The sequence below is a fragment of the Anas acuta genome, chromosome 3 (assembly GCF_963932015.1).
Source record: "Anas acuta chromosome 3, bAnaAcu1.1, whole genome shotgun sequence".
Taxonomy (NCBI): domain Eukaryota; kingdom Metazoa; phylum Chordata; class Aves; order Anseriformes; family Anatidae; genus Anas; species Anas acuta.
In genome coordinates this window covers 48,143,694-48,266,242 of record NC_088981.1, presented here as the reverse complement: position 1 = coordinate 48,266,242, position 122,549 = coordinate 48,143,694, and the positions used below count along the sequence as shown (strand labels likewise).

The following is a 122,549-nucleotide window of genomic DNA, read 5'->3' as shown; positions in this document are numbered from 1 at the left end:
CACTTTGAAACCTGATGAAAACTTTGCAGAAAGAAAAAGGGGGGTGGGGTGGGATGGGGGGCAGGGAGGAAGAGGCAGGAAGTAAAACAAATGCTGGGATGAATAAATGGAGAACTCCAGAAGCTGAGTCTCAAAACCCTGACATATCACAGAGGTGAGGTGTGTGTCTCCATAAGCACTGCCCTGCTGCTGCAGCAGGAGCTGTGGAGGTGGCAGGTGCTGGTGTGCCTTCACTTCTGCAGCCACCTGAAAGTTATAAGGGCCCTTTGCTCTTGGTGGCATCATTGGTAAAGCAGCACTGTGCCAGCTCCTGTTCCCTGTAGCAGCAGCTGGGCCCAGCTCTGTGCCATGGCTGTACCTGCAGCCTAGGAACCACTGAAAAACCACAGCACAAGGAGACTGTGCCTGGGAAGAACATAATGTCTCCATTTTCAGGCTACCCGTGAGCCTACAGTAGCCGAGTTTCGGAAAGAATTGCTGTTTAATTCATAACTGCTGGACAAAAAGTTTCTGGTATTCTCCCTGGCATTGTCTGAGAGACAGCCTGACTGCGGATGTGGTCTAGGGCAGCAGTCCCTAAGCACTCCTCTTGTCCTCTGCTCTTGCTTTCAGCACCAGCATCCAAACATCCCAGTGCTGGCATAGCTGCAATTTGGAGACTTCTCTGCTAATTTTATCCTTTCGAACATGGCCACAGTCTCCGTAGTCTATCAAACTCATTAAGGGTTATTGTCTGCAAGCTATAATCTTAATGTGGTTGCTTCATCAAGGTGGTCTTGTGTGTGTCCCGTGATTTTCTGCCAATTCATGGGTCAATGAAAAGCTTATGTCATTTCCAGCTCCTGTTATAGTGTGATCAAAACTGTAAGTGTGCTAGATTGTGCTTGAGCTTGCTCCAGTCCAATCCCTACTGTATACACTTTTCACATTTCATGAAGTGTATTAGTAAAAAATGTGAATAAATGACGTCTCTTCCCAGAGCTGGGGCTGGTTAGGAGACAAACCCAACTCCACAGAATATACACAAGCTGCTGAACGTAATGTGAACCACATTGCAAGGGGATCCTAAGGACTACAGAGAGCATCTTCAACTTTAAGCCCTACAGCAGTGATTTTCCAGCATGTTATTCACGGAGATCTGCTTAGAAAGCCAGACCCTTCGTGGCTCATCTTCCCCTTAGGCCTGAGCCATGTTCCAAGGCTCTGCTGCCTGCAGCTCCTCTTTGCCTTGCTTTTCATTTTCCAGCTTGTCTAACAGTCAAGTTCTGGACTTAAAAGCCAGTCTGGACTTATAAGTGTTTATAATTTTTGTATTTAGATCTCCAGAAGAGGAGGGATCACATGGGCAGGAAGAGATGCTGCTGAATGCCCCCAGGCTCCATGAGCATGCTCTGCAGAGGTGCTCGCTGCGGGGTGGCTGGAGCTGAATCTGCTGAGCATCAGGAGACTTAGACAAGTAGTACCAAGGTTTTCAGGAGTGTAGGGGAAGTGTGGCAGTAAATCAGCTACTGTCAGCATGCTTTCTTTCATGTAAAATCAGATGAAATGTGTTTGGGGGGGTTGGGAGAACAAATGCACTCCTGCTTGCTACAGAAATGAGCGGCAAGTGAGCAGCCCAAAGGTCTGATTTTTTGTTTTGTTTGCTATAATTAAAAATAAAAAAAAAATCCTTCATGATAGTCCTGCCCAAGTTGTAAGAGTCACTGCTACTGGATATCCAGGAACACCAGAAACATTAAAGTACTCAGAAGGCAGAGAAATTCAGGGAAGGGATGGCCCATGAGGGGCTGAAGTAGAAATCCAGGAGCTGACGTGCTGCTTGGGAGCAGCTCTGGCTGCTGGCAGTGCACGAGCAAGCCGGGGAAGAGCTGGCTGTGTTTGTGCAGCTCTTCCGTCAGCGCTGGGTGAGGGCTGTTCTGCTGCCCCTCTGCCCAGGCAAAGGCAGGTCTGGGGCAAAGTGGGTCCTTTTTACTTGGGAGTGGCTTTTGAAGTCAGAACTTGGAGATAAATCGTATTTTCTTTTCTTCTCTTTTGCCTGCAGAAGAAATAAGGAAAAGACATGTGAAGCTCTGGGTGGCACAGAGCGTGATCCACTAAGCAATCCGTATGCTCGCATTCGCTGAAAACTAAACGTAATGGTTATCTCATCATGGGCAGTTTTTCAGATGAGGTCAGATGGTTTCAAAGAGAGCAGGAAAAAAAAAAGTAATTTGGAGATCTTCTGTGGCCTTGCTGCAGCTGCATGGCTGTCTGAAAATCATATCAACGGTTGCATTAGTAACTTTGGCATTTCCTACTGTAAGAGCTGTTATTCTAGGTGCTTTCTGAAGTAATGTCTGGTTGTGTAGCTGTATGTGTGGACTTACCAACTTCTTCTAGAGACAGCCTCTTCCTGTCCTACCCTGTGCCGCATTGCCATCCCTTTCTGGCCAGGTCCTATAGACCCCCCAACTCAGGGCTCCTGAGCTCTGCCCAGGATTTAGCATCTCCATGGCCCTCTGTGGTCTTTCCCTGCTTGGAGGAGCCACTTCTAGCTGCTCCCTTTCCAGCTTCTTCAATTCCTGCCCCACGTATTTTTCTCCATCCATCTGCCTCCATCCTCTTTGCTCCCTTCCCTCTCCCAGTCTCTCTGTACTGGCAGCGAAGCAACAAGGCAGCCTGGTGAAGATAGTGACAAGACAGTTTTTCTTCCCAGGCCTTGCTGATGCGAAGGAGAGCTGCCCTGCCCCATGGGGCCTGTGCTCCATGTTGTACCTGTGCATGTTTTCAGCATCTTCAAGGGTCTCAGGCAGAGTTTTTCCCTTGGTCTCAGGTAGGAGCAGAACCAAGCCACCTCCGATGAAAGCGATCACAGCTGCAGAGACAGAGCAAGGGCCGGAGTTGCAAGGGCAGTGCAACTTCTAAGTTGCTAATTAATTCTCATTTAGACACAGCCGCCCCAGTGAATGAATGAGGGCTCCTCAGAGTGGTAATAACACTTGATTTTTGTCTAAGTGATGCTCTCTGAGGGGCTCTGGAGGCCTGGAAAGCCACCCTGGCCCATAGGTCCACAGGCACTCTGCCTCCCTTCTCCCTCGCTTTACGTGTAGGAAACAGCTTTTGGCTCCACTTGTTCAGCTGGCATGGGATGGGGTGACACTAGCTATCTGCCATCCCTACTTTTGGCTAATTCAGACATGAAATAAATGTTGCTACCAGTCTCCCCAGCCCATTTTGCCTTCTGTTTAGTTTTTGACCCTGCTATGTCTGATATGCATCTATATACACACAGGTGTGTGCGCATTTTACTCGACGCTTGTTTTACAGGAGGGAAATAGGACTTCAGACTCACTGATCTAGGCTGTGGCAAACCAACAGGCCTCGTAGCTCTTACCAAAGACAACCAGGGGCAGCTCGTGCCAGAGCTCTGCAAATCTGTACACGATGAAGGGTGTTATGATCCCACCGAGGTCGCACATGGACGAGCAGGCCAGCACCCCCAGGTTCCTGGAAAGGATGCAGGCAAGGCTTTGGGCTAAAGCTCATTAACATCTCTCCCCTAGTACAGGGCTGGCTTTGCACAGCTTTCTTGTGAGCTTTTAATTTTAAATGATGCTTCTGTCATTTGACAGATGATCTGTAAAGCTGATCCTTAAGCTCCCAGGATTCTTCTTTTTCCACTGTAGGCATTTCTGAGGTCTTTACAGTAGACTCAAGTGGATACATGGCAACACCTGCTGCTTTTAGTCCATAACAGAAGAGGGTGCACTTACCTGAGAAAAGTGGGATACAGCTCAGGGTTTACCAAGCAAACCATTTCATAGCACATGGTAATCCCCATCCTGCCCAGGCAAGCTGCGGTCATTTTAAGCCAATAAAGAGCTGGAAAGATATTATGCACATTTACATTGGAATATAAAACTGCATTCTTTCTTAACTTAAATTAGCATTAAAGATTTAATTTTAGAAAAAAGTAATTATAGTGGCATGAAATGTCATGAAGACAGCATATGATTGTGTTCTGTTTCATTCATTAAAGAAATAACATGATTGTCTTGTGATTCAAGCAAATAACTGGGATTTGAAACTGTCAAAGAGAGGAGATGTCAATAATACAAAGTAATTTGGTTAGTCCAGAGTATTAACCAAAAGCTTATACAAAGCCACCCTTTCCTGCTTGCAATAAAACTAAACAGAGCACAGCTGCTTTTTCTTTTCTTTTTCTTTTCTTTTTCTTTTTTTTTTCTTTTTTTTTTTTTTTTAATTGAAGCATTGAAATCTTTGAAATTAACATTGATATCGGTTAATTTGCAAGATACTCTGTACTTCTGCACAGAGACTTCTCATGGCTTTCAGACAGGGACAAGCTTGTGCTGTCCCCCTCTCTTGGTGTGTGCTCTCAATTGCTTTCACACCTGGACATACAAATGTCTGCTGCCAACAAATGAGTATCCCAGCCCTGCACTGGGTGTCAGTCCAGGACACTGCTGTGTTCTCCGTGGGTTCTTTGATCCCAACCTGACCTTAGGTTGTGTTTTCGGCCATTTCAGCAAATAGTGCATATGCAGCACTGAGTTTCTCCCTCAGCTACCCAGCTGAGGGATGCACCCAGCCCTGGGCAGCATGTAACCAGCTGATAGCTGCTGCTAACCCCTTCCTCAGACCCTCTCTAGAGCCATGCCACTGGCTGCTGCTGCATGTGGTTGGCATTGACTGCAGCTATGGGCAGCAGCTGTGGGCTCCCACCCCAGCCAAGCACATCGGGCCCGTCTGTGCCTCTGCAGTCCCTAGCCACTTGTTAAAGTGTCTACTGTCTGAATGCATTGCTTTTTTTTTTTTGCCTGTGACATTTTTCCATAACACTTTGTGGTTTTTGTCCTTGTCCCTCCGTGAACTGTAACTTCTGTGGTTTCAGCCTAATTATACTCCATAAAGAGAAAGAAAAGATGTTTCTTTCAGTTGCCCTCGAGGGACACATTCTCCTTGCAGAGAATGCCCAGCTGAATACACACCAAATGCCGTGGTTGCTCAACATCCTACACTGATGGCAGCAGCACTGCAGAAAGCACTTACTGTACCCAGATAGTGTCTGAGTATGTGTGTGCACCCCTATGTTTTTCCTTTTTAGAAGCAGAAAACAGGTATTTGGGGTTGAACACCCAGAACTGTGCATTTAAATCCAAATTGCAAGCTAGGCAAAAATCATAGACCTAACGTGGCATGCCTTGGGTCTAGCACCTGCAGACTTGCTATCTGATTTGATGCCATTTTGGAAATGTTCATTTCTTTTCTCAAGCCTCTCATTAGCTGGTGTAAATGGTGGTGCTGGGACATACATGAGCTTTTACAGTATTTGTCTTCGCTGGATCACAACACTGACATGGTCTAGGTTCACAAAGATTGCTTTCTGTTTCCAGAGCAATAATAAGGAGATAGGGAGAGAACTCATTGACCAAGGAGGTCTGAACGACTCACTGTCTGGGACTAAAGCTGTAACAAGGCAGGCACCACCCGTCAGCACATTTGCCACAGCCCACGGGTAGCGACGGCCAATGCGATCCACTGTCAGCAAGAGGATGAAGGCAGCTGGGAACTCAACAAGGGCAGAATAGAGGAAATCCAGGTAGATGTTCCCACTGGCTATTCCCATGTGCATGATGAGCCCCTGGTACAGGACGGAGCTCATGAACCTAGGCAGAGAACAGGGTACGGTTGAAGCCCAACTCTTTGGGAGAGGATTTGTGCAAAGAACTCAGATTTGCAGCTGGTCAGGAGCAAAACAGGCTTAAATCGATGCCAATTCAAGGCACTGAATATACCTCCATCTGGGCTGCAAATCCATTTCCTTACCAACTGTACATCAAAATGCATGTATGCTTTCTTATCTGAGGTGTCCTGACCAGGTCTAGAAATGAAGGTTTCAGCTTTTCTCCATCGTCGTCCTCAGATTTGAGATACTGGGAACACAAGCAAGAGAAGGATAAGAGATCAGAGTGGGCAGGGGAGAGGGTGGTGACCACTGAAAGGATATTTTCCTCTAGATTAATGGGAAAATGAGGGATTTGATTTGTCAGTTATGAAACTGAAGGGAAATTAACTTCCCCAAAGTGTTTTAGGGAAAGGAAACATGAATATTTATGTAGACAGTCCTCATGTCCGTGCAGCCACGTGTATGAGGCTGTTGCATGGCATGAAGCAGCAATTTAAACAGCAGTGAATAAGGATGTCTTGTACTGTTCAGTCATGAGACTGGGAGAGTTTACAGTGTGTTGATTGGTACTAATTAGAGGAAGAATGTTCCTTGCCTGCTGGCTACTTTTGCAAGCCTCTTCTCTCAAACATGCTCTGTTAGGGTCCTTGGCAGTCAAAGAGAAGAACTTGTTTTACTTTAGGGATCTGTTGTCCTTCTGGTCACTGAGCTGCTCCCTGCTCTAAGTCCTAAGCAATCTTAAACTCAGAACATTGTTAGTCCTGAGCTTTGCATACATGTTTGCTTTCAGCAAACACAGTGCAGTCACCTGGAACGAGAGAGGTAGCTGCTTCTTATTTCCCTTGGCAATGCGCTTAATAACTTCCATGGCTTTGTCATTTTGCTTCTGAGTTATCAGCCACCTGGGGGACTCAGACAGACACCTGCAACACATAAGAATGACATCTGTGAGGAAGGAAAATGCATTTTTTCTGTTAGACCTAAAATGAAAATGGAACTGAATTTCTCATGCTAGGATCCTATGGTATGTTGAATACCTGTGAGCAGTCTTGAATTCAATGGTATTTGTGGCTGTCAGTGATTGTGTCCTAATTTGGGCTCCACCTGGATGATGACATGGCCTGATTTTTTTTTTTTCTAATTATTATTATTTTTTTTAATGTTAAGACCAGTTCATGACAGTTTGGAAACGTTCCTCTAAGATAGATTGTGTGATATGTTTTAGAAATGACTCGCAGCCTGTAGGTGCTAAAACAACATCTGCAAAACTGATCCTTAAGCTCTTCCATGTTAAAAATAAACTTTAGAAAAAATAATTAAACTAAATCTGTTCCTCAATCTGTTTCTGATACTTTCTAGGGAAAATTGACCCTTTTTTTTTTTTTTTTTTTTTTTTTACAAATTATTAACTAGATGGTGTTAAAGACAAAGCAAATGTAATTAATGATTAAAAGATCCCACTTTTCACGGTACCTAGAAGTACTTTTCGAAAGCTGATGATTTCTTATTTTGTGATGGGTGGCAAGGCCTCCAAACACAGACACATTACTGTGTGTTGCAGGTAGTCCCTTGCTCTCAGGTGGCTCATGCTAAACCCATGGGCAGGGTGAACAGAACAACCAAAAAATGCCAGATCTGGTCTTGGAAGTCCTACCAAAGGCAATGGTCCTCTGCAAAGCAGCTTCAGCTTCCAGCTGCATTCTCCATCTTTTATCTGCTCGGTTTGGGGTTGCTGGGAGCTGCAACACTTACCAATAGTATAGTAGGAAGAGGAAATTGGGCAGGGTGACGGCGAGCTGAAGCCACCTCCAGTGCTGGAGCACGTAGGCCACAGCAGTGAAGATGAGCAGCCCCACGGTGAAGGCCAGCTGGTAAATAACGCCCACGGTCTTCCGGAAGCTTAAGCCAACAAATTCCGCAGCTGCAAAAATAATCTTACGTGAAACACAGGGGAAATGCGTGGGGCTGGGGAGCTGGGGAAATGGAGCTGCCACTGGCTGCACAATGCGGAGCCCCTGCGGCTTGGTGTGGGGGTATGGATACGGAAGGTAAAACACAGCAGGATGTGGTATGGGCTGTGGGTTTGGCACAGGAGCTGGTCTTTGCCACTGCTCTGAGGAAGTATGGTTTGCGCTGTTTGGAGGTTGCCACAGCTGGGGCTGCCCATGAAGCCTCCACCGTCCAGCTGGGGATTTGTCCCTGCCTCCAGGGGTGTCAGGGCTCACCCATAACATGTGCAAAGACAGCCTTCTCCCTCCCTCCCTCCCCTCCTGGCTGAGGACTATCTGGGAACGCCTGCTGGCAGCCCCGTGCCCCCGCCTCACCCCGCTGGGCTGCAGCAAAAGCCATTTTGGCACAACATCTGCGAAACATGAATGTTGTTTCTCAACAACAGCACTGCTGCTGCTGCCTTTCCTGGAAACGTGGGTATCTCTGCAGAATTTCCAGTTCTTGTCTCTAGACTTTGTTCTCCATTTTGTACATGTACTTCAGGTACGAACACTCCCTAGTTTCTATGGCCACCTCCCAGTTATTACTCATATATGTACGAGCTGAAGCAAGCTTTCCAGGAATATGAGTAGGCCGATAACAAAGTCTGCAGGCCTGTAAACCCTCAGACAGACATCTCACAAAACAAAACACAGCTTGGCTCATAGACACCCGCTTGTGGCAGTAAATAACACACGGTCCCTGTCTGCTCTTGCTATGCACAGATCCCTAAAATACTGGGGGCCCAAGGTGAGGTGAGCCCTGCTGCTAAACTGGGGGGTCGTGGCCGGAGGGTGCAGTTGTGAGGTGCTGTAACTAACTCAGGACGTAGCCGGTCAGCCAGCCCCCCTTGCTGACCAGTCCCTGGACCAGACGGAAGACCACCGCCCACGTGTAGCTGGGTGCGAAGGCCACGAGAAGCCCCGAGACTGAATTGATGAGGACTGTGATCAGGAGGCACAGCTTGCGGCCAAACCTGCAGAAGGAAAGAAGAAGAAATAAAGGGAAAAAAGGCTCATCTCGTGGCTGCACAAAACCCCAGCTGAATGGCGGAGGCATTCCTCATGGCATTCCTCATTACTTGTTGGAATAACAAGTGCTTTCTTCTGGCAGATCTTGTTCCAGGTGGTTTCTCAGGTACAAGGAGAGTAAAGGCTTACTAGCACCTGAAGTCTTGACCTGAGCAGTAATTTATTGTTTTCTCATCTACTCAGTGATGTTTTTAAGGAGCTGACCTTCCCTTCCCAAGGCACTTCCTTGTCCCTTTCCTCTCGTTTACCTTACACCGACTGGGCCCTCCCAGGGAACAGACCTGTGGAGGACAGCCCAGGTGCGAGGCACTCAACTAAGCAGCCACTGTGCTTGCTTAGAAATGTCATTGCCACAGCAGTCTGAGCACTGGTGTGCAGAGTGGTCCAGTCCAGAAGCAAGACTTAGTAGAAAGGACAGGGACCGTATCTCTTCAGAGATATGGTTGAAAAGGGGAGCAACCACATGAGGGCTTCAGAACCATTTCTAGGCATTGGAAAGTCAGAATTCATGACAGCACCATGCTCATCTGTCTCAGTGGGAGGAATGGGAGCATGTAGGAGCTACCATCTTTGTTTTAGTTTGCTTTGTATTATTCCTGAGCTCTGGTGGTCTTCTAGTTTGCACAGGCTGGTGATGGATGCCAGCAGTCCATGTGGTGCTTGGGCAGAAAGCAAGTGCAACCTGCTTTGGCCAGGCTCCCCTGCTCACCCACCATGCAGGCAGGGCTGGATGGAAAAACTAATGGTGTGAAGAAGCTGGAGATGGTCCCTGTCCCCCTTCTCCCTGCCTTTTTTTGAGTAGTGGTCTGGATGTACTCTTCCCTTTACAGCATTTTTCATCTTGATGGAAATGGAAGCTCAAGGAACTTTTCCCATCCTTTTTTTTTTTTTTTCTTTTTTCTTTTTTATTTATTTATTTATTTTTTTCAGCTCATAACTTATTTCTGGTTAATGACTTAGTTAATGAGTTCAAGAAATGCTCTGATGTAGCTCTTCAGCCCATCTTTCAAAGCTGCAATAGTTTTCATGTGCATATTATTTGATAACTGTTATCTTTACGTATTTTCTCAATAACCTTTGCTACATGCTGAGCTTTTCTTGAAGGGGGTCTTGTACATCTCTGTTATTTGTCATTCCCTGTATCACAGTGACTCACTGATAGTCAGGAATAGATTGTTTCCAAAAGAAACAAGCTTGCTAGAGCACTGGGAAGGCATATGTTCTCTAGCAGACAGAGACAAGTATTCACTTAGAAGTATGACTTATAAAAACCACTAAATTTGTCAATGTCCACTGACAAAAATAGCGTGATAATAAATACCAGCCAAAATAAATGTCTTTAGTTCTCCGCAATAACATGGGCAGATCAAATCTCTCATACTTTCTTTCTCTCATTGAGTCTGACATACAGACATTTTTGACTCTGTCTTAAAAGCCGGCTCAAGAGAGCCTTATCAGACCACGAGAGAACCCTCTCCTGAGAAGACCTTTTCCTAGAGCCCTGGCAATGAATGACAGATGTGCAAACACTGCATCTTAGCACTGACCTCAGCAGCTGCCTCAGGAAACAGGAGTGCCCTTTCCAAGACACCCATGCCTGGAAGCGTGCCCAGAGACTGATGAAGCAAATGAGAAGGTCTAATCCCTTTGGCAGAAGCATAGTTTGGATTTGAGAAGAGCTGATGAAACCTCCCTTTGAAGTACCTAAAATGTTGTCAGGAGTTGTCCTGAGTACATCAGGTTGCAGCAACCTAAAGCACAGGAAAAACAGCACTCTGTATGCATGCCTGATTTCTGATGAGGAAAGGATGGACATTTCAAACACAAAACTTGGGCCTCTTTCCCATTCCATCTACTAAAATTGAATCTTCTGGAGTTGTTTTCGCCCTAAGCATATGTTTCTATGGGTATGAGATTTTGTTGAGCTCTTGGGTGCTTGTACTGATTTAGGACCCCAGAGAACTGGGAGAGAATGCCAATGAGTAGAGTGGCAGAAACCTCCTCAGCACTTGCGTTATCTTAACATCAGCTATATCCTACTCGTCTTCTCATACTTTTGCCTGATAATAAGACATGGTAAAAAGATTCTTCAGCGTTTTGACACAGAAAATCATTTCAGATATAATTGAATATAAATGGGATTGAGGTTTCTGATTTCCATTGGTTCACATAGCTATACGCTGCCAAGAAACGCCTTTGCTAGTTAATGTTATTGCTTAGTCCATCTCTGCCCTGGAAAGGGAATTTAAAGAGTAGCTCCTCTGATGGCCACAGGATCTGCTCACTGCTGTTTCATGTCCTATCATTCCTGGAAGAATGGCTGCTACATATCTTGTCCTTTGCTCCCATAAGCTGTGCCTTATTATCAAAGCATCAGTTCTGGGAAAAAGGATGGAATACTTTCAAGTATGAAAGCCTGGAAAACTGGACAGAGAGCAACAGCTTTGATTTCGGAGAAGAGAAGATTGTATGTAGTTTTACAAATGTTTCTGGTGCAAAAAGAAAACAAGATTTTTCAAAATGTGTGAAGAAAAGCAAAAAAATAGCTTGAGAATGTGAACCTTTATCCTTCAAATCAGACAACAGACTCTAACCCAGGCCTGAAGACTGGACATTGGGTCTTTATCATAATTCTGCAACCATATGATGTGTTTCACCTGAGAAAGTTTTCTGCCACAGGGGTAGCAACACACAAGAGGTGGCCAGAAAGAGTTATTTTGATAAATTAGGATCTTCTGATGAAAAATCTATTTAAGCATAAAGCTTTCAACATGCTCTGGTTCACAGACAGTAAGATAATGGTTTTCTGCAGACTGAAAAGTGGTCTGTCCAACCTATGCATAGATGCACTTCTTCATAAGCATGTTCATCCCTGTCAGGGGACAGCATGGGGGTAGCAGCTTTTTCCACAAAAATGGTGCTCACGGCCTAACCAAAGATGTATTTGCATACAACAAAACATGATGTGGGACCAGCAAGACACACAGTCCCATCCTTGTTGTGAGACACTCTACAGAACTGCTATGAGTGAGAGTGGTGCAACTTCCTGTTGTTTTCCTCTCTGCTTGGAGAAGGAAGAAAAGTGAAAAGAAGGGAGCTGTGGCAATATCTGTTCAGCAAAGTTGATTTTGGGGCCAGCTCAGCATGTCAGGAAAGGCTGTAGACATCAGCACTCTCATAAATTCTGAGAATTCAAGAAAAAAGAAAACACAAAAACATTTCTGCAAGATGGACTGGCAATGCTAGAGAAGGAAGCATTTGTCTCATTGTTCAGCCCGCATTACCTTCACCTCTCCAAATTCCAGTCTCTCTTACTATTTTGCTAAAAAATGCGTCAAAGAAGAACAGGAAGGTCAGTGACAAACCATAAAATTTGTTTTGAGTGTAACCTAAAAAAAAAAAAAAAGCAAGCAGATATATGGCACAATGACATTTATCTCGGAAAAGAGAATGTGAGGGGTAGTAAAATCTAGACCCAACTATGTATACAGCCAGCTGAGAAAAGGATGGATCAAAGAAAATTTAGGAAGGAACAACTATTTCTATTTCTGCATTTGACAAAACCACTCCTATTTTAAATCTGATTTATGGCCAGCTGGATAGTGTTAAAAATAACGTGAAAAAATTTATTACAAGATGGGCAAATAAATCTTGGTGTGCGAGTTACAATTTCATTTCAAAATCTGAGCTCCCATTGCAGTTTGCCACTGGAAAAGAAAACAAAATCTCTTCACTCCAGTATGCAAATTCCACACAAACCACTGGGCGAGTGAACGCCGTGACATTTCCATGAATTCCTGGATCACAACAGCCTTTGAAATCAAGGACTTAGGAACCACAATCCACCCCTTTGTACATGACACGTGGGCCTTTTGAACCAAGTTATGCGTGCACTCATTTCCTCCTTGAATCATACATGTAATTCAGTAACTTGCAGAAAACAAGACCAGAGGGAGCAGTTACACCTGCCTGCATGCTACCTACCTGTCTGCCATGTAGCCGATGACCATGGAGCCAATAAAAAATCCAGCATTTACACATGACTGAAAGAGGTCAAGCTTCCAGGAGTCCTCGCACACCAGGTTAAACTGCAAGGGCAAGAGCAGTTAGAAGAATGAGAATATTCAACACAAACCATGGCTTGTCAAGGATGGGTAATGGAAAGAAACCAATGGGAAAAAAATGAAAAGAAAACAACAACAAAAAAAATCTGAAAAAGAAACTATCTAATCTCTTATAAATAACATCTGCAAGGCTTGTGGAGATTATCCCAGACTTGCAGAAAAGTTACACCCTGGAAAATGATTATGCAATGACACATAAAGGGAGTGAGAAAGGCAGAGACTCTTTGAACGAACAAATGAAAAAGCTCAGAAAAATCCCACCCTCTCCTCCCCCACATCTGCTTGAAATCTGGAGGATGCATGCAGCACCATTTCCTTCATGGATGTCAAAGCCGGCTCCTAATCGTGCATCATCGCACTGTGTGGAAGCAGTGCAAGGCATGAGAGGTGGTGGGGCTGCCGCTGGACCAGTGGAGGTCTGTGTATACAGGGACTATAGGCTCCATCTGTGGCTCTGCTCTGCCCTTGGGTGACACTGCTCATGGGTGAGGAGATGTTTTCTCAGCCCTGGCCAAAATGAATGAGTCGCAGCAGCTGGGAGAAGCCAGGCAGTTGGCCAGATGTAATTTTCGTAAAGGTCAAAGAGGAGTCCTTAGTAAATCCCTGAGCTCCTTTTTGGAACCTTCATCAAGGCTTGTGTGTGACAGGGGAAGAGGCCCCAGCATAGCTGAGATCTGCCAGCTGGAGTCTTTCTTTTGTGGCTTTGCAGCACCTTGAAGCACACTGCCATGAGCCCTGCCGGGGCGAGCCAAGAATATGTCTGTCCCACTCCTCACTAGCACCAGCAAAAAGCCCAGGCTTTGACTGACTCTCACTGCACTGAAAGGGAGCTCTGTAACCTCCTTCTGATTTACAACTGGCAGGCTGCCAACCCGCACCCAAGGGAGAGGGGAAGGCACACTGAGGTTAACTTCTCTACAGCAGTGGTTTCTTTTGGGAGACAGGAATCGTACTGCTTTTTTTTTTTTTTTTTTTTTTTTTTTTTTTTTTAACCTCAAGGATTCCTCCAAAGAGGAGGAACTCAGACATTGCAGCCTCCAGGACAATCACCTGCTTTTAAAACAAGGTTCTGTGTGTAGGATGCTCTGGAGAAGCAAAGCTCACAGCTCTGCTGTGCACCTCTTAATCTGCAGAAGCAATCTGCACCGTTTGGTGGGATAAAAGTAAAATTTTATTTTTACGATTTATGGAAATACTAAATCATGTGTAACCAGAATTCAGCTTGGAAACCTTATTTCACCTCCTGTTTCTAACCTGAGTGAGTTTAAGGTAGGCAGACAAGAGTGATCACGTCAGATGAGCCGTGCTTTACCTCAGTGACGAGCGAGGTCCCCGGGTAGTCGTAGAGCCACCCGTCCTGGCAGGGGCTGAGGGGGATGGAGCTCCAGTTGCCTGCAAGGCTGCCCAGGGGGTCGGTGCAGCTGAGGCCGGTTGCGTTCCAGTCCACGTCGTACCTCCTGCAGCGGCTGCCGAAAGCGGTCCCGTGGCCGCCCCACTCGGGCACGGTGTGGTTCAGCTGCTCCGCCAGGCTCCAGCCGCAGCGCTGGCTCAGCTCCGCCACGCCGGGACTGAAGCAGCGGTGCTCGGGGGTGAACCCGAAGAAGACGACACCCACGTAGATGGGAGTGAAGGCGGCGGAGAGCAAACACAGGACGAAAAAGGTTTGCTTTTGAAACCTGCCAAATTCGCCGATCTCCTCTAAAATGTCATCCAGGGTTGGCATCTTTCTCTGCTGCGGCTCATTAAAATACCTAACTGTGGCTTTTCCCGGCTTTTGCCTTTGCTGTGAGCTTAAATCACTGCTGAAGTGTTTGTTCAAAACCCACAAACCAATAATTAAAGAACATGGTCAATCGTCAAGCCATGCATTGCAACCTTTGTCTCTCAAATGCCCCTTCTAAACAAACTTTGGTTCTCATGTTTTGGCCTTCTTTTGTTGCTTTATTTTGTATGTGGCAGGCTTGAAATACAAGAGTTGGTGTCCTACATTATGGCCATTTCAAGTCATTGACAGTCTGTCAGTGCACAGTATGGGGCAGGCAATGATTCCTTTGTCCAGCGTTTTCCATTTAACAGAGATCATAAATATTTCTAAAGCAATGTCATTCTCTCCTCTGTATATGAGCAACTGATAGACCTGAGCGTGCGCTTAAGGAATGGAGGCATCTTCGGTCTGTTTTGCTGTGTGGGATGATTTCTATTGTGTTCCCATAACTGTGGTTATATAAGGTCCTTTCATGTTGTTCCCCATTTGCTTCCCCTGTAAAAATTAGCTTTTGTCAAGTAATGTAAGAAGTGATGGGGAACTGGAAAAGATTCAGTGCATCGGAGGTGTGGATTTGAACAAAAACATCTGTGGGCAAAGGCTTTGGCTTTTTAAAGAATATTTCTTCCTGTAAATGTTCTGAAGACAGTTTTTATTGTCGCTCTTTTCCAGCCAAAATGAAATGACTTTGCAGCTTGCTCAGTGCTTCTGAAGGGAATCCCTGGGCAGGTGGGTGTCACAGAGTTAATGCCTCTCCCAGGGACACTCAGTGACCTCCCTGAGATTTACGAGGCACAAAACTAAATGAGCTTTGGAGGAAAACAGAGGTGATAAGTAATGTGATATTTTAAAGGACTATTAATAACAAGCCCTGCTGAATTGCTATGACAGTCATAGCTAGGAACTGTCGTGAATCATGAAAGGGACTGCTGCTTTGCAATAAACATCTTTTACCGTTAAGAAAGGAGCAGACCTTTGACCGTTTACAATGAAACTGTTCAGCTATCTGTTCAAGTCTGTTTTACATCAGAAGCAGGAAACAGGCTATTCCCTTTGTGAATGCTCCAGGTCAGTGACAGGACCTCACTGCACAAGCATCCTTCAGACCTTACTCCCACCTGCACACACACGACTCAGCAGTGCATGTATCTGGCATGTTCATTCTTAGCTAAAATTTGGGTCAGCCAAAGCTTAATTAATTGCAGCAAGAAGCGCATAAAGCATTTTGGATATGCACTTTACTCCCTTTCCTGATTCTGTCCAGTGTAGTTTCACAGTGGAGGATACAAGACTGATACAATTACAGGGTCCAATGCCAGTTTTGCTGCCAGAAGGTTGTGTCTCCACTTTTAAGGTACGTTGATGTTCCTTCTCTGGGAAAATGTCTTAGGCATTCTCTTGTATTGCCAGTAAGCTACTGAGTAGCTGCAGATATTTCATGGGATCCAGAAGATTTTGTTATCGATGTCTGAGCTGACCTTGAATGTCATAGCAAGACTCTCTCCTGTGTACAGTGACACCAGTCTTAGGGGAACTGAGTAGTTTTCCCTAACAAACATTGCGTTAACCCTTCCTCATGTGCTGGTTCCTCAGTGACCACTTTGGAAAGTAGTTTCTGTGAAGAAAGGCCATTTGGTTCAGCTTTGCTCCCTGGCCAAGGGCACAGCTCAGTCTGGATGGTTCCATCCTCCTGGACTTGTCTATCTGCAGGGGATTCACCCAGCAGCTCAGCGGGGCTCAGTGTGCCCGTCAGTGTCTGTGCTGGTATGACAAGGGCTGAGGGGATGGAGCGGGCATGCCCTGGCTACGGCACTTTCCCTCAGTACACCCTCAGTGGTTCATCCTGCCAACATAATGGCATGTCATTCTCGTCACCTGAGAATACTCGAGTCTGTCTGTCCGGTCACTTTAAGGTGTTTTGCAGACAGACTTTTTCAGTTTTGAGGGGATCAGAGCAGGGAGCAAGCATGCATGCAGTTCTGCTGCTGGATACGAGTGCATGCAAACAGAGGCAGCATGATAGCTTGTCAGGGTGACATCTCTACTCCAAGAACCTAAACGGGACTGTATTGGCTCTATTGATGCACAACATGTAACATCAGCGAGAGGAGCAAGGTGAACAAAGCCCAAGCTGCTCTGCTAGCAAAGGCGGGCTGAGCCTCCAGCAGAAGAACCATGTTGCCCTGCAGCGGCAGGTCCATGAAATGAACCATCAGCTGTGGCAGCTTTACTGTGTATAATCAGTAATCTCTTCAGTTTAGGCAGTGAAACATTACCATGCCTGTTTTACAATCAGCCTTCCAAAAGATGTGTTAAGTGTTCCTGTACTCTGACCTTCCTGAGCTTTAGAAGTATGCACACAGGGCTGGGTGAAATGGAAATGAAGCAAAGGCTAAAATTATGTTCTAAAAAAATATGGACACAAATGCAAGGCAGGTCTAATTTATCCATAATAATAATGCATACTGATAATTACAGCATATACATGTATAAATAACACTTTGCTGCCAAACAATAGTCCTGACTTTCAAAGATCTGAAAGCATCTTCTTACTCCTGAAGACCAAGAGACTAAGGCAGAGAGATATAACAGGCTAGCTCTTCTGAGAGCTTAGTTTTCAGGTCTTCAAGGCTAAAATGATTTACTAGAGGTGAGCTGGACATTTCCGCTGAGGTGTCTCCTGAGGTGTTCTAAAAGTCTTGCATGAGTAATCATTGCTGCACTGAATTCCTTCTCGTGATTCACTCTGTCATCCACATCATGTAGTAATGATTTTGGTGAGGCATTTTGCTGTATGTGTAGGCCTTATCACAACTCTCCTTCCTGTGAGTATACCAAGGATGTAAGCATTTAACAGTGAGCTATAGGCATGGTACCAGTTGCGTGTCACAATCACACGCTGCCATAGACCTAAGGAGGGAATACCACATTCATAGGAAAGCCTTGGAGAGTCGCTGCAAGCCTCCAAACAAACGGTGAGCTGTACTCCTGCTGGGGTTCACAGCCTAAGCACTAGGGTGCGGGTACATGAGGCAGGGAGAGCCAGTTCGAGCTGTTGGTGTGTAGGTCCCCAGCACTCCCCATCCCTTTTCCATGCCCAGTTCTGGCACTTGTGGTTGGTCCCTGTGCTCTATGAGTGGAGCCAACTCGTGAACTAGGCAAAGGCTGATCCTTGCTGTCCTTGCAGTTTTGCCCTGCAGGGCTCAGCAAAGGGCTGAGAAGGGGAAGAATAAGTGCAAGGGAAGGGACCACACGGCTGGGAGCTGCCAGGAGAGGGAGGCTGGGATCAGGAGGAGAGAAGCAGTATGTCCTCCTTGTGGTGAAATAGCTTCAGCTTTCAGCAGGGCTTCACCTCAGCTAACTTCAGCCATGCAAATGCTGGGCATCTGGTCTGAGCTAGATGTCCATGCCTGTTGCCCAGGACGCTCCAGGTATCTCCAGACATCTATATCCAGGTGTCTAACAGGAGGCTCAGTGGTGGCTGACTGCAGAGGTCAGCACCCAGAGCTATCAGTAGCAGCTGGAGCACCAAGCAGCGTGTATTTAATCCAGATGAGGTGCTGACACATGCAGGCATGTCTGGCAAATTAACCAGGGCATGAAGCACTGACCTCACCAGTGGGGCTGCACTGTTACACTGGCTGTGGGCATCCAGGCAGCACCTGCCCTGGCCTGACTCCTGCTGGGAGAAAGGTGCGTGTCAAAAATGGTTTAGCAAGTTTGGGCTGCCCAGGAGTATGTAGTCCACCGGTTCCTGGCATGATGGGATCTCGATTTTTCAGACCCAGCAGTGGGAGCTACGTATCTAAAAGCTAGGAGCTGGCTATAGAGGGAGCCTACACACTTTGTTTTAGGCTGCTTAAGTTATTAGAAGCAACACGTGTTTGCACATGATATTTATTTACACCATGAGAATATATTTTATAACTTGGAGAAACAAAGTGTACCTTAATAGTTGGCTCACGCACTAACAACATATTTTTCTTAGATGATAATCACACTATATCTGGCAAACTCCTCTAGCTTTTCACTATTTGCTTTTAGATCCAAAAGTCACAGCTTGAGCTCATTTCCTCATTGAACACTAATTACCACCTAGTATTGTGCAACATGGGAGTAGCTCTGCCAGTGACAAAGACAACTCAGCACCCAGTACTCACTCTTTGTCATCTGCTGCAGCATGGAACATGACGTGTTGCTGGAGTTTGCTCTCTGCACGTAGCACTTCTGCACTTGTGCATGGGCATGGCTTTTGCCAGGGCTGGGAACGCTCCTGAGCTACTCTGCCACCAGCACTAGGGTGCATGGGCCACCCGTGGTTGGGTGGAGGGATGCTTGTGCTGCCCAGGGAGAGGGAAGCAGCCCTAGGACATTGTGAACCCATGCCATGGGGTCCTATTGCTTTGCCCTGACTCACCAAGGAGATGGCAAGGTCATCCTGCAATGCACCTGGGGTGTGTGCAGCCACTCTTATCAAGAGGGGCAGTGATAACAGGTTACTGAGGGGAGCAAAGGAGCCCAGACAGCGTTGCAACTACTGGTATAGAGTCTGGAGGGAGTGCTTGGCACTGGAGGAAAAATATACGTTTTTTCTTTAGATGGTATGATTGTTTTTTTTTGTCACAACTACCTGCCTATCTAGTCACACAATTTCTGCACATGCCTGGAGCATGGGCTCTCTGCAGTTATCCTCATGTTTCAACCCATCCTGTCATCCACAGGACACAGGTCCTGGAGCTTCAGCCTCACGGTGAGCATCCATTTATGGCTGGAAATTACAATCCTCTTCCTCAAAGGGGATTGCAGTCTAAGTCTCAGTTCTATTTCCCTTGTGTATGAGAACTGCTGGCACCTGCTCTAAAGGAAGCAGGACTTGGCATGAGACGAACAGTGCAAACACTACAGGACGTGTTACAAAGATAGATCCTACACAAGAAACTTGATAAACAAGTGAGGATGGAGTGAACCTGGGGAGACTGCAACGTAACATACGTTTTTGCTGTCAGAGGCAATGTGCTGGGTAATTGCACCCTTTGGTCCGCAGCATGCTGAGGCAGCATCTTTCTCACAGTTCTCAGCCTGTGCGTCATTACTGCTGGGTAATTTAAACACATTTATTCCTTCTCTCCTTCCTGTAAGAAGGAAGAGGAGGATTAAATAGGTTTCAGACAAAGCACAGTCCAAAGGAAGCTTGTGGATTTGTAAGTGAAGAGAAAAAACATAGGAGAAAGCAAACAGTGGCAATGTAGCAAATTGATTTTCTGTCAGGAGAGTCAAAGGATACATTTCTACAAGGGCTGAGAACTGGCCCTGTTGAGCAAGACTTAAATACGCAGTCAATTGCAAGCATTTAGTTTTGTAGTAAGTTCTTGGGTGTGTGAGTGCCTAATTAGTTCCTACAATACATATATTAATCATGTACTTGTCTCTGCTCAGGCAGGGTATTACAGCTGTAGAACGTGATGTGAAGTGTGGACGTGCCCCAGGCACCTCACACCAACTCAGGGGCAAACCAGGGAGAGGGGAGGTTGTCCTGCCCGTAGGGATCAGAGCGGGGATGCCTCCTTCCCACCGTGGGGCTCTGCTCCCATTGCATCCCAGTGTCAGTGAGCCCCCACCCCCTGCTTCTGGAGCTCTGCTCTGGCACATGCCCCCCAGCCTCAGCATCATCACTGGAATGACATGCCCTGACCCAGGGAACACAGAGAGGAGCAGGAGGGCATGGGGAGAGACTGCTGCTGTCCTTCAAGACCAGTTGGATCTCTTTGGAGACCCTAACTCACTTCTATGCCCTGCCTCAACCGCTGGCTGCGCCTGCAAGCGTTGTCCTGGGCATTCAGCTGAAATCCCTTGGGATCTACGAGGCAGAAATATATAGTTACCTGGAGTGCTGGGCTGTTGCAGGCCCTAGTGGAGTGAAAAGTATAGCACTATGAGACCCGATTTTCTGAATTTCTGACAGCCTTGCTCTTGGCATATCACAGAGCAGCTGCTAAGGTGGCTGAAAGACTGTATCGAAAGACTTTTCAGCCTCTGAGTTTGATTTTTTATTTTATTTTATTTTATTTTATTTTATTTTATTTTATTTTATTTTATTTTATTTTATTTTATTTTATTTTTCTGGATGCAAAAGCAGTTCAAATACATTCTGCTAGCTTGAATCTTTGGGGAAGTAAATATCAGACGCACACAGCTGTGATGTAGCCTGCCAGTGTTTGTTTACAGACACAGATGCTATTAGCTCTGGTATTTGTCCTCCTAAAAGGGCTTTCCATAAAGTAGCAGATGAAGCTATTGCTTCTGTTCAAATTGCTTGTAAAGCCCACCTTATTGTAGCTGAGAAAAGGCACTTTTATAGGTGAGGTTCAGTGCTCGACTCTGGTCTGCTGCCTCTGGCACAGTACGGGTGCAAGTGAGTTGCTGCCCCTGTGGAAGGGGCTATCCAACCCTGCCTCTCATGGTAGGTGTTCTCATGCCTTCCCTTCTGGAAACACGAGAGCTCCTGCTCTTTAATTTTATTTACATATCTTAGCTTGAGTTGTAAGATTTTGGGGTTTGATATCCTGTAGTTTGGTTTCATGAACATTTGGACATCCATCTGTACTTCTGGGAGATAATAAAACACACCGATGACACAAGGCCAGTTGCAACTACAAATGAGATAAGGTAAGTGCAATCCCACTGGGTCTGCAAGAATAAAGAAAGCTGCCAAGGAGCAAAGGCCAGTAGCTTAACTCCAGAAGGGACAATAGTCACGGGGCTGGATCCATCATGAATGCAGACAGTCCTCCTTCACTTTATCCTTTTACTAGACTAAAGAAGCTGGTTGGAGAACTGGGGGTTGTCCAGGTTGAAGGGCAAGGAAACTTGCTAGCAGGCAGCACTGAAGCCAAACATACTGTTTTGAATAGGGCTTAGGAAATCACAACCATTTTGCGGGGTTTTGTACAGGTGAACCATAAATCCAGAACGGGGCCATTCCGGGGCTGGACTGAATCTGCTCTTGGGCTTGGAGGACCTGGGTATCTGAGGGCAGGGGAGCTCCCAGTGGAAGAGCCTCTTGGTGGCCTGGAGCCAAGGTGCCGAGTCAAGCACATTAGTTGAGTGACTGCGGAAGCTTGGCCTCCAAGTCAAATAGAGATAAAAACAAGGACAAAGTGCAGGAAGCGTTCACAAAAGGAGCCACAGATTCAAGTACATGTATGGCAACAATGGTGTGTCACTGTGCGTGCATGGGAGCAGTGTGTGCACAGGGAGGATCTTGTGTTACTGAGCTGGTGGTAGACAAACAGCCACCCTTGGCCATCAGGCACTGACATCCGAACACCACCTCCCTCTGGGCTCATGGTGGCTTTCCCAGGTGGTAAAACCGGCAGCACAGACGGTTTTACAGAGCACCGACTGTTCTGCAGAAAGGTATTTTGGACTGAGTGACCTTGTAAAATGTGTGCCCTGACTGTCCTATTGAGCAAGCCATCCATCCATTACAAGAGGTTCCCAATGACTTTCTGAATTATTGGGCTATTCCCATGGGGATTAAACGCAAAAGCAGGTGGACTGTGAGTGCACCAGGAAATTAGGAGCCTGAACTCAATGTATCTCCATGAGCCCATAAGACTGGCAGTGGGTGGCCAAGGCAATGAGTCACAGTGTGGGGAGCATCCATATGACTGACTGTTCACAGTGATATATGTGATAACGAATGTGTTACTACATCCTTAGGGTGTGGGGCGGGTGGTGGGTGGGTGGGGAGGCAGCCTATAGTTACCTCGCAGCGATGTTGATATATTACTACAGCTGTTCCTTGGTGGCAGCAGCAGATGCCATGATCTCAACTTTTCTACCCGATCTCAGGGTATGTATGCCTCCACTGCGGCCTGCAGCAGAACTGAGCACACCAGTAACATCAGCGCTGGTTCCCAGGTCACACAGCACACGGTGCTGACCTGATTTGTCCCTGGGTAAATGCATTTGTCCTCTGTTGAATTAGTGCACATGATGTAGGGTCTGTGCCAACTTTCTGCTTTTACACGGGTCTCAATGCCAGCCCCAGGATGACAGCATAACTTGAGGGACCTCAGCCAGAAGGTCTCTTCAGTACTTTCTGGGAGAACCATTATCAGCTGAGCAACCTCATGCCAGCTTAGTGTTTGGCATCATTTTTACCCAGTGATAGGAGCCTTACAGCTGTACTGATGAGAGTCTCCATGTCCGCCATTGCTTCCAACAGTGCATAAATACTCATCAGACACATCTGGTGTCTGGGATACATGTGGCTTAAGTTCATGAAAAACATTGTTGTATTGAACTCTATAGACATAATAGGAATAGCAGATAGAAATACATCTATCAAGGACCAGACCAAGTAGGAGACATCATCTTCTTCAGTGAATTTGGGCAGGGTAGATGCAGCTGGGTATGCAAACCTCAGCATAGAGCTGTACCTGGTTCAGAACAAATCTGACAGCTACCAAGCAGGGAAAAAATACATTGCAGACTCCCAAACTTTGATCTTATCAAGAACTTACTGTAACAGTTGTATGTGCTCTTAGATAACTACAGGAGGCAAGCGTTCAGAGAAAAGCTTTTAAGTCAGATGATAGCACACAAGAACTTTGTTTAAACTTCTGCCTTGCTGACGTTATCTTGGGGTTTCCAGGCAAAATGAACTCTATGAAAAAATAATCTTAAAAAAATGCATCTAGAGCTGCTAAATAAAACCGCTGGATAGCAAGCGAGAAGCTGAAGAATATCTGGAAAGGCTGTAGGTGACTAAAAGGCTAAAGGAGCTCTAAGGAAATGAGCTAAGCTTCCTAAGCAGGCACTGGGGGTGGCCGGTGATGTGGGCTGAGTGAGTGCAGAGAAAAACCACATCCCTACGGACGTTTGAGGTGGTGATAGCATTACTTCTGCATTAGCAGTCACAGGTGCTGATTTTCAGCACTGACAACCCCCCCGGGAGTGACAGCCACCTGTGGAGCTGCAGCTCCCCTCTCTCCCAGCACCCCGGCTGCCCCTGGGAGACACCCGTGCCACCTTGCTAGGGCCTGGTCTGGCCACCACTGGCTGCCACCGCTGGCCACCAGTGTGGTGCCACCAAACCTCACCAAACCTCAGCCAAAGGCATGCACACCTCATTGCTTTCCACCCGGGTCAGCGACTCCTTCAAACTGCTGCTGTCCTGCTGCTGATGAGGAGGAGCACCTGCAGGAGCACTGACAGCCCCTGTGCTCGGCTGGTGCAGGCACCATCAAGGTGTATGTGTGGAAATCGTGCTAACACTGCTGTTTTCATTTATCAAACAAAACTGAAGTAAGCCCCTTCTGCTTTTCTTCAGCTATCATTCTGCTAAAAATGCTGTATGAATTAATCATCTAAATTACATTTAAATAAAGTTCAAGTTTGGGCGAGTCTCCTAAATCTGACTTTGAGGGATCTGGCTGTTAGCCCAGTAACTGCATGTTCACTGAGGGGGTCCATCCCTGTCTCCTCATCTCAGTGCAGAGGAGCAGATGGGTAGGACTGGAAGTAGTGGCTGCCCTGTAGACTTCAGGGCCTGTCCCCAGGGAAGGCCACGTGCCCTGAGGGCACTGCCCCAGGGTTTCCATCACCTCACAGGGGCCCTTCCCTGCTTCCCTATTCCACTGCAACTGGCCAACACGGAGCTGGGCTGGAGCTGTGGTCCCATCCCTTGCCCATGGCTGTTGGTGTCCCTTCACCATTTGGTAGCCCCAGACTCCCTCTGCCAGCTGCTGCCAGCTGTATTATTTTGTCTGGTCCAGCTTCCAAAGACGTAAGTGTTAGACTTTCCATCCAGTCACTGCAGGGTTTTTTCACAGGAAAAATGGATGGGAATGCTGCAACTTTTAAGAAACACTCAGCTTGAACTCCCTTAGTTTCAGCTCATCTGCTTGCTTGGTTTTTCAGAATCTCAGACCAATGTAAACAGTTCTTTTTCTGCCTTGATTTTTAATGTTTGTTGAATCAGCCTTGCTTTGGGTCTCCACACTATTCATTTACATCTTTGTATTTTTTCTTCAGTATGCTCAGGAACATTTACTAGGGAAAGGAAAATAAAACAAATCCTGTGTAATAAATGTACTGACATTTAAAAGCAAATACGTATTAAAACAGCTGAAAGTACAGAGTAATTGGAATACCCTGTGGTAGGTCCACACATCTAAAGATGCCCATTTTGAGTAGCAAACGAGGTGTTTGATCATGAAGAGTGAGGGTGTATGCCCAGCTAAACAGCCTGATGGAAGTGGCTTGGTCCCTCTTCCTATTAATAAAGCATGCTCATCAAGCAAGGGGTGAGAACCCAGCTGTACAGAATTCTTTCTGGTTAGTATTCTGCAGTGAGGACAAAGGACACTGTGTTACAGGAGAGATAAACTACAAAAACAAAGTCAACTATAAATAGATTGTTACCACTAAGAGCTTCCAAAAACAACTATATGGAGATTAGAGGAAGGTGTTGAAGAATTACTTGTTCCCATCTATCCTTCCAGGATGACTCCAACTTTTGCTGATGGAGCGCGCTGAGTCCCTGCTGCTGCTCTGAACTTACCCTGCTCAGGCAGCCTTTTGTATTTTCTGCAGGGCTGTACCTTGGGTCTTTCTCAGTGATGGCTTTAAAAGAAAAAAAAAAAGATATCTGAAAAAGGCAGAAACAAAGACTATGGTTTTTGTTTGTTTTGTTTGTTTTTTTTCTTTTTTTTTTTTTTTGTATTTTTGCTTTTTGTTTTGTTTTGCTTGTTTTGTTAGTTTTCATAAGTATGAGGTGTATATTAATTCTCCCATGTTGATTTTGATCAGCTAGATATTCAGGCTTGTTGGTTATTTTGAACCTCAGTTACTCTCTATACTGAGTCATGCTTCTTCTACATAAAGCTGTCCATAAGATGAACAGTGGCGATCTCTAGAGAAGTGCTCTATTACCTTCCCTGAAATGTATGACTGTCAGCTTTCTAGTTACAATCACCAGCTGAGTGGTTTTCAAAGTTCGTAAGTGTTCTCGGAAAGAGAGATTATGCAATAGAAAGATCACCAAAAAAAGGTTCATTGGCAATTTTTGATAAAACAGCAAACTGAGAAATGGTACAGAAGTATATTAAAAATACTAATGCTAGAAACTTTGCAGGGTTTTTGTGCTTTTGTGTGTGTGAAGTCACACTTCCAAAACAGCTAGAGAAGCAGGAAGCTATTGAGTGGCAGCCCTGGAAATCCAAATTACACTGACACCATCCTTGATGTAATGTACATATTTAACCTTTATTGTCACAAAACTGGGCTGGAAACTTTCCCGCACAGCCCTTTTCTTAGTATTGAGAAACACTTGCTTCCAATCTGGATGCAAACAGAATCAGAAGGGAGGGGTATGCAACAACAAAAAAAAACACAAGCAAAAATGACGTAATTTCCCCGTCTTTCTAGGCAGCAGATGAGGCAGGGATAGCTGAGAGAGAACAAAAGTTTGTGATTGACAGCTGTCTGACAACAGGAGGATACTTTTTTTTTTTTTTTGTTAAGCAGGCCTTTACACCCATCTCTGGAGAAGCCCTTGCACATTCCATCATGTAAACTAGCCTTTGTTGAACTTGGGCTGTCTTGGCTTGTGACCAAAATGCTCGGTTATTCAAAGTCATTGTCAAGAGTCCTGACAAATGTACTCTGTGATCGTGGCATATTTATCTGAACAGGAAGGTAGTGCAGCCTCTCTGCGGATCTCCAGAGTGACCGGGTGAAGTGGAAAAGGACAAGGGAAGCCACTTACTGACTATAAAAATGCGTGCGCAGGAATCCCTTTTCCTCTGGCTGTCCTTCCTTCCGTTGGTCACGGAGAAGCTGTGATGCTTTTTGTTCCCTCACAAGAGTAGGATTAAAGCCAATGGGATATAGGTGCACGCTATCCATGGGCACACAGATGCCCAGCACCTGATCTTCTCTGGCAGGCAAAAAGGGACAGCGTGCAGCTGCCCTGGCATGCCTCGTGCAGCAGGGAGGGAGCCCTTGTCACTGCCAGCAGCAGGGATGAGCTCCCCTGGAGCTTTGGTACCTAAACCCTTCAGCCTCCCACCCTCTGCACCAGGGTGGCAGGAGGAAAAGCTACAGGTGTAGGAGTGAGTGCTGGCTGGGGGGTAGAAGATGTCTTCCTCCCCTGCTGTAAATTCGGTCTACACTTGCCCGAAGTGACAGGAATACAGCCTGTCTCCGTAGTGGTCACTACTGCTCCCCCCGTGTGTTCCTCATCGCTTCTGTTTTGCTTTTCCCTTCACGCTTTGTTTTTTCTATCTTGTTTGGGCTTTCCCTTTTCTCCCCGTGTCCCCATTTTTTCTCTGCTGTTTCAGCTGCTGTCCTAGTGATGAGTACAGATCCCCCTGGTTGTTGTACTCTACAGTTCCTAGAACTACATTTATTTATATTTGTTCTTGGAACCAAGACGGTAAAAATAGCCTAAAGGCCATGGAAATAGTGAGGGAGGGGAGTATAGTGCATTGTACACTGCTTTCATGGATTGCCAAAAGGTGGAAACCCTGTTGTTTGGAGCTGACCTTTCCCATGTCTCACAGTTAGCCTGCAGATAGCTAAGCTGATCCTGGAGGCCTGGGAAAGGACATACTCCAGTGAATAGATTTGCACCTCTTGGAAAGAAAAATGAAATCTTGAAGGGAAAGGATGGGGAGATAAAAAGGAGATGAAAATTTTGCATTTCAGCATGGCATAAAAGTGCTTTCTGTACAGGACAGCCAGACCCATGGGATGCAGCTAGTTCTTGGAGGTGAAGTGAGTGGACAAGAACAAAAAAAGGCCCTGCCATCTTCTGCTTTGAACCAAGCTTTGCCATTAAGATCTTCTCAACATGCCTTGAGCTACTACTGCCCAGTTAGTTGTGGTGGTCTCTGCTGTGGGGTCACCAGAGAGTGGAGGTTCAGACAACCCTGAAATGCAGGGTTGTGGTCAAGTAAAGAGGCAGCCACTCCTCCTGTCATGGAGGGCTGGAGAAAGGATGGTGTAGGCAGTCTCCTGGCCCTAAGATGATGTGACACAGACTAGTTTGCACCCCTGCTGCTTAGGACTGTCTAGCCTGTAGTAAACTTGTCTGGGAGATAAAATTTTGGTGCAAAACAAAGCAGCAGTCACATAAGCAGTCGCATAACATGAATGGTGGTAGATGACTGTCAGTCTCGCTCCCAGGCCTTCTTTCGTATATCAAGAGGCATATGTCCATAGGACATCAAAACTTAGGTTGTGCTTTGCTGTGTAATTTTATCATGGAAATAATGCTATAATCTAGGGTGGTGTCTGCAAATTGATTGATGTCACTGCCTCACTGCTTATGTTGTCCAAAACAAGAACACTGAAGTTTTTAAGTGTTTCTCTGAAGTACTGGTAACAATTATACAGGGTGTTGCACTAAAACTGGAACTTTCCAGGGTTTGTTTGATTGGGGTAGCTCTCCAGGCTAGTATAAACAGTAGTCTAGTGCCACGAGTAGATGGGGAATATATGTGTCTCCTCCTTTAGACCACACAGTTTTCATTCTGTTTTTGAAATAGTTGTGACATTTAGGGTTTTAAGACAGCTCTAAAGATGTTTATGTTTGTAATCTAGTTGTTCTTCTATATCTCTTTCTCCTCTGCTCCCCTTTCATGGCTCCTTCTGCCTCTACTCTTTCCCTGGCTTGCTGCCTTTCCACTCTTCCCCTTCCCACTTTCTGTTCACTTCTCTTCATCTATTTTTACTGCTTCTGTCTTCTTCACCAGTCAAGGTTTTCCTTAGCTATTTCTTCCCTTGCTTATCTCCCAGTATCAAAGAGAATATTTTTTTACTGTACGCGTAGGATAAAATGCTTAGAAATATGGTTTGACCTCAAGATCCATCCTCAAAAACATTTTTTTTCAAGAGGCTACAGTTGCAGGCTTTGTATACAAACCATCATCTTTCCGTTCTCGGATGTGTTCATCTCTTGCAGCACGCAAAGTTCAAGTTCCAGGAAAGCCTCAGCAAAAATGGGAATTGCTTGCTACAGAGTAACAGTAATACATAATCTCATGCACCTCTCACTGGGATATTTAAATTTCTTTCACAAACCAGAGTCTTGCAGCCCATTGATATGGTGGCAAATACTGATAAGCTGTTTTTGGAGCAAGAAATGAAAACACTAGCATGAACTTAACTACGAACTTAAGGTCACTTTGAAACCGTCTATACCAGACAATTGAACTGACTTTGCTGAATGAACCTTCACATCTACCAGGAGAAATTACAGTGGGGAATGTTATGAACATTCCCAGATTTACACTGCTGTGACATTAGTGCTGATTTCTCTCAGCTGCTATGTTTTCTGGCAGGCTGTGGTGCACATGCTATGCATAACTGGAGCATAATGGGTGAGATCCATGAAATTTCGAGATCCAGCTACTAGACCATATGTACTCTGGGGAAAGAAAGAAGCTCCAGAAGCAATGCTTGAACATTGGACCAAATTCTCCCTCGACTGTGTCTGGTCTAGCTCCACTGGTTAACTGGAAACTGATGGTTTCTTAAATAGGTAAAAAGCTGAGCGTGGCTGTGCTGTTACACGGCTGACAGGGGACCAGCCGTCGTGGTTCAGAACTGAGCCCATGCCTGAGAGGGTTAAAAGCCACATTTCTTGTTGGGAAAGGCTTGAGGAGCCATGGATGTTTGATACACCCTCAAGCGGAGCTGTGAGGGTAGTGCACAGGCTGCGCTGATGCCTGCATCAGGCTCTGTCCCCATTTGTTTGTCTTTGTGGAGGTCCCTGCAGAGACGACCTCCTTCTTGGCCACTGTGAGCTGTCAGGATAAGCCACCTCACCTTTGACATCCCAGCATGATCAGCCCTCATTAAGTCCAGCTGGGATAAAATAGCTCCTCCTTTTCAAAACCAGCCATCAGACTGTGCCCCTTTTCGTTAGACACAGACCTGGACCCAAAGGTGACATGTTCATCACCCCTAAGTTCAATTACTGCAAAACAGCATAACCAGGAGCCAAAAGAAATTCCCTTGAAAGCATCTTCTGATGCAAGCACAGCAGCTTGTCTCCCTGCAACACACGTCTTTGCAGGCTTACACCACAGCACTGGTCTTCATGGCAGTTACAAAATCCATGTCAGATAGCCTGTACAGTGATCAGAGCCTTCCTTAGACAGGATCTGACTGTTCTGGAAATTTGAGTTCTACCCAAAGCCATAGACATCCATGGTCAAAGCTACAGGGAACAAGAAACAAGGGTTTTCTGGAGACATTCTTCATCAGTGCTGGCCCTGTGTTCCTTCCTGTAAGGGAAGAGAAGGGCTGTGGACCTTAAAATCCTGAGCAAAGTGCAAAATACCTACGGTTGCCACTGATCTCACTCAGGGCAACAAGACGTGCCCATGAGCACACAGAATGAACCCCAGCCTTGGCTCTCCCTTCCCTTCTCCCCTCACTCAAAAGAACAGCAGAACAGAAAAGCACAAGACTAGTTTTCCATTCACTCTGAGGGACAGAAGGGAAAACTCATAATTGATCTTTTAAATATTTGGGAGACTTTGTGAAAATAAAATGAACAAGGTCATATAGAAATCTTTTATTAATAGGTGGAGCCAAATTGAAAAAAAAAAGCCACCAAAAAACTGTATTTTGGACGGAATAGTTTGTGAGCCTCGCTTTAATTCCATTGTACAAAGGAAAGACTTGTGAATTAAATCTGTGCGGGAGGTGAGAGGTGAAGCAGAGCTCTGGCAAAGTAAATAAACAGTCGCCGCAGTACTCACTTCTCCTTGCCGAAGGGAAGGTTTTATGGCTCACGTTGAGACAACTTTCCTTCTGCCCCTGCTGCCCCGCAGAGCAGCTGCATCCCTCACCGCTGCTTTCAGCAGCAGCCCCTGGCCTCCTTCCCACCCAGCTCTCTGCTTTGCCCTTGTGCCCATGTACTTACCGCAGCCGGGGTGGCAGCGGGCATTAGTGCCTCACCCACCCCTAAGGAGTTAACAGGTTTTATTACACGATCCGTTTAACATTCTGGATAAAAAGGAAACGCACGCCCCTCCTCTCCTTCAATATGCTCGTGCGCTTTAAATCGCGCTGCTCGCGGGCTGCCTGTGAGCCCCACGCCGCGAGCGGCCGGCTGGGCGTGCTCGGGGACGTGGGCGCACCCGTGGGTGCTGCCTCGCCCCGCCACGGCCCCGCTCGTGGTGCCGGGGCTGTGCACATGAGCACCGAGGACACACACACGGGCGTGGGGAGCCAGTGCTAGCTGCCACCGTCAGGCGTGGGAGAGAGCCCTGCCACCCCTCTGGGCACGTCGAGCCGCCTCGCACCATGCCATCGTTTGACGAGGTGTTGAAGGAAGCCGGGGAATTCGGCCGGTTTCAGAAAAGGGTCTTTTTCCTTCTTTGCCAGACCGGCGTCACTTTTTCCTTCCTGTTCGCCAGCGTGGTTTTCCTGGGGCAGGCGCCGGGCAGCTACTGGTGCAGGATCCCCGGGGGAGCCGAATTAAGTGAAAGATGCAACTGGTCACTCCAAGAGGAGCAGAACTTCACCCTGCTGTCCCTGCGCCTGGTGAACGGCTCAGCCAGCGGGAACTGTGAGCGGCTGGACATCTCCTGGGATGCCTCCACCAGCTGTGCCAGCCCCCTCGCCCACAGCCCCAATGTCAGTGTGGGCAGCCCACGGCTCGCAGCCTGCCAGGGCAGCTGGGTGTACCACCAGCCCCACTCGTCCATCATCAGCGAGGTAAGGAGAAGCCCTGTCCTCCTGTCAGCACCTCCGTCCCAGGGCAGGATAGAGGCAGGGGAACGGGGCTGCTGCTGCAGGGTGTGGGGAAGGGTCGCTGCTTCGGGTGCTGCTGCTTTTTCCTAGCGGGTGTGCTCTGGTCCAAGCCGTAGACAGACGGGGAGAATGAGTAAGATCAAGTGTCAGTGTCAGGCTTCTAGGGAAAGGTGAGCTGAGCCGCATGGTGCCTCTCTCAGTGGCTCTGCCAGCCAAACGCCCCACGCAGAGATCACCCTGTCACTGGGGGGACGTCAGGTTAAAACAGAGAGTGATGCCCTTGCAGCTGAGGCTAATAATGAAAACCGGTGGCTGGCTGCCCTTCTGAGGTCTGACAGGAGCCAGTGGAGATGGGTGTGCTTTCTGAAGAAGAAAAGCACACACTTGTGCCCCAAGCCATCGCTCTGCTTATCCTGAAATGTCTCACCCGGAGTACTGCAGGCTGCCTGTTACCACTGGTGGTAGGCGCTGGCAGACGTGGTGGCTTTTTATAAGGCACCGAAGGGCCACTAAGATGCTGACCTAAGAGGTAACCAGTGCAGGCTGCAATCAGGCGGTGGCTGTGCTGTGCTGTGGCTCCAGGGCATGGGCTGCTCACCAGCAGCGCGTGCTTTAAGGTCATCCTGACAGTAACTGTGTCACCGGTGTGGTGCTGAAAAAACAGAAGTGTGTTTCGAAGGGCTGGGTCGGAAACAATCCAGGTGCTCTGCAAAATGTGTTAGTACAGCCATGGGCTCTGGCTCCTGCCTGTCTCACGAGCCTCCCACATTAGCTTTTAACTCAGTGCTTGCACCAGAGCCATGCCCTCCAAGACACACAGCAGGGCACAGCAGATGAAGCCCTGAGCAAACACTAAGCCGAAAGCGGTGCCTGTCCCCAGGACATCCAGCCAGGACAGCCCTGCTGGCATCTTGCAGGGTCTTCAGAGCAGGAACTCCGTGCCCTAAGCACTGCACCTGATCTGGGCAGCTTTAAGCAGACTCTGTGCATAAATAAGAACAACTGGCTGGCCCTGGAGCAAAGTGCTTGCACTAGTTTTTGTGTGCCACTGCTGAAATCTGTGCTGCAATGAGGGCTGTAAGAGACTCGTGGGGAGCCTGTGTCAAACTTTGGCCCCTGGGAGGGCAAATGCTGGTGGGGATGTGGTGAGGAGGTTGTGCTGCTGCCTGCCAGAGACTCTGATGGGGGACAGGAGAGTTTTAGGTCCCTGGTGTCTTTTACCTGGGTGAGCTGCACTAGACATTCCTGTCACAGCTTAAAAAACAAAAAATAAGGAGATTCCTTTACTTCTTTTTTTTTTTTTTTTCCCTTTCTTTCCAGTTTTTCTTTCAACTTTTTTTTTCCCTTTCAGCCTTGCTGAAAGCAAGTTGCACCCAAAGGGTTGTGCTCACTGTATTTATGGCAGCTGTTGGTGCATCTAACAGTCTCTGTAATTTCCCAGCAGCACTGAGCCTCTGGGTATGGCTTAAAGAAAATGAAACCAGTGCTTGTGTTGCTGTAATGAATGGGAGTGAAAGTTGAGTGTTCACTGGCTTTTGTCCAGCTGCACCTCTCTCTCCTTGTCCCAGGAGACGCTCCAGGGCCATGTGGAGGGGAGGAGAGATGTGGGGATGCTCAGGGAAGTGCTCCCCACCTCTGCTCCCAAAGGGACACGTTGGCAAAGCCAGAAAGGACTGGACTGTGAGGCTGGGACTGCCTGTCCCCTGCACCCGGGCAGCAGGTCCCCCATAAGTGTCACCACTGCTCCTGGAGGGGCTCCGGCTGACAGGGGTGGCAGGGACATCTCGTCCTGTGGCACTTGGGTTCATTTACAGTTGCGCAACATTTGCCAGACAAATTCCATTCCATGAGGCTCAGTTCTTTTATGTAAAAAGGAAACTTGTGGCATGCACATCCCAGTTCAGTTGCTTTGAAATCAGCTATTAAAAGTAACTCGATATCTAATAACGCGTTATTAACGCAGATCTGCGCTCTGCTTAATCAGATCACCAAACTTCTCTTTTCCTATGTGTCTGCTTGCAAGTGCATCACTTTGTCCATGTGTGTGCAGAAATGTTTCTGTTTCTTTCAACTATCTCAAGGTTTCTGGCACTTTGTGTCTGTCGGAATTAACAGTCCAAGTGACCAAGGAGAGAAAATTAGAGGGAAGGATGAGTTACATGAAGAGCACATGTTCAGGGAGAGAGAAAAAAAAAAAAAAAAAAGGAGAGAAAAAAGAAGAGGGGATACCAAAGGAGATCTTCCAGGCTTCTGGCCAGCACAGCTCTGGTGTGGATTTGCAGCATGGCAAGGGAGGCAGAGGGCAATTGCAGGCATGTGAAACCTTTGCTGGAAGAAGATGTCACTTTTCACATGTCACGGCCTAAGCACAAGCTATTGCAGTCCTGAGCTCCCCAAAGAAGCTAGATCTTATGGCTGCAGGGACTGACTTATAAGGAGATGTGAAATGAATGATATTGCAGTACCTGATGTCACTGCTCTGATTTCTGTGTAACTAGAGGATGCTGCTCACTAGCAGCTATCTCATCTTAGACGGCTATCTGCTCAGCAGGTGCTTACAATACCATCAGCAGAAGGAAGCAGAGGAAAAAGGGGGAACACAGGGTGATTAAAAAGCCCCTGCTGCTTTGTGAGCAGTACCTGAGACACCTGTGGCTGTGGGAGCCCCGAGTCCTAGTGCTGGGGTACAGTGGGGTGCTGGGAGCGTGCCAAGGCTTTCCTTCTTCCTCGTGTGAGAAGAGTAAAATCTATTAAGAAGTTATTATAAGATCGGTGCTTGGCAAAGCCAGTTAGCTAAGTCTAGTGACAGGAGAGAGAGTGATCCTAAGGGGTCCCTCTTAAAATCCTCTGATGTCATATGGGCCCTGAGAGAAAGTCCTTCTGCACCCAGATCAGGGTGGGAGTCACCTGCTGGCACTGCAGTGCCTGAAGTAGAGTTGAGCAAACTGGAAATTGGATGGTTTAGCGGTTTTGAGACATGAGCAAAGGCTACGCTATGTGTGAAACTTGGCAGAGATCCCTTCAATGTGGTGCTGTCGCTGATGGTGGGTCTGAGCAGAAGACTGAGCCTAGTCGGCCCTCTGCTCCCATTTAACATGGCGGGGTCAGGTGCCGCTCCCCATGAAGACAGGAGATGTCACTGCATGTATCAGTGTCCTGGTTTTGGCTGGGATAGAGTTAATTTTCTTTGTAGAGGCTGGTATGATGCAACGTTTTGGGGTTTTGATGAAAATAGCAGTGATAACACCCTGACGTTTCAGTTGTTGCAGAGCCGTGCTCACACAGAGCCCAGGACTCTGCTCCTGGCACTGCCCGGCCAGCGAGGAGGCTGGGGGTGCACCAGGGACTGGGGGGACACAGCCAGGACAGCCTGGGCTGGCCAGAGGGGTGTCCCATGTTATGAAGCACCGTGCTCAGCTGGGGCAAAGGAGGAGGAAGGGGGAACACTGGGAGTATGGTGTTTGTCCCCCTGAGGAGCCGCTCAGCGTGCTGAGCCCTGCTGGCCTGGGAGCAGCCAAACCCCTGCCTGCTGATGGGAAGCAGCAAGGGGATCCCTTGCTTGGTTTGCTTGTGTGCCCAGATATTGTTTCACCTGGTGAACTGCCCTCCTCTCAACCCATGAATTATTGCACTTTCACCATTCCAATTCTCTCTGCCATCCCTGCTGGGAACAGTGAGCGAGCAGCCCAGCTCCCCCTCCCCTCAACCCTGTAACACCTGAAGGGTCCTTCCTGCCACCCCCGGCCAGGTGAGCCTTGCGGAGGTTGCTGAGGAGCATCCCTACTGCCTTTGAGAAGGTCTACTACCTTTGTGGGCTGCCATACTGTTTGGCATTCAGTGCAGCTCGTTTGACCAAAACCAGCTTATCACTACAAGACTTGCAGTGAAAGGCCGCATGTACACAGGACACACAGGAGTCAATAAGCCTAATTCCCCCAGGAAACTGTGCTGAGTCATTGACCTTTAGTACTGCCGGGCTTTGGCACTGTGCACCTTAGTCCTAGCAGGGAATATCGAGCACTCTGTGAAAGGTAAGAGTCTGGGAAGTGGTAGATATTTTACTCAGGCACTTTTTGGCGATGATGACTCCTGCAGGCATGTGCATGAATTACAGTCACACCTGCAGGCTGGATCCTCTGGCGGGGCGGGTGATAAGATGAGGAAAGTCTATGTGCTCATCAGCAGCTCCAGCACAGCTGGCATAGTTGGGGCTTATTAGCAGCTCGGCTGGCAGGAGCTCAGCAGAAGGGACTGATTACAACGTGCCCTGTCTGCAGCAAGTCTCCATGCTGCAGATGATGTCATTTGGAGACCTGGCAATGACTTATTGCCGAAGTGTGAGGTCTGAGGTGGGCAAATGATCGTCCAAACATATCCTGTTGCACCTGCTGTGAATAAATCTTCTCACTTCTCTGCTTGCCAGCTGTCTCAGAAAATGATGGTCAGCCAACATTTGCAGAGGAACCTGCAAGCAGAGCAGTAATGATCGTCTCTGAGTTCTTGCAGTCCCTCAGAGCAGGGGATACTGTGGCAATGCTGCTCAGGGTGGATAAAGCACAGCTGGTCCTTTTGCTCTCCTCCTCTGACACAATAAAGACCACAATTCACCCTCCATGCGCTGATCTGGTATGATAATTGTCATTGGCAGAGCAGGACCCTGTCTTATTTCTACTGTCATGGAGGGATTACTATTAAGCAGTGAAGGGAAGGGGAAAAGGGCAGACAGATGAGCAGAGAGAGAAGGAATTGCTAAATTCCTTATGAAACTCTAAGCTTCCCTGTATGAGAGGGGCTGGAGCAGTTCCCTGCATGGGCTATGTCATGGGGTCATGTTTCTGTCACTGCAGTTGAGCCAGCTGAGACTGCCTGAGGGTTTGAACCTTGAGATTTCTCATTGTGTTTTGGAGAGCTGCTGTTTGTTTAGGAGATGATATATTTCTCCACCTCCACTTGCTTTGGCCATGGGTAGAGAAAAGGGAACGACACAGAAAGCTTTATGTCCTAGGAGGCTCAATGATAACAAAAGATAACAATTTGACTGCCCAGAGGATGGAAGAGGTGGGAGAAAAGTTGCTCAGCAACAAATGAACTACTGCGTGCATCTCCCAAGTTTTCCTTTAACAATGAACCCTGTCCTAAAATCTTTGTCACTTGGAGTGGGAAGATAAACTAGCCTCTGTTTGGCCACTTGTATGGATGCCACTCAACAGGTGTGGGTTTTCCCCATGCTGTTGGAATTGGACTGATGGACCCCGTAGATCTATTTATTGAATAAAGAGTTTTACCCATCATTTTGAAATTTAATTGTGACAGACAATAAAAGCTCTTCCAAACTCCTACTCAAAGGTGCAATGTTTGAGGAGCTTTTAATAACATGTTGTCATTTAAGGCAATGAATTTCTGCAGGCAGAGGTGTGTTGAAGTATTCTGGGACTATCTCAGTGCATAAGTCCTCTCAAGGATAAGGAATTGCAAATCTGATGTTAGTCTTTACGTCAAAGTGAAATGGAAAATGTTTGCTTCCTGCTAGAACTATGGGGAAATGAGAGGTTGCTACAGCTGCTATGTTTCCCGGTCACGTATGAGCGTTTCTTCTGTTTCATCCTAACCACTTTCCACTCCTTTTATAAATACTGCTCCACTAATGAAATAGAGAGGCCCAGTGCAAAACCTCTTCCTTCTCACAGAGAGGTCTGGTTCAGGTGGCTTTCTGCTGCTTTGGAGATCAGCAAAGTGCACCAGTGTTACTCCTTCCAGTCACACTGCAGGGCAGTGTGCCCTGGGATTTCATGTTACTGCTCAAGCCTCCAGAGCACTGGGTGCTGAGACAAGCTGTGGGCAGTGCTGAGCTGGGTGAGAGCACTTGTGCAGTGAGGCACCTAGCTGAGAGCAGGACAGTGCTGAAGAAGGAGACATGCCCTTTGCTGGGCTGGCCGGCTGAGCTAGCTCACCTCTTGACAATTGCCATGAGGAGATGGCAAGGCTTCTACAGGATCTAGATGTAGCCAGTGCTGTACGTGCCAACAAGTAGGCTTCAAAGCAGGGGAAAATAACCTAAAGCCTTTGCCTTTGCCTTCCCACTGCAGTAAATATTTTTGCAATTAAATTTCAAGTCTATGGAGCTAAGGGGACTGAATGCAGTATATGGTGATGTTCCCTTTCTGCTGTGTTGTCCTGAGTGAGCTTGAATAAGGTGGTACAGGTTAGTGTGTCATCACTAATCCCTTCAGAAAGATCAAATAGCTTCCTAGAAGTTTCCTGTATTTTCTTATTTCCCAGAATATTCAAAAAATTGACTATGTTGCTAGACAAGGGCTGGTTTCAGCTGTTGCCTAAGTCATCTGAGACTAATGTTGAGATGAAAGAGTGTTCTCCAGTAAGCACATTTTTCCCTGTATATTTCTGGCACGTGTTCTCCAACCCTCTTTCATGACTGCTTATTCACTGCCTGTTTATAGTGAAGAGGGATCAAATTATTTAAAGACTAAAAATATACCTTGAAAAAGGATCAAAAGTACATGCTTCCAACGCAGCTTTTAGGTGTTAGAAGTTTTGGGCTTGAAATTAACAACAGACTTTAAGTGCTTCACACTGTTTTTATTTGTTGATTTTGATGTTCATGTAAACATCATCTCATTTTGACATTACTTAAGTGGTTCTGTTATTACATGAGTTTTTAATTTTGTTCTCACACTCATTTATGGGTGTTTCTGGCAAGGCAGTAATGCTCTTAATGCTCTTAATTGGCTCCCTGCTTTCTCTTTGACTGTTTTGACTTATGAGGGGGAATCTTCTCTCATGACCATCTTCTGTAGGAGCAATCAGAAGTGTCAGAGGACTTTTTGCTCTCTGATTCAGGCAAGTCTGTGAGGGTTCTAACATCTAGTCCTGTATGCAGCCCTCTTTGCTAATCTCACAGCCTGATATTTCTCTCCAAGGTCTCAATCTGACAAGGAGCTGACAAGATGTTTGTGCGGTGGACTGATCTTAGCCTTCAGGAGAGGCTCCACAGGATGTGAGCTCGATCTCTGTTTTTCCCGAGGATTCTCAGCAGAGATGTGTGAGGACTCCTCTCTGCCTCTCTCAGGGAATGGCATGTCCAGGCTGACTCCACAGGTGTCTGCTGGAAGGAGAATAAAGGGGTGCGAAGTTTCATGTGAAATCATGTTCAGAGCTGGAGCACAGGTGCAGACTGAAGTCCTGTGAGAGCAGTGGCTGCATTGTGCTGAAGCTCAGCCGAGCAGCAGCATTCAGCTGCCAGCTCAAACACGTTGCTGTGCTTGAAATGCAGGCCTAGCTGGCCAGAGGAGCTGTGCCAAGGCACTGCTGACCTGGCAATATATACACATCTTCACACGTACAAGTCCAGCAGCTGTCCAGATGGTCCCTATGGTGTGTACATGGCAGTGCCAGCATGGGCCCTGGCTGGGGGTCTCACACTGGGCACACATCCTGTAAGGTTTCTGGCTTGGTACAGCTAGGTTAGAGAGGTTTCCTAGAGCTCATCTGAAGCTACTCTTCCTGTTTGCCCTCTCTGCCTACTTCTTCATGTGGTCATTTCCTTCCCCGTTCCACTTCAGCAGCACACTTTTGAAGCCAGCACTTTCTTGTTGCTAACTTTTAACCCTCTGGTAACCTTTGCAAGTGGCCTCAGATGCTCCTCTGACAGTCCCAACATGTGCCATCACAGTCAATTGCATTGCTGCTTTAATTTAGTGGTTATTCTTATCAAAAAACTGCTTTCCAAAGCCACATCATTTAGTGTGATTTGCCAGGACTGACATAGTTTCAAAAAAGCAAGAGGTTAAGCAGCTTTTGAAGTCTGAATGTGCTGCTCTATGTCTAGGCTATTTTAGGAAAGCACTGCAATAGCTCTTGCATACGATAACTGAGAAGAGGTTTCATTCCTTCCAGAGGAAGCTGAACTTTCTGCAGCCCCTGGTTGAGATTTACAGAAGTGGAAGCCAAATGCTAACGGCCTCACTTTCTGAGAGGCGGCTAGTCAGGCTCACCGGAGCACTGAGGCTGACATCAAAGCCATGACTTTGTGAACAGTAGGTGGGGCTGGGATATCCATCGGGCTGGGGACCCGTGGGTTTCCTTGGCCCAGGTTGCTGCCAGTTGTGAGAGCCAGCTGGAAGCTGCAGTTCTCAGCCACAAACTTCCCAGATCTGTGACTTCAAGAAAAGTAGAATCCCGCAAGCAAACCCACGTCCTGGACTTCCAGTAAAATCATCATAACTAACAACAAAAATCTGTTATAGTTACTGTCAGTGACAGTGCAAACACTACATTTGGCACCAATACTAAGCCAGATTCAGGCTCAATGAAACCTAAATCTGAGTGCCTGATGTGTCCTGCTAATGAATTCTTCAAACACACACCAATCTAATGTGGTGTTAAAAAGTAAAAAGTGTGTGAAGTTATGCCTACTGCAGTATAATGAATATAAAAGTCAGGCAAAGCTACACCAAAAAAAGCACATATTTAATATGTCCAAATTGCTTGAGATCTGCTTTCAGTTTTCTCAGTAGCCACATGTTTTTGCTTTTATCCAAGAGGCACTAAGAGAAATAATTAAACAATTTCATTAAGCTGCAGGTTTTGTTAGTTATAGCTGTGCACCCTTATTCTGCATTAAACAAAGTGGTGGCTTTGCCTTATTTTTTTCCCCTAATATTTTTTTTCCCTATCTGGACAACTGATGTATGAAATACAGCATCCGTTTGGCAAAGAAGAGCTTTCCCTCGATCATAACAATGGCTTGAAGAGTGCTGAAGCTGCTTAGGCTGCTGCACTTCCCTGGTCCACTGGCACTTGTTGAACAAACACATTTGAAACAGCAGAGATGACCAGAAAGGGAGGCAGGAGGGAGGTAACTGTTGGGAAGGAGAAATGTTTGTCAGATACCCTCAGCATCCTCTTCAGGGAGCTTAGACAACAACAAAAACCCTCCATTGCACCAAACCACCCAGTTCCTATATGTGAATCCACAGTGATCAAAACTCCAGTTCCAGTGAACCCCGTCCCCATCCTTCCATCCTTTCCCTTCCTGCCTGGCCCTATGCAGTTTCTATACACCTTGTTCTGGGGATGATGAATAAACCACCTGGAGTACTTACGCCTCTCCCTTGTTCCCACAGTATAACCTTGTGTGCGGCCACTCCTGGATGCTAGATCTCTCACAGGCTATCCTCAATCTGGGGTTTCTGGCTGGTGCATTCACCCTCGGCTATGCAGCAGACAGGTAAAGTATAAGCACTGCTGTCCTTCAGTTTTTGGGAGATGAAGTCACTTGTAGCAATCTGCAGTAAGCATGTTTGACCATTTTGGAGATTTAGTTCACTTTGGGTGAATATCCCCATTCTGAGTTAACAAAACCCAGCCAGTAATCTTCACTTCCTTTTGGGCTGGAAACTTCACACAGTGGTGCTTCCTGATCATGCCTGGACTTTAAAATGTCCTGAAAAGAGCCTTTTTTTTGTGGTTTCCAATGTGCTCTGTGCACATGTGGACCCAGGAAGGGCAGAAGGACACAGAAATGAAACGGAGGCATTCAGAAGAGATTTCTGGACTGGTGTTTATGGGAGGACATTTAAAGGCACCACTGATGAAGAAAGCAGCTACCTGAGGAGAGGAGGAGTGAACTCAGTACAGGAACTCTCCTTTCCTATGATGGAATCATACACCGACCATTGAATTCATGGCTCCATGCGGTCCTTAGCTGTGTCAGGGCTGGATGAGTGCTGAGGAAAATATATGGATGATGATCAGGCTTGGGCAGCAACCCCCCCCAGAGCTGGGAGCCTTCATGCCTCCACTAGCTCTACCTTGTTCTTAAAGCGAAAGAAGGAGCCTGGCTTCTGCTTTGTGTTGGTGATTACTGACAGGCAAACGATGTGTTGGTTGAGAGCACCACTGATGATTTCACTGGCAGAGCATATTTCTTTGTAAAATACATTCCATCTGACTGTTCTATTTTTCCTTGGTATTTGTCGTAATGATAATACTAACTTAAAGTATGATTTCTTTGTTAGAAGGGATGCTTATAGGATTATCCAGAATGTCATCTCAGATAACAAATTTTAAACTACCAAACAAAACTACTTCTAAGGAAAACCGTAGTTTTCCAAGGGATATAGGAATAAGTAATATGGGAAGGTGGAAGAGGTGCCATGTCACTGGCAAACTTTAGATAACGCTGCACAGTGTCTAGCTGTGCAGTTATGTTACTGGTACCTTAAGACTGTGTAAATGGAGATATATTATGGCTAATTATTAAAATAAGATACTATGTCTAGGAGTACCTGTGTGTTAATGATAATGTAATTACAGTACAAATACGACCATTGTACCCTGATAGCAATCAGGGAATGTGCTGCAGCCAGACCACTAGACACTCTTTGACAGCACTCAACAAAATTGGCCTGATGGAAAATACCCTGATCTTTGTCCCATATCAATTCTTCTCATAAAACCTGTAGAACAAAACGAACAAACATATTCTCATTAATACTTTTTGATATGATAAAGGGCTACACCAGTTTTCACAATTTTTCACAATTTCTTCTTAAAACGGCAACAATAACAATGGCAGAAGAGATCAAGATGGAAATTCTAGTTGTGTTCCAAGGACACATTTGCTATACAATTGCAGGAAACAGGAAGTTTTTTTTTTTTAATCTTTTTTTTTCTTTTTTTTTTTTTTTCTTCTTCCTGGATTATGGCTTACCTTTAGCTCACCTGCTTATTTCACTGTTTGCTAGAAGACGAGATTCCTGAAAATGCTAGGCAGACGTGAAAAACAGGTGGTTTTAACCTGAAACAAAACACTGGAAAATCAGATAAAGTAACTAAAGAAAAAATGACTTGTTTTCACAGATTTGGCTGTATTTAAGATTAGGAGACTAATTTATGAAAGTGGAAATCCCTGACAAATTTTTCCCTCATTTCAGTGGTGTCAAAATTATGAACTGAAATGTATAGGCCATAGTTTAGTTACAAAAATATAAACGGTTTTCTAAAATAAAAGGAGCATCACAAGTTTTAAAATCGGTGATGACACAACAGGGATAACTACCACAGCAAAAATAGTTTCATATCCTGGGGCAAACAGTACAAAATTTCAGGCAGCCTCCATCTGGAACCAGGCAGGTCTCAAAAAGGCACCTTGGGATCTAACATTAAAATGAGATGACTAGAAAAAATCTCTACGTCTATCCTGATTTTCACTTTCTTTTCATTTTCTTCAACAGATATGGCAGAATCCTCATCTACCTGCTCTCCTGCCTTGGGGATGCGATATGTGGAATCATAGTAGCATTCGCGCCAAACTTCACTGTATTTCTGATCTTCCGTTTTCTCCAAGGCGTGTTTGCCAAGGGAACCTGGATGACATGCTATGTGATCGGTGAGAGCTATTATCTTCCTTTATTTATTTTTTTTATTTTTTTTTTATTTTTCCCCTGGCTAGGAACATCTGGGATGGAGGACAAAGAGTCAGCTATGTCTGCCCATAATAATAATTTTTCCTTGGAAAAAGCACTGGCCCTGGGGGGAGCAGATGATGAATAAGCCATGTCCGTTCTTCTAATGCACTGTCCTGCAAGACAAGGTGTGACTGTATACAAAATGTAACTTGGCATGATCCTTGGTCTGGGCTCATGCCAGAACTCAATATTTGGGGAAACAGCCACTGGCCTGAGTCCAAACCATGCCAGGGACCCCTCTAGCAGCTAACAAGGTAGTTTTCTTGCCTGGCAATATCTGCTCATTTACTAATACAGAATTGCCCTCTGGGAATGACTGCAACTCTTTTCAGTGCTGAGTACAAATATGAGATAGATATGAGCAGCAATGTATTTGCCTGCCTGATCTCATGAATTCCAATGGGGAAGAGTGAGGAAGAAGTAATGCACAAGGGCAGCCCAGCAAGAGTGCCACGTCCTTCAGATCTGCCTTGGTTCTGCTCTCCTGAATGTGGCTGTGTGCAGCTGGTAGTAGGCAATTCAGCAGCAATACAATGCTTCTGTTGACGTTATGTGAGAGCTTTTATGGCTATCTAATCTATGGACAATGGGGAGGGGTAGGGTATTAACAAACAGTTAAGAGGTGGAGGAGTGGAATGTGTGTATATAAAGTTTATTATTATTAATTACATAGAAGATCACCAAGATGATCAAAATCCATGAAGTAAACCCGGATTCAAACAGGATGTGCAAATATAGACACGGTTAACTTTGTCAGAGTCTGAGTATCTTCCACAGATGCTCAGAGGAGTTAACTGTTCTTGCACGCTTGGAGGGCAGACACTTAGGTGGCTGTTCATCATCCTTTAGCTGGGAAGCTTTGCTCAGTGCCAGGCTGGACATACTGTCTACCAGGGTACACATTAAAATTATTACCTCCTGAAAAGGGAGAAGGAAGGGAAGCTTTTTTATAAATAGCATCAAAACAGCGGGGATCCAGACTGTTTAGTAGGTTATAGTCATGGCTTAGCAATGAAGCTCCTTCATAACAAAGTTACTGTTCATGAGAAAAGGGTATTGTTATGGCATTTTGATTGACTGCCAGGTTCAAAAAGGGAGACTTTACAGCTCCTTTGCAGAACATGAAATAAAATGGCACCAAGGAGAGTATCCTACTAGGGATGATGCATCAGATTTACTTAAAAGGAAGATCAGCCCTTCAATAATCTACTGTGATATTCCAAAACATAGCGGAAGCATCATTATATAGCACAAAAATGCATACCATCACTGTACTCTGTGAGGCCTGGGATAGTATTTTAACATGTCTATATGTAGTCAGTGAGTGAGAGCAGAATTGCAACCAGACAAAAAGGGTTACAGTGAGACCTGGGGACATCATGGAGACATGGGTACAAACATGCTTCCACCAAGCCCCTCACAGAAACACTTAAGTTTTCTGGCCAAAGTTTCACTGCTGAGCAGCTCAGGTCCAAAGTCTGGTGAAAGGGCCAGAATTTGCTTTCCCCTTAATTTTCAAGAACATTGTCTAATTTTAAAGTGAGGTCCTATCCTACAATGTTGTTAAGAGCTCTAACCAGCAAAATGTTTCATGACATTAACTTCCTGGACAGGGTCAAGTTTTACAAGAAAGGAACATTTCTTTCTTCATTTTGCAGTACTCAGATTAGACCACCAGACTTTAGGGAAAGTTTCAGCCATAAATAAAACAAGCTGTGGGCTGTACCTCAGCCCTCAGAGCAAATAAGCATGGTAGGGCTAAACTTTTTTCTGACAGAAGTCTTGCCCATATTAACTGTTGGGTGCAGCCCCTGCCACAGGATCCCCTTCTCTGGGGCATGGGCCAAAATAGTGCCAGGGAGAGTGCTAAGAATTTGCCACTGAGCATGATCATGATGCAGTCTCAAACCCTATCCTGGCCCTGTTTAATTAATTAGTTAACATGCAGTCAGAGACCTCTGTGTCTGAAGACCTGTGAGTGAGTTGATGGAGAAGTATCACCCATGCTTGCCCTAGGCAACTTCAGTGACACACTTAAACAATTGAATGTAAGATGCTAGGCTAGACAGATTTGTGAGTTGATACACATAATCCTTTCTTATGTTCCACCACTAATATTCTTCTTTTGAGTTATGTTTGTTTCTGTGTTGTTTATTTTGGCTTTCTATCTCCTCAGTGACAGAGATCGTTGGTTCTTCCCAGCGGATCATTGGGATCGTGATACAAATATTTTTCACCCTGGGAATTATGATTCTCCCTGGCATTGCCTACTTGCTTCCCACTTGGCAGGGGATCCAGCTGGCCATTTCACTGCCCAACTTCCTTTTCCTGGTCTACTACTGGTAACATTACAGTCATTGCTCTTGTTGCTATTACTATTGCTACCTGAGCACCTTGAGACCCCCACAGTGGTCCGAAGTCTCTAGTGTGCAAGATGGTGTAAATTAGGAAGAAGACACCTGTTGATTCTGTCTTTCTAAATGTTTTTTTTTTTTTTTTTTTTTTAGCGAATCACAGACACACACTTTTCTTTTTCTGCTCAGGGTCTGTCTCTGCCATCAGCCAAGTCCTTCCCAGAACCCTGCTCTGCTGCTTCTTAGCCCAGGACTGGCTGTTTCTGTTAACTTGCCCAGATCTGTTTAACCTGTCTGCTTTCCCTTCAGACATTATTTCCACTTTAACTTCTAATTATGTACTCAGTCCAAACTTGCCCTGTAGCTCCCATGATTTGGGCAGTAGGGGTAATAGAAAGCAGAGCACTATGCCCAGGTGACCACCCATCCCAGGGGACTGCAGCAATCCTGTGGGCTGAATGCAAAGAAACTAAGCCTCATATTTTCTTCTTGTACGTTGTACTGCTTCTTCAAACATTGTCTGTCATTGCTGTGGCACTTTTAAACTGTGCGTCATCTTAACAGTGGACTAGCAGAGACTGAAACACTGATCTGTAGTCTTGCTTTGGGTTCAGTTTATATATGCATGTATGTATATATTTGAGCACATGTGCATTTATCTTATAGTGATACAGCTAGAAGCTTCCTGGTCTGCTTGTTCTTTTTACTACATGTAGGTGATGTTGACTTCCACTAGTTCCTTGCCATTCTACAGACAGCCTGTCATTTTGTTGGTTATCTTCTGGTGTACTTTTGATGTACACTGTGGAAATTGAGATGGGGTTAAATGCCTGATCCACTGGCCATGTGTATCTAAATAAAGAACACAGCAAGGGAGGGAAGTCTTTTACACCTGAGAAGTTTTCTCCCTTTTCCAACTTTGCAGAGCACTGATACACTCTATTTTCTCCTTTCTTACCCACAAGACTGAAAAATCAGTGTGTTGGGTATAAAGGTGGGAAAAAGGCAAAGGATATTCTTTACTTAAGGTAGTAATGGATGAAACCCCTGTTAATAGCTTCTGTGTTCCTACAGGTTTGTTCCTGAATCTCCACGTTGGCTCCTGACACGCAAAAAGGGAGAGAAGGCATTAAAAATCATGCATGACATTGCAAAACACAATGGGAAATATCTCTCACCACATTACTCAGAGGTACTGTTATCTGTCCGAGCTAGAGTTTTCTCTAAGCTTTCCTAATCTTTTGAAGGTTCAGTTTGATTTGTGTGGTGGGCAAAACTCTTGTAGTGTCATACCAGAACAAGATTTTCAGTCCCATACCTACATTGTTATGTACAAGAGGGTTAAAAGAAAATTGTGTGGAAAGATACAGGCTAAAAAAGGGAGTTTGCAAAACAGTTAGTTGAGTCTTTCATTTGCAACACTCCTAATTTTAAAAACCTTTGGGAAATATGTGAAACTAGCCTGAGGTCCAATGGTATTTCACAGCAGCTACAGTTTAAACTGACAGTGTGAGTGGAGATGGAAGGATCCACTTCCCTGGCTCCTTTGCTAGACCTTTCTTCTACAACCCAAACAGAAGGTCATGTAGAAAACACAACTCTAAATATCAATTTGCTTCCATCCCTATTAGGGAAAACATGCAGAAAATTTCAAAATATGGGAAGCACCGTCACTGTTTAAAAATAGGAAATTATATGTTAGAATTAGAGTCCTTTGAAAAGTGGTCTTGACAAAGCTGAAAGGACTGATGCATTTAACATAACACTTTTATGTATTATAACATTTGCCTCGCTTTGCTGGGTAGCATAGCCTGGCTCTTAGAACATGTTTCCCATTGTATTGTCCCCATGGACTAATGATAACAGATGTGAATGGGGGTTTTGCTCCAGAAAAAATCAGGTTTTGAGGTTAAATGCTATTAACAGTAATGTTTGAAATCATTATTGAATCACAGGGAAAACACTGGCAGACTGCTAGCCTGAAGGTGACTAGCTAAACACTTTCAGAAATTGTTTTCATATTGAAAAGAAACTAGTTACAGAAAATGGCCATCTATGAGTACACAGTAGTAGCATATGCATGTAGCCTACATATTTGCATATGCATATACATTCATTCTCACACATATACAAAATTACCATGTGTGACTTTTAATTAGAGTGTCACTTAGTCTAAAGGAAAAGACTTTGGGTTGGCAGTGTTCAGAGAGGACTGGTGTGTCCTACCCTGTCAGGAAGGGCCATCATGATGTGTATGCTTTGTAGCAGGTAGTTGGCAGCCTGGGTTCCCACAGCTTCATATCTTACCTAGCTCTTTCCCATTGCTCTTTTTTAGCAAGGGAGAAAATGAAAATTTAGACCAGCTTATCAAAATAAATAAATAAATAAATAAATAAGAGTGGAAATTCTTCACCAAATCCTAGAATATAATTCTGGATGAACCCCAAGCAATAAGGTTTGGAACTCTCTTCCTGAAACACCAGATATCTGTTTCCAAATGCACAGGATTTTATTTATCTGGTAAGAGGCATGCTTCATAAATCAGACACTCAGACTAAGCGGTTCTGCTTATTCAAGAACATTGTTGGTATAAATACAGACTTTGCATGAAGTGCACACAGGAAGAGATATACAACAACAGAAGTGTTATAGAAATAGCTAGATTATTTATACCAATGTAAGATCATATTTTCACTTCATGAAGCGTATGTTAATGACAGATAATAACAGCTCTGGCAAGTTAAACTTCATAGAGTAGACTCTGTAGAGAAGCTGGGCCCTGACCTATGCTATACCTCCTAAAATAGGTGAATCTGGACTGATGATTTTGTAAAGTCAAAAGTCAAAACTAGATAGATCAACAGAGAAGATCTGTTCAAAAACTTCAAAAATGAAGTTTTTTTGAATGTTATGTGGTTCAGGGTAGCCGGCAAAAATTAATGATAGGGAGGAGGGGTTGTCAGTGTAAAAGTTATATATTACTTCTTTAGTCAAGAAATGGGATATAAAGAATAAGACTGTTGTACATTATTGAAGCATTGTGATAAGGAGTGTGATATTGAGCTTTGATAAGGAGTAATAGGCTGGGCCAGAAATTAGTGAGCCATTTCTCCTATGAACATGGGCATCGCTGTGGTACCAGACAAGGTCAGGAAATCACTCCCAACTGTCCCACAAAACAGAGTGGTCTGTGCTAGGCACGTCGGAGTAGCCGCTGGCACAACTGGAGGACTGCAGATTGAAATCGGTGAGAGAGAAACAAACTGAAATGACTGGCTAAAGAGAGAGAAATGGCTACCTCTGCTCATTGTGCTAGAGGTTCACTGAGGTTCCCCTGTTCTGGTCAGCATTACCTGGTTCCAAAGAAATTCAGTGGGAAATTTGTGCTGCTGCAGCTCTCCCTTCACATTCAGCCCTGCACTCCTGCACCTGCTGCCTCTCGCAAGACGTGAGCATTTTCTGAGCCTTACATCAGAATGGAGATGTGTGTCTTTCACTACTTATTGCTTAAAGTCATATTTAATTTCTTTTAGAAGAGTTCCACCTCATGTCCCTAAGCCCCTCACAGCTGCAGCAGATTACCCTCCACACACCCAGATTCATGCTGGATCTCTTCCCAGGACCTTTTCAATACACAATGTCTGTCATCCTTGGTTCTGTGCCCAGAGAAGAGAGAGAATCTCCAGGAAGCGTGTCAGTGGGGGATCGAATGTATTTCTTGCCTTAAGTCACGTCAGAGTGCTCTTTCATGTTGCAGCTCCAGAATTTCAGGCAGAGAGGTGCAGGTGTGGAGGGGCAGGGAGAAGAGAGAAATGTTATCCTTCAGTGCATTTTGGTTATGATTTTCCAGTACCTCTAGAACAGTTTCATTGGCTGGCTCCCTTGCATGGCTCTGGACATAAGAGCTTTGTGCTTTTATTGGCATGCAGAAGCCACAAATGACCTCTGTATAAAAACAGATAAACATTTCTTTATTTTGCTGTCTGAGTTACAACACTGGTACAGTTCAGCTCTGTACATAACTCATTAACTTTTTTTTTTTTTTGTATTTTATAAACTTTTTTTTTTTTTCCTAGTTGCTTGTAATTATCTCTTGGTCTCTGTCCAAAAGCAGACTGAGCTGTGGCCAGCTGCGTAAAGACTGCTCCTTGAGAGAGTTGTGGATCAAGAACCCCTCTCCCTTTACACATAGATATTTCTAGTATATATTAATGTCCATGCATAAATATCATACATATGCATGCATGTACTCTCCTGTGCAGAATTATGTGTCTGTGCTGTGTTTTGGGAACCTTTAAAAATTATTGCAGAAAAGAACGAGATGTAATTTGATGGGACATAAAAATGTCATGAAAGTTATTTACAAAACTTTCTACAGAGTCTCCAGGTAGTGTATCTTGGAAACATGGGCTCTGTCTTAGAATTCCTGGCTGCAGTGATGTGAATAGCAAAGCTCTCCTTGACTTCAAGGAACAAAAAGAGGATTTTCTTCCCAACAAATCATTCACTGACTACACAGTGATTTTTTTCTTCATGTATAAAAAATGCTCAGTCATGCTTGGGGTTATTATGACTTTATTAAGACATAAAAATATATGGTAACAGCCATGTTGAGTTTATCTTTGGTCCTTTGGAGGACTAAAGCCATATTTGCACAAAGGCACAGATGATGGCTGGCAGCCTGCTGTTATAAACAAGTCACGGAAGCTTTATAACCATATTATGAGAGAGTCCAAGAGCAGTGTAGAAACCTGGCAACATCAGCCTGTCCTAAAAGCGCTCTGGCATGCAACAGTAGTGGCACTGCTTTGAAGAAAACTTCTGGCTCTGGCTGCAGAAGAAAAGCAAGACAGAGTAGAAAGGAAGTTCAAACAAATGTGGCATTTCTCTGTCCACTTATTGTCTGAGTTTTGTGGCACTTAGTAACGAAAAAGTCATGCTTAAATTCAGTCAGACAAATCTCTCTGTGCTATCTTCTGATGTGAACAACACAGAAGAACTGTGGGCATAGCTGAGGAGCCCCTTTGCAAATGCCTTGGGCTTTGCCTGTTGCCTCATCATGGATGTGTGAGATCCCATATACCTCTATGTCTTCTCACCTTGTCTCCCCATGGGCTGGGATTGTGTCCTTGGGCTCCTTGTGTGGGTGCAGGGCAGCGAGTGCTTTGGTTGCAGAGAAGGGCTTGCTCCTCCATCTGCTTTCTTCAGGCTCCTCGCAGGAGGGGGCAACATCTGGGAGTCCCAGCAGCCAGGCTGCCTGGAGTTCTCCTCAAAATGATGCATCAGTTTTAACCCCATGTCTTCCACAGCTTCTCTGAGAGCTGATGGAAACCTCAGCTGTGGCTGCCAGTTCTTGGGCAGACCCATATTGGTCCCTGCCTAAAACCACCTATGCCTTCTCTTCCTTGTCTTCCTCATCTGCAAAGTGAACGTACAAACCAAAGGGCTGCCAGCATGTGTCTTAGTATTATTATGTGTTGTAAATACCTACAGTAGATGATTAGAAACAAATTAAGGGCAGCATCCTTGACAGGAGTAGACTGATTCTTCCCCTTGTATGTTCCCCCAGTTGCTGGCCAGCTTGGGGAACCCCTTGGTCAGGGTGTCCCTTTGACCCATCATGGTTAAAACCTGCTGGATGAGCCAGCCTCCATGGATGTGTTCTGGCTCCACAAAATCCTATGGTAATGAATTACAAAACATAATCACAGGCTGCATGAAACCCTGCCCATTCTGTTAGTGTTAAACCTTCTAGCTAATAACTTCACCAACTGCCTCATTGTGTCTGTACTGGAGAAATTGTGAACAGATTTACAGTACCTCTCAGGCATATGAGAACTGTTAATTCATACTTTGTGGGATTTTTAGTTGTTTCAGGGCAAAAGCCTTGCTCGTCATAGTGCTTTTATATTTTAAGTGCCTCTGAATTTCACCAGTTAAGTTTTGCATCACCCAAGCGCCTTCACAGATCTGATTTTTCTCACACTTCTCTTTACTTCCTGGTGCCCAGGTGTATTACCAGCAGCTTTCTGACAACCTGATAGCTTTGGCCATCCTGTGACATTCTCTACTCCAAGTGACTGTGACATTGCAAAAGCCATTTATTGTCTTTCAAGGCGTTCCAGGTCAACCTCTCTCAGTTTACTCTGAGGAAATCATTTTTCTACTCTCTAGTCAAGATTTGGGATTTCTTTCTAATTTTTGCATGGTCGCTGTTAAGGAAAACCAGCAGCTGTATTCAGCTGTAAGCTATTTCCCATAACTTCACACTGCTCTGGAGTGCTAAAAGCAGCAAACCAGGTCATCAGCACCTTTGCTTGCTTGACTGAAATACTGCTGAGCACTGCGTTTACTTAGAAACCCTGCTCCAGTGCCTGCCTGACATCTGACAGCTGACTTTGCTGCTTGCCTTTCTCCTCAGATCACTGTTAGCAACGCAGAGGTCAGCAATCCCTCCTTTCTGGACCTGGTGAGGACTCCTCAGATGAGGAGAAACACGCTTATCCTGATGTATGCCTGGTGAGTGCCCACCTCAGTGCTACTTGTTACAAGGGTGAGGTGTTATCAAGAATAACCCCCTCGTGAATTTTAGGGTCTTTCTGGCTGCCTGCAGTCATTTGTTTGCCTCTCAGTATTTTTTCCCTTTGCTGTCTAGGTTCACAAGTGCCCTGATCTACCAAGGGCTTGTCATGCGCCTAGGAATTGTTGGAGGAAACCTCTACCTGGACTTCTTCATTTCAGGAGCTGTTGAGCTGCCTGCCGCTCTCCTAATTTTAGTGACAATTGATCGCTTTGGCCGGCGCCTTCCCTTCGCAATAAGCAACTTTGTGGCAGGAATTGCATGTCTCATTACTGCCTTCTTGCCAGAAGGTAATTTCCAACCCTTCCCAACATCAAGATCTTTAGGTCAATATCTTCTTTCTGACCCCTTAAGCAAGGACAGGAGGCCACACAAAGTGGTAGATAGAAGTACAATCTGGCTGATGATGCAAGCAACACCACAGTCATGAAACAATTCTTTATTTACTTATAGACTGTCCTGGGACATGTAATGGTCAGATCTCTGATGGGCAGTGAGCAACAAATGGGTGTAGTCATGGAAAATACGTATATAAAGGCCCTATATTGTTTTGAAGACTTGTGCAAGAGAAGAATATACTAACATGAGAGGAAGATACATTCCCTGACTTGGAAGACACTTAAAAATGTTAGAAATCAGTGATTTAGCTGAGGCACTGTTGGAGTCTCCTCATTCAAAAATAAAATGATGCCTAGAAAAATAAAACATGGCCTAACCTCTCAAGACCTTCCCCTGGTGTCATGGCTCTCCTGGCACTGTCAGGTTATTCCAGTGGCCCAGCAATGCCAGGCTGCAATGTGCTCTGGCCACCCTTATTCTCCCCAGCCCTTCCATCCCCATCCAAACCACAACAGGGTGTAGGGTCTGCAGCAGGCAACAAGGACAGCTTCCCTGCCCTCACCTTCCCAGGGCTTTGGACAATGCTGAAGAGGGTAGAGAAAAGCTATGACTTTCAATTACATCACCCTTAACTGATTTCAAGGACGACCAAAGGGTCTGATATTGCTTGAAGGTTTCCCAGCACTCCATTCTTTTCTTTAAATTGTTTTCCCTCCTGTGTAGCTGTTTTATGGTACCACCAAGTGTGTATCCCCAGGGAAGCATTTGAAGTTGCTCTGCACCCTGTGTTACCACATCAGTGTGCTTTGCCTCAGTGTAGCTAAGAACTGGCAGCCAAACTGGCATTAGAGAGGCTGATTCCTCCCAGGGATGTTCCTCTCAAAATGAGTGACAATCCTGGCTAGCCTTAAAGGTTTTAGCTCCAGATTTTATTATGGGACAATAGTTTTTCTTGAGAAGAGCCACAGGGAGCCACTTCAAGGTAAGATGTGTTGACAAGACCGGGCAGGTTTGCAGTGAGTGCAAAATAAAATACTTCAGAGAGGGGTGTTAGTTCACCTCCCTCTCAGTTAAGCTTCCTTCAGAGGGTTTCCTCCAAAAATACTTAAAATTGTATTGCATGTTTGAGGAGCTTCATTGCTTCAGTAGAAGTAGAAACGATGTGACAGGGATATGGAGCAGGAAGGTCAGCACTCTGTTGTGGTGCTGGCACTGGTGGCTGTGAGACTGCACCCTGGGATGATGCAGTGTTGTCCTCACTTATTTGAGTTCATCAGCTAGACCACTGAAGTCTGTGAATGCTGGCTGGCTCTGCTCTTCTGATGGATTTTGCCCATGATCGCTTATGTCCCCACTGCTGCAAGCCTCTCTGACAAGCCACCAGGCCATGAGTGGGTGCCTGCCTGCTCCCCACCATGGGGCACTGCAATTCAGAAACAGAGGGCCCAGTCCTGAGGACTCACAGATGGGACACCTGAGGCCCAAGTCCTGCTTTCAGGAGAAGTGTTTGCACAGGTGTGAAATGAAGCGGCAATTTATGAGGGCTTGGTCACCCTGGGGTGCTCACACAGTTCAAGTCCCATGGCAGAGGGAGGAGCCACACGTGCATCACCCTCACCTCAGGGACCCGACAGACTGAAGGGGTGCCAGGGTGACAATGTGAATTTGTTTTGTTCTTTCCAGCCTTTGCTTTTCTTGCAAGTGTTTCAAAACAGAGCTTTTGAGGGCAAAGGCAATTTTGCAGCATGGGATGAAATTTGTTGGGGGGTTTGTTTGATTGTTTTGGAAGGGAAAAACACCCAAGCATCCATTTTCCACTTCAGAGCAAACTGAAATGTTTTCTTGTTCCTCCTATTGGAGTCATGAGAAAACACAGCCACTGCCAGAGCCCTCTCCAGTGGCAGAGCTCCCCTTCGTGACAGGCTCAGGCTTGCTGTTTCACTAACCTCCCAGGCTGCCCAGTCATGGTTGTTTCATATGGCAGACTGTCCTCTTGTAAGGGCATTGCAGCAGTCCTCATTATGTTCCTTGTGGCTCTCTTCCAGAGGCCACCAGCTCTCCAGATAGGGCTGGAGCACTGCTGAAGTGTTGCATACAGTGAGGCAGGATGACTCTGCCCTGTGGTGCAGATGTGACTATTGCAGAGACTGAGCAGAGCAGGGAGAGCTGGTCAGAGTGACCCAGAGCTGGCTGTGCCTGCACAAGGTACATGGCAAGGGTACCCAAAATTAACATCGTTAGGAGTGTGTCTAATGTGCAATGGCTAAACAGTGAATTGTAGTTGGCCTGCTCTAAGGAGAACAGTGTTATACCCCTTGAATCATAAGGTTGGAATTTATTTCTGATTCTCCAAAGCAGTCTCTCATGATGTCAGAAAGCAATAAATGTCAATATAGATTGATAGCTACAGAAGTGGTTTTTCAGTCTGACTTGCACTGATTCAGTGTTCCTGCGTTGTAGTTTTCACTGACAGGGCTTGGAGCTTATTCTTTTAGAAGCAGAAGAATAGAAATGGTATGGCTGAGTGAGACCCGTGGTCCATCTAGCTCCATAACCAGCCTCTGACAAGGAGGGTGCGTGGTCACTCAGGCAGAGAGGAGTTGTTCCACCATCTATCACAGCTTTTGTTTTGTTTTGTTTTCTCACCCTTGCTTGTGTTTTACTGTGATCTGCACTTCACAGACAACTGGGCATAGGCTTTCCTTGTGCCCCTGTATCTGAAAAATGCTCTGCTGCAACCAATGCAGGTACCGGAGTAAAATCCCTGTAAGTGAGAGCTGGCTGGCAGCAGGCTGCGGGTGTAGTAAAGCATGGCTCACCAGGGTTTCTTTTTGAATGGACAGATATCCCATGGCTCAAAACCACCGTGGCCACGCTGGGAAGGCTGGGCATCACAATCGCTTTTGAAATTGTCTACCTTGTGAACTCCGAGTTGTACCCAACAATACTGAGGTAAGTTGAAACTTTTCCCTCAGCTTTTCACCTATTTCACTGCTTTTGAGTAAAACTCACTTTTCTCCAGAGTTTCCTTACTGAACAGCAAGCTGCTCATCAGTGTGGATGGCATATACTGACAAGATAATTTTGGAGTTAATCCTACGTGCTGCTTCTCAAACTGCTGCTCATCTGTTTGCTAAGCATCTCTCAAATATCTGGCACTATTATTTTTTTTTTCAGAAACTTTGGTGTTTCCCTGTGCTCGAGTTTGTGTGACCTAGGTGGGATCATAGCCCCATTCCTGCTTTTCCGACTAGCAGCTGTTTGGTTGGAGCTACCTCTAATTATTTTCAGTAAGAATTGACTTTAAATACACTTTTTGTTAATATATTTTCCTCCTAGCTGAGCTTTTTTCTTAGGGCAAAATTGTAGCATGGGCCTTATCTCCCACTCAAGCCATCCCCTCTCAACCTTCATGTCTAGCAAAAGAGTCTAACCAGCAAATAGGTGAGGTATGGGTGGTTTCACAGCACACGATGGAAGATCTCAGGCCTGTCGCGTTAAAGGGGTGTAGCTGATTAACCGTTACGGGCCCGGTTGGATTCAGAGTACTGAACCAGTCGGACATTCACCAAAACTGGGGGTCCGTTCGGACATTCACCAAAAACGTAATAACCGCCTGGGGGTCCGCTCAGACATTCACCAAAAAACGTATTAACCACCTGGGGGTCCGTTCAGACATTCACCAAAAATGCATTAACCGTCTGGGGGTCTGGTTAGATTCAGAACACTGAACTATCACAGATAACCACCCTCACCCTAGTTGCATTAATGAGAGCTATCACAATGCAATCAAGTATGGTTTATTACAGCAACAGATAATCAGGTTCTTTTGGATTGCCGGTGATAGTGACTATCTGCAAAAGCAAGCTAGTATGCATGAAATACACAGGTGTTATAGGTGTTACAGATGTTATACAGGTGTTGTAGGTGTTACAGATGTTATAGGTGTTATAGGTGTTATAGGTGTTACAGGTGTTACAGGTGTTATAGGTGTTACAGGTGTTACAGGTGTTACAGGTGCGCAGCCTAGAAATAAACACGTTAAAAGGATCAAAGACTCTATAGAGATTTATAAGCAAATATTCAGATCTCACCCAAAGGCGTCCCAATGGGGGGGGAAGAGAGGCTCAGCCCGTCGACTGATCCCAGGAGTCAGGAGGTCCTAAGGATGTTGTATGTCCTCGGGATGGTATCTCCCCTGACGATGGTATCTTCCCTAACATCCCCTCTCACTTGGGCCAATTTATATTATTTTCTATCTTTTAGGTGGAGCTTGAGTGGCTCTAGTCAAGCATATCTTAGTTATGATTGGTGTAAAGTTTTCCCGTCTCCGTTTAAAGTAATAGGCTCCGAGAAATTCAGGGCGCATGCTCAGTGAGGGGTGGTCACACCTTGGAGGCGGGTAGCTTTTGGGATGGAGGTGTGTTTTGGTATTATAATGATATTATAATGAGCAAAAAGAACACTAGGGTACAGCATTTGTCAAAACATGACAGGTCTTTGGCTTAGGGTGGCAAAAAGTGCAGCTTTGTGCACAAGAACAATCGAGGCCCCACCTGATTACAGAGCCTAGCCGTGGTGTCTCCACTCCACTCTACGCTCCGTGGTGTTCCTTAGAGCTAGCACACCAAGTTTCCCCAGCGCGATAGCATCTAAGGTTGGGAGCCTAGGGAATGCAGTTATGCCCTACCCTGAAAGCCTCTTCAATGCTGTACCTTTTCCTTAAAAGTGTGAATGTTAGTTTTATTTTCCTAGTTACTTCAGGCATTTACACCATAAGGCCCTTTCAGTAGCTTGGTTGAAAAACCATAGAAATTATGTTAGGTGTTTTGAGACTGAGAAATATTACAGCTAAGTTCTGTAATTGCAGAGAAATAAGCTCAATCTCTGGATAATGGAGGTTGATGTCCCTTAAGAAATATTTGTTGTTTTTTGTTTGTTTATTTGGTTGGTTGGTTTGCTTGTCTGTTTTGTATATACAGTTAAGACCGGATGTTATATTAGCCACAACTTCTTCCTCTAAAACTCTTTTCCTCAGTTTAATTTTGGAGAAATGAGCCCTATGAAGTAAGTCTGCGGGAACAAAAAAAAAAAAAAAAAAAGAAAAAAAAGAAAGTAGATTTTTTCCAACAAGGAAGCTGAAGTCTGCAAATAAACCAGTCTTAGAGGAAGTACATGTGGCTGGGAAAAAAGCAAAAGGGATAGGATAAAGTAAGAAGGGAAAATGGTACTAATGGTACTAAAGACAAATTTAGCTTTAAAACAAAAATGGAAAAACAAAAGACATTTTAAAAAAAATACATTAAAAAATTACCATTATTCCAATAATAGACATTTATAGAAATATTGTGTTCACATTATCTAATCACACTATCTGCACCTGTTGAAGGACATAAAATTTTGATCTTCAAATGATCCCTTTTGGGGTAATTCAGGCTGCAAATGAACCCATAGCCCTCAGGTGTTTTGTTCTGTTTTGGTTTGTTTGTTTGTTTTTTAATAGGTTAAAGTAATTTATCATGAAGGTGCTTTTACAAGCAGGACTAATCAGAAATACATGTTGCATTTTAAACATCTCACTTTAACCCTAATCTGAGTAAGCCTTCCTCAGCTGATAAACCCTGAAAATAAGAAAAATAACACTTTTTTATTGCTTTAACACTTTTACACTTTTTTATTGCTTTAACACAATTGCTATAATACTTTTTTATTGCTTTTTTTGTTTCTTCCATGTCCACTGTAGGTATTCTTGCAGTTGTCTGCGGGATCCTAGTAATGCTTTTACCAGAGACAAAGGGAATCTCCTTACCAGAGACAGTGGAGGATGTAGAGCAGCTATCAAGGTATGATATGTATTTTCTTACTTTTACCCATGTGAGATTTCCTTAGGGTGTCCTCCTCTAACCTTGTCATCTGTCATAAATGATTGATGTGTTTTGAGTGTCAAAGTAAATTCCCTAATCAGGATGATACTATGAGCAGGTGATATTTTCCTCAATTTTCTTTTTCAGTACCACTAAGTCAGGTTGTTAAAAAACAGGAAACAACAACAACAAAAAATTATGGGGACAGGTCCTGTAAATACAGAAAAAAATCTCATAAGGGCACAAAGTTGTCCTGTGCACTTCTGAAAACAGAAAATGATAATGTACAAGGGAGAGGCTGCAAAAGATAGCCTGCAGCTCTCTGGTCAGGAAAACCAGCCCTTACCTCAGTCAAAGCATCAAGTGAGGAAGGGCCTTTGATAATGGGAGCTTTTCCACAGTTTGTGAAGCCACTGAAAAGTCACCTACAAGATGAATTTGTAGCTGAAGAGATATAAACATAGTTTCCCCACTCCTAGGAAACTGCAAGTGAGATTCTTCACTGCGCTGCAGGCATTCAGGGAACACACTGGCTTGCCTGGCAGTAGATTTCTTGAGGAGGTAGTGCCATAGATTAGTGTTTCACAGTGTGGTTTTGGATCCTGCATCAGAAACTTTTCCCCACTTTGATACACAAACATAAGAATAAGGAAACTTTCTATGCTGATAATAAATGTGCCAGTACTGTATCTTCAACTACAACTCTCTTTTCTCTTTTCTTCCACCTTTACGCCCCTCCTCTTCCATTTCTTCAGTCCTTATGGTAAATGCAGAAAGAAAAGGAAACATCGGGACACCAACTCTTATATTTGATCTTTGAAGGATGGCATTGAACAAAGAACCACGTTCCCACACTGGGAATTTATTCTGGCACTTTGCTGCCACTTTGAAGTTTGCTGCAGAGTGTGGATGAAAATGCATGTTCTTCTTCTAAGTGTAATGACATTCAGAACAAGCAGTGTATTTTTCTGTAAATATGGAATAAATTTGTTTTTTTCTAAGTGCTGTTTCCAGAAAGGGAATATTCTTTGGTTTAGGTAGAACAGATCTGCTTAAAAAGATGCACTATCTAGCTCAGTGAGCTCTTATTTATTTATTTGTATATTTGAGCCATTTGTTTACTTCTATTGTTAGCATATACCCTTGGGTGAGGACAATTGGAAATGGTAAGAATTGGATGACTTTGGGGAAGAGAGGATGAGTATTTGAGCCCATTCTCCTTAGCCCTTGGAGAATCTGGATAGAGAAGAGAAGACATCTTGTGAGGGAGGGTGCTAGTGAGGGCAGACCTTTCTCAGGTCAGGAGGATGGGACCAGGAGATCCTCACCCCAGTCTGCTCCTATCTCCCACTGACACTCTGTGACAAAAGCCCTGCCCATTAAAGTTCTTTCTTGAATGTGGCAGCACTCCTCTTCCTCCTCTCCTGTTATGTGGCTGTGACAGGGCATTAGCTCTGCAGGTCAGATCATCCAACTGCCCACCACTGCCTCCTTCCAGGCCCTGTTGGGGTTCATGTGCCAGATATGCTGATTTTTTTTTTTTTTTTTAAATGTTCTAAGCTACAGTCTCTGTCCATTCCTGCAAACCAAATCACCTCACTCTGACAAGGGCCAAGCTGACTCCCAGAGCTGCTCTTCTTCACACCATTAGCCATCTTTCTGCCTTGGGGATAAGTTATCTGGGATGCTGACGGCGACGTTTAGCTGTCTTGGGAAAATGAGCAGGGACAAGACAAGAAGTTTGATTATGGAGGGAAGTGTTAACTGGACCCAGTTGTTTGAAGCTGACCTGTAGCAAGTGTTTGGATCTGTGGCTCTGCAAGCAGACAGCTGGCACAACCTGCCTTTGTTTTGGTTCCTGTGAGCTTCTCCACCAAGTGTTGGGTCCTGGCCAGAGCCAGACAGTCAATACAGTGTCCTTACGGTGAAGGACCTGAGAGTGGCATCCAAATGATATACTGTTAACAACGGAGAATTAAACCAAAGAAAGACATTGAGCTGTAGTAGAGGGATTTATTAGCTCAGAACAAAATATTTGGCATAGGCAAATGTAGGAATGGGTTTTAAGGCTTCATAACACAAATAAGTGATGCTAACATTAAGGTCAGTGCAGCTGAATGACTACTGCTGCAGTCTTATCATCTTAAGAGCACAAAAAGACTGCTGTGCATGGGGATTTCCTATGGTGAGGAGTATAGCAGGCATTTCAACAGTTCCTGGCTCTCCCTCCCTTTTCCCAGCAACTGCCCATACCACCAACCATGCTGGAGGAAAACAGGATCTATGTTAGAAATCTCAAATTAAAGTTTGCATGCTTTGAATAGTTAGCAATGAAGGTCTGTCTTTCAAGACTATTCTTAATTTCCTCCGAGGCATAGCTGGAGGTCAATAGGATGCTTAGCAAAAGTCAGTAGTGATTGGAAGGTATGAAACTAAATGCATGTGTCATAATGGCAAATTGGTGATTAGCATATGACCTGAAATTGGAGTTACTGGTGTGAGAGGGACACTCCTCCTACACCAATGCGATCATCCTCTGGCAGCTGTAAGCTCCCCAGGGCTGTCTGGCAGAGACCAGCCCTGAACTGGAAGCCATGGGTTTGCACTGCCCTGGTGCAAACCCTGGGCAAACCCACTGCTGTGTCTCAGTGTGGGGTGGGAGCACACACCTCAGCCCTGGCTTCTGAGCAGCTAGCCAGACCCCACTGGCCCTTGGGAGGCATGGGGAGGTGCTCAGATGTGATGCTGGATGAGCTAAGCCTCCATTTTCCCTTTAATGCTTCTCCTTCATGAATTTTGTTTTATTTTTTATACAGTTTCTTAGACATTGCAGCAGTCTGGGAAGGACGGTGAAGGTCATTCAAAGCTATAATTCATTGACGAACTAATGTCAATATTATTTGCCAGCTGTTGCTGTTTGTAGATGACTGAAAGGTGCTTGAGAAGTGAGAGGGGTGAAGGCTCGTTTCTGGCCTGTTGGATTGCGCTTTGTTTTGCATAGCACCATACATTGCTTGGAAGAGGATACAATGTATGTAAACTAACTAGGGGCAGTGTCAGAAGATTAAATTTATTTATGTTATAAAAATTCATTATGTAGAGAATATCAGAAAAAAGGCTGTGTATGTGTTCTGACTTTAATACAGTAATAATGAATGCCAACAGAAGGTCTAAATTCAGGACAAGTTTATATTCAGTAATGGCTCCTGTGCTAACTCTTACCCATAACATGTAGATTTTGTAAGATGGAGAATCCTTCTGTGTCTGTGTGAATTTGGGCTGCCCCTTGAAGGTTGTGAAAAGGGTTAGCACGACCAGGTGATGACGGGGTTACACAGCTTTGGGTGAGTGGCAAACATTGCCAGCTTTAGTTGTCTTGCATGTGATAGACACCTCATTCTAGAAGCTCAGTGAATGATGTGATCTGCATAGCCACCAACAGATCGCCTTACCAATGCCAAAGAAACAAGTTCAACATAACCATTGGAACCCGGGAGCTAACTTCCTCCTGTCTGCAAAACGTTTCCTTAGACCAACAAACAGGTGAATATGCTTTTTAGTCCAAATGTGTCCCTGTCCCAAAATTTGCCTTCATCTAGTAATGAAGTAACTTCATTCAACTAGTAACTTCAACTAGTTTCTGCAAATGGTTAGTATTAAGTACAATTAGTGATAAGTAGTGATATATGTTGCCATTGACACTCTCATAGAAGGAAAAGATCACAATTTGCACAATTTACATGCTTTAAAGTGTTATCATTTAGGTGGGTTGTGCATAGCCTTTCAGGCATGTCCGGACATTTCTAGCCAGACTATAATCTCCCATTACAGTCTACGGGAGAAAAACAAACAAACAAAAACCAACAAAACAAAGCAAAACAAAAAACTGCTAGAATGCAACGCGTCTTCTCCATGGGCACTTGTTCTTGGGGGAAGCCATGGAAAATGTGAATGCATTTCTAGGGGGGTGACATGATTCACAAACAGCAGGAACTTATTGGACAACTGAAATCAGTTCTTTTTATGATGTGTTTTGGGAGGAAGATCTCTTTTTGGACGACAGAAAACAGACAATAGATGAAGAACAAAGAAAAAATAAAAAATGTAAAATGAAACATAAAATCCCCATAATGGAAAGAGAGGTAACTTCTGAAATGCTTCATGGTTCAGAAATTTGTCATTACTTGGCAGAGAGACCAGGAGAGCTTTTTCCCCTAGTGTGTATAACTGCACATGTATATTCAGCAGATCAGCATTGAATTTTGGGGGTCTTTTCTGGTCTTTTCTTCCAAACATCAAGAACAAATTTGCCATTATAGCACCACATAGAAGTAGCTGTATTTTAGGAGATGTTGGTCTAGGGGAACAGATTTCATTTCCTGTAACCACAAGCCTGTGTACTTCCTTTTCTTTTAGAGAAAAAAAAAAATACAAGTAATGATTATACAGTAAAACAAAGTTAGTGAAACAAGACTGGTACAATGGACAATGAAAGTTTATAATATGTTACATGCATTGTCATTACTTGCTATAGTGATTGACATCAGCTATTTCTTTGTCTTCACTATGGGCTAACTTTGTGGTCAGGGTTTTTTTTATTCACTGTTTTATATCTTTGATGGAACATTTGTACTTCTGCTGACACATATTTATATGTCAATAAAAAATATGAAAATACAAACCAATTGTGTTTGCTTCTTTTTCTTCTGTTCTATGTATTTAATGCTATCAGAAATATCTAATAAAACTTCACAGGCATGAAAGACAAATACAGTGAGTTTCTTCTTTGTTTTGTGTCCCTGAATTGGTAAAAAGATAAACCAACTCATATAAAATGAGAAGTATTCTCCTTTTTTCCTTTGCTTGAGACAGGACATCTTGGGAAATACAACCTCAGAAGAAAAAGTCATTGTAGAGTCTCATATAAGATTGAAATGCAGGTGTCCAGTTCCAGTTGATGTTGTTTTTTTGACAAGTATTTCAAAGGTGGGTAGGTCTATTGTCAGACATAGCAAACCACAGAATATACAGAAGGAGGGTAACACACCATCAGTTGGGTTTCTTGGCAATAAACATTAACTTGTATCAATTTTAAATGGATGATCATATTTATTTTACTTTTTTTTTTTTTTTTTTTTTTTTTTTTTTTTTTTTAAGGAATGATTGTAGCTTTAATATTGCACTTGGAATCTTGTAATTTCTAATGTGCATACTGCTTTCCAGGAGAGGGCAGTCCAAACCCAGTATCAGTTGTTTTCCATTACACTCCTAATCCAAGGAATATAATTAGAAACTCGAACATAAACTCCAGGTTTCATGGGTTGGGCACAGCCAAGGCCCCAAGAAGTGACTCCATGTTGGACAAATTTATCTTGGTCCAGACAGACTAGAGGTCCTCCACTGTCCCCCTAAACAGAGTGAGAAAGAACAGAATGAAAGACCAGTGTGCAAAGCATGGCACTCTTACAGGAGGCACAGAAATATCTTTTGCATGAGAGGTCTTCACATGTTATAAGAAAGCACTGGAGCTTTAACCAGAAAGGAGCTTTCTAACACATATTGTAAAGTTATCTCTTCTTGTCAACTCTTCTAGTCAAATAAATGTCAACATCAGGAATCTTACTGCCCTTAGTAACTGTTAATCTGTGCTTCCTTCCTCAGTCTGTTCTCTGAGGTGTTTACAGCTTCATGGTCAGAGACCAAGTGAGTGCATACATTCAAGACATAGTTATTAAGACGTGAATGCACATCCCTCAATGGCTTGCTTGACCATCACTGTACTTGTGAATAGGGTAGCTGTGCTGCATTGGCAGTGGTGTTGACTTGCCTACTGAGGCAGGCAATCTGATGGTTTTGGACTTCTTTCCAGAGTCATCTCTACCTTTTCAGGGAAGAAAAGTCTCCAGTTTTATTCAATATGTTAACCATTTCTAAGCCTTTTCATGCATTTAAATAAACCAAAGAACTAAATTTCAAAACAGAATTCCGGAGAAGCCTTCATGCTGTGCTTGTGAGATATTATGAGCTATTGCCAACCATATTCTTCCTTTTCAGCAAAAGGAAAGTTCAGCATGAAGATTGCTTCGCATGTAGTGACTTGCACAGGCATTGATGCTTGGTAATTAGTTGTTCCTTTGGCCTTTGGTGTGCCTAAATGGCAGACTCCACTCTACTGATCCTTTAATGCTAACTGGGATGACTTGGATTGTTAACTTAGCTACAGTATTGGAGCTAGTCTAACTGAGACAAACAAAGTGGTCTGGAAAAACATCAGACCGTTAGTCATTCCAGGCTGGTTTCCATACACCTGGCTCAAGCTGCCATGTATTTCCATTTGCTTTGTAGTTCAGAAGTATCTGAAAAATTACCTGCCCCGCTTCCTAGCAGCATATGAAGGAGCAAGGAAAGAATAGAATCCACATGAATTTTTCAGCTCTTAAACCAAGTGGTGTGGCAACATCCTGAGGCTAATTTTAAGCCTCTAAGGAACAGAAGGCTATCTGATCTGAAAACCTTTACAATAAAAACTGATACTCATAGAATTTCTTACCTGGCAGCTATCTGTACCTCCATGAATATTCCCAGCACACAGTTCATGACTTTTGACTTTCCCATTCAAAAATTCAGGGCGGTTGCATATTTTATTCTCAATTACAGGGAAACCAGTTTCTTTTAAGTAGCCATCACCACCAGTTCCTTTGCAAATGAACAATATATATTAAAATAATAATAAAAAAACCAGCATGATGAATGACAAAGGCAAATGAGCATCTCTGCAAAACAACATTGTGATAGGAATAAGCAGTAAAATAAGTGTAGCATTTGTGCACTATGCACATACTTTCCATGTATAACATAGAGTGATTCCAAAATCAGTAAGTGTTATCAGCATCATGGCACTTATAATCCTCTAACACCCACCAAAATCCACATTGCTCTGCTTGCCCTTACTGTTCCAACAGTAAATCCATATGGATTCAGTACCCACAATATTTGGGGGAGTCATTCCCAAGCCATTTTATTTGTCAGTATCTGAGAATTTCTCTCTGTGGAAGAAAGCAGGTAGGAAGTAGGCAATTGAAAATGGCATGATGGGCAGAAGCAAGGAGGCAGAGAAGATAAGATGCTCTTCTCAGACAAGACAAAGTAGGAGGTGTGAAAATGTGAGCATGTTTATATTTGAGTGAGACCTTCCGAACAAGGCTGGTTGGGAGAAAAATCACTGGAGAGAATGAGCAAACTGACTTCATGTGATTAAGAAATAGCCTAAATCTAGAAAAACTTTCCTTCTGACTGTGTAAAAGAACACTTTGAGGAAAAGCACAGTGGACTTAGAAATAAGAGTAAATATGTCCTTAGGTCTGTTTCTCCTCTTTTAGTACTTGTTTAGGGAGTTTCAATTTACATCAGTCTGAGTGATTTAGGAGAATCTAAATCAGGAGACATTGGAAAGAAAAGCAGTACCTGATGAATTGTGATGAAGCATCATAGAATTATAGAATCATCTAGGTTGGAAAATATGGACGCTTACAAGCTCTTTTTTGAGTGTTTTTGGCACACAGTGAATGTATTTTGGACACAAGTCTATACCCAGCTCCAAAAATGGAGCTTTTAGGTGTGTTAATTCTGTCTCACCTTTTGTATCTCCCCAACCTGTCACATAGCACTCCTCTCTTCCTCCTAAAACAGAATTTTCTTTAGGCAAGCAAACTGGGATTACATGATTATTGATGATTGCTGGGCTGAAAGAAACAAACAAAACACTTATTCAGGAGCAATCATTAAAGCATTTATCCTTCATAGTATCCTTCAGTTTTCTAAAGAGATTTTATACAGTCAGCCCTTTTTTTTTTTTTTTTTTCCCTTGAAATCCTAAGCTTCAGGTAAGTGTTTTTTGTTGGTGGTGGTAGTGTTTTTTTTTGTTTTTGTTTTTTTTTTTGTTTTTTTATTTCCGAAGTGCAAAACCACCTTTATTGTAGGCTATAATCCCACAGAACATGATACACAAAAGGAAGAGATTTGAAATGGAGAACAGTTAACTTCAGACATTAAAAAGAAACAAACAAACAAAAAATAAATCCAAGAGAATGTGTCTACGTAGGCTAATGAACAGATAGCAAAGCCTAGCTAACTTTGCTCTCCATCCAGTCTGACCATTTATAAGTCACTTTCAAACTGGACACTGTTAGCATAAAGCAGAGTCCGAGTCCATCTGACTTACCTTTGGGTGCAGCTTCTTAGCTAGGCTCCATTAAGAAGCCACATTAATTGTGCTGTGTTTTGGATTTGCATTACACCACTGGAAATAAAAGTACAAGCACAAAATATTCATATCAGCTTGTAGCTGTATAGGTGTATGCCTCTTGATTGCACGGCATGTTGGAGAGAGTTTCATACCAATGGAAATATATGCAAGCAGGGCCAACCAAAGGTATTGTATCAAAAGTTCATACTACTTTCCTGCACAGAGGACAACTACTGGAAAAAATCCCCTCACTCTATCATGGAAAAAGTATGGGTTCACATATATTAACATTGCAGCTTTCAATCCTCATTACCTTACCAAAGTAGAAGTATGTAGGGAGAGACACGCAGCGAAAGCTCTTCTAGGCACAACCTCCATCTACTCTGCTGCCTCCACCTTGCCTCACAATGGCTGGCACCAAGCACATTGCCAGCCTGTGTCACCATCCCTAGTCATCCTCCCCTCCCAAAGTAGCCCCTTCCCTTTCTGAAGCCCTGCAGCTGAATCACCCTGCTTTCCACTGGAGTTTCTGCAGAAAGGGAACAAAGAGAGGGCCACAGCATGTAAAGAAATATACATTTCAATGACACCCCCAACCAACCACTATTTAGTCAAAATAGAGGCACACCAAAACTGTCCTGTCAGAATGAAGGAACACTTCAGGTGAAATTATACCTCTTCAGTTTTAGTAGAGCAATGTCCACTCTGTGTGGTTCCTTGAACAATTTCTCAACATCTATTTTCTGCACTGATGACTCCAATGCTCTTTCTCTGTGTAATCCAAGATATACTTTATATGCAGATGGCCGTGATGACCTATTGGAAATGATTGCACACAATGAGCTGATGAATGCACACCCAGGAAGTAGAACTCTTATGACACTGTTGGGCACCTTCTGCTATCAAAAGAAGAAAAGTAAAGCCAGCTTTGGCATAAGCTTAGTTTTGTAATCCTTTATTATGGCCTACAAAATCAAACCTTGCTGGAGAAATTTATCACTTCTCACTCCTTGTTTTTCAGTCAAAACTCTGCTTTAATGAATGACGAATAGCCTTGGCCCAATTCTTGTATGTGCAAGCTGAGTAGAGAGACAGCTCAGGTTGGTTATTGGGCCCATTTTGTTTCTCCTCTTATTTTTTATCTCATATTATTGAATTCTGATGCAGATTACGATGGATACTTACTTTTCTAGGCAGTGAGCAGCAGTAAGAACCCACTGTGGATCTATCAGAGTTCCCCCACAGAAATGCAGGCCAAAACTGTAATACAGCAGAAATTAAGGTTTAAGGTGGGCAAGTCAATTGCACATCACTGCAGTTCATCAGTTAACCCTTCTAGCACAGCCTTTACAAACTGAAGCTCTTATTCTGCATTTTTATTAGGAATCAAACACTTAACTTTCCTTGAACAATATTTCTTACAAGGACAGTAGTGTTGTGTAGACATTTTTACAAAAACAGCATTATTATTATTATTATTATTATTATTATTATTATTATTATTATTATTATTATTATTATTATTATTATTATTATTATTATTATTATTATTATTATTATTATTAACCAGCGTTTTTATTAGTGGAAAGCCTTATGCACACAGATGTATACTTTTTTAGAGATCATGGCTTTTATCCAGCTCTGATCCCAGTCAGAAAGCTTTGGAACTGGCCTTGACTCCTAAACAAGATCTGTAGTAGCTATTAATTTAAATTGTTTCCTCTCCTTGTAGGATACTGACTCTACAGCAGGATATAATAACAGATTTAACTTCTTTCTTCCTTTTAGTGAAATAACAGCATTTTTCAAATTAGCAATTGTGCCTATTCTATAGGTATTTATCACAAAATAAGAGTATTCTGGGTTATCTAAATTACCTTCTAAAAGCTTATCAAACAATCTAATTTAGAATTCTCAACTTTTAATTTGGAGGCATTTAAGCCTTCTACAGTTTTTAAATGCAAATTAAGTTTTCCCTTTGAGTGTTGCAACCATGTACAATAACATCCTGTGAGACGCAAAAGTTTCTTGATTGTAAAGTCTAGTGTAATGGTGAATGGCTATACCTTGTCCGGAGACTGATTTGCCAGGGCCAGGAGTGAGGATGTGAAATACACCCAGCAACAATCCTTTGAGCACACAACTTTTGTTTGACCTTGGATTTCCCACACTCATACTGAGCAGGAGCTACAGAATAAGAAAAAAAAAAATCCCTATGAGGAACTTTGGAGTATTTGCTATATGTATTCACTCTGCACTCAGAAAACTAGAAGTTGAACCTCTTATACTTATCTCTTCAGGTTTTGATCTGCCGGCAGTTATATACTACATACCATCTATGTTTTGTTAGGTTACCTTCACCTGCCACACTTAAAAAAGTCTGGTATTTTTTTTTCTCATATGATTCTTGGTTTTTTAGCAAAATACACGATTAAAACTCCAATGAGGTAGAAAAAAAAAAAAAAAAGGAGTGGAGGGAAGAAGAAAAGAGAAAGAAGAAATAAATTCTCCCAACATCTTTAAATGTATTCTTACAAATGACAGCAACGTAAAAGCTGCAGAGCCAGCTGTATTCAAACTAATCTTAGTGGTAAAGCACATGAAATTCAATCCCTGTCTCTGTGAAAAAAAATATCTGTCCACTCTTATGCCAGGCTTCAGATGTCTCGGAACTATTCAAAAATGGCAGATTTTATTTAGTCATGGAAAACTGACTCTTAACAACATGGCATATAGATTTGTTTTTGTCAGCAAAAGGAACTAAATAACGAAGCTGAAAGCAAAAGCATGTTTCCTCTGCTTTTTAAGTGAACAACAACAAAAAAAGTACTTTAGAAACTGGATTCTCAAATGAAGACAATAATCACTTGAAAATGCATTTTTTCCCCTACAAGTCCCCGCCCAACACTTTCAAGGCAGTAGTACTTTATAGTTACGCTATGTGCAAATTATAGAGCATCTTATTCTTGTTTGTTCCGTTTTGGGGTCTTGATCAGAGGTATATAAACATATAAGCATATTTTCTATTGCTTGCAGCTGAGAGGGTAAAGCGTCAAGAAAGTCACCCTTGTTTTGAGTGGGAACTATTTCCTGGCCTGGCTTTTGTTGTGATGGACATGAAAGGATTTGAAATCAAAATGCCGTAAAACATTATGGCTATCTACATTGTTACACCACCTCATTCAGAGTTCTGAACTGCTTTATTAATAGTGAACAAGACAAGGGAATTTGGTTAAATACTGGGGGCCAGAAGAGGGACAATCTATTTTACATCCAGGTCAGAACCAGAGTCACATGAGCAGGGGATGCAAAAATTTTGCTGAGATGAGTATCCCTTGTTCAGCCTGGCCACACACATCTTATGACTCAGTTGTGCCAGGTGACCAAGCAGGAACAGGGACAATTTCTGCAGGACAGCCACACTTTGAAATACCTGGCAAAACCCCCATGGGCTTCAGTGTGCTCCAGGAAAATCTTGTGCTCTGCTTGGGGTTTCTGAGGAGTAAGCACTACTCTTAAGAATTCAGACACTAGTTTCAAGCATTACTTCCCCACAGCCTTAATCTTTCTAAAGCTATTTCACTGTCTTAGAATAGTCTTTCAGATTAATCACTGAATGCTCTCCAGAGGCCATAAAAGATGGTCATATAAGAAAGAGAGACACTAGTCTTTAAAGGAATAATTACGGCACTTGGGAATGTCACAGTATTCCCAGGCTTTTCTTGGGTCTGTTGTGTAGCACCAAGGTCCATTCACATCTCCATCAGGATTCCTGCAATACTGTAACAAAGAATGAAGATACAGCTATTAAGAAGAAGAGGGAGAAAAAAAATCTAATGCATGTTTCAGAATAAAATCAAATTAAATTTGGGAAATAAATTTCAATTCCTTCCTGATAAATGGTTTCTATTTCATTAAAAAAAAAAAAAAAAGTGTAATTTTTCTGTTTTCTGTGTGAGTTTTAAAAAAGATAGTAAAAACAAAATCTCTTCAACTGTCTCCTGGCAGCAAGCTTCTCTAGAGCAAGCTTGGATTTCTGACCTCTCAAGAAATGTAGGAGATCTTGACCTAGAGGTTTTCTGAAGCACTAAATTGTCTACTCCTACTTCCATTGTAGTTAGCAGGAACAGCAGTGTCGGCTCTGAGGTCTTTTCACACCCACTCTGTTTTCATGACTGTGTGGTAAGTAGGTATTGTGTAAGGTGATCTTGCACAACTTAGTGTTGCCTATGAGTCCCAGGGGCAGGGGTGTAGTGTTCACCCACACACGTAGGGTTTTGAGTTAGCTGAATTACTGTGTAGGGTTCACAGGCTGTGCTGACGAATCTCCATCAGCAGATACGTCATACAGTTGCAAGCTCTCACATGGAAGCATGCAAATTTAGGCAGTGTCATCTCAAATCAAATCCCACCATCTGCACATGCCTTTATTGACCACCCTAAAAGACAGAAAGCAAGACCACTCAGCCCTGCAGTAGCATTTCACTCCTACAGGCTTAACACAGTCCTGGTCTTCCAGAACATCTTCACCCTCTGTGCCCTGCCCAGAGCTAGCATTCAGTAAGTAATGCAGACAGAAGGGGAGATGGGGTATAGACAGAGACAGACTGCCACATTGCCCACAGAAGTTAGAAACAAGAAAAGAAAACAGTTTGAGCTCCTGGACTCTGATTTCCCATTGTAGTCTCCTCTTTATTTAAGAAATTCTACCAGGTACTTTTCTAGTTATAGAAGAAACTATACTCTTGAATTATAACCCATGCCTTAGAAAAAAGGAGAGGATAATTGCTTCCCTTCTACAAGAGTCCCTACTAATTACTGTATGCAAGTGCCAGATTGAGGATCTGCAGGTGAGCAGATTTTCATAGAGCATTCCCCCAGTCTGAGCTGGAATTCAATAGAGGCTATGTGACGCTATCAGAGAAACGGCTAAAACAAGCTCTAAAGCCATGTACCTGGAAAAAAAAAAAAATCAAGCTGGCAGAATCAAACAAACTCTTTATGTCACATTCACAGCTAGCCACAAACTGGACAAGCATTGTATGTGGGATGTTACAAGCTGGAAACATACAGCTGGAAACATAAAATCTTTTAATGGGTACACATGTTAAGACTAGAGATAAAGTTTAGAGATGGAAAATGAGTTACAGAATGGGTCAGAAGCATGTATATCCTTGCATGATGGGCTTCAGCAGAAGTTGGAGGGCTTTGTAGGGGGAGGGAATTAGTAAAGGTTTAGGGCTGCAATCCATCATGTATATATCTCAAGGAACTTGGACTGAACACTGAACCCCCCACATCTCACCTGTCACTCTTGACACTGAAACCTATGACCCTGGTGTATATTTTTGGCAGAGGAGGCAGAGGTACTGCCCACAGACCAACTCCAGATAGTCCTCAGCAGTGGCGAGAAGCAAATGCTGATCTGAAGCCCTTTGACTATGCTTCAAAAGCATTTGGTGTTGCTGCTGGGATCTCTGTGTGCTCCGATGAAGAACAGACTGATCATGTCAACATGAATTAACGTGATCAGGTTCTTGGATTGAACTGAGGAAAACAAATCAATTTACAAAGACCTGGCATGAAATGCTTGCTCAGGGGCCATGAAAAGGAGGAAAAGATCAATGACAGCAAGTATTAAATGAGCAGCTGCTTACGTTGTTTTCCAGGCCTGCTTCTGGATGAGTCAAGGGAGTGAAATAGTCATGGCTGTGTGGTCTCTGAGATCTCCAATCTTGACAAGTCCTGCCCCTTGCAGTTTTCGCTACTGTGCCACGGTAATCTTTACCATTTCCATTAATGCATTCTGTGAAGAAAAAGGAAAAGGAAATGACTGTTATGATTGTCAGCTGTGAGCTATTGTGCCACATCCATTCTTGATGGTGGTGTAGCAGAAATAAATTTGAAGAAATATTATTAGGACTTATATGTCCTACTTAATATGTGTACATGGAAAGGAGGACAAAGTAGTGTCAATGGACTCTAGCAGTCATATTTTAATTTGCTTGCATTTGAAAAGCTTTCTTCATGATTATGAAAGCTATAAATCAAAGAAGCTTAGATTCAGTGACCCCTTCTGACTCCAGAAGCTGGGACCACAAAGGCCATGCGCTCATGAAGTCTTTTCCTTATAGGCACTGATACCTGTTCATCACCATGTTTTACAGTACATAAAAGGCAGTAATACATAGTCATCCAAAATTACTAGTTTTGAACCTGAAAAACAGGACAGAATAAAAAAAAGAAAGCTGGATACAGCAAAATTGTATCTGAACTGAATTCAAAAGGCTAGCTGTCGTCTGGTAGGAAATGGAGCCCTGGAGATATGGCACAGGAAAAGATCTTCTTGGAACAGTTTCCAGCAAAATGCCATGACCTCCATATTTGTTGTCACTGCTAGCAGACCTCCCACCAGAATGTATAGACTACCAGCCATTTGTTTCCTTGTGTTTTCAATATTGCCTGATATCACAGATGAAAGATCCTATATTAATCTAAAATTGAATACAGAAACTATCCTCCTATAAAATTCTACAAGAAAGTTCATTAAGTGATGAGAGTGGATGAGGTATTATATTAAATTCTGTAATTATTTAGAATTCTCTTTAATTCTCACTAAATTCTATGACTTTTGCATAAAAAGCAACTTGTTTTTTTCTGTTATTTATTTTTCTGGAGCAGAAATTATTCTCACCAGGATCTGGTTCCAGAGTTGTCTGAGGAGGTTTCGGTAGAGTGATTTGTAAATTGTCATCACACTTCTTCAGGTTGCAGTACTCCCATCTCACACCTGGGTCAGTGGTGTAGCACCACGGCCGGCTGTCAGCATCTGGGTTTCTGCAATAATTCTGCCTCAGGTCCCTACAAATGCAAGCATATCATATGCCCATCCATGCCACAGGTCTGAGAAGAACTTGAAAGAATATTTAAGAAAGCAGGACTGGAACAGAGATAGTGCATATCTTTTATCATGTACAATGTCGACCAGATATCTTATTTCCAGCATAAGGAAATCAAGAAAAAAGAAAATAATTTTGAAATTAAAATTTAATTATGAAAGAAAATTTAATTATGACAAGTACTTATTCACTGTTGAAGGCATATACTACTAATACTGTTTACAAATCCAGATAAGTAAATGCAGGTATGTATATTAAAGTTCTAATTCTTTTTGCTTTTCTAAATATAGTAATAGATTTTAGGAAGACATATCTTTTTAAATTTCAAAATAAATAAATACTAAGTGTTAGGAATAAGAAATTCACTCATCCGTTCCACAAAACTCTAATGAACTGCAGACTAGGAAGCAAAAACTTAAATTCAGGAATAAACTAATGTATAGAAATGGTTTGTTTCACTATAAGGAAAAGTTTATGAAAATTTTTAATTTGTTTAAAAGCAATATAGAAACAGTTAACAGTCTAAAGCATAATAGTAACAACTGTGTTTTGTTTCAAGATGATATTAAAAGATAATCTTTCCATATTAAAAAAAAAAAAAGAAAAAAAGAAAAAAAGAAAAAAAGGAAGGAATTTTTATCAAGTATGCTCCCTTGCCAACTTTAAAATCACTGTTGTTTAAAGGTGCTAAAAACAAAAATATGTTTATGAGTGGTCATTCGTGAAGGAAGCATGAAAATGGGAAATACACATACGCATTTGGGAACCGGTCTGACGTTTTATTGTGACGGTGTGGTGACATTGAGTTCCAGGCCTGACATTTCTTTCCTGTGACAGTGAAAGACGTTGTGCCACGATAACTCACACCATTGCCTCGATAGCACTCCTCAGTAACTTGAGCTTGCTCAGGCCCGTCAACAGCTGTAGTGAATAATAGAAACGCTTCCTTTGAATCTTTATACTTGGATATTTATATGTGAACACAGAAAGCCAACAGAAGACAGCAAGCCAGAATACTTCACTGACTGCCACAGCATGCTCCTTGTAACAAAATCTTTCTCAAACTGTAGATCAAAAAGACTTTAAAATGTTTGTGAAATTTCATGATATGCTGGATTTAAAGCACTTGTACATCAATTATACTGTCACACATGCATATTTATTTCAGCTAAGAATCAAAATATTCACACGTGGATCAAGATTTCTGCAGACTAGGGGAATGTCTGTGACTACCATACATTTGCACATGAAATAAGCCTACTTTCTGTAAGGAGAATATCCTTTTGATTACTTCTAATGAAGCCTAGGTACAGTGCTTATAGATTGCCTTAGGTTTTCCTTTGAACTCAATTTGTAATGAACTTGCATGTAAAGCTAATTAATTTTTCCATGGAACATTTAAAATTTAGAAGTGGAGCGAACCACCCTCCGGTAAAAGACAAATACCGCTGTTACTGTAATTTTTCCCAAGTTGGGTCAGTAGGTGGCTTAGTACTTTCTCTGCACTTCTCCATCAGACTGAACATACTAGCCCAGGCTCCACACCGGGCTCAGGAATTCAACTACTAGATAACATTACTGAGAGTTATAGCAATGATACAACTCAGCAGAGGGCCACCTAAGGTTTTTTGGAATAAAACTCAACAACACTTCCCTACTTCAGATGTCTCCCATTGTTCTTACCAGCAGTGTCTTGCTCTACTCCATCACAGGAGGGAATGGTGCAGTATTCCCACCGCGCAGTTCTGTTGGTGGTGTAACACCATGGCATCTTCTCACCATCAGGGTTTCTACAGTAGTTTTCCTCTAAATTCCTGAAACAGAAAACATGGCTAAGTAAAGCCGCTCATGGAAGCCTGATAAAGGTTATGAACAAGGAGGGAATGTATATTGCTGCCCAGTTTACTGCTGTATTTACATCTGGGTAACTGCTATAAGCATTTACTGATGCCATTTACTAGATGAATAATTGCAATGCACTGATGTTTTGGATGTGCTAAATCAGACACCTGCTGGATGAGTAGATGATTTGAGGATTGTACTTCATGTAATACTTTGAGGCCAAGAACAGTGCAGCAGAAAAATAAAGTATCTAGTCATAAGCAAGTAATAATTACTTTCCTATTTTACATAGTCTTGCTCAAGCAACAATACAGTAAAAGGATGAACTGAAGAGGGAAAAAGATAATTAAGCAGAGCTTTAAAGTCAGAAGAGGACATGCTAGTACCCAAAACCAAGAAGTGAATAAAAATAGGAAAATGTGTGAAAAAACAACTGAAAAGATGATTGGCACTGGTGTAGCTTAAAGACTGCAACACAGTTGAAGAAAAATGAAGTCATTCTGCGCCTTGATACTTCTCATGGGCAGCAAATACAGGAGAGGTTTCACTTACTTGCAGGGATAGTTTTCAGGAGTGCGGGCATGTCTGTGAGGAGACTGAGAGCTCCAGTGCTGACAGGTATTTCCTGATTCAGTAACAGATATCGTGCCTCGATAGTCTTCTCCTCTTCCTGATAGGCACTGACGTCCTGGTGCAGGTTCTGGTGGGGGTGTTGCTATTGCAAAGTTAAACACAGAGTTTTACTAGGTCAGATTTATAGCTTTCCTGGCAGATAAGGTTTAAAGACCAAAATGTTTGGGAAGTCCAAAATGTACAGAAAATATCTACAAATATTTTCTTATCTTCTTTGTCTTTAATTTTAACATTTTCACAAGCAGCCACATGGTCCCTTAGCTGTAGTCAGGAAACAGCACAACAAAGTGTTAGCAGCCCCATCAGAACACGACTGGAAAGTGAGCAAATGGTAATATTGTGAAGAAAACTGGGGTGAAAGTGGCACATCAGATATAGGTGTTGATGCAAACATAAAAGAGGTGTACACTAACTGGTGAGAGTCAGGGGCGACAAGGATGATGTCTGGTGAGAAGCCACCAGTATGGTGGCAAGGCCAGGCCTTCAGGGGAAAAGGAAATTGAACCAGAAGTGAAAAACAAACAAACACAATAAACATAGAAGTTTTTCGGAAAGAATGAAACTACCATCAAAAAGGGAACACAGAAGGAATATCTGTGACAGAAATCTTTACACTCAAAAGAGCTATCAGAGGCTCATTTCAAGGTAATTTCTTTCTATTATTTTTTTTCTTACTTTCCTGTTTCTTTTGAGTTAAAAGTCAGTGTTTCTAATTCTTTCCTCTTTTTTTTTTGTGGGGTAGGGTGGGGCGTGGCTCTTCTGTTTGTTCTAGCTCTTTACACCACCCTGAACAGAAGGTGTCTAGATGTATTCGTGTCTAGAACTCTGTAAGTCAGACTCACTGCAACGAGGAATGTTACAAAATTCCCAGCGTTTATTCGGGCTGGTAGTGAAACACCAGGGCCGGGGTTCACCATCAGGATTACGGCAATAATTCATCTTCAGGTTTTTCTCTGGAAAACTGAACAGGAAAAAAAAATAAATAAAGTCACTAATGGCTAGCTGTATTAATTAGCCTGTCTGGGGCAGAGTGGTCTTCAGGCCACCTCGATGATAAACTTCTCATCACAGAGTCTGACTCACTTTTCAGGGAGGTATCCATGAGAGTGAGGTTGCTGGGAGTCCCAGCGCTGGCACTCAAGTCCAGATGCTGTTGTTGAAACTACTCCTTGATAGTTTTCTCCACTGCAGTGCATGCACTCCACTGTAGGAACAAGGCAGAATGAAGACAAGAGAAACAGAAAATTCCTGTGAACTGATCCATAAACATTCACACTCACCTCACTTGACAATCAAGAGTCTAATCAGAACCCATGGCTGAAAGTCAGACTTTTTTTGCAAAGTAAAAGCTACGTTTTCTAGGTGAGTTGACTTCAATTAATTGATTGCTTTTAGAGTATTCTGTTTAAAAATACATTACAGACTATAGTTCTTAAAATAGATGAATTATTAGAACGACTGAGCTATAATTGAAAATCTGTGCCTTGCTCCTATAATGTTTTGTTGACTTTTGCATTAGTAACCATCATTTGGTTCAATTCTAGGATTAAGATATAAGAACATGTTTTTTATACCATTCTTTTGCCTAAGTAAAAATCATTTGTATAGCTGTTTTGGGAGTCTTTTGATATCTTTGTGGCTGCTGTTGAAAAACTTTACTAACTTTACTAAAAACTGAACTAACCTCAAATTTGGAACAAATCATCAATTAAAATTAAAAGTATGAGAATAACTTCACAGTTTTGAACACATCTTCCAAAAAGGGGTAAAAATTTGTATACATATCCTGACCTTCACACTCTGGGATGTTACAGTAATCAAATCTGGTATTAGGATCTGTTGTGTAACACCAGGGTCCCTTTTCATCATTATCAGGGTTTCTGCAGTAATTTTCTTCCAGGCCTGCATTAGGGTATTTTTCAGGTGTGTAACTGAAAAAAAAAAATAAAATGGGATTAGAGAATAAGACAAATATCCCAATTGTTTATCTGAGGACTCTAGACATGAAATCTGTATCTGATGACCATTATGAAGACATCATTCATTAGAAGTCTCCTAACAGCTACCGAGTGCCTTAACTGAAGGGTTACCAGTGCCATAGCTGTAGAATTCAGGAAATCAGTTGTTTTTAAAGCCAGAAAAGTCTTTAATACTTGCATTCGCTCCAGCTATCCAGTTTCCAATAATTTTTGCTCAGCCAAGGTACTTTTTAATACACAGAGAAAAGTCTCCTTTGGCACACATTCCCAGGAGATACTATGAGAAGTTCTTTGCTGAAATGTGAGAGCTCTCTCTGACCTGAATGCTATGCTATGTCACTAGGTGGTTGCTAAGTAAACCTGGTTGGTTGGTTGTTTTTCATTAAAAACAATAAATCCTGCCTTGTTCATTGTCTATGGATTCACTGATAGAATGATGTATTCTGTTTCTTTTTATACATTCAGCCAGGAGAAGAAGTTGCTCTGCTGAGATTAATGAAAAATTCTTATTTCAGAAGAACCAACAGCTTTCCTGTCTATCATTTTGCTTATGTAATGACTACAAAATTAAACGCAACTGACAAGACTGAAAAAGTCCCCTTTGATCATGCAGCCCCAATTGCAGGTGTCTGTGTTCCAATTCAGATTAAAGAAGGAAATTATTGTAGGAAATTATTTTATAAAAACTTGAACACCAAATGCATTGCTTATAAGACTACTCAGCACATATAAATGGCTTAGCAACATTTCAGAAAAACATGAAAATACAAATATGAAAAGGCCATACTTAGGTTTATGGGGTATACTGTCAGCCCACTTCTGGCACAGCACACCCTTCTGAGTTTTGGCTTCTGTTCCTCTGTAATTCACCCCTTTTCCCTCCTTGCATTCTAGAAGATAAACTGAAATGACACATGCACAATTAATCGGTATCATCACATGTCCATTGGAATTCAGCATATACAGAATCAATTTTTTCATTAAAGTTCACCATGTCACGAATGAGATTTAATTAATTTGTTATATTATGCTCAAATTCAAGATAAAATACAAGATAAAACAGGTAGTTGGTTGAAAGTGCGAATTATACATGTTTTTGTACCCTTAGCTTTCAAAACTTAGTAGTCACTTAAAGAAAAGAAAAGAAAAGAAAAGAAAAGAAAAGAAAAGAAAAGAAAAGAAAAGAAAAGAAAGGAAAAGAAAGGAAAAGAAAGGAAAAGAAAGGAAAAGAAAGGAAAAGAAAGGAAAAGAAAGGAAAAGAAAAGAAAAGAAAAGAAAAGAAAAGAAAAGAAAAGAAAAGAAAAGAAAAGAAAAGAAAAGAAAAGAAAAGAAAAGAAAAGAAAAGAAAAGAAAAGAAAAGAAAAGAAAAGAAAAGAAAAGAAAAGAAAAGAAAAGAAAAGAAAAGAAAAGAAAAAAGAAAAAGTAGAGAAATGATTAGTAATGAAACCCTGTCATTATAATAGTCAAGGGGAGTATTAATGTTGACATGAGCCTGATGTTTGCATTGGTATCCTTGAAAACATTAAATTCTTTTAAATTATTAACCTTTACATAAAATTAGACCTGAAACCACGAGGTTGTCACTTTTTTCCTGGAAGGAGGAGGGAGCAACTACAAATCCACTGCAGCCTTTAAGGTCTCCCTTTGGAGTCTGAACAGCCATCTTTCCAAGCAAAGAGCTGATGGCTGTGACATGAGAGTTGGCATGCAAGTGGTGGCTCTGCCACAGCAGAACGAACTTAGATGTCTGCAAGTTCCCTTGGAGCTTCTGCCTCTGCAGTTTAGGGACGTACTGCCAGGCAGTACGTCCTCCAGCTTGGAGAATGAAACAGGAAACTCAATAGATTCTCTGCCCAAAGCAGTGGGTTACATGACATGGGTCAGCAGCAATACTGAATTCAGGTATTCCTGGCTCCCCACTGCATCTTTTTTTCCCAAGGCTTTGTCACAGCATCTGCACAGCTGCATTAGTGCAACTGTTGACAGGGTCATGCTGTTAACAAGACCTAACATGAAAGAAAACTTCCCAAAAAGCCTCACAGTCTATAGTGAAAAAATATCCTCAATGACGGTATGGGGAAAAAATGCAAAACAGTGGGTGAGAAATATCAGGCACCCATAACAAAGCAGAACTTCAAACTCTCATTAATTTTCCATAACACTGATTAGTGCACAATTTTTCCAAACTGTATTCTGTTCAGAACCCATCATTAAAATTAATGCATTAAAAAAATGTGTCATAGAAAGTATCTGTTTCAAGCCTGGTCTACAGTGCAGACTCGTGCAGTCTCAGGGCTTGCACATTCACTGTCTCTGAATTGAGAATGATGTCAACTTTGTTCTCTTCTCAAACAGCCAGTAAAGGTTAAATGGTAAAATCTATCAATAACCCTTCCTCCCCTCCACCCCCGCACCTCAACTTCCCCAAAGTCCAAACCTGCTGGCCATGAGATTCCCAAATCTTTCTTAGTGAAATTACCTTTTGTGTTTATTAGCAGATGAAATGAATAAATTTTGTTAGCCACTTATTTATTTGGTTAAGACAGGCTTTATAAAACATTTTTACTTTAAAAATATAGATTGAATTGAAACAACAACCTTTTTTTTTTTTTTCATTTTATTTTCTTCCCCTCCCCACCCAGGAACTTCAGCATTCTTCACATCTCCCCCCCATTCAACATTTTACTATGCACAGGGTATGTTTCATCAGCCAGTTCCTCCCTTCTAGCTGCAATAAAGCAACTTCTCTTTTAGGTTGTGACCTGGCTTGTCTCAGTGTCTTTAAGCAACATCCAAATCAGATATTTGTGGAGATCCGGTTTTGCAACAGCTTTTCTCATCATTTGTTACACCAAAGCTGATGTACAAGCACAAGATTAGCATACACCTACAGAAAGACTGTCATTTTACACTGATCTTTCTTAACAAAAGTGAAAAGAACTGACACTTGAATCTGAAAATAGTTCCAGATCTTCTGTGGGCTGACAGGTAGTTTAGAACTAGATTTATGAGGCTACCTTTAGGCCTATCTTCACTTCAATGTATATATATGGGCAAGTTTATTCTAGAAACTGTAGCTGGAAGCCATTTGGAACCCTCAAACAGTTTTGCAATAAATTAACATTAAAAACCTGAATAACTGAACATTGAATCAGTCAAACACTGACTCTTTCTGTTTGCATAAACTTTTGACCGTTTATATAACCTTTAAGTTTCTTTCTGTCTGATGACAAATAACTAACTTTGATCCCCAAACTCAACCCATGTTCCCTTGGGTTAACTATTTACAAACAAGTATGTGCATAGCAATCCCCAAACACTAGATTTAATTCTATTTTTTTTTAATTACCCTTTCTATAACCCAGAGAAGGTTAAATTCCTGTTCTATATACCACATGCCATAGGAAAAATGATTCTGTAAATTCTGTGATTATTTTTATATTATTATCATTATTATTACTACTATAATTATTATTTTAATAAATATTAATATATTTAATAATAACAATAACAATAATAATAATACTAATGGCTTCAGCAATTGTATTGCAAAAATACCTGGGCATGTGATAGGAATTTCCTTGAAGTACCTGGATGGCAGCAGGTCCTAGGGACAGTGATATGGTCTGCCTAGGTAAAAACTACATTTTCCTTTGTGTTCCATCACAGCCAATTAAAATGATGTTATCATTAAAATGGACACATAATTAAGACCCTCTGGAATGAAGAGATGAGCAACAGAGAAACCATCTGACACATACACACTAAGGGCTACATTAACATACTGTCTGATATCTCAAAACTATCCAAGGAAGGATGTTTCACAGCTTTTCCTACAGCTTTACTGTACTTATGTGTATATACACAGACATGCATATATATATGCATAGTCAGGACTTTATTATGCTTTGTATGAATCTTGGAGATGTCCCCAACAGTAACCAGAAACTCATAAATCAGAAAAGAGAACAACTGAAATGAAGCACATTTTTTGCTTTCTGTAGGTAGATGTGCAATTTTTTGACATTCCAGGTCAGTAAAACTACAGGTTTTTTTACATCTCTACTGCTGCGGTTGTTCTCTTTTTCAAGAAACTAAAATCCATGCCTATTATCACAGAAAGATACCATAATAGATTATCTTTGAATATTGCAGGACTGTCATCCAGGTTCTAATGCCAGTGAATCCAAATGATGTCTCAAAAATGATAGGGTAAGCCAGAATAACAGTCTTCTGATCACAGTACTGAAACAAAATCACTACAGAATATCTCAAAGTAAGATATTTGTTCAGATTTTTGAATTTTCTTACTTGACGATAGATCCATTCTGCTTTCATTCTACAATAGGAACTGCAGCAGATTGTTTAGTAAATATGGTTCAGGGAAATTCCCACCAGTTTATGGCTATAATAAAAACATCTTAAGTTCAAAACACAAAATTAGCTATCAGTTATATATACAAAAAGGGAAACTGTCTATGGGCTTCAGAGCTTTATCACTAGTTATTGCAGATGGGTAAAAATAAATTCTCTGCCAGAAAAAAACAATTCCTATATTAATCTGACCATTTAAAACATCAAAGATTTTCAAGCCAGGCAGTGAGTTAATAAAGGCAATTGAATATTACATTTGCTATTTTTTAAATTACAGTAGTTCTACTAAATATATTAAATATACTAGTTCTGGGAGTTCTCCCTGAGCAGTCAAAACTGAATTATGAGTTGACATTAAAGTCAGAGAAAAAATCAAACGTCTCCTCAAAGATTATAAAAACAAGAAAAAATACACAGATGTGTATTTTTATATGTAAAATATTAGCCTGAAAAGGACCCTCATAGGTTTTGGCCCAAACCTCCATTCAGCTTCTTAGCTGGATGAGGCTTCTGAGAGCTTTGTGCAGTCAATATCTGTAGGGGTGGAGGCTCCACGGCCTCTCTGGGCAATGTGGTCCAATGCTTTCCCACCCTCCTGTGAAAACTTATATCCACCATATCTGAATTAAATTTCATTTGGATGCTCAGTTGCAACCCAGATAAAGTTATTAAATGAGTGTGTAAAATCTTACGTGAGCTAATCACATAACATTACCTTATTTTTCGAGGCTTTGCAAGTCAACAGAGGAGTAAGAATGCAGTTTTGTGGAGCGAACTGGTATTTACAGTCTAGTTATTGTGAGTCTTGACTTTTGCTAAGAAACTGGCTTTCTGAGGCCACTGGGTGATTTGTACCACCTGACAGACCAGTTCATTTCCTTTCTTTGTTGAAGGAGGCCATATCTCTGTTACCTACTAGAGTTTCCAATTTCTGAACATTCTCAAATGTATTAATATATTTTCTTAAAAGTTACAAATTGAAAAATGGTGAAATGCAATGATGAAAAAGTCATTTAACAGAGGGCATCACTGATTCTATTAAAAGGTTAGCTGATTATCTCACATCTGGTTGATCGGTAAGGTTATTTTTGTTGCATTATTAAGTCAGAGAATGATACAATAAAACTTACATTACATTAAAGATGAAATACATTCCTTCTTCCCTCTATATAGCAAGAGATCAGTGCTTGATTATATAAGTCAAAAATAGTCTTAGAACCCAATCATTTGTCTGCCTGTGGCATAAGGTGATAGATTTTTTAAAGAGATGATTAAAAATTGGATAGGTTCCATTTCTTAAAGGTAGACTTACTATTTGCCAGATAGAATAGGAAATCAAATGAACTTTAGACAAAAAAAAAAAATAAAAAAATCTATGACTAAACTGCCCCCCCCCAAAAGCAAAAACAAAATCAAAAACAAAAACAAAACACATACAAAAGGAGAATCCAAAATACCACCACATCAATTAATTATATCATACACATGAATAATTCTGAGAACAAATGAAACCAAAATAAAATTGATTTGAGTACCCTTGAGGTAAACTATGATTACTTTAGAGATGCCTATGAAATTATTTGGTAGTTTCTGCCAGTTTTCCACTGGGCAAAGGTCTGTCTTATAAATCATTGCCAGCAAAAGTAGCTCTTCCTAGTACCCTTGGCAGAGACAGAGAAGATGGTAATGGCAGAGAAGATGGGTTAGTGGCAGGTTTAAAAGGAGAGAAGGGACCCTTATGCACCTCCTTTACTTCTAGCGCTATCTGTGTTCTCAGAGCAACAGTGTTTTTTTGTGTCCTGTGGATCCCCAGAATTTAGGGAAGAGGGAAGTTGCTGGAGCACTAATCTGGGAAAAAAAAGCTGGCATTTGCTTTTCCAGCAATGTTCCAGAAACCTAGTATTAGATGAGTGCTGATCTACCCACTTTGTGTGACCCAGTGAGGATATGGTCCTAGCTACAATAACACTATGTTAGTCTAACTCAAAAGGATATCTCAGAGAAATAATATCAAAATGTAAACTTACGTCTTTTTTCATAAAGAACTGCATTTGTTCTTCTGAATATCACTGATGTTTTGGTGTTCTCAGCCAATGTTAAACACTGTTGGTCTTTACTGGTGAATAAGAAGGCCCTATTGAAATTAAGAGGAGAGAACAAAGTAAGAAACAGTAATTGAATGTGTGCATTATTTTCCTGAACACCCTTTCTAGTATTCAGTTATAATTTTGGAAGCAAGGCACTTCAGCAACATTTAAGATCCAGCCACTGTTTCACAAATCACTTAGTATCCCAGCTCCCATTTTCAGTGGTGATTTGACTTCTGAGTCTCCATATCAAAGTCAAGTTGAAAGGGAGCTATATGACGAAATCATGCCTAGGGTAAAACAAAACAAAACAAAAAATCCAAGCAACATTTATAATGTGCCAGAAATGCCAGAGAACATGTCAAAGAGGATACATGCACAAAGGACCTTGACCTTGTTTCAAAAATATTTGTGTTCATTCAAGAAGCGGAATATTCTACAGTATTCAGCAGTTACCAAGGAACAGGTGAAACACAACAAACCAACACCATAAATTACCTTGTGATAAATGTTTTAGGTCATCATTACTTGAAGCAATGTAAGCACTTTGGAAAACACAGCTATTTGTTCAGTAAGTGTCAAGGCTGTTAAGTCTGCAAAACTAGAGGGGATGGTGTAACCTTTACAACTGTATCCAAGGAAAACTCTTGGGATGCTAAGTAATTTCTATTGTTGACTTTTCTGAACCAATGAAGAGCAATAGAAACATGGCATTAAGCAGGCAGGTCTACTCTAGGAAATTAAACAATGACAAAACTGCTCTGTAGCCCCAAGATCAACCAGCATGGTCCAGATGTGCCTGTACTTCTCAGTTCGCACAGCCTCTTCCCAGAGGAGTGATCACATCTGAACTTCCTGCTGAGTCCGTGAGTTCTCTGAGAAGTACTGGTTGTTCTAGGTCAAAAGTGAACTCAGTTCTTCCCCCTGATCCAAACCAAGCTCTCAGTAACACTAAATTTACATTAGGGTTGGATCTTACAAGCATGGTCCAACAGTCAGCTAAGGCAGAAGTACAAGACTGAAGTATTGGCCTACATTCATTGGTCTGAAGCACTGAGATGACTGTGCTGGCCTGGTCTTGAAATTCTGCTTAACATCTACCTTTTGTCCCCCAGATTCTTCCCTGCCAGATAGACCCTGTTCTCTACTGATCTTAAGAGATCTAACAATTAATCAGGGATGCAAGACAAAACATCCTAAAGTCACTCCACTGTCATGTGATGGACCTGAGGTAGAGGCTAAGGACCTGAGGTAGAAGATAAGGAATGATATTGAGCCCAAAAGGGAGCAATAACTCCTTACAAATTGTAAATATATAATCTTAACATAGACTCTCATCCTCTCTGCCTTCATTCCTACCTGTCTGGGCTAAGTACTACTGAAGATTTGCTTTCTCTGTGTAGTTTTCAGAGAGGGGAGTCAGATCAAAGGGAGTAAGTGATACTTTATGCTGTCAGCAAACCTCTGCCATCCTTTAGGGTTATTATATCTCTTTAAAATAAGCATCATTTTCCCTTTTACTGTCAGGTCCTCACCTTTTTCAGATTCAAAACACAAAGTTATAAAATACATAAAGCAGTCAGCACCAGGGTATCCCTGCCTGATAAAAACCTGAAAAAGAATCAAGTGCTGGAAAGAGCGCTGCAGACAGTCAATATTCTGAGTTCAAAAAGATATCCTGCAGAAGTGGTAGATCAAGGACTCATGATGATTAGAAGAGAAAACCTCCCTGCCTCACATGGGAGGACAGCCTCTCACTGCAGTCACGGTTTTCTCTCCTCATTACTCCAGTTGCCTTCTTTACAGCTGAGATAAAATGAATGGGCTCCTGAAGCTGTGGTCTGGAAGGCTCAGAAGCCTTAGGCTCAAAGCAAGAGGCTCTGCTAAGACAGGATCCTGGGCAAAAGCTGGTTGTATAGACTGGTTAACATCTTTCATCCTTCCTAATCCCCTGTGCCTTGTTAAATGCAAATACAGAGAGAGTGCTTGGCCAGAAAAATGACTTAGGTTTAGATGCCTGTCTCCTTCTCACAGTAAATAGAAGTTACCCAAGTCCAAAAAATGTAAAATTCAGAATAATGGACATGTCTTCAAGATAATACGTAAGGCAATGAACATGAGCAATGTGATTATTGCTACCATAGATTACCAAGCAATTACTTATGACTCTACTGCAAAAGGAGTGTAAGAGTCCTAATGAAACTATGTCAAGCTGGTTTTCAGCATGTGAAACTATACATTAAGAGATAATAATATTTTCCAGTAAAAATCTGACATAATTTTCTTAATTGTTCTCTGTCTTCATCCGTCTCTCTCAGGCATTAACTTTCTATATGCTTTCTGGTTTTCCAACAAACCTCAGAAGAACATGTTCCTGGGATATTTTTCTAAAATTTAGTCAATAGATAAAGTAGACTACTCCATCATCCGTACATGTGCATGTTTCCACCATCTGAAACATATATATAGGAACCAGCAGAAATTACCTGCAAGTGAATTTAGTTTCAGTTTCACACTGCTCCGCACATTCTTCTATAGTATTTGTCTTATAAGTCTCCTTTTTTGGGTTAAGCAGCCAAGCTCCCTCTGTTCTCACATAGCTGTCTAGTATGCTTCCTTGCACTAAAAGGGAAAAGAGAGAAAGAGGTAAGAATGTGAGTGCAGAAATGATTAATTTCAAACCTCCATGTTAAATTCATTGTCACCCTGGTGAGCAACATCATCATTTAGTTACAGTAAGAAATCAGTTAATGGTGACATTAGCTGATTAATTAATTTAAAAAGGCTTTTCTTGCATGGTATGGTAAAGGGTGGTGTCACTGAAAACCCAGTGGAAAGCAAGACAGAGATGTGGCTTGAACAGTGCTTTGTGTCATTCTAAAACTCATTAAAAGTAACACAAACCTAATGTATAAAGTGAAGAGAACAAAGAAAATGAAAAAAAGTAGTGTGTTTTCAGAGACATAAAGAATATATCTGTTGTCCATACTTTGGAGAAAGTGTAGAAGTGGGACTCAGGAAAGATATGAAACTGTTGTCCGTTGCTGATCTCTACCCATATAGGACCATTTCAGTTTTATTAGTCACACCATATTTATATCTGTTAAAATTCTCTTGCAAGAAATGAGCCATCATTTTGGTGTTATCACTGTAGTCATGTTCAGTTTATCATTTTTTAAAAAATAAGTCTGTATTTGATCTTACCTAATTATTAAGGTAGCAGATGTTGCCCTCTATTGCAATGAAAGAACACAGGACAATAAACCAGTAAATAAATTAATCTTACAGCTTCTGAGCTACAGCTGCGTGATCCATATATGTGACACTAAAAGGTAGTCTTGTCTGAACCAATGAACACCAAAAATGCTCAAATAAAATCCTCTTGTAAAGGAGTTTGCCATTTAGTGCTTCTGTTGTTATTGTTGTTGTTATTGTTTGTTTGTTTCCTATTGCAGCTATGCAATTTCTGAATGCTTAGATATAGTTGACCAGACTATGACTTTCATGACTCACAGCTGCAGGGACATGGAGTTGCAGGAGTCTTGTGATTTTTTTAGTTTCTTTATTGGATGAGCATATGATTCTATGATTCTACTGACAAACATTTGGCTCTGGCAGTTATCCATTCTGCATGGTTTCAACTCCAAACAGACATTTGGCCCATGGTCTTTGCAGCACACCCCCATCCTGCTCTGTCCACTGTTCTGTGTTCTGATTTACACAGTTGCAGAACAAAAGGCATACAGGCTACGAATCATGGCTTCCCCCTCATAAGTGACAGACATGCTAAAGAGGGACTTCTTTCTTCATCTTCTTCTAACCCTTTTCCTTCTGAGCCATTGCCCAATGGCAGCAGGATGGGGAGAAGGCAGCCTCCTTCAACTCAGACCTATAGCCTCTGATCAAGAGACTTTGCACGGCTATTTAGATATTTCTTTGATACTGAGGAAATTTCTTTCAGGTAACTACTTCACCCTTCCCTAAGAAATGTTCTTCTGTAGTGTGAAACAGGCTGGCATGAGTCCTGGTACAGTTAAATCCCTTCAACTGAGTGCCTGCAGTTGAGTATTGCTCTATTTGATAAATTTGCATCTACAATGTAGAGTTGATAACATGGATATAAGAGCTAGACTATACTTCCTCTCATACCACTGTAAATCCAGAGAGGTTACTAGATGTTTTTTTTCTGTGTGTATGCTATGGGACAGAGTGGCCCTAAGTGATGACAGTTTAACAGTGTGCATGAAAGAAAAGCATAGTTAAAAATAAAATGAAGATAAAGTGGAAAAGGGTACAATAAAAATTCACATGACAGGCACAGGACTCACAGATTCCACTAGATATTTCAAAACAAAAATGACATTTAGATGAAGTCAATTGTGAATGAAAACATTAACCTGAATTAAAAAAAATAAAATGTCACAGTGGTGCTGTAATGCTTTCCACAACATCAAGAGATTTAAGTGAAGAATCGAAGAATTCCCTCTATGGTGTAGCCTCCTTGCAACCTTAATTCTGTTCTGTTGACTCTTTGACATAACATTATCATAATAATTACAGCATTTGATTTTTTAACAATATTGATTGTGTCATAACTTGTTAGGAAGGGCATAACACTTTAAGAAAACAATGAAACTACATGCAACTACAGTAAAAATGTGATACATTTTCTTGCTACCACTTTCCCAAAGTCTATGGATTTTTTCAGTGTAACAAAGACATATTACTGCCTTTTTTAGAAATGCAAATATTTATAGCTATTCAATGAAAGACTTGCAAGCAGAAATAGAGTATTGTAGACAAAAGTAAAAATCCTATATTTTCTACCTCCTTATATAATTCTTACTTATTTGAGAAGTGTATTTGATTTGAATTAGGGTGTTTTTGAAAAACTCAGTTTGGAAACTAGAATTTAAAGATGATTATTCTTAATATTAAACATTATCTAGAATTTTTAATGCTGGGACTTGCCTCTAATATTTCTAGTTGCTAAAACCTATTCATACACTTTTCTAATTGTGACCCCTTTTATATTTTCCAATTACACATGAAAAACACATGTCCTTGCCAAAGGTACCACCATTTCTGGCCATTTGGCATGTTGGCAAATGCTTGCCATTTGTTCCCATGCACACACCAAGGCTGTTGCTCTTCTCATGTCTCTAACAAACACACCAGAGCAACCGCAGCTCTTGCTTTGTTCAACAGCAATTCTTGCTGGCCAGTAAGCCCCAAACCCACCCTCATCCAGGTAAGTGGTGATACATGGATTTGGGGACCCGTCTTCACAACATGGAGCTTGAAAGAATTTGGCCCCAATCTCACCCATGCAAGTGGAAGGCAAAGGACTCTTACCTGAGCCAAGCACAAGAAGAAAGAGCAAAGCAGCTTTGCTAATTCCCATTTTGGCCCAGCTGGAGGGTGCTGGAAGTTGTGTGTGTCAGTGCACAAAGTTTTATTGACTTGCACTGGAGTGAGGCGGCATCAAACAAACAGGGCAGGCAGATTAAGTTAATCATTCTCCCATGCTGTGACCCCCTTTGCCGTGGAGTGGATGTTCAAACAACCTTGAATTGGATATATTACCAAATCAGGCTCAGACATTAGTATTATTGGATGCTGGGAAATGTGAAGGCACTTTCTTGTTTTGTGAGACATGTTTTTGTTCTCAAATTGTTTGGTCTCACTTTGCCAGAGAATAGTCAAGAACAATGTTACTGGGAAGCATGGGAAATGGTTTGTCCAGGCAGAACTTGTTTTTTTCTTAACACTAGGGTCCCACTGGTAATTTCAGCCATGCACACTTATACTGGTGTGTAAGGACCAACTTCATTTTAATCTCAGGGTAAGCACTCAGGGTAATCTCAGGGTATTATCAGACTGAGACAATATTAACTTGAAAGATGGTTTAATATAACTTTTATTTATTTATTTATTTATTTATTTATTTTCTTTTTAATCAAATAATTCATTCTCTCCTATGTTTCTTAGTTTTTTTTTTTTTTGGTGGTGGTGTTTTTTTTATTTTATTTTTATTTTGTAAGACTTAGAGGTCATTTTGGTTCAATGCCTAGCATGTCATAACTTTATGTTTAAGACCCACAGATAGCTATTTGGTGTTCTTCCTTCCCAGACATTTAACCTCATATTGTATGCATAAACTCATCCAGTGAGGGTGTCAGACTTTGTTCATTATTACACTGATTTCAACATCAGCTCTCCTCTGCATTTCCCAAGTGGTCTTTGCCTTGGAAAAGTTACAATGCAGAACTGTTTAATGGCTTCTCTGGCATGTTAGGTCACTGCTGGAGCTTCAAAACAATTTGTGGTATCAAATATGCTAGTGACTCACCTGAGGCAGGATGGGATGCTGGATGAGGAAAACAGGCTTGAATGTGCACCACTGGGCCAAGAAGTTCAGACTTTTGCAAGTGAAGGCAAAAAGTTCATAGAATCATGTGCTGTATCTAAAAAATAGCAAGCCTATCCATGACCTTTTTGCACCTACTTTAAGTCTAAACCACGCTGTAGTGAGAGTCTGGGATAAGGTTAGGGATGAAGGAGTAAATGTATATGAGAGCAGAACTGTAGCGTGGGTACCAGATTAGCTGCTATTTTACACATTCTATGAAAAATCCAGAGCCGGTCCTGCTTGTAGTTTTGTGTAGCGTGCTGTAATACTGTGTTATCTATTTTTCTATGCTTGATGTTATTTTAATGTGACTTGTGAAATACAGCAAAGCATAGGCCATCTGTAGAATCTTGGGAGACCAGCAGGGAACCAAAGCAGATGGGCCCAAGAGAGTAGCTGATAGGAGCTGGACTAGCTGAGGAAAACCCTTGGAGAGTGATAGAGAGGAATTAGATGCTTTGCAATTATGTGGGATTGGGGTTACCAGTTTTAGGAACAATTAATCATTGGGAAAGAAGCATGAAATGAAGGAGCATATCACAAAGTAAGCTTTGTGGCAAACAGGCTTTGGAGAGCTACTGAAGGCTCATTTAGTCCCACATGATATTCACAATCTTAACCCCATTTTCTGTTTTCACTCCAGATCCTGGTTTCCTCTCACCCATTCCATACCTCTGGTGCCCCTTCTACCATCTTGGCCCAGCCCAGCCAGTGTGTGCTCACCTATCCTCATGTCTTGTTAGCTTGCCTATGACCTTCCTGAATTTGCATTGCCACACACAGAGGGGGCAGCTGACACTTTTGGTGGACACAGTGCTGCCCCACAGCCTTAGTGCAGTCTGGTTTGGCCACTTGGAGCTGCTGCATGGGCCCAACGCCTTGGTGGGATATGGCTGCTCTCTGGCTGCACTTTTCTCCTTCCTCCTCAGAACAGCCCTGCCCTCTCCAGTGCCTCTGCCTTCTTCCCCACTCCTCTGCATCCTGCATTTCCAGAGGTATTCTCTGGGTTGCCACATTATGGTGCCCATCTGGTGGTTAAAGTGTAAGAACAGAGCTATATATTTGGCTTAGATGCGTCTGTTTCTCCTATGCACACTGGAGTTGATCCCCTCCTTTCCGGCCCTCCCAGCAGGGCCTTGGGACCATCCTCAGTCCCCATTTTCCTGCCAGGGGCTGATTCAGTGTCAGGTTGTTCAGCTGCCTCTGTGTGCAGGCAGAGTTTGGGAGGCTGGGGATAGGGAGTTGCAAGTGCCTGTGGGATGAGTGCCGTACCTGACACACCATGTTATATATCATCTGGGCTTGACGTGAGGTTGCAGGTGGAGGACAACCCCTCCAAGTATCCAAGTCTGCCCTTTGCTGGTGGTGACACTGGTGGTTCTCATGAGCAAGCTGTTTATACTGTCCATAGCTCAGTTTGCTTGAGTTACAAACAAAAAAACAACTACAATTTATTTGGGAGAAGGGGGAGGATTTGAAAATCTTTTAAACTGAGTTTATAGAACATTGATAAACATGATGTTTTAGGAATTGTAGTCAGAAAAGCTTTTTCTAAAAGTTTTCAAAAACGAAAGAACTACTCCATGTAGCCAAAGATGTGTTGCTCCATCCATCACTCCATCCAGGAGTCCATATGTTTGGGAACATTTGCAGGCAGCATGCAAGCAAGCACTCTTTTTTAAGCCTTCTTCATGTTAAAGGCCCACATATTGTCCTATGGGTTTGTAGCAGTTTCCTCTTTTAGGCTTGGTTCTTGTCTCAGTTAGGCTTAGTTCTTGTCTCAATTTCATTGCATTAAACCTGGTTAAAATGTGTCTACTTCAGTGCATCTGAGAAAAGAAAATCTGGATTTGATAATCCAGATTTGGAGAAAAATAATCTCTCTCTGTGTTAATGAATCTGGTACTAGAAAACTGGATATGGGAGTATAGTCAGAAATCTATTTTGGTATAAGAATGCTTATTCTGTAAGTTCTCAATGTGAAAATGTCAAAATCCAAGAAGTGTTTCATCAGCCAGGCTGATGATCCTCACTACTGTCTTGTGACAAGGAAGTGACCTCTCATGGCATCATGTTTAAAATGAGCTGCTTAAAACTGTTGAGTTATCTGTCTACTTCTGTCTTTCCTCCTTTCCTCTTTTCTGTCATAAGATCCATATATTGTCTTAATCTTTCCCCAGTGTTGATCCTGTAGTGTTTGTTCTCGTTTATTTGACCACTGTGAGGCCTACCATAGGTGGAAGTTTATCAGATCTTGTTTCAGAGTCAGGGTACTTTAGTTAGCACAGTGGTTAAAATATAAACAACAGTAGAAGGCTTTTTAAATAGAAGTTGACCCTTGAAATTGGGTTTACTGTAAGCTCAGAAAAATCCCCTGCAAAGGAAATTGCAAACAGTGTCAGAACGTGGGTCATACCTTATTAAATAAATTCATATAGGCATAATTTGCTTATATTTCAGAATCAGAAAAAGACAAAATCAACAAGAATCACTTGCCCTGAGTCACAGAGCCAAAGCGTACGTCGGGCAGCAAACTCAGAAGATACCAAGTAAGAGGGCAAAACCATTCTCCATTTCTGAGACAGAGCACTTCAGAGAATCTGTAGCTAGGTTAAAGAGTGGTGTACAGCACAGAGACCCAGTGGGCAGCTTTGAGTCCTGCCCGAGTGCCCCAGCATGTGACGCCCAGCAGTAGCACTGCTTTGGTGATCTGCTGTAGCCTACTGCACATTTCTGTGAGTGGGAGCATGTCTGCCTGCAACCTTTTTTTTTTTTTTTTTCTTTTTTAATTTGTTATTTTATAAGAATACTATGCTACCTGCAAGTGCTAGACACTCTATAAGGTAGGGATGCACAACAGAAACAGAGAAGCATCATATAATAGGGCCTGAAATTCTACTCACATGCCTATATTTATTTTTAATTCTGTTTTCTTCTTGGAAAAGTCTATGAAGAAGAGAGAAACTGTTTGCACTTGGGCTCCTCAAAGACCAGTGCCCAGAGGGTCATGGCTACACTGTTTGGGGTTTAGCTGGAAAGTATTTCCTGTCTCTGCTGCCCCAAATCACAGGACCCAGCTGTGACCGCTGTTCTGGAGCTTGTGTGGAGGTAGGGTTGTTGAACTCTTATCAGTCCTTCCGTAGGGGTAGGGCTGTTTGAAAGTGGAATGTGGAAGAGAAAATGAAGGGGGGAGGGAAGAAAAAAAGCATAACCACTCTTCCAATTCTGGAAAGAAAAGCAGAAGAGAGAATGTGTGGGAAAAAATTGGTAATGTGGTCAAGAAAGAGATTTTGCATTTTCCCCAACAATTGCAAAATGCTTTCTAAGACCCAAGCAAATGTCTGCGATTTGTAAAGTGTGGTTTTGGTATTTTTCTACTCACACAGCAATACTGAGTTGCTACATTACACAATTATCCTTGTAGCAGTGTATAATTTAACAATGATTTCAGCATCTGAGTACTAATTATGAAATCAGCTGTCTAGAAATGGCACTGAAATAGGATGAATGTTTGTAACTCCTTGTTTTTATGACAGTCTTAGAAATGAGGAATAAGCTACCTCTGTTTTTCATGCAATATATACATATACTGAAATTGTCCCTGTGGTTTCTACTTGTCACTTACATGTAGGTTTATTTCCATGCTTGTTCTTGACTTGCATAAAGGAAGGATGTTCTCACTGGTTTAATCTAATTGCATTAGGTGCTAAAAGGTTATTAAATTATGTTATATTTCACTCAAGGTTTTTGTTGCATGGTATCAGTTCAACCCACTTGAGTCAAGGAGACTTTTACCAGCATTTCAGTGGAGGAAGAATATTGCCTGCAGAATTAACTATTTTGGCTAGAAAAATGAACAGATTTTATGTGTGTGTCTGTGCACATATGAGTATGAGCATGTGTGTTTATGTATATGTGAATGTTTAAGAAAGAAATTGATTTTTGTCTGAGGTATTTGCACTGACACTTCTACGTTCCTAGTCCAAGGTTGTGTTCCATGTAGTTTTCACAGAGTCACAGAATTACTCAGATTGGTGGGGACTCTGGGTACTCTCTAATCCAACCTACTTTTCAAAGGAAGGTCAACAATGGAATTAGATTAGATGTTATCCCAATAGTTCCCAATAGTTAGTATATCCCAATATTAGTATCTATATAGTTAATATATCCCAATAGTTAGTATCCCTAATTATTTAGTCCTCGTTATTTAAGAAAATGAACAACGTCATTCATTAGAGTCCCGTACCCTGTGTACCTGTGAAGGTCAGAAGTTATTTACAGAAGTCTGGAGGTTTAGGTTGGAAATGAGGAGATATTTCTTCTCAGAAAGAGCAGTCAGGCATTGGGACAGGTTGCCCAGGGAGGTGGTGGCATCACTGTCCCTGGCGGTGTTAAAGGAAAGGTTGGATGTGATGCTTAGGGCCATGGTTTAGTGGGTGACTTTGGTGGTAGGGGGATGGTTGGACCAGATGATCTTGGAGGTCTTGTCCAACCTTAATGATTCTATGATTCTGTTATCCACCAATTAATGCCTCAAATTAATCTGGTGTTTGCTAAACCATCAGTGCAGAGGTACCTCCCAGTACTGCTAGCTAACACTAGCAGTAACATCTGTGTTTTTAAGCAGTTTATAAAAACATTTATGATGGCTCCTGCATTAATACATGTTATAAAAAAAATCTTTTAGCCTTTGAGCACTACAAAAAGGATGCCAAAATAATAACAATAAAATAAATAAATAGATTCCATAATATGTATTTGCAGGAGGCAGCACAGGAAATTTTTTTTTTAAATTTCCCCCCCCCCCCAAACTTTCATGTGTAAAATTCTCAGCTAAGCATAAGGAGCTTTGCTTTAGAAATCATAGAAAAATTGCTGATCAGCTTCATCATTTCCTTCTATTATATTTTAATGTAAATTAAATTTCAGAAATATATGCCATTAACATATGCCATGTGTCCAAACGACTGTAACATATTGTATTCTATTTTTGCCAGAGAAAGGGCAAAATTATAAGATTCATCACAAACAATGAGATGGAAGGAGGATGAAAATGGGGTGAAAACTTTAGTAGGTGATACTCTGGGCAACTGGAATTATCTTCATAATTTTTTTTCCAAAACTTGCTTTCAAAGTCTGCAACACCTTCCCTAGTTAGCAACTGTCCATTAGTCATAACATTTTTTATACAATAACTTCTTCAAGAAAATATACTCCTAGCAGTCAGGATGGTTCGAAGTGCTGCTGTTGTCTACAGGCTTAGGATACAGGAGAAAACAAGACCCAGTGGTACGTTTACAGGTATGACATAGTAAACATACAGAGCAACAAAGCAGTCACAAGAAGCATGAATTAAATAAAAAACAGTGGTACTTGTGTGCCACGGATGTACTGTGCCATCTCATGATAGTGCTGGTGTTATTATCAGTTCTAGGGTCCGTGTTCCTAACTTCTGTGACAATGTGTTGATCCTGTCTTAGTACTAATGTGTTGCACTGTAAATATAAAGTCATTTTCTCATCTGGAGAAAATAATGCAGGATTTCCAAATTGTATCCTCATAAAAGCTAAACAACAACAAAAACAACCCCAACCAACCAACCAACCAACCAAACATACAAACAACAGCAAAAAAGCAACCAGCACCTCAGAAAATTTGATGTATGCAGTTTTCAAGAATAAAAGACATCCAGAAAGGACTCAGCTGCAGAATGAAGATAAAGCATATTCAGAGAATATTGTAAAGTGAAGGCTAGGCAGAGGTTTCTGTCCCTGAAAGCATAGTGTAGAGGTAGGATGGATTGCTAATGAATCTCATGGATTTCTGCGAAAGAAACCCTATTTCCAAATGTGATGAATAGTCACATGAAAACTATCATATTTATTAGGGTGTTTAGGGAGAGCTACCCAAGTCACCCCAAATCTAACTAATTACTATTGGGAGGTACTCCAATATGAACTTCCACGCAGAATGGCCTTTCTTAAATGTTGAAATCAAGGGTAGCCTTTGGTTTATATGAAACAGCAGCAACATTTCAGTAACAAATAGACAGTGTTGTTGGGTTCCAAGTGGAGTATGCACAGGTCTGTGCTGCGTGATCCGCAAATTACCATCAGACTGTACAAAGCCTCTGCAAGCAATGCTATTGCTTAGGCAGGCAGACTACCAGCAGGTAGAGCTCAGCATAGGCCAGCAAAAGATAACAAATACTCAAAAATTCCATTAGGCAATACCTACAGGCACTGAGGAATAGCTTACAGGCACCAGGAGAAACAGGAACAATTTCTAGGTCTGGCCAGTTATTGTAGAGAATTTGTGCCAATGTTTTTTGAAGGAATAGCACTACTGGCAGAACTTACCAAAACAGCAGTACATGGGGAATAGACAGCAAGTGCCAGATGGCAGGAAGCCTTTCATGTGCTCAGGGAAGGACTGCACTCAACAGATTCTGAAAGCATCCAAGTTTACTGAGCATATTTTGAACATATACCTCAAGAAATGCCTTTGGCTATATTCTCCTCTGGCTATATTACTAGAGGAGAACTATGTAGGGAAACACTGAGAGTTATACTTAAGAAGAAAACTTTTACCACTGGAGAGTGTGCTATATCGGTGACAGAGCAAAACAAACCGTTCCTGTGGGACACACTTCAGGTGCTGGTCCAACCATGTCTCGCAGGTTGTTAAGTGAGGTGAATGGTAATGACAGGCTGCACAAGTGGTCATAGCCTGAAGTATGTTATCCTGTAACAGTTTGTCACATGCTCAGTTGATCACACAGAAGAAAAGTGAAAGAGGCCCATGACCATCTCCAGCTCCTCTTGGTCAGAGCACAGAGATCTGTGGCAGTGTGAGAAACTGCATGCTAGGGCCACATCCTTTAAAAAAGATGGCCTGCTCCTGTGGCCATGGTGGGAGTACATAAACACGGGCAGACTGGATGAAGGGAGAGCAGGAGCTGGGAGATGGAGACAATATTAAGAATCTGGAAGGAATCCAAGAAGATATTGTCAAGAAAAACTGGGTTAGAGAACAGTTACTCAAACAGTATCACAATGGCCAATGGAAATTGCTGAGTTGGTCTTAATAGAAACCATGAGGAATTGTTAGAAAACACTAAGGAGTGAGTAGAGAATCTGCAAATGTTTTTCCTTTTTAAAAACTTTTTTTTTTTTAAATCCTAAAATGAGTTTATAAAGCCTTATCTCCAAAGAGTTCCTTAGAGCTATAATAAAATACGTAAGTATTGAATATAGACTTGTAGTATACTTCAAATCAGACACAAAATGGGAAGACTAAAACATACAGAAATACATGTTCAGATTACAGATCCACCAAGAGGCATACACTTCTGCTATTAGGACAATACATATTCTGCTTGGAAGTGGTGTGTTTTAAACTGATACACAGAAAAATGGAACAACATATGCAAATGCTGGAACTAGCTTCAGTAACTGACTTGGAGTCAATGGGACAGGTGGGTTTCTGTTGCTCCTGGAACACATCTCTGTGGTTTCCTTTGGTTGCTGCTTGAAGAGACATTTTCTAACCCAGCCTTTCTTGGCAGGTTTGATAGTAGTCATAGCTCTGAGTGGCAACCAGGCCATGTCTTTGGGCTCTGGGAGGCTTGACTAACCTAGTGGTTCCCTTGCTTTCTTCACCTTCCTGCTGCAGAGCACACAGGAGCACAGGCTGCCAAGCCTAATGAGTCAAGCAGCAGTGCCCTGCTGCACAGCTTCCCTTGCCCAGCTTCCCTGCCCTCTGAGACATCCTTGGCTCTTCTGGAAATAAACTGAGAAAGAACAGTTAATTTTAATTCCCAAAGTCAATGTCAGGGATGAACTGTTGGTGTTACAAGTGAAAACAGGGTTTCTGTGCAAGCATCACACAAACATGTTACATGCCATCCAGCTCACCACTTTGCCCACTGGAATAGACAGTCATTTTTTCCATACGAATGTAAACCCAGGACATTGAGGTGATTTTACAGCACAATTCAAAGCTTTTCTAGGGTGGTGAGAATGGGGGTATTAGCCCCAGGGAGAAGCAAAGCCACCAGCTCCTGGCAGCATGGTCACAGTGTCCTGTCTTTAACCAAGGTGGTGTCTGGGTTTGGTTGTTACCTTCCCAGTCCTGGAGAAGCAGCAGAAGGGGGGACAGATGGCAGTGGTGGGTACAGGAAGATGCTTGTTTGGGAGAAGGTTTCTTGCACAGGTTTTTAGGAAGACCTAGTGCCTAGAAATAGGCCAGTTTCTTGCATGTACAAAGCAGAATGGTGGGTGTCTGAACAGAAAGGAAGTCATTTTCATGAGCTGGAGCATTTCTCAGAGGAGAGGTTTGAAGCAGGAACCTGATAGCCACTGCCACATGCAGCATGGCTGACTTACCTGTGCACAACACCGACATACTGACAGACGGTAATAATTGGTCAACATAGCTATTGCTTTCTGATAACTACTTATTCTCAGCCAGTAACAATATTTATTTAAGATTCTTATGAATTATTTTGATTTTTAAATTATACTAGGAATGTCATTTCTGACACAAAAAAAGCTAGCCTGCATCCAGATTCAGTGGGCAGCCATTACATTCTTGATCCAAGAAAGAAAGCTAGGAATTTGGACAAAACCAGTAGGCTTTGATGGCTGGCTACAGTCTAGTCCCCAAGAGGTGACTCCATATTGGACAAATCTGTCTTTATTTTGGCAGACCAGGGGTCCTCCAACTTCAGCCTAGGGACAAGAAGAGAGAATAAGGTAAGTCCCCTAGTGATGACAATAGACATGCAAACAACAAAACATTGGCAGGAATAACATTGTGGTAACTCTGAAGGCCTTAGAATATAGCTAAGGTGAGGGCTGTAGAGAGAGGGAGGGTGTTTTCTTCTACCGATTGTAACAAAAATTGGGGGGATTTTTTTTTTTTTTTTCCAAGGACACAGGCCATGCCTTTGGTCTGAAGAAGAAAGACCCAAATACCAGTCATGGATATAGGAGCACCCCCAGATCTCTGTGAGGCCAATTACACAGCAAAAAGAAGTCTCTTAATTTTCCACATCCTCTGACATAATTGGTTCCAGACAAAATTAATATAATCCTTATAATGCTATTTCTTAAAATCCAGGCATGGTAGGATATGAATACCTTGTGCAGTAATTTATGTGCCTATCAGTGAATGTACCATCCATAATCTCAAAGATGGCATTTGTACTAGCACTGAATACCTGCTCAGACAGACTAGCATTTACTTTCTGACTGTCACCAAGTAGTCAACAGCATTTTATTGAAAAAGTATCCAACATGATATCCTCTATTAAGAAAATCACATTTTAAGTCTTTTCATATGCTTGTGAAAATTAGAAAACTGGAAGCACTTTGAGCATTAGCAATCAGGGGACTAAATAAAAATGTGGTACACTAACAGGTGGACACCTGAAGCATTCACTAGTTTTCCGTCTCTGTCTAGGAACAAAGGAAAGTGCAGATTTATCACAGGCTTTATTTGTGCTGGGATGGGATATTCACAGTCCTGGGCTACTACCAGTAGGATATGTCAGGATGCCTTTTGGAGAGGAAGGAGAAATTACCCTACGCAATTTCCCAGCTATTCTGGTTGACAGTGTGAAGGAAGAAAAAAAGCTCTGTATACCTCAGGACTTACGCCTCATGCAGAGGCCTTGAAACACTGAAGCTATTTCTGAGCCTTGAAAACAAAAACTGATGTTTGATGTGCTCACACTCAAAGCTAGATTATTCTTACCTCGCAGTAATGTATGCTTCGAAAAGTAAATCCACCGCAAAATTCATGATTATTGATACTCCCATGTAAAAAGCCAGGGCGATGGCACATTCTGTTTTCAAGCACAGGGAATTCAATGTCTTTTAATGTCTTGCCTGCATTAGTACCTTTGTGAAGAACAAGAAAATGCACCTGTAAATGGTAGCCGAGGCACTGTGATGTAGGGAGGCCTGAGTAACGAAAGGACTGGGATCTGTCACCAGGTCTACTATAGATGCTGGAGTACTGAAGTACCTTGATAAATCTTTTAAATTTTCTGTAATTGGATCATGCCTGCTCTCAATAAGCAGTGATTATTCTTCTTTGCACAGAGTTTCAAAATACATAAAAACAGATGCTTAGTATGCAGAAACATTGTGCCTATTTTAGGCTTTCATTATTTCATGCTCATTTCAAAAGGGAAAGGCCTGGATTTACTTTGCATTATTTTGAATTCTTTCAAGCCTAAAGATAGTGTTTTACAGATAAGCAAATTTTTTTGAAACTAAGGTTGAATTTTCCCAAAGCAGAGTGTATTTAGATGTGGGTCTCTAGCTCTGCTCCCCCTTTCAGAAAGTAGCTGCATGACATGGCAGGACCCTCTCCTACTGCTTAAGAGCAACAACGGTCTGTTGATTTTCCCACCCTAATGCACTACCAGAAAAAATCTAGCCTGTACCATTTTCTTGTGGCTGTGATCACAAGAACATGGCAAGCAGCTGCCACCGTGTGGCAAGCTAAACAAAAGCAACAACAACAAAAAGCACACCAGAGAAAAGTGTTTCTTGATAATGCTGATGATAATGCTGCTTGATAATGCTGCAGCAAAAGCGAGTGGAAAATGGCTGGGTATTCTCAACCCTTGAGCACAGGTAGAGTGAGAGATGGGCAGCAGGAGTCCGCATAAGTCATTTTTTAACCCTAGACTCTGAAACAAATTCAGGTGGAGATTTTACTGACATTAAAAACCTTCAGCTTGAGTTCCTTTGCCTGTGTCCCAAAGGTAGCTGGGTCTGAGTAAGCTCTAACTGAATGGAGCCACAGTTCCAGGGACGCTCTCTTGTTTCAGGAATAAGGCCTTAAGGCTTGTGCTTGCTTGTATATCCTACCTGTCTGTAGTGAACATACAGAAGACTCTGCAGACAGTAATGTTTAAACCAAAAGAAGGCAAGCACAAACTTCATTCATATGTTTAAAAAACTTATATCTGAATATCAAAGAAAGTCAAGGATATTACTTGACTATTGTCCTTATTTGTGCAAATACAGCATATGTGTAAGCTGAAGAAAGACAAAAAAAAAAAAAAAAAGAGAGAAAAGGTAGTAAAGGCTTATGTCTCATTTACCTCTGTTTTCTCTTGTTTAATGAATTCAGTTAATGAGTTAATGTGAGTGATTGGGGGGAGAAGGGGGATGAGGTGAATCCGAGGTCTGAGAGAAAGAAATAGGACAAATAATGTTGCCCAGTGACTTCTGACTTAGTTAAATCTTAAATAAAATTCATTTTTCCAGGCCCCCAAAGTACATATATTTTGGAATTTGGATTTGAAAACCCTCCTAAGTTCTCAGCCTCACTGAATATGCTTTACCTCTTGTTTTTCCAAAGGCAGTTAGAAAACATACTGAGTTTCTTTCCACCATAAGACTTGTTTCAGGCAAACAAACTGGTTTTACATGGTCACCAATTCTTACAGGACTGGAAAACAAACAAAGAAAAAAGAAAGATACTTATAAAAATGATCATCTACTTGTTCAGTCTTCTCATTCAGTATAGCGTTGGAATAACAGCACAGATTTGAGCAGACTGTTCAGATACCTAAGCGAGACACAAAAGAGGGCTTCAGGAAATTACAATTATGCACAGGGATTTTCACTGTATCACAAGTTGGGTCTGGTTTTACAGAGTTTTTGGCCACATCTGGTGCTCATGAAACATGCGTATGACCTGGCCTGCAGCACTGTCAAGGAAACTGGAGCTTTCCACTTGCTCCATGAAGAAGCTGTGGTGCTTCTTAGCCAAAACTTCAGCTGGTGCTCACAGTCCTCATGGCTGAGCAGAAAAAGCCTCCAAGCAGAAGATCCTCCAGCCACAACTTCACTTTGGTTTACCTCCACACTCCCTGTTTCAGTGGAGACACCACTTAGCAGGTGGTGAGTGGAATTCCCCATGGCAATCCCTCCCATCCTAACTGGGGTTGTCTTTTCTAAACTGTGTGTGTAGCTCACACAGGCTCTGACAGGGGGGGTCTTTCAGGAGGACAGATGCTCAGTATTTGCCCTTGAATAGGTGTGTAAGCTAATACTCAAAGGGACTCTCACACTCACACAAATCTAGGCTAAGGTAACTCATGACTTCAGAATAAAGATGTAGAAAAGAGAGGAAGACTTGGATTGAAATGGCACCTGTGCAGCTTTAGCAGGGCAATGTCAGCTCCGCCTGGTTCCTTTAATAATTTCTGAACACTTCGTATTTGAAGGGATGGTGCTGCTGCATTTAGATTCTGTATCCCAAGAAAGACCATATAGGAAGAGGGATCTGTTGACCTGGAAGAAATGACAGTAGCAACGTTATAGACCCATGCATAGAATCAGGAATGTCACTCATAAAATTTGCTCATTTCCCAAGAGAACTGCAATAAACAAGATGGCTAGGCTGCTGTTTGTAACCATGGATGTCCACATTTACTCTCGGGGAGGAGAAAAATGAGATTTTTTTGACAGTTTGATTATTATAGTAATGAAAAATCCCATGAGCTGTAAACAATGTGGCACCTTCTTGCAGTGTTCTTAACTGCTGAAGCCCTGAGGGTCAGCCGCTAGCCACAATTTTTCCAAGTGCAATTAGCACCATCACAGCTGCCGTTCAGTATGCTTTGGGGTGAGGGATATAGCAGATGGAGGAGGTAACCTCTGTTGTGCTCTGCATCTATTTGACTGAGACAGAAGCAGCAGACAAATCTACCTGCTGGCAAGAAAAGACAGGAAGTAAGGCGTAGGTTGGGAGGTTGTAGCAAGCAGCTGGAAATTTCTTGACACAAGCCCTGGTTCTGCTCTAACCAGCCTCAAAGGGAAACACTTATTTCTTTTTGCATCACTAAAAGAATGATGGGAACAGTTAAACTACAGCTTTTAAAAGTAGTGAAAAGAAAAAGAAACAAAACAAGGACCCTGCATCCTGTATGGTGAAAACCAAAAATGACCATACTACAGTGCTTGCAATGACATTAACTGTGCTATCAGGTAACTTACTACTTTGCATATGGCTTTGCTATTCTGTAAACTTCTCATGACTCAGTAGAGTGTATTGCCTTTATCAGTCATCAGTGTTATTAAGGCTTTAACTTATTAAGTGATTCCCCAAGACACACAGTTGCTCACTTCAGACATTAGAGATGCTCCTTGCTTGCTTTAACATGCAGAGACTGTGCAGACGTTGCACAGGCCAAGGAACCACCCTCCAAGGTCAGTAAATTGCCTTTGCAGGTACATCTTGCACCTCTGTTGATTTTCTCATCCAGGTGTAAGGAATGCTTGTCACTCATTCTAGTGGATACTCACTCTTGTAAGCACTGAGCTGCAGTAAGGACCCACTGTGGATGTATCAGAGTGCCAGAACAATGGTGTGTGTTGGTGCTAGAAAAGAGAAGATAATAATCACATTAATCTAAGACTGCACGGTCAATTCTCTACCACCTGTGCTGTGCCCAATGGGAAACACTAGCTATGAGCAAACAAACAATAATCCTCATATTGAAATCTTTTAACACTCAGAGATTGTCACCTACCAATTGCAAGAGAAGTCAAATACAGATTTTCAAAGGACAAACTTTATCTGCTTCAAAACATGAGAGATATGAACAGAAATTTGATACCCAGGTGATATTTTTGCTACAATGATCCAGTTTAGAGGTGTACTTTAGAGGCTAGAGGTATGTTTTCAGGAATTTAATAAAAGTAATTGCATTTCCTAATAATTTCACTTGTGGTGTAATGGGTTTGTCCTGATAAGCAATTAAAAAAAGGCTACATCCTGCTTATCTGTGGGGATGTCTTGGACTAGTTATTTTCTAAGTCTTACTATGGACTTTCAACTTTTCTTGGGCTATTATTTTTTTATGGTGATTGTCAACAATTCTATACAAATTTTCATTAGCCTTCTTCATATCCTGTTCAGCCACTCCACAGCTGTGGAAATGCTATGCATAAATGCATAAATCTTTTTTTTTTCTTTTTTCTTTTTTAATACAGAGAGACAGTGATCTTCACATGACTTCTAGCACAACTAGCGTAGTCACAACAGCAATTTACATTTGAACATTCTTGGGCCCATTGCAGAATGCAAATAACTGTCATTATCCTCTGTGGGAATTATTACTTCCCCATTTCAGTAAATCAAACCATATTCAAGGTCTGCGGTTCAAATTTGCTCTCTAGAGAAAGTGGAGAGTTTTGGACTAATGACTTAATAGTAACTACCTGTCAACATTATGACACACACACACACACACACACACACACACACACACACACACACGTTAATTTTAAATGTAAAGTTATTTTATGTAGAAACCAAGTCCAGTCTCCAGAAACATATGCATTGTTTCATACCAGTCCCTTCCTGATACCTGTTTCTTGTGAAACCCTGGTGCTTACTAATGGTGATACAGTCTGGAATATCAATACCTTGACCTGAGACTGACATGCCAAGGCCAAGACCCTGGAGATGCATCACACATGTCATATTGCTCACAGATTCGCCCACTTCTCATTGGAAATTTTCCACAGTCATGATCAGAAGAAGCTACAGCATTGAGGAAAAAAAAAAAAAAAAAGCTACAATGAAAGGTTTAATGCACATCTGTAATGCTATTCACAGTGCAATCTGATGAAAGAGAAAGAGATAAAGCATTTTTATATCTTCTTTAGGCTTTCACTGTTTATGTTCTTTAACAGGAACTAAGAATAAAGAAACAACCAGACCCTTGGACGACATTATATTATCATTACCTGGAGCATTTTAACCTGGAGCTAATACATCACCATTGACATAAGACATTAATTTACCTGGCAAAAATTGTCAGCTAAGTACTTGGATGCCGTCAGATAACATAGGTAAAACTACAATGAGCCCTCCCCCAAAATGAAAATTTGGGGTGGAAATTGAAGGGAAAGGGAGTTAAAGAAAGTAAGTTTATTGCCCAGATCAATTCAATATAATAAGAATTTCTAAAATATTCAAAGCATTACGGGCTACACCTTGATCAAATAGCAAGCAAGTGAGATGCCTCTAGCAGGTGCACCACATAGTGCTCCCAGTACATTACAGTTGTTATTGGCATCCATTGCCAGGACACCAGAGAAGTTAAAACATCTATTTCTGCTGAATTTTCAACAAGCAGTACATCCACTCAGTATAATAATTACTATTCCAGAAGAGAATGAATGAAGGAAACCTGCATAAATATCCAGGACCAAATTCACTAACTTCCCAAAAGAAAGGCGACATGTCAAGGGACAAATTATTTTAACATCCAGATCAGAATAAAAATGATGCCAGTAAATGATAAAAAATTAATCTCTGGTACTCCCAGCTAACAGATAATTAATTCGTTTTATCAGGTTCTCAAGGCATTAGTCCTGCCACAAAGTGCTTGGAAAGACTAACATGCATGTCAAGGAAATCCTCTCCTGTGTTTGATCACTCCAGGGAAGGAGTGCCTCTTTCCACAGCTTCACTGGATATCTCAAATTCATCTAGCAACTCTGAGTGCTTAGCCTCACTGATAATAAAGGGCATATGAATTGTTATCTATGAAATCTTATTGATGATTTTTAGCACCACGCTATCTAAACTGGCTGAATATTACAGGCATCTGGTTTTGTCAAAATGCCATACAGATCTAAATTCAAATCTAAAGCTACTGCCTACTAGAGTTATTTGTTGCTGGACTGAAAACTTTTTGTAACTATCATGATAGGTTGTAGAAAAGGAAAACAGAGAAGTCTTTAAGGATAATTACAGCAGCGCGGGATTTCACAGTACTCCCATTTTTTTTCTGGGTCTGTTGTGAAGCACCAAAGACCATTTACATCTCCATCAGGATTCCTGCAATACTGTAATGATTACAAAAACAAAGAATGAAGACTCCAAATGTTAGCCACAGAATAAAGAAGTTTATGGATGCATGCTTTCTAAAAAGTGTTAATCAAAATTTTTAAATTATTTCCCCCAACCATTTCTTCATTAGGTGTTATGTGCTTTCTGTTGCCACTAAACACAAAATTCTAATTTTCTTTATCTCAAAACCAATAGTAAAATTATATAAATATGACAAAGCTACTATAATTTTCTTCATCCACCAAGAGTTCAGCCTAGCTTTTTAAGGTCTTCTGAGAAGTAAAGTTCGACATGGGATGATTAAGCGCTTTGCACTAAAACACCTATTGTTGGCTTAATCCTTCTACTGAAGTCAGTGACAGCAAATTAGGTCAGCCCTGAGAGTATGCCAGAAACCTGCCCAGCTGGTGACAAACAGCAAAATGCATTGCTCTAGTGCTTGCAGAAATAAGAAAAGCCCTGCATGATTTTTTTTCTGCATTGTTTGCATGTCATCATCAACCTTATGCTGTGCTTGAAATAACAGCATCCTAGGTAATGTTAAATGCATCATTCCCTCTCCAGCACTGCTGTAGGTCCAGGATATCAACATGATGACTTCCAGGTACACTTAGCTTGGTCTATAGAGACTCAATATGAAGTGTTTACTGAGGGGTCATGGAGAAAGGAGACAACGTTCAATGACATCAGGTGAATTAGCAACTGTTTACATTTTTATCCAGGCCTGCTCTTGGATGAGTCAGAGGAGTGAAGTATTTGTGGCTATGAGGGCTCTGAGAACTCCACTCTTGACAAGTCCTGCCATTTCCAGTTTTTGCGACTGTGCCGCGATAGTCTTTACCATTGCCATTAATGCAGTCTGTGGAAAAAAAATAAAAATAAAAATAAAAATAAAAATAAATGATTGTTACCTGTTGAATCTGTATTTGGTGGTGGTAAGCAGAACTAAGTCAGATTAAGTACTTTCAGGATTTACATGCTCTTTACTGTCTATAGTGGAAAGACAAAAATGTACCCTGGGATGTGATCTCTTAGTTTGTCAAGATGGATGTCTTCCTGGACATACAGAGTAATTGAACTGCAAAAAAAAATCAAGGAACTTCAGGCTAAATATTTTCTGTATCATACTGCAAATATCTGAAAAGACTCCAAAATCCTTGCTAACCTAGGATCAGTAAACACCTTTCAAGAGAAAAGCATGTTTAAGGGTCATCAGCCCATTATACTGAGACAGCAGTTGTTGTTTCCAAGGGCATCACTTCAACTGCTTTCTCCTGTTGCATGTGAGTAAGAGTACATTGCCATTTAGGAGTGAATTTTTTATCTAACCCTGCCAAATTCCCTTGCAAAATAAATATTTAATGGAAAGCTCTACCGAACATTCTGAAAAGTCACACTGCTTTGACCAAGAGGGGCTATTAATTAAGGAAGTATTAATGAAAGACAGGGCAAAAGCCTGCCTCTGTTGGTGTACACATTTTCAATAACATGGTTGCCTATGAACAATACAGCAAGATAAGGACAACATCCTAAAAACATAAAGCACAGCACAAGTAAAATTCTCTTAACATTTACTGTTATTTTATTTCAATAGCACACAACAACAGAAATTGTTGTCTATTTTCTTCTCAGTCCCCTAAATGAAAAAGATATCCCACAGAAAGTACTGTAAAATGATACAGGATATAATCTGACAGAAGTATGGTTCTGAAATCTGAAGGAGGGATATAACTCCTATGTTCTAGTACTACTCAAGAATAACTCTGAAAAATATTGCTATTTGTGGTGACAGGAGATGACAGCTATAGCCATCTGTTACCAGACGTGGTAGGTGTAGTCAGGACAACACTTTGTTCCTTCTGGTCATTTGGTGTGGCCTCTTCTGTATGATCATCACATCTCCTGAGATTGCAGTACTCCCAGATCCTGTTGGGGTCTGTGGTGAAACACCATGGGCGGTCATCACCGTCTGGGTTCCTACAATAGTTCTCCCTCAAATCCCTGTGAATATAGGTACAAATATTCATTCTGCATAAGACAGAAAGTAATCATGGGAATCTCTTGCCAAAAAGAATATGTACTATGCAGAGATATATACACATACATTTATTAATTCTTTTACTATTGCCAGGTACCGTATTACCATCAAAAACATTAATGGCTGTGATACAGCCAGAGAATTATATGTACATCAGAGTCATGAATATATTTATACATAAAGAAATGTAATTCAACCACAAGTTTAAATTCTGGCTGCAATATGTCAATGTGCTGAGTAGTTAAATAAATGCTTGATATGACAATACATTTATTTCAAAGCAATATGTATGAGCATACACAATTGTGTGAATGTGCAAATTAGCAATAAATATGCTGGAAGGTTTTATATATATATGTATTTTAATGCCAGAGGGTTCTTTATTATATGAAGAAGAATAGAAATTAAATACTCATGCAAATTATTATTAACTTTTTTATTTCTTTCAAAACAAACAAACAAACTAAAACCAAAAAACCAAACCCCACAACACTTAATTCAGCGAGAACACTTCCATGACTGAACTTGCTGGGGCAGGGGGAATTAGAGTATTTTTCTCCAACAATTTGCAGAGTTGTGGTATTTCCCCATCTTGAAAAAAGCTGAAATACTTTTTTTGTTTGTTTTCAGATATGCCAGAATACACAAGTTCCACATTTTCACAGCTAAATTTCATTTTTTAAAAATGTCTGTGAAAAAATGTGCCTCCTCTGAGTATATTTCAATATGTTGTTATTTTTATGACAAAAAAGACTGAAAATTTCCAAATAAAATTATTTAGGGTGACATTATTTAAAAAAAAAAAAAAAGGAAAAAAAAAAGAAAAGTACTAAAAGATCCTGCCCATACTTGTAATCCACCAAGCAGTGATGGATGTCGTAGCAATTGTCTTGTTGCTTTTGTATGCTTATTAACAACTGGCACATTAGTAATTATGGTTAGATCTCTAAGTTGTTCCTTAATCCAGTATTTTTACTTTGAGTAAGAAAGTAAATAAATCAAGGGCAAAAATTCTCTAAATGAAATTCTGGATGCCCCGTTACAACCACAAAGAACATCTAAAATGATGGTTCTAATCATAATGCACTTGTCTGTGTAGTTTGCAACACAAATGCTGTGTTTTCCCCAGATGAAACAAGTAGAAAGGCCCCCATGAACATCTCAAATTCTTAACAAAATGCATACAGTAGATGCCAAACTCTGATTACAGGCCTCCCAGATTTGGTTACACCAGCTCAGGTTTATGAATAAAGTGTTACAGTGGTATTTTACTAAGAATTTAAATTACAGGTAAACACAGCTTTTAAAAATGAGACTAACAGAAAATGTTTCTGTATCTTGGTAAAATGATAGTGAAAGAAATTCTCTTTTATATGTACATTCCGTATTAGTTTTTTAAAACATAAATGTGCAAAGATAGCAAAATTTTCAGCAATGGTCACTGTCAGAGAAAAAAAAAAAGTTAAAAAAAGTGAGATACATACGCGTTTGGGAATTTTTTCAGGATCTTTTCAAGATTGTGTGGGGACTTGGAGTTCCAGGCTTGGCATTTCCTTCCTGATTCAGTGATGGAAGTTGTGCCACGATAACTTAGGCCTTTGTCTCGATAGCACTCCTCCACCTGGGGAATCTGTGCTGGCACATCTGCAGCAAACAGCAGAAACCGGTCCCTTGCATCATGGCTTTATCTTCATATTGAACAGGCACAAGAAAAATCAAACAGACAAGAAAACAGAAGGGATTGACTCATTCATACAGAGGGCTTCCAGTGAGAACATCTTGGCCAGTGTGAAAAACAGAAGGGCATTTCCAAAGTTATTTAGAGATTTCACAGATTAGCCTTATATGTCAGATGCTGGCTGGTGGAAAGTGCATTCCTCAGTTTCATTTTGGCATTTGTGGAAATGTTTGAGTTGAAAATGAAAAATCCTCAAAGGTTAGAGATATTAGCTATTTTGTCTCTGAAATAATTCAAAAATATAGATGATGTTAAACTCCTATTCTTCTATTACTCTTTTGATCGCACTAACACTTTCTTGTTATTTTCTGTGCTTGAATGGATGGATGTTTCAGATGAGATTTTTTAATATTTTTGGACTTTGGAAGCTACTGTCCTCTCTTCCATGGTTACTTTCCAAAGATAGGACTTCCTTTTATTTAGCACTTTTAAAAATCTCTTTAAAGCTCTTTTTCATTCTTCAGTGAACTTCCTAGAAATGCCCTGCCTTTGGGGGAAAAAATAAAAGGAATAAAAAAATATATTTATATTTTTCGATACTGTAATTCTTCTGCTGGGTCAGCTGATGTCTTACAGCCTTGTCTGCACTTCCTAACCATTGAAAGTCCAAAATCTGACAGGTTTTCCAACATGCCAAGCAAAGCAACTGCATAAACAACAGTGAAAAAGTGACTGAAAAAGATTTGCCAGGAGAAACAAGAACTGAAATTACAATGAGAAATAAGAAGTGTCTCACAGCTCTGAAGTCTTTATCTCAAGTACACTTCAGTTACTCATACCAGCACTCCCTTGCTCTGTCCTGTCACAATGGGGAATTGAACAGTATTCCCACCGAACACTGCTGTTGCTAGTGTAGCACCAAGGCCTCTTCTCTCCATCAGGGTTTCTGCAGTAGTTTTCCTCTAAGCCCCTGAAACAGAAACACTGGCTTTAAATTACTGATGGAAATCAAGAAGGGTTATGTGCAAGACTTAACAATTACTGCATGCAGAACTCAACTCAGAGGTTATATTTATTCTTACAGATTTGTTGCCTCATATACCATTATTCTGGGCTAGCCAATAGCCTTTGAATTTCCTGTTTAAATGTTGATGTTATATGAAGAACTTTTACAATGGTTACACTTTCTGCCCTTGTTTTTTAGCCAATATAGGGCAGTAAAAGCTGACATTGAAGTCATTGGTGTACCTGACCCTTACTACAAAAACCAGGCAAGTCTGGATGTCAAATGGTGCATGTTTCTGCTCTCAGCAGCTTTCTGCAGTGATGATGGACAGGATTTCACATGCCCAGGGAAACTTACAGAATCCATTTCACAACCCACCGGATCCAAATACAGAGCTAAAAGCTAAAAGCCTGGTCATTCCCAGCCACCCCTGCCTATTGACAATGCTCTATAGACCCAGCTCCTCTGACCTAGGAGCATTTTGGGCCTTGGAGCAATGTTCCTCAGAAGAGTAATACACTGAAAATGTGTTAAAGCACAAAGTCAATATAAAAGCACACTGTTAATATAAAAGCAGTAAATACCTATACCTGTGCAATGGGATGAGGAGAAGTGCAAGTACAGGTGAGACAAGTACATGAGATCAAAACTGTTGGTTAAAAATAAAAAAGGAATGTAGAAAAAAAGAAAAAAAAAAGACCTGAAAAGCGATATGAAAGGTGACAAAAGGAGAGAAAATATCATCATAATTCAGAAAACCTGTACTCCTGATGCCTCTGCATCTGGTTCACTAAGGGCTAACTATGTTCTTGGGTATTCATTAAAATGAGGAGTCTCAGCATACTTGCAGGGGTATCTGTCAGGAATCCAGCCATGTTTGTGAGGAAACTGCATGTTCCAGTGCTGGCAAATGTTTCCCGATTCTGTGATAGCTATCCTGCCTCGATAGTCTTCTCCATGCCCTGAAATACACTGGGAACTCAGGCCAGAAACTCGTGGGCGTGTAGCTGTAACAGGATTAAAAAAAAGAAAAAAAAAAAAAAAAAGAAAAAACATAGCTAATGAATGCCTTCAAATATATCAAAACACCTTTGATGTCTGTAATGGTGAATGTGTATTTTTTTATTTTAGCAGAGATGACATTGGTGAAAAGCCATGGCAAAGCCGAAGTGTATGTTATCAGAAGAACTCAGGCTGCCAAATGGGTGTCCTGTGTCTGCCCTTTCACATCAGCCAGTAAATAAGTTTGCTGAGACAAGCCAGATGCTGTGCCTGCAGTCCCTTGAGAGCAGATCTAGAAAGGCAATAAGCAGTCCTTTATGGTCTTGTAAAAACAAGTGGGATGAAGGGAGCACATTAGTATAATAGGTATAGGTAGGGTAGAAGGGCAGAAAGGGTAAAGATAAAGGCTAAGAAGAAATGCTGAGAGAAAGCACAACAGTCTTCAGAGGTAAGGCTCCAGTATCAGTGGATTGGGAAAGTGAGGCAGAAGAAAGTGTGAAAGAAAATGAATTTGTCTGGTATGTGGGGAACATTGAAGTAAGACTAATGATCAGAGCCACAGAACCTGCAGAAGCCAAAGAGAAAATGAATTTACAATGCATGCCTATTGCATATACATTGTATATGTAATTTCCAGAGCAGACAAATAGGCCTCTAATAGGTCCTATTTAAACTTTATGTTTTAGGCACAAAATGGAGATGCTATAGTATCTTTCACAGTCTACTTCATCATGCAGAATTCTGTATACTTATTCTTCCATTTATAATTGTTTATGCTGAAGTAAACTAGATCTAGTAAACACATGATGCTGCTTAGAGAACTGTCAAGAGCAGATGTTAAGAAAGCAAGCTCTAGAGATAGAAATGCAAATTTTTTTTTGTTCTTTTTTTTCTTTTCTTTTCTTTTCTCAAAGTGCAGTACAGCTCTACTAATGGTAGTGCTAATCTCATTATCCAGTCCTTGGAAAAGTCCAGATCTAGTGTGCTCAACTTAATGCATTAAGCTAGCTCAGTGATAAATCAGATTTTCTCCTGAGGTCTGAACTTTTTTCTCAGGATTTATCTCTCACTAAGGAAAAGGCAGTGTTGGCTGTGCTGGCCAAATCCAGGTAAAATATCACAATATGGCCATGGTGGCTTATGTATTTTCCATGAGACAGCAATTCAACTGAAAACTACCACCTGAGATTTAAACTGAAAGCTCTGCCTTCTCAGATAAATTGAAAAGTAAGGTGATTGAAGACAAATTCTGTTTTCCATAACACCTCTGGCATTGTTGCACTTTGTGACACCTGCACTCTCAGTGACCTTACATGATTTTATGCAACAGAAACACAGTGAGTGGTTCTGCTCATTAATGCATAATTTGCCTGATTCACAGGGATTTCCTCAGGAGACTCACAGCTGTCATTTCTTGTCTTTCCCCTCCCTGCATAATTTTAATTAGAAGAGCTACCCTGTGGAGTGATCTCAAGAAGTCAGACTCACTGCAACGAGGAATGTTACAATACTCCCAGCGTTTAGTGGGGCTGGTGGTGAAACACCAAGGCCGAAGTTCACCATCAGGATTACGGCAATAATTCATCTTCAGATCCTTCCCTGGAAAGCTGCACATCGAAAATGGAAGACAGGTTTGTGAGTCAGCCTAGCTGTAGCAACCAGCCTGTCTGCAGTCAGGGTTTCCCAGGCACTGTGGAAATGAGTGGGGGCAGCTCAGCACTGGGTATGACTCACTGTTTCAGTGTATATCCATGCATATGAGGTTCTTGGGCATCCCAGCGCTGGCACTCCAGCCCGGACTCTGTTCTGGAAACATTTCCATGGTAGTCTTCACCATTACACATCATGCAGTCCACTGTGGGACCTATGCAGAATGAAAACAAAGCAAGGTTTGCACTAGCTCTTGAACTCTGATCCTGATCCAGTCATGAAAGACTACATTGAAAGGAAAGCAGAAATTATAAATATTTGCTGTTCTTTTAGAGGGTTTTGCTCCAGGTGATGATGAAAGGAATCCAAAAGACCATGAGTTACACCCTATCCAAGTGAATTAAACTTTAGGGACATGTATATCCCTAAAAGCTTTAGGGATATCTCTATATCTCAGGACGGAGCTTTGCCATGTATCTCTGTGTACTCGTAGCAGCAGGGGTTCAATATGTAACACAGCACTTGGGTCAATCTTTACAGTTGTTAAAACTAAAAAAAAATATTAGGGTTAAGAGCAAAACAAAACCAGCAAATTATTATAATTGTTGATTTATTCTATATTTACAAATGTTGTTGAAACTGGAGCCAGTTATGAAAACAACCTTTGTGTTGATAAATTTTTACATTCCAGCTTGATCTAAATTCACATTTGAAACCAATTGGCAAGAATAAAGTAGGAGTAAATTGCAGGAATAATATTACCTACTTGAAAGCCCCTTCCCTGAAAAATAAACATACCTTCTGCAGCTTCTGTAGTCTGTATGACCTGTCCCTCACACTCTGGGATGTTGCAGTAATCAAACCCGATCGCAGGATCTGTTGTATAACACCAGGGTCCATTTACATCGTCATCAGGATTTCTACAGTAGTTTTCCTCCAACCCTGCACTGGGGTATTTTTCAGGTGTAATACTGCAACAGTATTAAAATTACATTTTAATTCAATCCAGTCAGAAGAGCAGAAGAGAAATGCCCAGCTTTCTCAGCTATCTTTGGGCTCTATTGATTTGTAGCAAAAATGAGAGAAACAGATTCCCTGTTCTAACACATAAATGAAATCTGAATACCATGCTGTAATTATCGTTACTAGTAGCCTCTTCCTAGACCCCAGCTGCACCTAATGAATGATCTTGTAAGAACTATGCCAATCTCAAAGGTAAATTATTGTCTTTAATACTTGCATCCAGCTGATCAGTCAGCTAATTGCATCCTGAGGCTTTCTGATGTATTTTTCCTAAGGCTACTGCTTTAAAAGTGGAATATTTCTAGAGTTTATTGACCAAATGCAAGTGGACTCAAACTTTCAGAGACTTTGAAGCAAGTGACCCTGTGGTTTTACCTATAGCAGTCCTCCAAGAGAAGACTAAAAGGTTTTAAACAACAGACCTAGGTAAGTGCTTCCAAGTTTCATTAGAATGAAGGCTAGCAGGGGAGTCATAAAGCTGGACAGACACCACTGCTCATTTTACCACTGCTCATTTTTTTTTTCACACCTCATACAAAAGAGAGAAATTCTAGCCCCACAGTCACAAATCACAAAATTTTCATCATGAATTGGTGGAAGCAGCATTTCACCTCCTTAGGAGCCCCAGCACATAGACACAACTCCTCTAGCTGACAATGCAGCCTTTCATTATCCAGACCATTGCAGTTCTCTGACAGTAGAATGAAAAGTAACAAGAGAGATGAAGACAAAATTGTGTCTTAAAAAATCACCTGACATTTGGCTTTAGTAACATGCTATAAAGTCATTTATACACATGAAGAAGCTTGGAAAAGATTCAGAACAACATGAAGACAAATATAAATAAGATCATACTTTGGATTGTGAGGTGTTTTTTCTGCCCACTTCTGGCATGGAATACCTCTCCAAGTTTTGGCTTCTGTTCCTCTGTAGTCCTTCCCAATTCCTCTTTTACATTGTAGAAGGTAAACTGAAACGGAATTGGCTTTGTTAATTCAGTGGTGTTACAACATTGCATCTCTTGAATCTGAGAGTTTGCAGATTTAACTGTGAAGTTAATCATATTAGATTTACCCATGTTTTGAACAGTTTAGATTTACCCATGTTTTGAATCTCTTGTTCATGCAAACACAGAGATGTGATTCCATAAGATATTTTAAAATTAATAGTTAGAAATGACTGAGCAACTAGAGAGGAAAATTCTTGAAGAATGTTATGAAGCTAATAAAATCACATTAGGAAAGCAGATATAACAAGTTACTATATATATATATATATTGTGTATGCAAGACATATTTATATTGTCATATTACTGAGGTAAGAAAAAAGGTCTTTCACCATCACCTGGGAATAACAGAAATGTATTGTTCATAAGGCCATTCACAGTATGGGTATCATGCAACCATCCCTTCAGGACAGATCATTTTTTAGTTATCTGAATATGTTTGTCACAGAAGTGACACCTTTGATTCCTCTTAGACTCAGACCCCAGATGCTTTCTGGTGGGATTCCTTGAAAAGGAGAATGCAAAGACCACTGGTGATGCTTTTATTAACAGATACTGAAATATCTCCAGTCACTGGGAGTGATCCTCATTTCCCCTTTCCTATAATTTGTTTGCACATGGAGGATGCCCTAAATCCCCAAATAAAAAATAAAGATGATAGAGCAATAATACGAGACCAACCTAATAGGATAAGTTGAGCCTTGCTCAGGCACCTTGCTATGGTTATTGCCATCACAGTGTGTGGTTGGGTGTGCAAATGATGGAATCATAGAAGATTCCATGGTGGAAGGGACCCACAATAATCATTCAGTCCAGCTCCTGGCTCCACACAGAACCACCTAAAAATCAAGCTATGTGTCTGACAGTGTTGTCCAAATGCTTCTCAAACTCCAGCAGGCTTGGTTCTATGACCACTGCTCTGGGGTGCCTGACCATCCTCTCAGTGGAGAGCCTTTTCCTAATATTTAATATGAACTTCCCCTGATGCAACTGCATGACATTCCTGTGGGTCCATGAGAGATCTTTTCTTCTCCCTGGAAGGGAGAAGAGATCACTGCCTTCCCCTTCACACCCCTTCCTTAGGAATCTGTCAGCCCATGGGCTTTCTGATGTTGCCAGGTACCTCCTACATTATGTTAACCTATCTAAATAAAAAGCCTGGGCACATCTAGATGACACCTGAAGAGAGGAAGTGGAGGTTCTGCATAGCTGTATCAGGAATGAAGAACAAGCAAGTAACTTCCTGGCTCATATGGCACATGGAGACTACCACACATTGAGGCTTTGGTATACGAACCCTCTGAAACAAAATGTTCGGTAATAAGCCTTCTTTCTGCTTAACTCCCAATATCTCTCCTACTTTCCTGTCCCATATAGGAGATTGCTCTGATGATTCTATAACTGCTGAAAGTCCACTTTCCTGAAACGAATGATGGGACCAAGAGCCAAACTATATGTCGAGACAAAATTAAGGTTCCAGTGGGGAAGCTGCTCCATAAAGAGAGGGAAATCCCTAACCAGGTTGTTAAGGAATATTTCAGTGCCTAATTAATCTAATAAAAGAGTCATGTTCTAAATTGATAAAAAAGTCAGTTCTTAAACTCTGAGATGAAAATTAGGATCAAAGAAAAGACTCTCAGAGGCATGCATGGGAAGAAATCTGACTTAATATAATGTAGTAAGCATAGTCCACAAAAGCCTATTTTGTGCATTGTGGATTATTGCTGCTCTTAACAAGGAGGTTGTAATCAGAAGAGGATTCCTCATACAGAGTTTTGCTATTAACAACGAGAAGATAAAACTGGAACTATGAGACACATGTTCATGGAGTTTCTTTTGTGACTATGGACAATCCAGAATATGGTCTACATACAGAATGAAATTTTCTGTGGCGGAGTAAAATGTGACTGCATAATATTGTGTGGCCTAGCACAGCCAGACAAGCTGTTGGGCTCACAGAGGGATGAATCTTTTGGTTTTAAGGTAGCTGTTTTATGAAAATCTTTTGCATCCAATCTCAAGGAAAATAAACTCTGTCAAGAAGGACTCCAGAGCAGCTGTTACAAATTTTGAGGTCTGAATTAAGCACAGGTGTGATTGTAAAGTCAACATGAGCCTAAGGGAGTGGCAGTCACAAAAAGTGCTGGAGATTGCTTCCTTCAAGCAGAAGAAATTCCATCTTATTTTAGCTGAAAGGAGTTTTACAGAGGCAGTTACCCAGTGCTGAGGAGTCATGATGGATACAGAAAATATTTCTGAGACTTCAGAACAGACTTACTGTCTTTATTTGCGAATTCAAGTTCAGCCTGGGTGATGTCAGCTATGATAATTAGGTTGCTTCTGAAAGCTGAATCTCACTTTTACAATACTCATAATCAGTCTTACGAGAAATATCTCTATTTTGAGGTGGATCAGGACCATTACAGGTAGAATATCATGCCATTTGGATTATCCAGATACTTCACAAAGATGGTGGCAGTGATTTTCAGAAGACTACAGAAGTCAGCATATGAAGATAAGCGTATGAATCAGAGCTACTTGGGTTTATCTTCAAAGATAAAGAGGCAGAAAAGATAAATATATCAGGCTATTCTATGGTGACATCACCTGATAAGGTGTTTTTTAATTTTTATTCCATTATGACAATATCAGATGTGCACAGACACACTGGACTCATAAGGAAATTCAAGAGATATGCACACAAGCCAAGAGCGACATCTCAAATCTTTCACTGCCTTCTGTGTCTCCTTTGTGGTTCTTCATGACTGAGACCAAGATGTTTGAAGGGAACTGCAGCTGAGACAGAGCTGCCTACAGTATCTGCTGCACTGGGTGCCAACAGAAAATAGGATCTACCTCATAGATAAAGTATTTCAGTCAAACAATTCTCAACTGAATTATTATACAAAAATTAGGCAGGTGGGTACACAGATAATCCCATAGCCTTGAAATTTTGTATTACTAAGGACTCCGTTAGCTTAATGAAGCAGAGGACTTTAAATACTTAGTGGGAAGAAAAAGGCATTATTTTTGCTTTGGGATGTTTATTCTGCAGGGTCTCAGTAACATATGATTAAAGGAGATTGGACTGAGTCCAGTCCAAGTCAAATGCAAGAATCCTTGATGCTGTATGGGAAATTTTCTGGCAGATTCAACCCAGTTCATAAGGGGTGCAAGGTGAGTGCAAGCCCACCTCACTGAAACTATCACTGCCTGCAACTGCTTGCTCCAGCACTGAATCAGAGAATGCAAGGATGAAGTTAAAACAGGCTTAATATGTAAATGTACAGTGTTATATAACATACTTACTTCTCTTCTCATAGAGAACTGAATCTGTGCTGCTGAATATCAGTGTTGTTTTGCTATTTTCAGCCAGTGTTAAACACTGTAGCTTTTTCCTGGTGTATAGGAAGGCCCTGTTGAAATTGAGAACACAGAACATAGGAAGCAATATTTTTAATTTGTTTCCAATTGTGCAATTGCTAATTCATTTTCTAGAAATTATTATTTTAACAGCACGTTATTATATCCACTTACGTCTTTCAGAGACTGTATTCAGTACTTGAGACACTAAGGGACAGTGACATTTTCTGCTGCTCTGAAGTGTCTGACTTTTTTGGGATGCAAAGCTATGTGAATAAGTTACTGTGTGGGAAGCTAGCTACTGGGTTGGCAAAACATTACCAATGGCATTCTAGCTGCACAGGTTAGTGCCTTTCCCTGCAACAAACTGAAAACATCTCACTGCTCTTTTGTGAAACAAGGCAGCATTCAGCTACAGAGGCATAAACAGCTCTCCAGTTAGCATTGAATAGGAGAGGGAAATTGGGCATTTACTACCGAAAGACTGATGCAATGTAAATGCACCCTTTATTTGACCTTGTAATTTATGGGTGGAGAAAAGCCACAAGCCAAAGGCACAGGCATGGGCAATGCTGCTGTAGGCAGAGCTGCAGCACCCGGCTCCTAACTTTGTACTGGGTCACCAAGGGGTGCAGATGGTGCCATCGGCTCTTCAGGCAGCTCCTGTTGCCTGGACAGTCACCTGCCCTGACCTATGGAGGAAAAAATGTGGCTTTCCAGGAGCGGCTTCCCATGACCTGACACCCGTGTGACAGCACCGTGTGTTCCCCAGGCACTCTGGACTTGTTTTACACAAATGTGTTCATGTAAATCCCATGCTGAAGTTCTCATCCTGGTTTCTGAGTAGCGTGTTATTGAGTTGGATGTGTAGAGCAAAAAGGCTGAAGAAGACTCAGTATTATTGTATTACAATGTTTCTTGGCAAAAATATGCCCCACTTCACTATAAGTGTTGAAATTAAAAATGAAATGAAATGAAATAAAATAAAATAAATACTCATTTGCCTCTTCCAAATCATCTCTTTCCAACTGCATGTCCCAGTAATTCACCTTCTTAGCTTTTGTGTGTGTGTGTTTGTTGTTGTTGGCTTTTTTTTTTTTTTTTGGTTTTGTTTTGTTTTGTATTGCTTTCCATCCAAATTTGAGTGTGAATGCTTACTTCTGAACAACAGGAGGAACATATCATTGATCAATTAGTCATCCACAAAGACATAGCTTTAAGATTCAACAGAAATTACCTGCAAGTAAAATTTCTTTCAGCTTCACATTTCTCTGCACATTCTATTTCATTATTTGTCTCGTAAAACTGCTTATTTCTTGTAAGGATCCAAACACCATCCATTCTTAAATAGTCATCCAGTACATCTCCTTTCACTACAAGGGATGAAAAGGAACCAGGCATTAAAAATGAGAATGCTGCAGTTAAGATCTGTGACTTCAAGTCTCCTCTTCCACATAGCATTGACAGGTGAGGTCCTTATTTATTTTGCATGATTCTGGGTGAAAGGCCATAAACTCTGAGGAAATTTCTGTTCCTGTTCTATTCTGTTCCTGTGTTCCAGTCACAAACACAGCTGCATGGAACACATCATAGGAAAACAAACAAAAAAAACAAACCAAACCAAAACAAACAAACAAACAAACAAACAAACAAACAAAAAAAAAAAAAAAAAAAAAACAGCAGAAGGAAGACACAGAAATGAAGCTCTGAATGGAGTTACATATGGGTTTGAAACTAAGAAAAAGAAATGTGAAAAACCAGAGTAACGAGGAGCAGAGAGAGGGACCACTCAGAGAACGTTGGGAAGAGGTAGCAATATTAATGTTTTGGAGAAGCATGAATTGGGATGATGTGAGCTTATGTCCTCCTATATGGAACCCACAATCACTACAGTTGAACTGATCACCAAGTAGATGCTTGTCCTCAGCTGTCTTGCCCTGGAGCAAGAAATCTCAATCATAAGATGACTGCATGACCTTTTACAATGGCCACCATGTTTTTTGTTGCAATGGCTCAACTAGTCTTAATAATGAATCTGTAAGGCTGCATCTGTGTTGCAACAAAGTAATCCAAGGCTGTAAATTAGTAAATCAATTAGTATGATTATATTGGAAAGCCACATATGCATAAGATGTGTAGAAATACATGCTTATAGATTTAATAATTAAGTCTAAAAGGTTTATGCTCATAAAGAAGTTTGCCACGTAATTTTTTTTTTATTTTTTTTTAAATGTCTGTAAAGATTCTATGTTTCTGTTCCTAATCTTAACAGCAGTTTATTTCCATATCCAGCATTAGGCTACAGAGTTATATCAGAGATGTGATTTAATTATTTCATTTTTCAAGATCAGTTATAGACACGGGAAATTCATAAGTGTTTCCTATAGGGAACCCCAGCCCCTGCATCAGCAAAGGGGCTTTTCCCCGCTTACATACATTTTCTCCTTACATTGATACTTAGTACAGCATTTTCACAGGCCATTTGTTCCCATGCACACACCAAGGCTGTCGCTCTTCTCATGTCTCTAACAAACACACCAGAGCAACCGCAGCTCTTGCTTTGTTCAACAGCAATTCTTGCTGGCCAGTAAGCCCCAAACCCACCCTCATCCAGGTAAGTGGTGACACATGGATTTGGGGACCCATCTTCACAACATGGAGCTTGAAAGAATTTGGCCCCAATCTCACCCATGCAAGTGGAAGGCAAAGGACTCTTACCTGAGCCGAGCACAAGAAGAAAGAGCAAAGCAGCTTTGCTAATTCCCATTTTGGCCCAGCTGGAGGGTGCTGGAAGTTGTGTGTGTCAGTGCACAAAGTTTTATTGACTTGCACTGGAGTGAGGCGGCATCAAACAAACAGGGCAGGCAGATTAAGTTAATCATTCTCCCATGCTGTGACCCCCTTTGCCGTGGAGTGGATGTTCAAACAACCTTGAATTGGATATATTACCAAATCAGGCTCAGACATTTGTATTATTGGATGCTGGGAAATGTGAAGGCACTTTCTTGTTTTGTGAGACATGTTTTTGTTCTCAAATTGTTTGGTCTCACTTTGCTAAAGCAGAGATGGAGGTGATGGTGGTGGAAAGTATGGGAACTATCTCCAGGCACACTTTAATTCTGAACAGTCCTGTGTATTCTGCCCCAGGTTGCAATGCCATTTTCAGTCACAAACTTGCACAGTTCAGGTTGGAACTGCTTTGTAAGCTACAGCCTAAAACCAGACACGCATAATGTTAACTCTGTCTCAGAATTTATTTCAACAACCTTCATTTTCCTTCCTGAAGGGAAGAAGCTTCTTTCCCTAAGTTTTATCATAGTTATGGGTTGTTTTTGTTGTGGATTGCTCATGACTTCAGAGGCAGGGTTTGCTTTGGTGCAGTGTATCATGTATCTTTGTTCCCCAGGTAAAGCTC

At 41.9% G+C, this 122,549-nt stretch overlaps 3 protein-coding genes across 6 annotated transcripts; 1 reads left to right on the top strand and 2 right to left on the bottom strand.

Moving 5' to 3' along the window:
• Positions 1–1,289: 1,289 nt before the first annotated feature.
• On the bottom strand, positions 1,290–14,639 carry LOC137854038 (solute carrier family 22 member 2-like). Its single transcript, XM_068676982.1, has 11 exons — positions 14,146–14,639; positions 12,694–12,797; positions 8,500–8,654; positions 7,442–7,610; positions 6,498–6,612; positions 5,830–5,936; positions 5,455–5,669; positions 3,753–3,861; positions 3,374–3,486; positions 2,755–2,854; positions 1,290–2,035 (listed from the first exon to the last, which is right to left on the bottom strand). Exons 1-11 carry the CDS (start codon positions 14,554–14,556, stop codon positions 1,969–1,971), a joined length of 1,665 nt encoding a protein of 554 aa, XP_068533083.1. The 5' UTR covers positions 14,557–14,639; the 3' UTR covers positions 1,290–1,968.
• Positions 14,640–30,656: 16,017 nt separating this feature from the next.
• Positions 30,657–62,126, top strand: SLC22A3 (solute carrier family 22 member 3). 2 transcript variants are annotated; one of them, XM_068676978.1, is made up of 11 exons: positions 30,657–31,341; positions 40,521–40,624; positions 42,633–42,787; positions 45,043–45,208; positions 46,295–46,412; positions 51,642–51,739; positions 51,876–52,090; positions 54,983–55,091; positions 55,317–55,429; positions 57,883–57,982; positions 58,759–62,126. In XM_068676978.1, exons 1-11 carry the CDS (start codon positions 30,928–30,930, stop codon positions 58,814–58,816), a joined length of 1,650 nt encoding a protein of 549 aa, XP_068533079.1. In that variant the 5' UTR covers positions 30,657–30,927; the 3' UTR covers positions 58,817–62,126. The 2 variants fall into 2 exon arrangements, with proteins under 2 accessions (XP_068533079.1, XP_068533080.1); XM_068676979.1 differs by lacking the exon at positions 30,657–31,341 and adding an exon at positions 35,845–36,003.
• A 985-nt stretch (positions 62,127–63,111) lies between these two features.
• On the bottom strand, positions 63,112–122,010 carry LOC137854034 (plasminogen-like). 3 transcript variants are annotated; one of them, XM_068676976.1, is made up of 19 exons: positions 121,853–121,968; positions 86,549–86,684; positions 84,003–84,109; positions 78,389–78,503; positions 77,414–77,553; positions 76,706–76,826; positions 76,465–76,583; positions 75,542–75,704; positions 74,831–74,961; positions 73,903–74,068; positions 72,943–73,109; positions 71,906–72,054; positions 69,935–70,028; positions 68,315–68,435; positions 67,434–67,508; positions 66,924–67,064; positions 65,639–65,745; positions 64,554–64,699; positions 63,112–63,411 (listed from the first exon to the last, which is right to left on the bottom strand). In XM_068676976.1, the coding sequence occupies exons 1-19, from the start codon at positions 121,899–121,901 to the stop codon at positions 63,250–63,252; spliced, it is 2,409 nt and encodes an 802-aa protein (XP_068533077.1). In that variant the 5' UTR covers positions 121,902–121,968; the 3' UTR covers positions 63,112–63,249. The 3 variants fall into 3 exon arrangements, with proteins under 3 accessions (XP_068533077.1, XP_068533078.1, XP_068533076.1); XM_068676977.1 differs by lacking the exon at positions 121,853–121,968 and adding an exon at positions 89,418–89,566; XM_068676975.1 differs by lacking the exons at positions 63,112–63,411; positions 64,554–64,699; positions 65,639–65,745; ... (13 more) ...; positions 84,003–84,109; positions 86,549–86,684 and adding exons at positions 98,913–99,206; positions 100,234–100,379; positions 101,840–101,946; ... (13 more) ...; positions 119,081–119,187; positions 120,372–120,507 and having other exon boundaries at positions 121,853–122,010.
• Between the last annotated feature and the right edge of the window lie 539 nt (positions 122,011–122,549).

Bases quoted from the DNA above. Each gene is read 5' to 3' on its own strand.
- LOC137854038 (XM_068676982.1), bottom strand. From the start codon at position 14,556: ATGCCAACCCTGGATGACATTTTAGAGGAGATCGGCGAATTTGGCAGG. The intron at 7,611-8,499 runs GTTAGTTACAGC...TTATTTTTGCAG, and splicing joins GCTGACCGGCTACGTCCTGA to CTGCGGAATTTGTTGGCTTA. The intron at 6,613-7,441 runs GTAAGTGTTGCA...TATGTGTTGCAG, and splicing joins CTCTTCCTACTATACTATTG to GTGTCTGTCTGAGTCCCCCA.
- LOC137854034 (XM_068676975.1), bottom strand. From the start codon at position 121,901: ATGGGAATTAGCAAAGCTGCTTTGCTCTTTCTTCTTGTGCTCGGCTCA. The intron at 114,714-115,620 runs GTATGATCTTAT...ATACTGTTGCAG, and splicing joins AAAACACCTCACAATCCAAA to TATTACACCTGAAAAATACC. The intron at 112,098-113,580 runs GTGAGTCTGACT...ATCCTGTTACAG, and splicing joins TTGTAACATTCCTCGTTGCA to CTACACGCCCACGAGTTTCT.
- SLC22A3 (XM_068676978.1), top strand. From the start codon at position 30,928: ATGCCATCGTTTGACGAGGTGTTGAAGGAAGCCGGGGAATTCGGCCGG. The intron at 40,625-42,632 runs GTAAAGTATAAG...TTTCTTCAACAG, and splicing joins CTCGGCTATGCAGCAGACAG to ATATGGCAGAATCCTCATCT. The intron at 57,983-58,758 runs GTATGATATGTA...CCATTTCTTCAG, and splicing joins GATGTAGAGCAGCTATCAAG to TCCTTATGGTAAATGCAGAA.